This window comes from Lutra lutra, chromosome 10, assembly GCF_902655055.1.
Source record: "Lutra lutra chromosome 10, mLutLut1.2, whole genome shotgun sequence".
Classification (NCBI taxonomy): domain Eukaryota; kingdom Metazoa; phylum Chordata; class Mammalia; order Carnivora; family Mustelidae; genus Lutra; species Lutra lutra.
The window spans coordinates 108,596,246-108,704,057 of NC_062287.1; the positions used below are offsets into that span (position 1 = coordinate 108,596,246).

Sequence of the window (107,812 nt, forward strand, 5' to 3'; positions counted from 1 at the left end):
CAGAGGGTCATACGTCAGCCTGAACCTAGGGAGGGAGGCTGCAGGGACAGAGCACCTGACGGGGTTTCAGTCTTTTTTTTTTTTTTTTTTTGAGAGAGAGAAAGGGAGAGTGGGTGCACAAGCATGAGTGGGGGGAGGGGCAGAGGGAGAGGGAGAAGCAGGCTCCCCACTGAGCAGGGATCCTGACTCAGGACTCGATCCCAGGACCCTGAGATTATGACTTGAGCTGAAGGCAGACCCTTAACCCAGTGAGCCACCCAGACACCCCAGGGCTTCAGTCTTTGATGAAGAAATGCCACCAGTCCATGGTCAGCCAGCAGAGATGAAGCTAGGAAGTTTAAATACCTCTACCTCACTCTTGTCCATCCTTCTATTTTCTTGCCAATGATTCTTGTTGGTCACATCATCTGGCAACAAATGGGCAAAGGAACCCACTGGTTCCATCACAGATATCCCCCTCCCTCCACTCGAAGCAAGCTCAAGAAGACGGCAAGTGGGTCTGCAGGTGCAAATAGAAAATATCCAGTACCAGAGATTTTTTTTTTTTTTTTTGGTGAAAAAGTTCCCAGGTGTGCTTGGTTTATGAGAATTTGCTAGATATGGCTCCGATTGAAAGTGTTCATGGTTCTTGGCTCTGCCTGATAAAGTCAGAACTGAACAGTTATGGAAAACCAACTGAGAGGACACATCCCTGCGCCCATCCCCACTGCCACCACTATGACGCTAAAACCCTGGGCTTGGAGCACACCCCTGGGAGCCACTTGGGGGCAGATAGGGGATGGGTAAGAAATTACACATGGATGGTTATAATCTAGTGCTGGAACTGTGAGTGCATAGGGAATTTGCCAGCTGGTCCCAAACTGTCCCAATCCTGTAGATTTCCTGGAGTTACTGGCTGTTCCAGGAGAAATTCATGTCAAGAGGCAGAGTGGATCTATGTAGGCAACTATAAATGTACCTTAGGAGAAAAACTTTGGGGTCAAAAAGAGGGAACACCCCAATACCCTCCAGCATTTCCTACTGGAGGAAACAGTAGGAAAGCATTTAGGAGAAGCTATTTGGGGACACATCTGGGTAAATCTAAGTAAAGATCACTTCTGGATGGATTTTTCCAGCCCTTTCAGGATTGCCACAATGACAGAAAATCCTGTTAAGCTCATGGGAAAACAAAAGAACCATCGGAGTGAAGGAAAGATGTTGACTGAGTTGGTGCTCTTTGAATGGGGACAAGAAAGCCATTAATGGGCCTTGGAAGTCCAGGATCTTGTTAAGTGGAGTTACTGTCACACATATGGGGACAACAAGCCCATTGCTGACAGTTCACCGCAAATTCCTGAAAGATCTAAACCACACTGGTCACAGTGACTTTAAACTAGAGCTTTAGAAATTGTGACTTGAGTTCCCTTTAGTGGTTTACACTCAAACCCTTGACATCCCCAAGTGGGCTAGCTAAGAATAACAGCTAAGGCAGCCACAGTGGAGGCACAGATTTTGAATCTCCATTTAAAACAGAGCAACTATATAATAAAATCAAATCACATGGTCAAAGTTTTGCAACAAATCTAGATAACAAGGTATACCCATGAGCTCCAAAATGCAAGCCAGTAAGGAGAAACTAACAACAGCCCCCAGAGCCCGGCATGAGAGCCAGCATCTCAAGAAGGCAATAGACCTGAGAACAGTAATTCACTGGAAAACGGGTCAGGTCAATTTAAGAGCAGCAAGTTGAAACCAGGAAGCGTTCTCTCAGGCCAATGTTAGATAAGTGCAAATGGCCCGGAATAAGTGGGAAGACTATCTTAGAAAACAACACTAAAATTTGATGCACAGGATAGATTTTTTAAAACAATTTTTAAAAAAAGATTTTATTTATTTATTTATTTGTCAGAGAGAGAGAGAGAAAGAGAGAGCGAGCACAAGCAGGCAGAGGCAGAGAGAGAAGCCTGCTCCTTGCTGAGCAAGGAGCCCGATGTGGGACTTGATCCCAGCACTCTGGGATCTGACCTGAGCCGAAGGCAGTGGCCACCCAGGCGTCCCCACAGGATAGATTTTTATGTATGTGGAAATAAACAAGCATCTAATGCCTATGAAGCTTCAAAATTCTGAGAGGTGGAAGAGTGTCCCTGCTCCTCTCCTGTCCTTGGACATTTGTTAAAGGAGGAGTAGCCCAGGATAAGCTATCTCTTTAGCCTCCCTTGCTAAGGAGTAAGGTCTCACAGAGGTGTGCTGCATTCCCCATTATCCAACTCCTAAAAACCCCTAGATCAGGGGTCTAGAGACCTGGACTCTATCCATAGTTGCTGAAACTTGGGGCAAAACATTTTACTTCTCCGAGCCTCAGTCTCTTTACCTGTGAAATGGGAATAATTTTAGTAAGTGTTGTCTTGCTTATCTCAAGAGACTATGGGGTGGATCGACAAAGACCATACATTTGGAAGTGAGGGAGTCAACTGCTTTTCACAGTCACGAGTTCAGGTGGCTGTTCTGCCCCTTACAGTTGTGGGATCTTAGGTAAGTCTTGACCTCTCAGCCTGTTATTCTCAGCTCTAAAATCATAATAGTAATCCTCATCATCGTCTGAATTGCAGAGCTGCTGTGGGAATGAAATGAAGCGCTTAGCAGCTTAGACACACCCAGAGCACTCACTCACTGAACCTTACCTACTAATGTCTCCACGATGCCCTGTTAATTAGGGTCCTTATGGGAAGACTGTTGAGATCTCTTATGCTCTTCCCACTAGTAAACGCCAGAGGGCGACATAGACAGCGGGACCCCAGCCGCAAGCCGGCCTGACGCCGCGCCACCACTGGCCACGCGGTGGCACTAAGCCACAGGATGTCTGTTCCGCAGAGTTTGAGGCGCAGAGAGAGCTGTCGGAATGGGAGGGGAGGTGGGGGCAAAGGGGACCCCTGAGACTTGAGAAGCCCTAAACCAAAGGATCAGGGGTCCCTGGACCATGGAGCTTCCAGATTTTAGGGACATAAAGGATCATTTGGGAAAGAATGGGTTTTGGAGTCTTTTTGCATATGAGGGCGCCCCCTTCCTCCTAGCGCCAGATCTGCATCCCCTTCCCCGGGGCAGCCTGGGCGCTGACAGCGCGAGCGTTCGTCTCTGCGTGCTCCTCCTCTCCTCGCTCTAGCTCATTCATCTGCGGCCGCGGTACGCCGTTGCCACGGAGACGTGATGCAGGCGGGGGTGGTGGGGGGGGGGGAGGGAGGCCCCGGGTGACGTCTGAGCTCCTAGCGGCTTGTCTCCCGCGGCCTCCCAATTCTTGCCTATTTTGGAAGAGAGCCGCAGCCCTTCTGCTGATGCGCGCGCGCTGGCGCCTTTTAAAGGCAACCGGCGGAGTGGCGGCTCCGCTAGAGCCCGGGAGCTGCCCCCGCCCCCGAGCCGCGAGCCCCGTGCGGAGCCTGGGCCCGGGAAGCCCCCCGCGCCATACACCCCACCCCCATTCTAGCGCCCTTCACTCACTTTAGGGGAATTCCAACCATGGAGAAAAGGGGTCCTGCCCTTGCCCTTCGTCCCCCTCTTCCTCCCTCCAACAGGGCAGACTCTTCTTCGATAGGAGACTTGGAAGAAAACGAGATGCCAGGCCTAGCGCGTTTGGGGATCCTCTCTGGACAAGGCCACAGAGTGAAAACACCAGGTGAGAACGTCACTAACCGCGGGGCTACCGCGGGTCTCTGGAGATCCACGCCCCCTCCAGCTTCCTGCCTTAGCCTTTTTCTCCTCGGGCTCAGCCTGGGGTCGTTTAGGATCTAACTGGAAGACCTTTGACCAGTTTCTCCAGCCCACTCATTAAACTGAAAGGGAAACTGAGGCCCAGAGAAGGGTAGTGACTTGACCAGGGTCACATGGTGTGTTCCTGGAGAGCGGTGAGCCAGAGCCCAGCGATGCGGACTTCCTAGCCAGAGGTCAGTCCCGTGTTTGTTCACCTTGAGAATAGCTGACACAGTGTGCCAGCCTCTGGCCCTTGCCCCGCACCGGCTGCAGAGCCAGACCGTTCCCCTTCCAGCATGGCCTCGGCTGCTGCTTCTTCCCCAGGACAGTCCAGATCTAGGTGGGCTTTCTGGATTGTTGATCACTCTAGATAAGCTTCAGGATCCCAAGGACGCTATGGCCAACCAACTAGATTGCTACTTGCAAACGTCTGCTTCCATCGAAGGCTTCCTACAGCTCACCAGCTCTCTGGAACTTTCTGGGGCCAAACCTCTTCCAGACTGCTTACAGGCACTTGTTAGTTTCTGGGTGGATGCATGGCCTGCAGGCTCTGGCCAGGCTCCCCAGAGCCATGTGGACCCAGCTCTTCGGACTCCCGTGCCCAGTCCTGATGCCTGCACTCTCCCTGTAGCACCCACAAGGGTGTTTGACCAGAACTCCCTGAAGACAGCTGTGAAGTGCTCTACATGCCCAGGGTACTGTATACATTCCAGACATCTCTGGGCCCTGACTCTGGACCAGGGCTGGGGACCCAGAGGTGCATCCGACCCAGCCTGGTTGTGAGCACCACATCTGGCAAAGGAGAGAGGTTCCTGCTCTGGAGCAGTTAGCCCCGGAATCCTGAATGGCTCTTCCAAGGAGTATCCATTGCCAGAGCCAAGACTTTGATGCACAGAAGGGGAAACTGAGGCATCCCTCCGAGAGACACTATTTGCCAAGGTCACACAGCAAGTCAACGCATTGTTGAGACTAGTTCCCAGAACACCGCCTCTTGGCCTGGGCAGGGAAATCTGTATCCTGATCCCAGAAGCTAGACTTTGAGAGGTGCACAAAGCCAGGCACCTGGTTGAGGGTCCACCTTTACTAAATGACGGCTGCGCCACCTGGACCATTCTCGGTACTAGAGCCTCAGTCACCCAAGGGGGATGACTAAGAGGCTCCCACTGCAACTGTGAGCCTGGGATTCTATGAAATGTGGTGTTTTTCCAGGCTGTGGCATCCCTCTCTGGCGATCTGTGGGATACTGCTGGGGTGTTTTCCTCCCATCAGCTTGACACTAAGGAGTACCATGAGGAGATCGTAGTTGCTTCAGCCATGGTCTATGAAGACCACACTGGGATGACCTGGGAATCTGTTTTATACACTTTAGAGCCCTTTGGATCCCTCCAATGGTAAGTCCCCTTGGTGCACTTGGCACAGACCTGTAAATAACCTGCTGACGGGTTGGGTTTGAAGGAGGAAAACCAGAGGGTCAGTGCCAGTACTTGCTACCACCCATGTCCACACAGGCCAGGCCTCTAAGGCCCAAGGTGGCCCTACTTGTCCAGGACTGAGGGCTTAGTCCTCTGGGAGACTTCAGGCCCACCTAGACCCTAGCACTAGGCACATGGGCTCTTCCCACCTGAAACCGGGTCTCGGGGAGCAGCATTCAACCTCCAAACCTGAGACGCACGAACCAGCTGAGCCCTGGGCCCAGGGATGCTCACAATGCCAGATATGGGAGGTTCCTTCCAGGCCCAGTGGTCCAACCCACTGCCACTGCCAGTTTGTAAACAGGGAAACTGAGCCCAGAGAGGGGAAGGAGCTTGCATAACACCCAAGCTGGCTGGTAGCAGGGCTACAACCAGAATCTTGGTCTCCTCTCCAGGACTCTCCCCTGCATCAAACACAATTCACTGAGATCTAGGCTGAGCCCACCTCCGATTCTGCAGAACCTTGACAATCCTTGACAGAAGGCTCTTCCAGCTCACCCCCTGGGTATGCCAGGTGATTCATGAACTTTCCCTTCAGCCGGATGGTCCTTTCTCCTAAAGCTTCCTGGTGTTCCCTCCCCATATGCCCAGGCTTCATCTTTTCCTGCTTCCAGGATCTGCTCTGTCAACCTGCCATAACTGCAGCTACCCCTTTCCTGCCATGGTTCAACCAGCTCCCTGAAGCTCCAGCATTTCCAGGGAGGGGGACCATCACTCCCCCTGCCCTCGGGAGTCTCTTCTTGGTTGCTCCTCCGGCTTCCCCTCTGTCACTGGCTAGTCCCAGGCCTGCTGCTTTCCCATGGTCACCCCAGCCTTGAGCCCCTTCAGTTACTCCTGAGCTGCTGTGGGCCAGGCCTTGGAGACTTCCTCTCTGTCTAGGGCCAGTGAGAATAAAAAGTACCTGTATGTGGCAGGTTGCCATGACGTTTGAGTGACATAATGCACGTGTTAGGTATATAAGGTGCAGGTAAGTGCTGCATCAGTGAACTCTCGTGTTGCAAGGTGTGTTCAGGTGATAACCAGATCCTTGGAGCTGGGGCCTGTGGTGGCCTAAACACCGAGAGGCAGGAGAGGGAGGGGCCAGGAGGAATTTGGGGTAACTGGGAGTGATAGAAACCAGAAGTGTTTTAAGTTGGAAAAGAACTTGTTTAGGTTGGCTTCTAGAAAAATCCAAGGGGACCTCAGTCACTGAGCACTGAAAGAGCTCATTGGGCCTCCGTCCTGGACGTGCTGAGGACTGTGGGATCCAGTGGCGCTTGGGGAAGGGTCATGTTGGGACCCAGGCCAGAGCCCACACAGATTTTGTGTGCATATCTTAACTTTTCCAGGACCCCAGCTGTCATCTTTGTCTTTTTCTTTTGAACTGCTGCAGCTCTTAGCCCGGCCCAGCCCATCTGCTGCTCTTAGACCAGGCTGGGCCAAGGCTACAAAAAGCCAGTGGGTGTCCAGGCGCTGGTTCCACACTTACAGTGACAGAGCCTGTGCTATGTCCTCAAGCAGCACATGCCATGTCTTCGAGCCTTGCTCACAATTCCATTTTTCATGAAGGTGAAATAACGACGACTGGCATTCCTTCATTCAGCATCTATTATGCTCCTTTCATGTGGAAGGCATCATTCCAATTGCTTTAATGATTTAATTCATTAAAATTTTGTGTGAATCCTTGGATGCAGGAGCTATTATTCTCCTCACATCCCTGTTTAACAGATGGGTAAACTGAGTCATGAAATGTTGTCACTTGCCCAATGTGAAGGAACCAGGACTCCACATGGGCATCTCACTCCAGAGCCCCCAACTGGGCCCTCACCCTCTCTTGCCTCTCTGAACCTCAGGATCCCTCCCACTCACCTGCCCACAGCCCCCTTGCAGTCCTGCCCTTAGCACAGGAGCCAAGCCTCCTGGTCAAGGTGGGGGCCCTGCTGCCCTTAGCAGAGGCTGCCCCCTCTTCACCTTCACTCCCCACACCTGTTAACACAGCCTCTAGCTCTGATGGCTCCTTCTGTGGCTATCTGTCCCCATCTGGGGTCTCATTTATGATTGCATTCCTCTGTGTACCCTACTCCACACAAGAAGGCACAGTTTGACCTCATCCAGCAACTCAGCTCAATCACACCTCCACAGGGGGGCCACCCCAAACTCCATGGGCTCAGTCAGTCCTCATCTGGCTTCTCCCCACACACGCTGCCTGTCTTCTTCACGGTGGTCATTTCAATGGCTTCATGGAGTTCCCACTTTCCGACCAGTCTGGATGCTCCATGAACTTAAGACCAGGCCCGTGTCTCCACACTCTGTGCCAGTGCCTAGCACAGAGCCTGGCACAAACCCAGCGCTCAGATGTGTGTGCATGAATGAAATACATACGTGGGCCCTGCTCTGGGCCGGGTCCTATGCCAGATGCTGTGACTATGGGGAGGAGACAGAGATGCTGGTGGGGAGACAGACAAATAAACAAGCAATGATGGTACAGGATGAGAAATGCACTGATGCAGAAATAGGGGAGGCTGTGGTAGCACTGGGGAAGGGCCCCGGACCCAACGAGAGGATGAGCCGAGCAAGGAAGAATTCACCATTGTGTGTGGGGGGGGGGGGGCGGGGGCGGGAGACCGTGGTGCAGAAGACTCTGAAACTGGGCTGGACTAATAAATGAATGGTGGAGCATCTGTCTCCTCCTCCAGACCCCCAGCTCCTCAAAGGCGAGGCCAGTGTCCTGAACTCCTGTCTACCCCGTGGGCCTTACAGGAGTATTGAGCCCCTGTTGTGCACTTAAAGAACCCTTTTGGTGATACATTTTCCTCACCTTCTTGGAACACGGCTGTTCTGACATGCTCTTCATTGTATGACTTGTGGCCCCTTTTCTCTGCCCTGCCTCCAGGTCCTCGCCCAGAGCAGTTTCATCTTTTCCCACCTGGCTACACTCTCCCACCCACCGCATGGTTCCCTGCCCCTCACCTTCTCGGCTCAGCCCACTCACCCGGCTCTGACCGTCTCAATGTGTGGGTGCCATCATGTACCCTCTTCACATGAGCTTTGTTGATTTCATAACCATAAATAGATAAAATGTTCTGAATATCTCCCTGTGCAAGTAGATTGGGGGAGTGATCACATAATGAAAAGGCCTTGGGAGAAAGAAAACAGGCTTCGAAGATGCAGCTGAACAAAAGACAGCCGCTGCTCAGACCAGGTCTACATAAGGATTATGCTTCCACTCCACAGACGGGCAAACTCTAGACCTGGGCCTGGGGAGATGCTTCAGAATCTGTTAGAAAACTTTGGTGTGGTTTCAAACCCAAGAACAGTCTGGTAAAAATGCAAGGAAGTAGGGATGCTTGGGTGGTTCAGGCAGTTAAGCATCTGCCTTTGGCTTGGGTCATGATCCCAGGGTCCTGGGATTGAGTCCTACATTGAGCAAGGAGCTTCTTCACCCTCCCCCTGCTTGTGCTCTCTCTCTCTCTCTCAGATAAATAAATAAAATTTTTTTAAAAATGGAAAGAAGTGGAAATCAAGAAACCTGGTTTCTAATTTTAGAATCATTTCATTCTAGCTGTGTGACACTGGGCAAGTTAACTAAACCTCTCTGAGAAGTTGCATTAGGTTTCTTCCCCTTGATCAGACTGAAGACTGGAGGAGGCCCAAGACCCCATAATACCATAATTTTCTTCCCACCAGGGCTTTCTGTCCTCCTGAAAATACCTTCATCACCAACTATGGGACATCCTTCTTCCCAAAATATAGTCCTGAGACTGAGGTTGGAGTAAGGATGGAGTGGAGTATCCTGACTCTTTATTGCTAAATCCAACCCTTGTTGCCATGGCAACAGGAAGTGGACCATCACTCCTGTGTGGAGATGCTCCATGGGGGCTAGAAGCCAGTAAGAAGCCTAGCCCATGGAGCCTCCCAATCTCTCTTCTCTTGAGGGGTGTAGGAACATTACTGCTTTCTGGCATTTGGAAGAGTGAAGGCAGATAAAATGATAGCTTGGTATGCCCTGGGCCCAGAGAGCTTCTGGCTGAGAAGGAGAGAGGTGGAGATAGTCCTAGTGTAAACTCATCCTCCTCTAAAAGATGGAAAACTTTCTCTGCAAAGGGTCAGTTTGTAAATACTTTAGGCTTTCCAAGGCACATTTTCTCTGTTGTGACTGCTCAACCCTGCCCCTGTAGGGTGAAAACAGCCATAGACAATACATAAACAAATGCACGTGGCTGTGGGCCAGTAACTTTATTTACACAAACACTCAGTGGGCAAGATTCAGCATGCTGGCCAGAGTCTACAGACCCCTACTGTTCGCTATGGTGCAAGAGAAAGAGCTGGGAGCAGGAACTAGGCTTAAGGCTCAGAATCACCAATGACTTGTTGTGTGACTTTGGGTAAGTCACTGTCTGTCCCTGATCCTTAGTTTCACCATCTATCAAATGACTATAACAATATCAGTCAGATTTGTCATGAAAATTGGTCTAACAAGTCAGAGCAAATTTCAAGTCTTTCCATCTCTCTGTTCCATCACTTCAAGTAGAGCTAACTCCCTTCCCAAGGCCATGTCCTTGCCTGCTAAGGGTGGCAGCAGTCCACTGGAAGGAAGAGGTGTTTCTCTCTAGAGTCAGATTCTTAGTCTGGCTTTCCAACTTCCAGCCTCAAGTGACCCCATTTCTGCAGCAAGCCAGGCACAGGAGGAAACAAGGAATCCCTTCTTTTCCACCATCCAGTCATTTGGCAGGAAGCTACAGTTCACTTGAGAAAGTGATGTGGCTGCAGTGGCTGGTGGCCAGGTCTTAGAGGAGGCCTTTGAGACTCAAAGTTAGGAAAGGTGAGCTTCAGTGCTCCCTAGAGCATTTACCTATGGCCCCAGCTTCCCTGAGGTACATGTCAAGTAGCCACAGCTCTAATCTGGTGATGACTGGCAGGTCCATCTAATGCATTAATGGATCATTCTTGAGCCATCCTCTCCACCTGTCTGGTTTGACCACCAGGAGATCCTGCATCCTTGAGCATCTTGTCTTCTGCTCTGAAGACCCATTAAGTGATTCTCTACTCCCCAGTCCCTCCTTCTCTCCCTCCCTCCTTCCCTTCCTTTCTCTTTCTCATCATAAACACATTTGTTCAGGGTAAGAGAGGATACACTTCAACAACCCTGTGCCAAGAAAGATACTTGCCCCAAGTATCCAGAAAAGCAGCCCTAACCATGAGTCTCCATGCTGTTCTAAAGAAGCAGACCCCCCACTACTAGTCATCCTCCATCTCCTTCTCAGGGGACCACCATCCCCAAAATCTCTAGAAAAGATACACTTCTCTTTGAGAATGGTTGAGGGTTGATGTCTTTCTAGGTCCCCAATAAAGCTATGCAAGACAGGGCCAGGGGATCTCACAGCCTGTTCTTGCTATAAAAAGACCTTTTTCAGAAAAAAATAATAAAGAAAGAAATCAGCCAATCGGTCCTCAATGCCATCACCTCTTCTTGGTGATTTTTCGGGGAAGGAGTGGGCGGGTTGCCATGGCAACAGATGCAAAGAGCTTGTCTCAGTAAAGAAGGGACCTTGATATTTTTTTCTCTCTCTCATTCTCTCTCAGTTGTGTGTGTATGTGTGTGTGTGCGCGCTGCGCATGCCTGTGCCCACACCAGGAATTTTTTTTTAGAACTAAAGAAAGCCCTTCTCTTCCCTCAGCTCCCCAAATATGGAGCGATGGAAAACCACTTACTCCTGCAGGCCGGGGAAGATTCAGGATAATTCAAGAAAAAAGGGAGAGGTCATATGGGGCTCCCTTCCTCCATCTTTTTTTACTAGAGATCGCATGCAATACAGACTTTCACCAATGGTTGGGGGTCAAGGGTTGGAAAGAAAGGAAGATGCCAGGTGGAGGAATGTAAGGGATAAGTTGTGCAAAAGCCCAATGAGTGATATCAGAGAGGGCAACAGAAGGTGCATTGAGGTTGGGGATGCATGCAAATTCATATTCTCCATTGAATGCTGAGAAAGAAAGGCACAGAGCAGGCTCACATATAGATGCAAGCACACAGACAGGGAGGCACACAGAAAACTGCAAACATGTGAACACATACACAAACATAGAACTACATACAACACAGGAAGTGGAGGACATTTTTTACAAAGACAGATACAGGTGCAGGCATAGGCAAGTGCATAGGTATACAGGGATACAGACACACAGCTACAAAGACACATGCAGACAGACACAGACATACAAATAACAGTCATAGTCAAATGGACAGATGGACACATGCACACCCTCAGTCTGGCTCCCTCTCTTCAACTGCCCAAGAATTGCTAAACAGCAGTGCATAGCTGAGAATACTGCAGGCTCAAACCATGGGTTTAGCTGGGTGGCTCCTATTACCCCCATTCCTTCTACACATTCACCCCTAAGCCCCTATTTTTTTAAGTAGGCTCCACACCCAGCATAGAGTACAACACAGGCCTCAAACTCAGGACCCTGAGATCAAGGCCTGAGCTGAGATGAAGAGTTAGATGCTCAACTGACTAAGCCACCCAGACACCCCAGCCAAAGCCCCTCTTTCAATTCACTTCTTGCCCATTTTCCCATAGCCAATGGGCTCTGATTCCTCCCCCATCTCAAGCTTCCAATTCTTAGCCTGTTCTGTTCTGCTGCTGCTGCTGCCTGCCGATTCAAGGAGGGGGAGAGTGGGGTGACTCAGCCTGGCCGGGATGACTCACACTGCCAGTATTTTTAGCAGCGGCCAGGAGCTCTCTAGCGTGCCAGCCGCCCCCCTCCTCCTGCTTGCTATTTTGGAACCGTCACTGATGATATAAATAGTTCCTCTCCCACGGCCTGAAGCTGCTGCCAAGCTATTTTTGGTTCTGCTCAGTTAAAAATAGCTTCACGGAGGTGGGAGGCAAGGGGAGTGGGAGCTGGCCTAGGGAGAGGAGACATTGGGGCACACAGAGCTTCTCAACTTGAATTAGAGTGGGTGAAATAGGATGAGCCCTTCTCGTCCCCCTCCCTTATCCTTTTCTAGACCCTTCTTTCCTTCCAGAGGGCCTTCCCCCCAGCCCATTCTGGAAAAATGTAAGGATTCTTCCCTTGAGCTAGTTCTTCTCTCATGCTAATTTTACACTTCCAGCTCAGAAACCTTGGGACCCTAAACCCTAAAAGCCCCCACATTCATCCTCCAAGGAGAAGTGGATGGCTAACTGGGACCTCACTCTGAGGCTTGTGTGAACTCAAGCTCTACTTTGATGTCCAGGCAAATCATGGCCAAATTACTTTTTGGGTGATTTTTTTTTTCAGAACCATGGACGGCGGTCAGTGCCCCATTCTTTCACTGTGGCTCTGTTCAGCTCGGTGGAGACTGGATGGACAAGACCAACACATAGTTCTTATCCTAGAAAGGGATGCTAAGATTGTCTCCCAGCCAAGGCTAAAGCATCAGTAGGTGAAGAAATCAGGAACACTGCCCCAGATTTTCATACAAGAATGCTCCAAAGATCATTGGACCAAAGGGCTTGTCCAAACAGAAGCTTGAGGGAGGGGTGGGTGGGTGCACCAGAGGTCAGATACAGATGGAAGTGGAACAGAGGTGTACTTCCTGAGGGAATGGTTTCTCTGTAATCCAGATAAATAGGGTTAGAGATAGTGGCAGACAGACAGGCACACACACCTCTTCCCTTCCTCTCAGTCACGCCACTGAACACAGGATGGATGATGGAGATGGCCCCAACCTCTGCCAAAATGGCACAAAAGGTCACGACTGGGTGCCCAGATGCCTTCTTCTGAGACATCCTTCTCCTCAGCTGTCTTCTGCCCCCACTCTGCCTCTCCTGTCACCACCTTTCCCCAAAGGGATGAGGAGTTTCTTGACCCCAAATTTTGCTTTGACCCCAAAGTTTACCCCCACCCTTCCTATGTGACTTTCTACCATCAGGCCAGACCCTCTCCCCCAATTTTTAAGTGGTCTTATTTTCAGCCTCTTCATACTTTCACACGGATCTTTAGTCTACCATAAGATTTCACATAAAATGTCCCCTAGACCACATCCTTCTCCTTTTATGGAAGTCTAGGGGAAAGAAAGGCTCCCCTCAGCCCCTGTGGACAGCAACTATATGTGCTGAAAAGAGAAAAAAAGAAAGAAGGACATAGAGGGCAAAGGTGACAGGACGTGGAGACAAAACTGATGAAGAGAGGTAGGGAATCTGGAGAGAGCAGAAGGGGAAATTTTTTTTGGGGGGGGGTTACAAAGCTGAGACAGAACACCAGGTAGGCAATGAGATTCAGAAACTAGTCGGGGCCGAGGGAGGACGATGTGGAGAGTTGAAGGTTAAGAGACAGAACAAGGAGTCCTAGTGCGGAAGACGGGGAGGGGGTTGGAAAGGGGTACGGAGGACAGCCCGACGGAACTACCGGGTCCCTGGCAGGTGCAGGGATCTCGGAGGGTGCAGCACAGCCCCCTCGTTTCTTTGCTGCTTCCCCATCTTCCCCGCCAGAGACGGGGGGAGCCCTCCGGAGCGGTGCGGAGGCAGCGAGGCCCCGCCCGCTGCCGCCGCCGCGGCAGCCGCCGGAGGATTCCTGTCCTAATATGGAGCTGGGATTCCCCCGGCCCCGCCCCCGCCCCCGGCCCGCCGGGAGACCGAGGCTTGCAGTCGGACGGGGGGAACCGCTCGCTCTGGGGGCTGGCAACGGGGTGGGGGAAGGGATACCTAGATGCAGACCGAGATCCTCACGGTGCCCTGGGACCCTGCCTCAGTTTCCCTTGTTAGTGACTGCAGTTAATGAGTTGACAGGGAAACCGAGAATCACTGCAGACTACAGCGTTGGTGTTGGCGTTGCTATTCTTGGTTGTGGGAAACTAGAACCGAGGCCAAATTCAGCCAGTCCCTCTCCCTCAGGACCCCCTTTTCACCCCACCCTACAGACTTAGACTTCCATGTAATGCCCCCCTGCTAAATGCCAAGACCTGGGTTTCGAAAGGGTGGGGGAGGAGATTTGTTCTTTGAAAGTGACTAAGGGAATCCCAGATTGAGTAATCCCTAGAGAGAAACCTCAGCTGCGACCCATCCCGCAGAGGCCAAGGAGGGTCCTACTTCTCCACGTGTGAACGTGACCTTTGTCTGGGGAATAGCAGGGAGGAATTTGTAGACGACCCCGCGCCTCCCCCATTTCCTTATCTCCTTAGAAAAATTGATGTTGGAAACAGTCCCTCCCTCCCCTCTACAGACACTCCTGCCAGGGGCTTCAGACCTCCCTAACCCTTGCCCTTGTCCCTTCCCTCAGCTGAATACATTTGGACCCCTGGCGCCCTGCACCCCCTTTCAGGGTTTCCTAGCGCAGCGCCTGCTTCTCGGCTCAGCTGCTGCCAGCCACGGCCCCCTCCGCAGCCTCCGTTCTCCCCCTCCTCCCGTCCCCCCTCCCGCTCTCATTCTACGTCATGGGATGACGTCGGGAGCCAGGGAGGGAGGAGGAGCGCTCCCCCCTCCCCAGGCAGCGGCTCCCGCTGCAGCTTGCTTAGCCCAGCCTCCTGCTTTCCCGCCCCCCCTTTCTCTAAAGCGAGCCCCCCACGCCTAGCAGGAGCTATATAAGGCGGAACGAAGCAGGCGACGGGGGCAGCGCAGCCGAGCGGAGCCCAGGAGAGGAGAGAGAAGGAGAGAGAGAGCCTGAGCGAGAGACGGGGAAGCAAGAAGGAAGAAGCCACCGGTGCGTCTGGACGCGAGCGCAGGTGTTCGGAGCACCGGAGCTGGAGCTCTGCAGCCGCTAGTCATGTACCGCTCCACCAAGGGCGCCTCCAAGGCGCGCCGCGACCAGATCAACGCTGAGATCCGGAACCTCAAGGAGCTGCTGCCTCTGGCCGAAGCGGACAAGGTCCGGCTGTCCTACCTGCACATTATGAGCCTTGCTTGCATCTACACCCGCAAGGGCGTCTTCTTCGCTGGAGGTGAGCAAATCGGGGCTGCTGGAAACTGGGGGCAATGGAGCTAAGGGAACCCACGGGGACTGCTGCCTGTCCAGGGCAGTGTGGCGGAGAGCTGGGGAGAGAAGGGAGACTTGGGGAACTCAGGACTTCCTACTTTTCCTCATGAGCTCTGTTTAGACCTCGCCTTAGTTCTGGATGTGGGTAAGAGCCTGGATAAGGTCCCCGGTGCCAGACTTACCGAAGGAGAGCCAGGAAAGAATGGCCCTAGTTCCCACAAGGGCAGAGGCGCTCCAGGAGCCCGGGGAGGGAAGCCCGGGAAGTTGCAGGGATGGTGTTACCAAAACCCGGGGAAGTGCTTCCAAGGTTCTCTACGCTGAAAGTGGGCTCTTCTGCCGCCTTTGAAGCGCTGTCCGCGGTGCTGATAGCGCGACCGTGCAGCAAGGCGCTGCCCGCGGTGCTGAACACCCAGTCTGTTTTTGACCGCTGTCCATGGGTCTGAAATTCGGGGCCAAGAAAGACCCAGCCCTGACTTAGGAGTCAAAGGGCTCTCTGGCTAGGGAGATCCAGCAACAGGTTCCCTGGCAAGAGCTGTAGGCAGCGGGTCAACAGGTTCGTGCAGAGGCAGGTTCATGAAAAATTCCTCCGGATTTTCTGAAACTCAGTCCATGCTTTCCTCACTTATGCTTTGCCTCCCAGTTTTACTCCTGACCCACCATGTCTTCTTACCCTGCAGGCACTCCTCTGGCGGGCCCCACAGGACTTCTCTCATCTCAAGAGCTTGAAGACATAGTGGCGGCACTACCTGGATTTCTACTCGTGTTCACAGCAGAGGGGAAGCTACTTTATCTGTCTGAGAGTGTGAGCGAACATCTGGGCCACTCCATGGTGAGTGGTTAGAGTCCTCTCAGTTTGGGCTGGGGTGCATATGGGACACAATGAGTTTTCCACTTTTGAGAATCTGAGAATTACTGAGGAGAGAGGGGTTATACTTTGACAGACACTATGTGTCAGGGATTGGCCCTCGCTTCCTTCACTAAATATCATCTCATCTCTTCTTCACCTCTCTTCAGGTGGACCTGGTTGCCCAGGGTGACAGTATCTATGACATCATCGACCCAGCTGACCACCTAACTGTGCGCCAGCAGCTCACTCTGCCCTCTGCCCTGGACACTGGTAAGAACTCCCTTCTCCCTCCCTCAGTGAAACCTCCTTCCTGCTTCCCTGCTCCTCCCCACCTGCTATGTCTTGCAACGATCCACCTTCTTATCAGTTTTTCTCTTCATGTACCTAGATCGCCTCTTCCGCTGTCGCTTCAACACCTCCAAGTCTCTCAGGCGCCAGAGTGCAGGCAACAAACTGGTGCTTATTCGAGGCCGATTCCATGCTCATCCACCTGGAGCCTACTGGGCAGGAAACCCTGTTTTTACAGCTTTCTGTGCCCCACTGGAACCAAGACCTCGTCCTGGTCCTGGCCCTGGCCCTGCTTCACTCTTCCTGGCCATGTTCCAGAGCCGTCATGCTAAGGACCTGGCCCTACTGGACATCTCTGAGAGGTAAGCCCAGAACATTCAGACTCCAGAAGGAAGGCAAGCCAGAGATGAGGGGACCCTAGATTCTGGAGTCAGGGGCAGGGAGGATGGGGTCTAAGGGGGCAGAGGACCTGGGAGGGAGTGAGATGCCTGGGTATAAAGCAGGGAAAACAGAAAGCTGACCTCACCCTTTCCACCTTCCCAGTGTCCTAATCTACCTGGGCTTTGAGCGCAGTGAACTGCTCTGTAAATCATGGTATGGACTTCTGCACCCTGAGGACCTGGCCCACGCTTCTGCTCAACACTACCGCCTGTGTGAGTGTCCAGAGAGGCTGGGGACAAGACAGGGAGCTGGGAAAGGTGATGGGAGACCCAACCAAGAAGGGCTGTGCTCAAGACTTAGCTGGGGAGATGCCAGAGGCCAACAATTTTGGATACTATAGGATGAACTTTAGGGTAAGGAGTCAAAGTGAGAATAGAATCAGAACTGGGGGACTCCAAGTGGTGAGGTCAAGGTGGGGAGCTGAGTGGTGCAGGTCAGGGTAGTCAGAAATAGAGATGTCATTGATATCCCAATTCAGTGGAGAGGCCAGAAAAGGGGGAGTTTAGGTGTTGTTGCCTGATGGACGTCCTAATTCTTCATATCTTCTTTCCCTTCAGTGGCTGAGAGTGGAGATATTCAGGCAGAGATGGTCGTGAGACTTCAGGCCAAGCCTGGAGGCTGGGCATGGATTTATTGCCTGTTATACTCAGAAGGTCCAGAGGGCCCCATTACTGCTAATAACTACCCAATCAGGTGAGCTGCACTGCAGGGGCTTGGAGGACAGCTGAGATGGACATAGAGGAGATACAAATCAGGGAACTTCTCTGGGAAAGACCACCAAACCCTTACCATTTGCCTCTTCTCTCCTCTCCAGTGACACGGAAGCCTGGAGCCTCCGCCAGCAGCTGAATTCTGAAAATACCCAGGCAGCCTATGTCCTGGGCACCCCAACAATGCTGCCCTCATTCCCTGAGAATATCCTCTCCCAAGAGCAGTGTTCCAGCCCCAACCCACTCTTCACCCCAGCTCTGGGGGTTCCCAGAAGCACCAATTTCCCTAGTGCTCCAGAACTGGGTGCTGCCTCAACATCAGAAGAGCTTCCCCAATCCCAAAAAGAGCTGGGTTTTAGTTACCTGGCATTCCCGTCTGGCTCTCAGCCTTCTCTTCAAGCAGACCTGAGCAAGGATCTTGTATGCACCCCACCCTACACACCTCACCAGCCAGGAGGCTGTGCCTTCCTCTTCAGCCTCCACGAGCCCTTCCAGACCCACCTGTCCACTCCTTCCAGCTCTCTCCAAGAACAGCTGACTCCAAGCACCGCAACATTTTCTGATCAACTGACGCCCAGCAGTGCAACCTTCCCAGATCCACTGACCAGCCCACTTCAGGGCCAGCTGACCGAAACCTCAGCCAGAAGCTATGAAGATCAATTGACTCCCTGCACCTCTGCCTTCCCAGACCAGCTCCTTCCCAGCACTGCCACCTTCCCAGAGTCTCTGGGCAGCCCTGCCCATGAGCAGCTGACTCCTCCCAGCACAGCATTCCAAGCACACCTCAACAGCCCCAGCCAAACTTTCCCAGAGCAACTGAGCCCCAATCCCACCAAGACTTACTTCACCCAGGAGGGATGCAGTTTTCTCTATGAGAAGTTGCCCCCAAGTCCTAGCAGCCCTGGTAATGGGGACTGCACGCTCCTGGCCTTAGCCCAGCTGCGGGGACCCCTCTCTGTGGATGTCCCTCTGGTGCCCGAAGGCCTGCTTACACCTGAGGCCTCTCCAGTCAAGCAGAGTTTCTTCCACTACTCTGAGAAGGAGCAGAATGAGATAGACCGCCTCATCCAGCAGATCAGCCAGTTGGCTCAGGGCATGGACAGGCCCTTCTCAGCTGAGGCTGGCACGGGTGGCCTGGAGCCACTTGGAGGTCTGGAGCCCCTGGACTCCAACCTGTCCCTTCCGGGGGCTGGTCCCCCTGTGCTCAGCCTGGACCTGAAACCCTGGAAATGCCAGGAGCTGGATTTCCTGGCTGACCCTGATAACATATTCCTGGAAGAGACGCCCGTGGAAGACATCTTCATGGATCTCTCTACCCCAGACCCCAATGGGGAATGGAGTTCAGGGGATCCTGAGGCAGCGGTCCCAGGAGGGGCCTCACCGCCTTGCAACAACCTGTCCCCAGAAGACCACAGCTTCCTGGAGGACCTGGCCACATACGAAACCGCCTTTGAGACAGGTGTCTCAGCGTTCCCCTACGATGGGTTTACTGATGAGTTGCATCAACTCCAGAGCCAAGTTCAAGACAGCTTCCACGAAGGTGAGTCCCACCAAAGTGTTTGGGAACCTAAGTCCCTGCCCCGCCAATGAGATGCTGGTAGAATTAGATGAGTAAAAATTCCCCTTTCTGTACCTTAGTTTTATTAATGGCATAACAACCCTTACTACCCAGGGTAGCAATGAAGAGAAGAACTAGAAAAAACTTAGCATAGACGTTCTGGACAAGTAGGCCTAGTGGGCAGGGGTCAGGGATGCTGCATAAAGTGCAAGAGAATCCTTGGTTAATGTCTTGTGCTTCTTCATTCTATGAGGGACCTAGATCAGCCATCACCACCCATTTCACAGGTGAAGAAAACGAAAGTCCCAGAGTTAAAGAAACTTGCTTAAGGTCATACAACCAACTGAGGGAAGAGGGATTAGAGTTCTATCTCAGTATTCCTGCCCCCTAAAGAGAATACAGAGCAAGAGTTTGCAAGAGTTTCGGAAAGGAGGAAAGTGAAACTCAGCCCCTGGCCCATTGGAGGTTCCTTGCCCATGGCTCCCTCCTTTCCAAAACAACAGTCGTAGTTTCACTCCCTCACCTAGATTGGTCCCTTCTCTTGCTGAGCCTCTGGCGGTCACTCAGTCATTGGACCAACATAACTGAGGCCTGTGCTATGTGCCAACAGTGTGCCGCATCCTCAACCTGTCTTTCCAATGATCTTACTGACAGTCATCTCTCTCTCTTTCTCTCTCTCTGCAGATGGAAGTGGAGGGGAACCAACGTTTTGAATAAGTCTGTGACTTAACGTCGTCAAGTATGGCATATTGTCATCAAGACGTGGAGCCGCTCTCCACCCCCCCCGGGAATGTTGGGGGGATTCTGGGGGCCAGAGGGGGATATATCTGATTTCCCAGGCCCTGCAGGATGTTGGGGGGGGAGGTGGGAGGGCAAGGGAGGGGAGCTTCTTTTTAAAACTTAGAGACTTCAAGCAATCCCAGTTTCCATTTCAATCTGTATTCACTCGTAGTGAGTTTCCTTGAATGGGATTTCAAGCGGAGAATGGGGGAGTCTCACTTCCCCACCCCCCGCACTACCCCATGGGCCTGGGCCAGTTCTCCACTCCTGGGGGGCCAAGCCACCCCTGGGCCTTGGTGGAGGAAAGGCAGCGCCCACCTGGGCCAGCCTGTGCCCTCAGGGGCTCTTGACACCCACGTAGAATTCTCTACACACCAGTAACGGGATTTCAATTCCGATGGACTCTGCCGCCCTGGCGGCCCTTCTTGTGACTTTTGCGCCCCGCGCCTGGGGTGGGGGGCGCGAAGAGACGCTACGTTCCTTTCCGATGGAGGAAGGCAGACCTGCCGCTGTCACACGTGTGCTTGCACGAGTGCGTGTACCCGGTGCGGGACTCACCCGGCTGCCAGACTGCCTGGGCCTGCCCAGGTGGCCACTGCGTGGTGCTGCGGTGACTTTGTAGCCAACTTTATAATAAAGTCCAGTTTGCCTTTTTGGTACCACTGGTGTCATGCACTGCTCTGAAAAAGGAAGGGTGGGGATCTGAGAAGGTTGGGAGGCCCAGGTGGGAGTCTGCGGGTCAGGAGGCAAGGTCTGGACCTACTGAGAGCCCTGGGGTTTCCTCCTCCACTCATGCACTCATTCATTCCTTCACTCAACACGAGCGTGCAGGGTGTGGCCCACTCTGTGCTAGAAGCTAGAGAGTTTGGAGCCCAAACAGATGCTGGCTCTTGCCTTCAAGATGCTTTGGCATAAAATATTAGAGGGTATTGGAGTCTCCTTCCTGCTCCAGGCTCACAGTGCTCTCACAGTGTGGGAGGGAGCAGAAGGGCCTGGGGATGGGCAGGGGATTCAACTTGACATTTTCCGGGACATGGGTTTGAAGTTCCAGAACATGAGTCTGTCTTCAGCCTGGTCCTGCAGGGAAGCAACTTCCCTTTGGGGCTCTGCATCTTCTCGCTGGAAATTATAACCACCTGCGTTATCTCTGCCTGGGACTTTCCGTGGATAAACACTTTCACATCCCTTGTTCACTACAATAAAGCCTCTAGACAGGCATATTAGCACCATTTCACCAACGGAGAAACAGGATCTCAGGTAACAAGTGATTTGCCCCACACAGGTGGGCAACATACCCACATCAATGCATCTGAGTTCTGGGCTGTCCCCTCTGTTCCCAAAGCTGCTGAATCACCACCTCATATTGTCCCATTCCAGAGCACCTGAGAAGGTCAGACTTGGGCTGGGGCAGGATCCTCTTCTCCTCCAGGTCTACAAGCTAGAGAAGACCCCCAGCTTGGGTATGGAATATAAAATATAACTAACTGGGTCAAGAGAAAAAGTTTTCAAAAATGCTGTTTTCCTCCAAACTTGAGTGCCCAATGGCCACAGGGTGTGGTGGTGGGTGGGAGAATGAAAAAAGAGACAGAAAGACCTGGATTTGAAACCCACCTCCAACTATTTTTTGCTGAGTGAGACCTGAGCCTCAGTCTCTTCACAGGTAAAACGGGACTGAAGAAAAAGGTGTTAATTTCTCAAAGATGCTGCTAGAACTTGACTGGGTCTTTATAAGCTGAGGAGTACAGAACAGACTTAGCTTATTAAAGTAAGTTAGAAGGCACTGGTGACCACCGAGTCTCAGAGAAGTTTTTCTTTCTCAAGGAGAGGAAGGACACTCCAGTCGTCCTCCAGTGAAATACTGGGCTGGACTCCAGGAGCTGAGGTCATGACACTGAGAATCCCCTAAAATTCCTCTCATTCCAAATCCTCCAGCCCCAGGATTGTGCCCGTGAGAGGGTCCCACAGGAAGGAAGACATTCTAGGGACCTGTCATCCCTTTTGCACCTTGGATTTATCCTTGGGAGAAACAGGAAAGGCGAAGTCTTGCCCTCTGCCTTCCTGTGCATCTGTCCTCCCACTTGGACAGAAGAACTGAACTGTAAGCCCCAGGACCTGGTCTTAGCTTCCCTCCCTTGAGGCACCATGCACAGGGCTGAGTTCGTAGCAGGCACACGAGAAATATTTGATTGAGAGGACCATTTCTGAAGAGCAGCCCAAGGCTTTGAGTAGAAAGTCACCAATTTCTACCCCAAAAACTTATTCCTGAGTTCCCCAGAAGGCAAAAGGTTGTAACTCTCAGCTTCAAATTTTAAGTGAACATAAGGTCAAGACACACACTAGAGTCCCATCTAAAAACCTCCCTGGTGGTCATCAAAAAGGAAAGAAAAATCTGAGAAGCTGTAAACAGTTGAGAGGAGCCTAAAAAAATTACAGTGAAATATGCAGTGTTATTCTGGATGGGATCCCGGAACAGAAAAAGACAGAGGTTAAAAAGAGAGAGAGAGGGAGGAATCCTAATAAATTATGGACTCTAGTTAATAATAATATATCAGTATTGGTTCATTAATTGTGACAAGTGTACCAATAAGTGTAAGATGTTAATAATGGCAGAAATAATAGGCATGGAGTATATTTAACTTTCCTATGAATCTGTATCTATGCTGAAATTAAAAGTTTTTTTTAAAGTAAAAATCAGGGCGCCTGGGTGGCTCAGTGGGTTAAGCCGCAGCCTTCGGCTCAGGTCATGATCTCAGGGTCCTGGGATCGAGGCCCGCATCGGGCTCTCTGCTCAGCGGGGAGCCTGCTTCCCTCTCTCTCTCTCTCTCTCTCTCTCTCTGCCTGCCTCTCGGCCTACTTGTGATCTCTCTCTCTGTCAAATATATAAATAAATAAAATCTTTAAAAAAAAAAGTAAAAATCAAATAAATGAAAATTTAAAAAATTAAAACATATGAGAAAAAAGAATCACCTTACTGGTGGTTTTCATGGTGGCATGTGATAGACAGCGTTTTAATGAGGATCATCCCGAACCAGAGGTCCCCGGGGAGGCACGAGTACTGTCCAGCACAGAGAAAAAAATAGGAAAGCCAACTGCTCCCCCTGCTGGACAGAGAGGGATCTGTTTCTGTTCTCACCAGCAAGGTCCCTGTGGCTCAGAGAATCACAACTAGAAACAAATGGATATACTGAGGCTGGGAGAGAGGAAAGGACTTGCACGATGGCTCTCCGGATGTCACTGCAGAAGCCAGCTCTACTCTCAGCCAAGTCCCTTCCCACCAGTCCCAACTCTGGCCTGGGAGCAGAAGGTAGGAGAAAGGGCTCAAGTTTTGGGGTCAAAGACTGAGTTCAAGTGCTGACTCCGCAGCTTCGTTTTTCCATGTGATAAAAACTTGCAATACCTGTATGTGCCAGAAAATGAGCTGCGTCTGGGGACACAGTGGTGCACAGGACAGACAAGGTTCCTGGGCCCACAGAGCTCATATTCTAGTTGTGGGGAGACATAACAAAAAGTAAACAAGCCATCTAAAAAGAGTGTACAGAATGTACAATAAGGGAAAGCACCAGGGTCCCATGATAATCACAGCTCTAGTTTGGACACTCACCTAACTTAGAGTGTGTGTCAGAAAAAAATTTTGTAAGGGAGTTAACATTGGGGCGCCTGCCTGGCTCAGTCAGTTAAGTGTCTGCCTTCGGCTCAGTAACCAAGCCTGCAAGGAATTGGGAAGGAATGCTAAGCTCAAATTCTCTGAGGGGCAGAATGGAATTCCCCCTAGTCTTTCAGAGCTGGAGAAAAATGGGCCTTTCACACTGCAAAAGCACTTCAATGGAGGAAGAATAGTTTTTTTCAACAAATGGTACAAGTTAGATATCCTTGGGGCGGGGATGGATGAGGGAGGGAAGAACATTAATCTAAGCCTGACATCTTTTACAAAAATTAACTCAACAAAACAAAACAAAAACAAAAATTAACTCAAAATGGGTCACAGATTTAAATGTAAAACATAATTATACTGTGGATATGGTTTAAGAGGACATGGCCATTAAAAAAAAGTTTTTATGGTGCAGAGAGTTAAACAAAACAAAACAACACAACAACTATAAAATATAAAACTTGCAGAAGAAGGGGCACCTGGGTGGCTCAGTGGGTTAAGCCTCTGCCTTTGGCTCATGTCCTTATACCAGGGTTCTGGGATCAAGCCCCGCATCAGGCTCTCTGCTCAATGGGGAACCTGCTTCCCCCTCTCTCTCTGCCTGCCTCCCTGCCTACTTGTGATCTCAGTCTGTCAAATATATAAATAAAATCTTTAAAAAATGTTTTATAAGAAAAAGTTGTAGAAGAAAACACAAAAGAAAATCCTAGGTACTTAGGTACTAGGCGCTGGGTGAAGAGTTCTTAGTTGTGACACAAAAAGCATGATCCATCAAATAAAACATTTTTTGAAAAATTGGCTTCATTGAAATTCAAAAGTTTTCTCTGTGAAAGATCTTGTTCAGAGGATAAAATGACAAGCTACTCAGTGGGAGAGAATACTTTCAAACCACATATCTGACAAAGGACTCCTACCTAAAACTCTCAAGACACACAGTAAAAAAAAAAAAAAACCAATCTATGAGAAAACAGACAAAAGACATGAAGACACATCTCACCAAAGAACATGTATGTATAATATATATATGCATAAGCCTATGAAAAGATACTAAACAATACTAACCATTAGGAAAACATAAATTAAGAGCACAATGAGATACGCTAACCACCATCAGAACGACTCAAGACGAACGATGACGATGGCAACGTGAGGTCCTGATGAGAATGTGCAGAAACTGGATCTCTCCCATGTTGCTGCTTGCCATGTGACATGATACAGTTATTCTGAAAAGAAATTTTGCCGTTTCTTAAAAAACTAAACATACACTTACTATACAACTCAGCAATTGTGCTCTTTGACATTTGTCCGGAGGAATGAAAATTCTGGTCTTTCAGGCATGATCATAACAGCTTTATTTGTGATAATAAAAAAGTGGAAACAACAAAATGCCTTCAACAGATGGATGATGGACAGGCTGGTACATCTACGCATGGGGATTCTACTTAGCGATAAAAAGGAATGAGCTACTGATACACGACGACTTGGGTGGATCTTCAAGGCATTATGCCAAGGGGTGCCTGGCTGGCTCAGTCGGTGGAGCATGTGACTTTCGATCTTGGGGTTGTGAGTTCAAGCCCTACATTAGGTGTAGAGATTACTTAAAATCTTTTTTGGAAAAAAAAAAAAAAGGCATTCCATTTACTATAGCACCAAGAAACATAAGATACCTGGGAATAAACCTAACCAAAGAGGTAAGGAATTTGTACTCGAGGAACTACAGAACACTCATGAAAGAAATCAAAGAAGACACAAAAAGGTGGAAGACCATTCCATGCTCTTGGATCAGAATAATAAACATTGTTAAAATGTCTATACTGCCTAGAGCAATCTATATTTTTAATGCCATTCCGATCAAAATTCCACTGGTATTTTTCAAAGAGCTGGAGCAAATAATCCTAAAATTTGTATGGAATCAGAAGAGACCCCGAATTGCTAAGGAAATGTTGAAAAAGAAAAACAAAACTGGCAGCATCACACTACCTGATTTCAAGCTTTACTACAAAGCTGTGATCACCAAGACAGCATGGTACTGGCATAAAAACAGACACATAGACCAGTGGAACAGAGTAGAGAGCCCAGATATGGATTCTCAACTCTATGGTCAAATAATCTTCGACAAAGCAGGAAAAAATATACAGTGGAAAAAAGACAGTCTCTTCAATAAATGGTGCTGGGAAAATTGGACAGCTATATGCAGAACAATGAACCTCGACCATTCTCTTACACCGTACACAAAGATAAACTCAAAATGGATAAAAGACCTCAACGTGAGACAGGAATCCATCAGAATCATCAGAATCAATCAGGAGAACATAGGCAGTAACCTCTTTGATATCAGCCACAGCAACTTCTTTCAAGATATGTCTCCAAAGGCAAAGGAAACAAAAGCAAAAATGAACTTTTGGGACTTCATCAAGATCAAAAGCTTCTGCACAGCAAAGGAAACAGTCAACAAAACAAAGAGGCAACCCACGGAATGGGAGAAGATATTTGCAAATAACAGTACAGACAAAAGGCTGATATCCAGGATCTATAAAGAACTTCTCAAACTCAACACACACAAAACAGATAACCATGTCAAAAAATGGGCAGAAGACATGAACAGACACTTCTCCAATGAAGACATACAAATGGCTAACAGACACATGAAAAAATGTTCATCATCACTAGCCATTAGGGAGATTCAAATTAAAACCACATTGAGATACCACCTTACACCAGTTAGAACGGCCAAAATTAGCAAGACAGGAAACAACATGTGTTGGAGAGGATGTGGAGAAAGGGGAACCCTCTTACACTTTATCTTAAAAAAAAAATAGACATAAAAAATAAAACATAGGCATAGAAAAAGTTTGAGATGCCTGGGTGGCTCTGTCGGTTAAGCATCTGCCTTCGGCTCAGGTCATGAGCCCAATGCAGGTCTCGATCCCAGGACCCTGGGATCACATCCTGAGCCAGAGGCAGATGCTCAACTAACTGAGCCAGCCAGGTCCCCCTAAAGAGTTGCCAACTTAAAAGCAAAAAGAGACTGGGGGGACCTGGCTGGCTCAGCCAGTAGAGCAACTGTGGATCTTAGGGTTCTGAGTTTGAGCCCCAGGAGTTTACTTAATAAAAAAACAAATAATTAAAAAAAAAAAAAACAAGTAAAAGTAGAACAAAACAGTATCCAGAGTATGAGCCCATTTTTTTTCTTAAAAAATCATATATACCAAAAAAAAAAAAAAAAAAAAAAAAAAGAATCTTATATATAGGGGTACCTGGGGGGCTCAGTCGGCTAAGCATCCAACTCTAGATTTCAGCTTATATCACGATCTCAGGGTTTGAGGCTGAGTCCTGCGACAGGCTGCACATTGAACATGGAGCCTGCTTAAGATTCTCTCTTCGGGCGCCTGGGTGGCTCAGTTAGTTAAGCATCTGCCTTCGGCTCAGGCCATGATTCCAGCATCCTGGGATCAAGCCCCGTGTCTGGCTCTCTGCTCAGTGGGGAGCCTGCTTCTCCCTCTCCCCCTGCTTGGGCTCTCTGTCACGTAAATAAAATCTTTTTTTTTTTTTTTTAAGATTTTATTTACTTATCTGACAGACAGAGATCACAGGTAGGCAGAGAAGCAAGAGAGAGAGAGGAGGAAGCAGGCTCCCTGCTGAGCAAAGAGCCCGATGTGGGGCTCTATCCCAGGACCCTGGGATCATGACCTGAGCCGAAGGCAGAGGCTTTAACCCACTGAGCCACCCAGGCACCCCACATAGATAAAATCTTAAAAAAAAAAAAAACACACCAGATTCTCTCTCTCCCCCTCTGCCCTCTCCCCCACCCTCCACTCCTGCACTCTCTCTTAAAAGGAAAAAAGTTTTATATATTTATATATAAGTCTTACATACTTATGTATTTATATACACACATGAAGAAACAGAGTAGAAAAGATATACACCAAAATACTGGCAGGAATCTCACTGGGTGGTGGGATTACAGGAGGTGTTTAGTTGTTGTAGGTGTTTTTCTATGCCTTCCAAATCTTGGTGTGAAACAAAGTTCCTAGCACCAAGCAGATGCCCAGTAAACGTGAACCCCATTTCTACTCCATCTCCTCCTCTCTTTGAGAAGACAGGAATCCTTGATGTTCTGGATAATGAGGAAAATGAAAGGCCAGGGGCTTCCCAAAGGCCTCCCCACACTTGGGCAGGTGCACTGAAGCTTTGCTTCTGTGGGCCCACAGTCATGAACTCCACAATAGTTCACGTTCAGCTAGCACCTCTCCCAGGACAAGAGTCACCTTAGTAGATGGGCTGGAAGTAGCCCCTGGGACCTGAGGTTCTCTGCACAGGATCTCTGCTCGGGGCTGTGACTTAGTCCCCAGGGCAGTCTGTTTCTGGGAAGGTGCTGAGTTCCAAAGAGATGAGCTATTTTTGATGGAGGCATAAGCAACCTGTGCTGCTTCTGTACATCTAAGCCTCTGCATCCCCGGCCTCCACCCGTTCTCTCTGATTTTGAATCGGGAGGCTGGAGCTCTGCTACCTCTGCCCCCCATTCAGAACCTGGGCACAGCGCTCTGCTTGGCTGAAGATTGGATTATACAGCACGAGAACAGCATGAAGACCCTGCTTCCTTACGGCAGCTGATGTCTGTCCATGTTGGCTACCATGGCCATTGGTCCTTTTCCCCTCGGGTTCCAAGACAAAAGTCAAGGGTGGGTGACAAAAGGGTGTTTATTTAAGCTTGATCTCTTGATACTGTCATACATGTAAAAATATATAATTTAAAGTCACGGAAACAATAATCAGCTTGGCGTTGCCTCCCTTCCACCCGTTGGGCATAGCTGCTCCAACTGGCCTCCATGCCAGCTGCTCCCTTCAAAATCCTGGAGCTGGGGGACGGGGTCACTTCTTCGCAGCTTCCGCCTGTGCTGCCAAATCTGCCTCTTTCTGGGCAGCCAGGAATTCGGCTCGCTCCTTCTGGAAAGCTGCTAGCTCTTCTGAACTGAGGCTGAAAAACAGGTGCAGAAAAACAGAGTGAGTGACCAGTCACTGCTGGGGAGCTCACAAGGGCCCACACCACTGTCTCAGAGCCCCTTCTCCCTCCCTGAACTCCCCACCCTCCACAGCTTTGCCACCCCACCCTCACCCCTACCTTATAGTCCCTTCGTAAAGTCCCACCAGTCCTTTGAGGCCTCTGCCATACTCCAGTCCAGATTAACTGCCCCCTTCCTCTGGCCCCCAAACACTTTGTACAAAGAAATCATCAGGCTGTGCACCTGTGTCCCCCAAAAGCGGGGGTCAAACTGACTCACCTCTGCACTCCTAGTAAAAGCAAAGATTTGCAAAAAGTCAAGTCTATCCCTACACCGTGCTTAACCCCCCCCACTCCCCTCGGGGAAACAACCGTTGGCCTCAGCATGGGATGTGACGTCAGCAGCAAGAGGCCCATAAAGGACCAAGTGCTGCCCCTGCTGTTGTCTGAGTCAGATGCCCTCCCAGCCATCTCACTTCAAAGAAATAATCTCTGAGGTCATCCCAAGACAGGGCCCCCTGTTGGCCTTGGGATCAGTTTTGAACTTGAGACAATTAAAAACAGACTTGGGCCTTCCCAACTGGTCCTTCTGTCTCACCTCTCTTCCCATTCCCCACTCTGCTTCCAGCACCACACGCCAGAGCAGACGGAACTTCTTTGCTTACTTTGTCACCTTCTGTCCTTCACAGGGAACCTTCCACTTCTTGGAATGCTTGCCCCAGTCCTTGACCTCCTTTTCCAAGTCTCTGCTTAGATGTCACCTCCTCTATGAAGTCCTCATTGACACACCAGGCCAAATCAGGAACTCTACTCTCTGTTCTCCGGACACCTGCATTTCCTTTTATCAACACGGACCATCCAGCAGCCTAATGCTCCACTCAGCATCTGCCTCGAGGCTTGAACTCAGAGCTCCGTAGGAGTGGGGCCAAGCATGGCTACCTCATTCCTAGCTGTATCCAATGTCCAGAACAATGTCTAACCCATAACAAGTATTTAATATTCTTATTCCACATGGATGAATAAGGCTCCCCATTCCCAAGAATCCAAGGTCCTTGACTCAGAAGCTGACCCTCCCACTGTAATGGCCCTCTCAGCTTTGCCTCAGAGTCAAGAACTTTCCAAGCCCTCCCCTCACACCGCACCTTCCCGAGACACTCACTCCTTCACCACACGAATGCCCAGGGAACGGGCAGAGCCAATGATGGAGCGAACCACAGAAGACAGGGGCACATCCTGCAGGGCGAAGGCCTCGTCCTGAGCTTTAACTCGGGCGATCTCATACACATGCTTCAAGGTCACCAGGCCTGCCACTTCCTTCCCTGGGAGGAAGAAACAAGTCGGCCTTCAGGTGTCCCTGCTTCCTTCTAGAGCCCCCCAGAATCCCAGGTGCCCACCCTGACCCTTACCTGTCTGCCGGGCCCCCTTCTCGATCCCAGCAGCTGCTTTCAGGAAGTAGGAAACAGTGGGTTGTCCAATTTTGATTTCAAATGTCCTGTCAGGCTTAATAGGAAAGAAAATACATGAGAATATCTCCTGTCTCCCTTAACCCCTGCTGCCTCAGCCCAGAGAACCTCTAACTTCTGTCCCCCTCTTCCCTTGACTCATCTTCCAAAGGTGTCCATCTAAGAGACCATGAAACCACGGGGAAAATAAATCTGTAGCTAACAGCTGAGTCACCTCTAGTCCAGGCCCAACTCTGCTCTAGAAGCCCCTGTGAAATGGAGAGGCAAAGGCAGGAGCTGCAATATGGCAAGATGGGCTCAGAGAAGATACCACCTCGGGGCGCCTGGGTGGCTCAGTGGGTTAAGCCTGTCTTCAGCTCAGGTCATGGTCTCAGGGTCCTGGGATCAAGCTCCGCATCCCGCTCTCTGCTCAGCAGGGAGCCTGCTTCCCTTCCTCTCTCTCTCTACCTGCCTCTCTGCCTACTTGTAATCTCTGTCAAATAAATAAATTAAATCTTAAAAAAAAAAGAAAGAAAGAAAAAGAAAAGAAAAGATACCGCCTCGTCTTCACCCTGTAAATGGGGAAAGTGGGAGTCCCTAATGGGAAGAGCCTCGCCCAAAGTTAGAAGCAGAGCAGCAACCCCAGGGGACCAGTCCCTCAGGAACTAAGAAGAGTAAAGGCAAAGAAAAAGAAACAGGCCCACTAGGCGATGGGGATTAAGGAGTGCACTCGTGGCAACGAGCACGGGGCAGGTGATGTACGGAACTGATGAATCCCTATACTGTACACCCAAAATGAAGATAACACTGCAAACTGACTGGGACTAAACTAAAAACTTAAAGCCAAACAGGATCAGAGTCCCGACGCGCACCTTCACAAAAATCTTGGTAGGCAAAGGAATGCCTTCTTTGATGTCCTTTGTCTTCTCGTTGAACTCCTTGCAGAACTGGTTGATGGAAACACCTCTCTGGGTGGGAAGCACGGGCGTTAGTGCGGCGAGGACATCCAGGAGAGTCTTCTGTCCGCTTCCCCCTTCGTCTTCACCTCCTGACGTCCCCGCACTCCTTCCGCTACCCAGACTTAACTGACACTCCCCGCGCGATGATCTACTCGCATCAGCCCCTCTCCTCCCAGCAGCCCGCTGAGGAAGGACCGAGGAAGCTCGAAGAGGTTACGGAACGAACGCCAAGCCAAAAAGCGTGTGGGCAGCCGAGCCGCGCTTTAATCCGAAGCCTCCCTGCCTCCAGAGCCCGCACCTTCCACCGCGTACTAGCTCCCACCCCACGGCGCCTCCCGCTCCCAGTTCCAGCCACGGGTGCACCTGACCCAGGATGGGACCTAGTGGGGGCCCGGGCATGGCCTGGCCTGCCCGCACGATGGTCCGGATTACGCCGCCAGCCTGGGGCTTCCTGAGGGCCCGAGTGGCCCGACTCAGCTTCGACATGACGCGAGGATCCTGGCCCTTAGATCACCTCAGGGAGACAGCAAGAGCGACGGCTTCGGGCGCCGCCATCCTGGGTCAGAGGTCAAGGGTCCTCGAAGTAGGTTTGGGCAGGTGAAGCCAATAAAAAGGAGCGTTATTTCAGCCCTTCTATACTCCAACCAGTAAGGCAAGGAGAGCAATATGAAGGGGAAAAACTTTTTAACTCGCGAAATGGAGATAGGGGAAGGCGCAATGGTTCAGATATACACATTCCTCCTGCAGCACACATAGGCAATACCTCGGACAGCTAAACTGGAGGAGGAGGAGGCACTTAATGCTCGCACAGCATTGTGGGCATGGTAGTTTTGACCGCCTATGCGACTCTCGCACGTTGCTACGCTCTGGGGCGCCATCTGCTGGATGTGATTATAGTCCTTGGATTTGAAAGGAACGCAGACCACCTTCTCCCGCGTGAGAATCTCTTTTTTCTTTCCTCGCCTGTTTCCTCGCGGGTTGTTGAAAGGCGCTATGGTTAAGAGTACACACCCAGGAAGCAACTACCTTGCTGGCTGTGAACTTGTTCAAGTTACTTACGTTCAGTTTCCTCCCCGTGTTCAGTGAGGATTATAATATGTAGACATAGCTTTAGGGATTGTAGTGAGGTTTGAGTTACCAAAGTGTTACAGCAACGCCTGGCACCTAGTAAGTATGTGCTATGAACTGTACAGTGAGGACAAAACCTTCACAGGGCTGTTGTGAGTGAGGCTTAACAGGCCCAGAACATGTTTGATACATCATCATGCCTGGTAAAATAAGATAATAAAATAAAAATAAGGGAGCGTTTTACTATGTCATTTGATTTTTTATTTTTTTTAGCAGTTGCTACATTCCAGGCACAGTGCTGAGCGCTTTAAGGGCATTGTTATCTCATTTAATCAACACAATGGCATGAGGTAAATTATTTTATTATACCCCTTTTAAAATGAGAATGTTGAAGCACAAAAAAGTAAAAAAACACTATGTGTGTGACAATGCTGGGAAATAAATATTGGTATTATCTGATTCTAGACCTTGTGCCATATACCATGACTCTATATTGCCTCATCTAGTAAAAGGAGATAATCTGTGTTAAACCACACTGTAAACTGTGAGATTTTTTTATTGTGGATTTTTTTTGGACTCCCGCTAATTAAATGTGATTGTTCCTGCTTCTGAAGTTTATCAAGGTCTTTCTATAATGCTCTACCTCCTTAGCTTCAGCAAGAGTCTGCAATCAAGCTGGCTCTTTGATTTAGTAGTTGTAAAACTCTAGGCAAAATAATTAACTTCCCTGTGCTTTGGTTTACTGACTAGTAACATGGGGCTAATAATAGTACCAACCTCCCAGGAAATTAGTGAATTCAGTTGAAGTGCTTAGAAGAGAGTCCGGTCCAGAACAAGCCCAGCTAGATATGATTTATCTCTGGGCACCCCACACCGCCCAGCCTTTATTTACAAATTCATTTACAAATAAAGACATAAATCCTTCCTAAATGAAGGAATCAGGAAACAGATGGGCATGGCAGGTGCTCAGGGAGCCAAGAAAGCTGCTTGGGACAAAGTGGGTTCTGTTGCCAATTTCCACTTTCTGTCAATGGAAGGATAGTTTTGATTATTCCAGCTCTTACAGATTTTAAGGAAGCAACTCCCTATTCTAGCTTTGGGAACGTGTGAGGTCAGAGTGTTCAGTGGTGAAAATGGCAGTGCGACAGACGAGTGGGGGTCGGATCATACAAGTCTTGTCAGCCCTGCTAAGGCTGTGGCTTGCAGCAGAAATCACTGGAGAGGGTTAAGTAGTTGCATTTTGAAAGGTGACCTTAGCTTGGGTAGGTAGAGGGATTGAAGGAGGGCAAGCCTGGATGTAGGAAGACCCATCAGGCCAGGGCAGGAAGACAGTGAAAAGATGTTAGTGGCTTGGGACCAATTCAAGATATACTTAGAAGGTAGAAATATACTTTAGTCAAGAAATGCTTGTGCAATATGTACTGTGTCAGTCTTTATGAATAGTAACTCATATAAACTTCATTATAATCCTATGACGTATAAGTGCTATTATTATTCTCCACTTTAAATACTAGAAAACTGAAGGCCAGAGAGGTCAAGTCACTTGTCCAAATTTATGCTACTAGAAAGTGGCAGAGTCAGAATTTGAACCCAGACCTCTGGTTCTAGGGCACCGGACCACTCTCTAGACTGCCTTGTCAATCAACAGAACTTAGTGCTTGGTGGATGATTTGTTGGGGAGAGGGAGAGAGGCATCTCCAGATTCTGGCATGGAGAGTTTGGGCAAATGAATGATAAGGTCTTTCACTTTCAGTGTTGGAACACGGGAGCTGTAGGTGTGGGTGGAAGATGGTGAGTTGCGTTAGGAAGTATAATATAAGCCTAGACAGCTGGTTTCTCTTTTTTGTAATGTCAGTGCCTGGCTTAAGCTTTCGCTATCCATCCACTTGAAGGAGACATTCGTTTCAGAGATGGCTATCTAAACACATTGCCGGCCACAAGTCTAGATATAAAGACTCAGGTCAAGTCCCCTCTCTCCCTGAGGCTCCTTTGTTTTAGAGTCTTGGTAACTGAGCATTCGAACTGCTTGATTTTAGTGTTTGCGTGCTTTGAATTCCAGCTCTTCTGTTTTAAATTCGCCAGTAAATAGTGTGTCTGTGAAATTTTAGGCTCCCACCCTGGACCCCAATAAAAGCAGCACTCAAGATGTTCCCCTTTCTCTCTCTCCTTCTGAGAACTGGCTGTGTGGCCCCAGGTGTGCCATGCAATTTCCAGGACCTGTGAGTAATAACCTTTTTAAAATTTTTTTTTATTTTTTGTAATAACCTCCCCCCCCAAGTTCCCTGATGGTATTCATGAAGGCATCTTCCATTCAAAATACAAACCATATGGTGGGAGGCACCTGGGGGGGGCTTAGTCGGTTAAATGCCCAACTCTTGATTTCAGTTCAGGTCATGATTTCAGTGTCCTGAGATCGAGCCCCACTTTGGGCTCTACACTGGACATGGAGCCTGCTTAGAATTCTCTCTCTCGGGGCGCCTGGGTGGCTCAGTCATTAAGCATCTGCCTTCAGCTCAGGTCATGATCCCAGGGTCCTGGGATGAACCCCATGTCATGCTCCCTGCTCTGTGCGAAGCCTGCTTCTTCTCTCCCACTCCCCCTGCTTGTGTTCTTACTCTCTCTCTCTCTCTGCAACTAAATAACTAGATAAAATCTTTTTTTAAAAGTTTTTGTGAGGAAAAAAAAAAGAATTCTCTCTCCCTCTCCCTCTGCTCCTCCCCCCCCACCACTCTCTCTCTAAATAACAACACCAACCAAACAAACAAAAACACCAGGCCTGTCCAGCCGCAACACTGGTTGTCAGTAGCTGGGACTAGCACACAACAGGGTTGCATGTGGGCCACTCAGCCACAGGGCCTGGTCTGGGAGAGACGCCTGAGCTGCACACAGAAATGCTGGCATCTGTAGCATAGGGACTGATAGTCCTTGGGGCCAGGGCCAGGACTGAGATCACCCAAGGAGAAAAGAAGAGAGGTCAGCATTTTAAAAGGTGAAAGAAGAGAAGAGAGAGCAAGCAAAGGAAACCAAGAAGGAGCAGCCACAGAGTTAGAAGGCCAGGAGATGGGGTATCGGAAGCTGCAGGAGAGCAGTCTGAGAAAAAGAAGTGAAGAAGTAGAAATCAAGCTAAAATTGAGCCTGCGCCCAGCAGAAAATGAAAACGCCTGGACAATACATTATAAGTAGGGGTTTTATACTGTGACCTCCAACGTACATGGCATAGAAGGATTCGCTGGGCTGCAAGGAAGAGGAGAAAAGAGGGATGTGGAGTGACAGGGAGAGAGACTTAGGAGGTCCCAGCTGCAAAGCTTGAAGCCAGCTCTCCAGGTGGGTAGTGGACCCCAGAAAAGCGGTTTAGGCCGGGAGTCAGTGGGTGGCTAATCCCCTTCTGCAAGGAGGCACAAGACCTTAGAGAGGGAACAGCTGTGTAGTCACAAAGGCATGCTTGGCGGGAACACCTGTGCCCTGGCGCAGCAGAAGGGCTCCTGTGCTTTGAGGTGTAATGGGGAGAGAGCAGAGAAGCCACCAGCCATGGAGATTAAGGTTGCCTAGACAGAGGCCTTCTTAGGGTGGAGGTCCTGTCGAGCCATCTCATCGGGGACCCGTGTGAACGGACAGCATTGGGTGCCAGTTGTGTCCTCCTGGGGTGAAGGGAAGGAACTCCAAATTTCCACCAATAGAAACAGAGATGAGGTTGAGTCAGAGAAAAGCAAATTCTATATCTTCTGTGCAGGAAGTATGAACTAAGATCTGCACCTGTCATACAAACAATGCTCATCCCTATTCCTGGTACCCTGGGAGCCCCCTGGAGCAGCACAGAAGTGCAGGCAGAGAAGGGGGAGGCAGAGGGAGAAGGAGTAAGCTGAGCCCCCTTCCACTTTCGATTGCAGATAGGGAGAGTTAAGGACCCAGAACTGCCCACGTACAGTTCCCCCCTCTCCCTCAGCCCCCATGTTCAATCTGTCCTGAATCCCACCCACTTATGCCACCACTGATCCCACCAATTCTGCCATCTCCTCTGTGACTGCCAGAGAGCAGGGCTGGCATCCCAAACGCACACTTCTCCCGAGCTCCGTGACTTGAGGCGAATCCTTGCAGCTGTCTGGGCCTCAGTTTTCTTAACTGCGAAATAAGAATTAAAAAGCACCTACCATATAGGACTGTTGAGAGAATTTAACATGATTCCATAAACAGGGTACTTAGCTCAGGCCTGGCTCAAGGCCTGGCTCAAGTTAAGTACTCTCGGAAACTAACTACCAGTACTGCCAGTTGGGTACTCAGGGCAGCCCCTGCTCTGGCCTCTCTGCCTCCATTCTTGCCCACCCCCAAGTCTATCCTCGCCAAGTCAGCCAGTGTCAGGCCCCATCTAAAGCTTGTCGGTGACACCTACAGCTTCTTTTCCCAGGTATGGGTCTTGGTCCATTTGAAACACTCTTTAAGTTCAGCTTTCTGGGATCTCCCTCCAGGGTCCCAGGGGATCCTGCTGGGACTCAACACTCTTCAAACTAAAGTCTACACTTCATAGCCCCTGCCACCTTCTCCAACCTCATACTCCGTACTTCACCGTCCAATCAACCAGAGTGTACATTCCCTTGTTGCCCTATGCCCCCCATTTGTAGATGTATAGACCTGGAAATTCTTTCTTCCTTTTTCTCCTGACTCCCTCTGCCTCCCTACCCCTCAGGAAAGTGTTTCTTATGGGCCGAATTCTCTCCTTTCCAAAATAATATCTTGAAGCTTTAACACCCAGTACCTAAGAATGTGACTGTGTTTGGAGATGGGTCTTTAAAGAGGTAGGAGCCACCCAGGTGGCTCAGTTGGTTACGTGTGTCTGCCTTTGGCTCAGGTCCTGATGCCGGGTATCCTGGGATAGAGCCCCCCCTCCTCCCTGCTCAGCAGGGAGTCTCCTTCTACCCCTTCCTCGGTCCCTCTCCAAGCTTGTGCTCTCTCTCTTGCCCACTCTCTCTCTCTCAGATTAATAAATAAAATCTTTAAAACAAAACAAAACAAAAAGATAGGCAAGTTAAAATGAGGCAGTTAGGTTGGGTCCTAATAATCTGACTGATGTCCTTATAAGAGGAGATCAAGACACAGACATGCACAGAGGAAAGACCACGTGAGGACACAGCAGGAGGGTGGTCATCTGTAAACCAAGAAGAGAAGGCTCAAAAGAAACCAGACCTGCTGACACCTTGATCTCAGACAAGACTTTTTATTTATTTATTTATTTAAAATATTTTGTTTATTTATTTGACACAGAGAGAGAGATCACAAGTAGACAGAGAGGCAGGCAGAGAGAGAAGGGGAAGAAGGCTCCCTGCTGAGCAGAGAGCCCGATGTGGGGCTCGATCCCAGGACCCTGAGATCATGACCTGAGCCAAAGACAGAGGCTTAACCCACTGAGCCACCCAGGCACCCCTAGACAAGACTTTTATAAAACTAGCATTGTGGACTATCAGTGAACTATCAAATTGATTTCAAGTAACATTTTTAACAACATAGAATGGAACAGAATAGAACATAGTCAGGTACATCACATGGAGCGAAGATACGTATTGTCTCGTCACACCGGCGTTTCCCTGGTGTGCCTGTGTGTCTATGGGACCATAATAAAAATGTCTTTCTTACTAATGCTCATGGGCAAAAAGAAAAAGGAAAAGAAAAAGAAAGCCCCTGTAGTTTCAGCTGGAACAAGTCCCTGCCTGTTCAAATTGCAGAGTGTGAGAGTTTGGTTGAACCAAATCTTCTTATTTTAAACACTTCTATTTTAAAATATCATAAACAAACAAATAGCCTACACAACATAAATGTACAGCTTGACAATTACAAAACAAGTACCCAGGTGAGTACCACTCAGTCAAGAACCGAACAGCACCAGGGACAGCTCCCTGAAGCCGTGGGGCCCCCACCCCCAACCCCTCGCGGAAGCTCCTTCCCAATTATGACCACCTTCCTCATTTTTACACTATTGACTTCCTTGACTCTCTTTCTTTCTTTTTTTTTATTTTTTTATTTTTTAAAATGATTTTATTTATTCATTTGCCAGGCAGAGATCACAAGTAGGCAGAGAGGCAGGCAGAGAGAGAAGGGGAAGCAGGCTCCCTGCTGAGCAGAGAGCCCGATGCTGGCTGGATCCCAGTACCCTCGGATCATGACCTGAGCCTGAGCCAAAGGCAGAAGCTTTAACCCACTGAGCCACCCAGGCACCCCAAATTTCTTTATTTCTAACGTTACATTTCTCTTGGTATACACCTAGGAGTGGAATTGCTGGCTCATGTGGTAACTCTATGTTTAACTGCTTGAGGCACTGCTGTTCTGTTTTCCTAACCAGCTGCACCATTTTACACTCCTGTGAGCAGTGTATGAGGGTACCAAATTCCCCACATCCGGACAACGCAGGCCTGCTTTTGTCCCAGTCTATGGGTCATCCTTTCCTGTTCTTTTGCATGAATTTTATTTTTTTTGTTGTTGGAAACTGAAGATTTTAATTCCTATATTGTAGCAACTCAGTGCTGGTCTATCCCCTCCGAGGCTTGTTATGGTCGTTTGTCTGTTTAGTGACTGGCTGGGTTATTTTATTTTATATTATTTTTAAGATTTTATTTATTTATTTGACACAGAGAGAGAGAGATCACAAGTAAGCAGAGAGGCAGGCAAAGTGGGGGGGGGAGCAGGCCCCCTGCTGAGCAGAGAGCCTAATGCTGGGCTCGATCCCAGGACCCTGAGACCATGACCTGAGCCAAAGGCAGAGGCTTAACCCACTGAGCCACCCAGGCACCCCTGGCTGGGTTATTTTAAAGATTTTTTTTTTTTAATTTGACAGAGAGACCAGAAGTAGGCAGAGTGGCAAGCAGAGGCGGGGGTTGGGGGGATGCAGTCTCCCTGCAGAGCAGGGATCCTGATATGGGGCTCCATCCCAGGACCCCAGGATCATGATCTGAGCCGAAGGCAGAGCTTTTAACCCACTGAGCCATCCAGGCACCCCTGGCTGGGTTATTTTAGTGAAGTCTATCTCCCCCTGACTCCCCCACTTCCCAGTCTAAATATAAAGCCTGTCTTGATCCTGAGGAAGTGCATCCTTGGGTGTGCCCACCGTCACCCTGGGATGACAGTGGTTTGGGCAGCGCTGTCCTTGACTGACTCTTTCCCTGGCCACACCCAGCGGTAAACTCCACTCAATGCTAGCCAAGTCTTCTATTGTTTTCAACAATGTCCTGGGACATAAATTTCTCCATAAACTGATCCAATCAAATTTGGTCTCTTTAAAGGGATAGGGTTTGGATCCCCGAATTGACCTCAGGGTTCATTCTTTTCCCCAGCCCCCATTCTCACTTACAAGGGTCTCAGAGGTACAGCCCACCATCTTAGCCCTTCCTTCTCTCCAGAACTCTTAGCCCAGAGAGTTCCTTGTTGTTGGTTTTTCTTCAACATCTTTTCTGAAGTACATACACAAATTTTCTTCCAAACTTAATGCCAGCCACTTGTCTTCAGACACTTGGACCCAAGAATTAAAGAAATAGAGAACAATAGTGCAAATTTGTACCCCATGATAGGCAGGTACTATTATTATTCCCATTTTATAAATAAGGAACATGAAGTCTGGAGAGATTAAGAAGTTGGAATTCTTTTTTTTTTAATATTTTTTTAAATTTATTTGACAGACTGAGATCACAAGCAGGCAGAGAGGCAGGCAGAGAGAGAGGAGGAAGCAGGCTCCCCATGGAGCAGAGAGCCCGATTCGGGGCTCAATCCCAGGACCCTGGGACCATGACCTGAGCTGAAGGCAGAGGCTTTAACCCACTGAGCTGCCCAGGTGTCCCAGAAGCTGGAGTTCTTAAGACAGAGCCAGAAGTCAAGGCTGGAACTTGGACACTTGTGTCTGTTGGTGGTGTCCCAACACTCCCTTCCTCTCTCCCACCTGGACAATGCAGGCTCACCCCAGGCTTCAGGAGGCCTTTTGTGGTCTGGCTGTGCTCACCACGCAGCTCTGGTCCCAGGTACACTGTACCACAGGAGAAATCTCTGCCTCCTGCAGTGCCCTGGAATCTCTCTCAGTCCTTCCTCCCCGCAGTCTGCTGTCAGATGGTAGCCCTGGGGCTCAGCTATGTGCTTGCATGAGTGTGTGACCTGGGGCAAGTATCTCTTCCCCTGTTCCCCGAGCCTCAGTTTCCTCTTCTGTAAACTGGAGATTCTAGTAGTTATTGAGCACACGTTTACTGAGGGCCTGTTCTGGCAGGCAATGTGCTGGAAGCTGGGAATGCGAAGAGGAGTGAGACTGTCCCACTGTCCCCGTGTCCCATGGTGGCTGTATGTACGTGGCATGGAGGTGGGCACATAGCAGGCATTCAGAGATGGCAGCTCTCCTGTGATGCAGGATTTGTAAGATCTGCTGCTGACAGCCCAGCAGTCCGGCCTCCTCAGGGAGCCTAGCCTCTCTTTGATTAATGAGAGTCTTTGTCCCTAAAGGACGTGCTGCTAGCTGCCTTCTTGTTTCATCTGGCTGCTCGGCCCCCCAAACAGTTGGCAAAGCAGTTGGCATCATGGGCTATTTTTAGGTGGGGGAGTTAGTGGGGTGTGTGGATGTGTGGGGTGGGGTGTGTGGATGTGGTGGGGCCCGGGGGGGGGGGTCCAGGAGACAGTTGCTTCACAAGCAACACGGTGGGGGGAGACGAGGAAGAATGCTCTCTTTCAGGAATGTATGGACAAACTTTCACTTCTCCTTCATGACTGGAGCCAAAGGACACCTCCTCTGTACAGCCTTCCTTGATTTCTTCAATAAATACTCCAGAGAGTATTTAAGGGTCTACCCTGTGGGCTTCCCCCAGCTCTTGGTTATGGTTCTAAACATACTGAGAGGGGCGCCTGGGTGGCTCAGTGGGTTAAGCCGCTGCCTTCGGCTCAGGTCATGATCTCAGAGTCCTGGGATCGAGCCCCATTTCAGGCTCTCTGCTCAGCAGGGAGCCTGCTTCCTCCTCTCTCTCTGCCTGCCTCTCTGCCTGCTTGTGACCTCTCTGTCAAATAAATAAATAAAATCTTTAAAAAAAAATAAACATACTGAGAAATAATGTGCTGTAGGGATCTTATCTGATGCATTTCTGGGTCTCTCCTGCTCTGTACCTCTGAACCCCATCCTGCCATTCCTCATCATAACAACAAGGTATAGAAGTTAAGAGTCCAGATTTTGGAGTCACACAGCTGAGATCTACTCCTGGTCCCTTTCTAGGAAGATAACCACGTTCCAAGTTAAGTTTGTACAACTCTGTTTTCTCATCTGTAAAATGGGGGATTATCGTGCCTGCCTCCCAGAAATTAAGTCTTATTGCGCTCAAAGGACAGAACATGGCACCTGGCATAGACCCATAGATCTCTTGCAGGCCCGGAAGGAGCTGCGTGCTCCGCAAGGTCTCCATCCCCTTTTTGGCTTCTCCGGTAGTGTGTGCGTGCTAGAGGGAAGGAGGGAGGTGTTCCCGGACACCCCGGGTCCAGAGCCGGCCAGAGGTCACCCCGCGAGAAAGTGACTGAGCTAGGCTGAAGACAGGTCTTCAAGTCGTCAATAGCAGCATTCTTCCTCGTCCTTCCTGCTAACGGACAACCCCCTCCTCCGATTCCTCTAGTATTTTCCTTCTTTCCTTCCAGCCATCGCTTCTCTCTAATTCCACGCGTTCCCATTTGGGAGGCGGGGTCTTGGGCAGGAGGTGGAGTCCCGCAGCCAAAGGTGGGAAAAGGGGTCTCGCGCCCAGGGCGAAGTGTCCGGCTTGCGGTGGGGGAGAGGGTGCCCGTGTCTCTGGGAGAACCCGTAAGTCCCCAGAAATGAGGGCGGGGTCTGGGGAGCCAGAACCCGGGGATGGATCTCAAAGATACCGGGGAGTCCCCGAACCAGTGAAGACTGGTTAGGGAGTTCCTGACACAGAGTGGTGGGCCGGGCTTCCCAGAGCCTGGGGCGGGGTGAAGGAGGGGGTGGCCTCCCTAGAGGGGCGGGGCTCTGTAGACCAGCGTTCTGCCTCGCCGCAAGGGGCGGGGTCTCGGGTGGGGCGGGGCTCCTGGGGGCGGGCCCAACGGGGCGGGGCATCGGGATAGGGGGCGGAGTGTGGCGGTTCGCGTTCGCCCCCTCCCCCGGCCCCGGGTGTCCCCGTGACGAGGCAGCGCGGAGCCGCCGCGGGCCGGGCCCATCCCGCCGCAGCGGCCCCGGGGCCGAGCAGGGGCGAGGCGCGAAGGGAGAGGCGCCGAGCGGGACCGGGAGCGCGGCCAGGTGAGACCGCCGGGGCGGAGGGGGCGGGGGCTGCGCCGGGCGGGCTTCGGCGGGCGCGGGGGGCGTGTTGCGTGTCTGGGGGCGGCAGGGGGAGTGGGTCCGAGGGCGGCCGCCGGGGTGCTGTTTGCGCGCTCTCGGATCCCGGGTGGGCTCTGCCCCCGTCCGGGCACTGCCTGCGGGGCTCGGGGTGTGCGGGACTGTGTGCGTGCGCGCGCGTGTTTGTGGCGAGGGGCCGCCGGGTGTGTATCTGCGTATGCGGTGGGCCGTCATTGTGCCTGCCCCCAGCGCGGGGCGCGGGCCTGCCCCGGCGCAGTCCCTCCTGCGCGGGGATGTTTTCCAAACAGGCTTCCTGCGGAGACGGGCTCTGCTGCAGCCCTAGCTAGAGGGGGGAGCGCCGCCCCCACAGGCCTCCAGAGACCCGGGCGGCCTTGGGACTGCAGACAGACACCTGAGGGAGGGAGGGGGCGCGCACCCGGGAGGGGTCCAGAGGCCTGCCCGCCTGGTGAGGCCAAGGTGGGGAGACTGAGGCAGACGGATGGGGAGAGGAAGGTGGCCAGACAGACGGAGATGGGGAGGAGGGTGGGAAGAGAGACGGCGGAAAAAGGACAGCCCAGGAGGGCAGAGAGTCATTGAGGAAAAAGACAGACAGACGAGAGACCTAGACCTGCAAAGGGGCTGAATGATTAAGATGGATAGATAGATTCCAAAGACCCCACAGAAGGGTTACTCAGAGGCCACTGGGCCAAGAGCCAACCCAGCAACTAAGTCTAAGATGAGGAATAAGGGTCTTCCAACTCCTGAGGTGTCCCTCTTCCAAGCAGATCCCAGACTGGTGTGCTGGCCAAAAAGAAGCCTCTGGCCACCCTATGTTGGTCCACCCCTATGGCCCCACCAAAGATCCTGACTCTCTGAATGGGGCGCCCTCTCCCCTTGGTTCCATCCCACCCGGTTCCCTTCCCCGTATCCTGGCAACCCCGGGACAGTTTAAAGGAGGCAGAGGTGGAGCAGTTGCCATAGCAACAGAGGTGGTGAAAGGTCACTTAGCCTAGGTGGCCCTGCAGCAGGCCTGAGCTGGCATTGAGGGGGGGTTGGGATGGGAGGTTGCAAAATTCTTTTTCTCCTCTCCCACTCTGCCCAGAATGGTGCTAGAAGGAAACCCTGAAGTGGGGTCTCCCCGAGCCTCAGACCTCCGGCATCCAGGGACCCAGGGCTCTTGTGTCCTCTCTTCTCCTGGTGAAGATGCACAGCCAGGCGAGGAGCCCATCAAATATGGCGAACTCATCGTCCTGGGGTGAGCGACCCTGGTCCGGGTGGGGCAGGGCACCAGGCACCCCCAGGGCAACAGACCAAGGGCCCCAGCTCTCCCCATGTATGACCTTCTGCTATTCGTCCCTCCTCACCTTCCCAACTGAGAGACAGAGTTGATCAAACCCACCTCTATTCTTGTTATTTTATCTTCCCATTTTTTACAAATTACTGAGAAATCTCTTACTACCCACCTAAGTTTCTGATCAGAAAAAAAGCAGCACCATCTGCCTTTCAAAAGCACCTAGCAGATGTAGGCTGGCGTGAAGAACTCTGGTTCTCCAGCAAAAATGCTTGGTTCAAACCCTGCTTCTGCAAGTTGCTTAACTTCCCTGTGCCTCCATTTCCCCATCTTACAAGTAGGGACGATAATGATACCTCAGAGGGTTGTCAGAGGAATGAATGAGGTGATTTCTGTAAAGCACGTAGGACAGTGCCTGGCACATATCAGGTGTTCTGGGAGGCAGGCTTGTGCCAAGCCCTTTCATGGACATTATTTCATTTCAATCTTCACAAAGATGCTGTGAGGAAGGAGGTGAGGAAACCGAGGCTCAGAGAGGGGAAGTGACTGGTCCAAGGGCACACAGCTGGTAAGTGGCAGGGCTGGGATTCGGACCTAGGTCTTTCTCACTCCAGGTCGAGTGCACTTTGACTAAGCCACAGCTGACCCTCATGCTACAGATGAGAAAACCGAGGCCAGGAGGAGGGAAGCGATGTGAGCTGGTGGCTGGGTAGACCTCATTCCCTTCCTGGTCTCCCCCTGACCAGAATCCTTGCACCACCCACTTAGCGCTGCCCCCAGGCGCAGATCCCTCTTCTTCCTCCCCCATCCACACTTCCTTTTGGCCTCTCTCTCTGCCATCTGCACGGAAGAAGATATTTGATGAGCTCTGCTATCGTTATGATTATTTAGAAATAATAGTGGCTACTGTTTGCTGACATGTACACGTCATGTGCTTTTTCCTAATAAGTTAACATTTATCAAGGGCTTGCAATCTGTATATGTCAGACTCTGCGCCAAGCATTTTCAAAGGCTTTATCTCATTTAGTTTTCACAATGAACCTGCGAGGTAGGTCCCGATTAATTAGCACCATTTTACAGAGGTTATGTGATAAGTGGAAGAGCCAGGATTGAAGCCAGGCCCATCTGAGTCCCGAGCCTGTGTCCAGAACTGGCCCACACCCCGTAAGTGGGAAGAGTTTACGAGGGCAAAAGTGATTTTGCCTCTGTCAGGGCTGCTTGCATGAGAAAAACAGCTGCTGGGTGTCCCAAAGGAAGGGCAGACTTTCATCTGAGGGCAAGGCCACTGATGAGGGAGGGTGTAGACCTAAGAGTAGAGGCCCTCTTCGCTGCGGTTTATTCTTGCTAGAACAATGAAGCTGGATAGAGGCACCTGGAGAGCACACTGAAAAGACCCCCTGACAGTCCCATCCCAAACCTACAGAATCAGAGTCTCCATGGGTAGAGCCAGGGAATCTACATTTTAACAAGCTCACAAGAAAACTCTGAATCAAATGGTCTTTGTCTGTATTTGGCACCTCTTCATCCTGGCACTCCTAGCTCCAAAACCTTCTGTAGCTCCCTAGTCTCACAGAATAAAGTCCAGACTCCTAAGCTTGGTGTTCAAGGCCCTTCCCCCAGCTTCATCTGCCTCTACTTCAGCTCACCACCCAAGTCACCACTCCCTCATCTCACCAAACCCTGCCAGTCTCAGGCCCTTCGCTTGGGGCAAGCCTTCCCTCTGGAAGGGCTTCTGTAAGAGAGGCCAGAGTCAGACAGACCTGAGTTCAAATCTCTGACTTTTTCACTTACTAGCCTGGGACCTCAGGCAGGTCAATTTACCTCCCTGAGCCTCAATTTTCCTTATCTGTAAAACGGGAAGAAAGATACTTGCCTGTCAGGACATTGCACAGATTCCATTAGGTAATTAATAATGTGAAACTCCAGGAACACAGGAGGCTCCAGTCCATGGCAGTGATCAAGGCTGTGACTCACCCCATCTTTGCCTTCCACAGTCACTCCCTCTGGATAAAAGCTGGAAGGAAGGTAGTAATTGGACATGTATGGATAGATATATGGAGCTGGTGGCATTGTGGGTCTGTCTGTTTCTTTCATTCTGATTTCCATTCGTACTTGTGGTATCGTAAACGAAAGTTTGCGGTAAAGGTGAATCCTTTCCAGTTCTTCAAGGCCTACTCTCTGAAACCTGATCTGAGAATTCCCTTCTCCTGCCTCTGGGCTTGTGGTACAGTTCGTGCCCAGCTTCCTTGAAAAGCTCAGGATACCCCTTCCCTGCCACCAAGGGGACAGAACTGACCAGCACCCAGCAGCTGACCAGTCAGGTGTCCAGGAAACACTGGATAATTGAATGAAAGGCTTTTTGAAGATATTCTGCCCTTCATCCTACTCCCCAAACGCAGACTGGTAGGGTATGGTCTCCTAGTTTCCGCTGGTTATAGAGTTTGTTTATGAAGGTAAACTGCCCAGAAGTTGGCAGTTCCTCCAAATCTCTCAGGGGCTCACTTTCTCTCTCTCTCTCTCTCTTTCTTTCTCCCGGCAACCCCTTCTTTTTAACCCCCTACACCCACAGCTACAACGGGTGTCTGGCAAGTGGGGACAAGGGCCGCCGGAGAAGCCGCCTGGCGCTGAGCCGCCGGCCCCATGCCAATGGCGTGAAGCCCGACGTCATGCACCACATCTCCACACCGCTCGTCTCCAAGGCAAGCAGCTTGTCCCAGCGGACCTGGACAGAGGTCCTGTGCTTCTTGCCCAAGTCCCAGGTCTTTGGCCTTCCGGGTCCTACCCACTGGAGCAGGGGAGCCCCCTTGTGTCTTCACTCACTTGCGGCCTTGGGCTGCCAGAGAAATGGTGTGGGGGAGGGATCCCTTGTAGTGCACTGTAGTTACAGTTCACAAAATGTTTCTTGGATGACCAGACCCCAGCCATTGAATGGAAATGGTCAGCATCATTTTGAGGCAGCCACGGCTCAGAGGAGGGACATGACAGTCACACAGCAATGGCAAAGGAAATGCCTTTGGCTTCAGAGCACTTGGGTTAAGATACTAGCTCTCCTGTGTCTAGCTGTGTGTCTTTAGGCCAGTTTCTTCTCCTCTCTGAGCTGCAGTTCCCTCTGCTGTAAAATGGGAATGATAATGATGCCTCCTTCTTGGGGTGGCCGTAGGGGTCAAGTAAGGTAACTTGCATATAATGCCTGCCACACAGCACTCCCTTGGTGAGGGTAGAGCAGGCCCCTCGCTGGGATTGGCCAGCGGGCCTCGGGTTCTAGCCTCTGGCTCCAAGGCTCACACTTCTTCTGGCCACATGCCCTGGGAAATGACTTCTCCTTTCTCCCCACCAGGCACTAAGTAACCGCGGCCAGCACAGCATCTCGTACACACTGTCCCGGAGCCACTCGGTCATCGTCGAGTACACACATGACAGTGACACGGACATGTTCCAGGTATGCTCAGGCCCCTCTGTGTGCCTCTTGGTCACTGGGCCACCAGGCCTCGAGGTCCAGCTCTGCGGTCGTTCCAGGGTGAACCTGGAAGACCAAGGCCGTGGTGAAGTTGCTCTGGGGGCCCCCAGTACAGTCTACTATGCTCCAGATGAAGAAGCAGGATGTCCAGGGAGGGCTGTTGACTTCCTGGAGTCACACAGCAAATCAGTGGCCACATCAAAATTTTAAAAACCCAAGACCAGACACCCAGGCCACGGGAGGCCACGCAGCTTAGGGGTTCAGAGTGTGGCATGAGAATCATACTGCCTGGGTCAGATCCCAGCTCCATCACTTACCAGCTGGGTGACTTTGGGCAAGAGTCACTCACTTGCTCTGGGCCTCAGTTTCCTCCTCTCTGCAGTGGGCCCATAACATACCACTCCATGGACTATCAGGCAGATCAGCGGAGATACTGCACGTGAAGCGCGGGGCTTGGTATCTAGTACCTACAAAAAATTCACTCCCAGACTGGGTGTCACCTTTCCACTGATCATTCAAAAAAAGAAAAAAATCAACTCATGTTTATTGAGTAGGGGAGACAGAGAAGCCCCAGACCCGAGTGACTGGATATGGAGATGCCAGCAGATAGCCCAGAGGGCCCGGGGAGCTGGGATGGTACTGCTCCCTCCGCGTTGTTTGGTGACCCTGCCTACAGAGCAGCTGCTGGGAACCCCGGGCTGGCGGAGGCTGGGGGAAGCCCTTGGGATTGACCTGCACACATAGCCTCTCTGGGCTTGCTCTCCCCTTCGTCACAGATCGGCCGCTCCACAGAGAACATGATCGACTTTGTGGTAACAGACACATCCCCCGGGGGAGGGGCTGCCGAGGGCCCCTCAGCCCAGAGCACCATCTCCCGCTATGCCTGCCGCATCCTGTGTGACCGCCGGCCACCCTATACTGCCCGCATTTATGCCGCTGGCTTCGATGCCTCCAGCAACATCTTCCTTGGAGTGAGTGAGCCCCCCAGGCAGGGACTGGGACGTCATCTGAGAGTGAGCAGAAGGGTTGGGTAGGGAGGGGCAGCGCCCTGGGGTGATGGGCCAGCCGGCACCCATCCTAACCAGGACCTGTGCTGGGACCAGCGATGCCACTTAACAAATGAGCACTGAGATGCTCCGAGAGTTCTGGCTGTGCGGTGTCCGTTCCAGTCCTCTCTGGGTCGCCTCTGACCATGAGGGTAGAAGGGCAGCATCCCTGGCTCACAGCTGGCTGTGGGGGGGCACTCGGAAATAGGATCTGATCCCACGTGTGGTCTCAGGAGCGGGCGGCCAAGTGGCGGACCCCTGACGGCCTGATGGACGGCTTAACCACCAATGGGGTCCTGGTGATGCACCCAGCAGGCGGCTTCTCGGAGGACTCAGCCCCCGGTGTCTGGAGGGAGATATCCGTCTGTGGGAACGTGTACACTCTGAGGGACAGCCGCTCTGCACAGCAGCGAGGGAAGCTGGTAGGTGGCCTGCTCCCTGCCCACCTTCTCCCCTCATCCCTGCCGGGTCCTTCCCCCTGATCTCCTCCCCTCCTCCCCAAAGGAGCGCCAACAGGCTCCATCTAGGGGTCTTGCACTACTTGCCCCACAGAAAGGGCCAGACCAGAGTCTCCAGAACGTAGCCCACGTGCTGCCGGAGGCCCGTGGGGTGGCGTGTGTTAGAGCAGACGTGAATGCTGCAGTTCCCGGTGGCTTTAGGGAAGCTGCAGTTGGAGGAATCACAGCCTCTTAAGAGGATGACACTTGGCCCAGGTGTGAGCGGATTATAGCCTAAAGTGTTGGCAGTCTGTAAGGTGTCTCTCACGTTCAGACGGATTTAGCCTTATTATCCTCGCCTTGCCGGAAGGGCCCTTAGAGGAGTTCTGACTGAGGGGACAGTGAAGGCTCCACGTGGCACAGATTAGAGAACCCAGGTTCAGAGCTTCGAGAGTCCTAGAGAGAGGTAGGGGCCAGCCCAAGGTCATGGGGCCAAGCTCGTCAAATGGGCCATGATGCAGAGCTCTTCAGCGTGTGAGCACATCGGCCCCGCGGAGGAGAAATCTCAGGGAAGAGCAGGGCTTCTCTTTCCAGAGCATCAGTTCTACCGGGAGATCTGGGGAAACATTACTTTTAAAAACGCTGTGCATGTGAACTTCACTAGCACCCGCTTGCGGAGTACCCACGACGTTCCAGGTTCCGTTCCAAGCGTTTACAGTGATTGATTCGTGAGAACCACTTGAGATAACGGGAAGTATGGGAAGTAGCATCCAGCCTGAGAATAAGGAAATTAAGATGCAGAGAGGTTGAGTTACTCGACCAGGGATTCCGAGTTATAGACAGTGAAGCCAGAATTCACACCCAGACCGGCTAGCTCTAGAGTCCTTGTTTTTAGCCACAGCCATGAGGACAGCTGCCTTGGGCTGAGTCCCCACGTTTCAGATAGAAGAGTTTCCCACTTGTGCCCTTAGGAGAGAGCCTGGGGGGAAACCTCATTTTGGTCCAGATCTCCTGATTTGACTGATGACATGACTAAGTCCCTGTCCCACTGTGAGGGACAATGCATGCCTGGAGACTTTGACTTGCCCTCCTGTGTGGCTTCTCAGCCCTCCTGGCTCGTCTGCCTCCATCCTCGCCGCTCATCTGCCCCAGCCCTGCCGTCTCCTCTGGCCTAACTGGCCCCCCTGTGCAGGGTGTGTTCTCCAGGGAGGCTTGGTGGGATGGACAGGTGGCTTGGCTGAGGGGATGGCCGCTCAACGGCCAGGGGTTGAGCGGCCTCTTGAGCAGTAAGGCCCTTCTGCTGTTTCTGGCAGGTGGAAAATGAGTCCAACGTGCTGCAGGACGGCTCCCTCATTGACCTGTGTGGGGCCACTCTGCTGTGGCGCACGCCGGCGGGGCTGCTGAGGGCCCCCACGCTGAAGCAGCTGGAGGCCCAGCGGCAGGAGGCGAATGCAGCACGGCCCCAGTGCCCCGTGGGCCTCAGCACCCTGGCCTTCCCGAGTCCAGCCCGGGGCCGCACAGCACCCGAGAAGCAGCAGCCCTGGGTCTACGTCCGGTGTGGCCATGTCCACGGCTACCACGGCTGGGGCTGCAGGAGAGAGCGGGGTCCCCAGGAGCGCGAGTGTCCTCTCTGTCGCCTCGTGGGGCCCTATGTCCCCCTGTGGCTTGGCCAGGAGGCAGGCCTCTGTCTGGACCCCGGGCCACCGAGCCATGCCTTTGCACCCTGCGGCCATGTGTGTTCGGAGAAGACTGCCCGCTACTGGGCCCAGACGCCGCTGCCCCACGGCACCCACGCTTTCCATGCTGCCTGCCCCTTTTGTGGGGCCTGGCTCACCGGCGAGCATGGCTGCGTCCGCCTCATTTTCCAGGGGCCGCTGGACTAGGCTCCCCCAGGGCCTCGGCTGCCACGCCCACCTGCCCACCTAGATCCCCCACCTCCTGCAGCCCAGAGGGAGCTCTGCATGTGGGACTCTACCCGCTGGCACATAGCCACACCAGATGGACATGTTGGATGGATGGGCTATGCTCCTCCCCTCTTAACTCTGGTCCCTGAAACCCCTACCCCAGTCAGAATGACGGGGCCCTCAGCACCAGCTCTGTCCCGGGCTGATGGAGGGAAGCCCATCCCTATGCCTGGCCCTTGCTGGGGTGTCCCGCATCATGCCGCCTACACTGTGTCCCTGGGGGCGTGAAGGGGCCATGGGTTCCTGACCCCCAGCTTAGGCTGGCCGTGCCCTGAGCCTGCCGACCCAGCTCCAGATACTCACCCCGCTGCTGCCCTGGGTTCCTCTATAAATCTCGCTGCTCAGCCTGCCCTCACAGATCCCGCGTGTCCGGCGTGCGCGTGGTGCCACCAGCCCCTGCATGAGTGAGGGGTGGGCAGCAGGCCGGGGCCTGCATCTGCTGGTACCCACTCCAGGCTGGACTCCACGCCACGTGGGATCTGGGGACACAGAGACGATCGGACTTGGTTCCCTGCCCGGTGGAAGGCACAGTCTAGTGGACGACAGACCTGATTACCGAATGACAGCACGGTTTCCTGGGCACCAGGATCAGAGAATCATCAAGGGCTGCAGAGCTGGTCTCCCAAGCAGGCGGGAGAGTGAGGGAGGCTCTAGTGGGAACTCCCTACAGGAAGGGGAGGGTGCTCTGGGCAGGGGGTAGCTGAGCACAGGCGAGGGTGTCAGGAATCAGGGACCTGAGTGAGGGGCTGGAGAAGTGGCTGCAGAGGGGGCAGAAAGAGGGCTGGAGCAAGAGGTTGGGGCTGCCCTGACGGGGAAGATGCTGGATGGAGGCTTTGGAACCTCGTTTGTGGACAGTCAGGAGCCGGGGGCGGGGAGGGGACTCGGAGTCCCGGAGTGCTGGCTGTGACAGAAGGGCCACTATTACCAAGTGCCCACCGTGCCCTTCACTGTGCTGCTGCTGCTAATAACTATCTATTAACTAACCAGAAGGTTTTGCTATTTAATGCTCACAGTAGCGGGGTGGGGGCGGGGAGGGGTTACCGTTGCTGTTTACAGGGAGATTAAGGCACAGGTGCCAAGTCCCACAGCTAGAAAGTGGCCAAGCCAGGACCCAGATCCGTGACTGCCTGGCCTCAGCCTGGCCTCCTCCATCACCCTGGGCTGCTTTCCTTGGATGGGGGTGGGAGGGGAGGGGCAGGCAGCCCTGGTCACCGGCGCAGAGTGTGCAAATGTGTGGCAGGGAATATGCTTGACCCACAAAGGAGCTGAGTCTGGAGGGGCAGAAAAGAGAAATGAGGGGTGAGGACATTGGGCTGGGGCCTGGTGGCCCTTGGTTGCCATGGAGACCAAGACGGAACTGGACCCTGACTCATCTTGGCTAAGCAGCACCTCTCCCTGAGAACCAAGGCAGGGTCGCTGTGCTGCTGGTGTTGCTTTTAGACCATTCCTGGGGGGAGCAAGCTAGGGAGACTGGTAGATGGAGATTCTGGAAATATAAAAAAATCTGGAAAAGAAGCTGCTAAGTATAGCCCCCTGGGCATCATCCCCAGGTGAAGACAGCCGCCAGAGCCTTACAGACTATAGATTCCAAGGGGGGGGCCTGCTGCAGGTCGCACAGCTGGTGGGGGCCACAGAGACCAGACCCGGGCTCTCCAGAGGACAGAGGGCTCCTGAGGGTGGTGAAAAGGGGATCTGATGAGATTCCTGCTCCCGGGGCCCCACATACCACAGTGAGGGAGCCCAGATGGGGAGACTCAAGCAACTGTGGGAATATTGCGAGCCCTACATGCACACACAAAACACTGATAATCCAGTTCTCTATTCTGGCCCTATTGGGAACCAGGTAAGGGATGTTCTGATCCTGTTTCCAGTAAGGAGAGGAGAGAGAAGAGACAAGCACAGAGCATGGTGCCGCCCCAGGGAGAACTTGATCTTGGCCCACCTCTGCCCCTTTCCAGCTCTTGGAGCGTCAGTCTCCTCACCTTTTAAATGGAATAACAATTCCTATATGACCAGATGGCTATGAATTACTGAGAGCACCTGTAACACAGCAGGTATTTAATGTTCATTCCTCACCTGCCCTTCCTGCATGTCCATGGGGAAGAACCAAGGCTAGGGATGGCCGAGGCTCCAGTGAGTGGGTTTCTCCGTGTGATTATGCATGTGTGCGTACTGGGGCCAGTGGAGGAGACAGCGTGGTGGAAGTTCTCAGGAAGGCTAGATTCCAGTTCAGGGACAGCCTGGGTGGCCTCAAGGAAGTCAATGAAACTAATAGCCCCAGTTTCTCCATCTCCTACAATGGGTAAAATGGTACTATCCTATCAGGGTTTTTACAAGAATGAAATAGCCTCCATGTTAAGCTGGTAGCATAGGACCTTGTGTGTTAACTGTGAACATAAAAACGTGGCTTCTTTGAGGGTCCCAGGAGTCCTGAGATCTTGAGTCTCTGAGAGCCTGAGCTGCCCGTTGATGGCTAGAGAGCGCCACCTCCTTTACTGGTGCGGCACTCAAATTCACCCAAGACGGGAGTATACCCATTTTAAAGACAATAAAAATTGAGGCACAGGGAAGAAGAGGGGTGACCTTCCTAAGGACATAGAGAATTTATTGAGCTTTTCTCCGTGATGATAGTCCTCATCGGAGCCAGCCCCTACGGGCACAACACTAGGGAGCAGACTGCCTAGTCATCAGTTTACTCCCAGCTATAGCATCGTTGGGAGTGGAGGCAATTGTTAGCTGGGTTTTCTGGCTGAGGAAGCCAAGACTAAGGTAAAGTGTCCCGCCCAAGGCTACACAGCCAGTAGATGATGGTGGAGGGATTTGACCTTAGATGAGCTGGCTCCACCCACGCTGACCCAGGCCCCTCACAATGTTCCCCACTGAGTCCAGGCCTGGCGCCAACGCTTGGACAGGCCATGCCCGACCCAGGTTGTCCTCTTGTGAGTCAATGCAGACGTGCAAAGCTGGACCTCAGGCCCAGCTCGGTCCTGGGCCGCCTTTTGGGGTCACAGGCAGCTCTCCCTTCCATCAGGCATCGCGCGAGCACCAACAAGCTCCAGGCCCCTAGCGTCCTTGTGCTGAGGAAACAGGCTCAGAGACGTTTAGTGGCTGCCTTCCAAGCCCTAGCGAATCGATGGCGGTGCAGTGAAGCACTTGTCCCCGCACGGGTGTGATCGCCTCGGCTCAACGGCAGCTGACCTTGTAGGTTCCCAGTGTCCTAAGAGTCTCCACCCCCTGACTCTCGAATCCAGTGAGGGAGGGGAGAGTCACATCACTTCCTGAGCGCAGGTTCCCACCTGCAAAACTGAGGTCCCGGGACCCAAAGGAGGGCGGCGCTGGGGCTCTGTGGGGAAGTCCCCGCTGCTCCGTACATGACACCCATGTCGCCCCCGCCCAGACTCGAAGCGACCTTGTCAGCCGGGTCTGCCGGGACTAGGCCGCGGCCAGGCCGACCACTCCGGTTCCTGGCCGCAGCGCCAGCACCCTCGCGGACAAAGGCCAAGGCCGCAGGGGCCATGCCGCGCGCGACCCAGTAGGGCCCGGGAGCGGAGAGCGGCAGGCGGGCGGAGCGCGCCGAGGGGCGCCTATTGGTCGGAGCTGACGCCCATCCAGGCCCCGAAGCCCGACGATTGGCCGCGGGGGGCAGAGTTCGCGGAGCCCCAATGAATGGGGGAGCCGGAAGCAGGAAGTGAGTTTTCGCTGAGAGCGGCTGCTGCAGGTGAGGACCGGCGCCCGGGTTTCGGGGTCACAATGCGTCATCCTCGGGGGACAGGGCGATCCTGGACCGAAGGCAGGATTATTCCTTTTCTGCCTTCCATCCAGTACTCCTTCCACATTCACCGCGACCCCGAGGCCAAGAAACCCTCCGGGCAGCAAAGAGTTAACCCTGAGGGTTGTGCTGTTGGGGCGGGGCATCCGGAGCTGTGGGGGAGGCTGGACTCTCAGTCCCGGGAGGGGAGGGCGGTGTGGAGAATGTCCTGGGTTGGGAGATCCCGTGTCCCAACGGGATTGTGAGACTTCGGTAAGTCGCGTGGTCTCTCTAAGCCTCAGTCTCACTGCCTGTAAATTGAGTTTTCTTCCAGCTCCGAACTAACGTGGCCCTGTAGTTCCCCTGGCCAAGCACAGGGAGAGGGTTGGAGGATGGAGGGCCAAAGAAAAGGTGTTTAGAAGGATGAGAGTGAGACAGATTGCACACCCTCCTGGTGAGGTTGGCCTTATCATCGCCCCCATTTTATAGAGGTGGAAACTGAGGCACAGAAAAGTGAAACAACCGACTTGGTTTTAGGAGCTAAGGGCTGAATCAGGTTTGGAACCTGGATTTTCCAGCTGGTGGCCTGGAACTCTACCCTTGCCACCACAGTGCTGGGTGAAATTGAACTTATGGGAGAATTCTGAAGAGGAGGCTAAGAAGTCAGGGAAGGAGTAGGGGCGCCTGAGGGCCCTGGGCTGGGAGTCTAGAGATTCAGGTCTCTGCTTCTGACCTCTCCCTTTGTGTTAGTAGGCAAAGCTCCTAGCCTCTCTGGGCCTCGGTTTCCCCATTGGTAATACTAGGTAGTTTCATTCAGTCTTTAAGGTTAAGGGCCCGAGGCCAAATATGACCTACCGGTGTATTTTGTAATATCTTTGCGTGTGTTGCCCAGCCTCTGAGCCTCAGTTAACATATCTGCGAATGGGTTTGAGGGAGGATTAAATGAGACCATGAGAGTGCTTAGCTAGGTGTGTAGTCAGTATGTGGTAAATGATGGCTGTGATGATGGTGATGGTTCTCAGCAGGGCCCATGGCGGACGCCCAGTACATCCTGCCCAATGACATCGGTGTGTTTAGCCTGGACTGCCGGGAGGCCTTCCGCCTGCTGTCGCCCACAGAGCGCCTCTATGCCCACCATCTGTCACGGGCTGCCTGGTATGGAGGCCTGGCAGTACTGTTGCAGACCTCCCCTGAGGCCCCCTACATCTATGCCCTGCTCAGTCGCCTATTCCGCGCCCAGGACCCCGACCAGCTGCGCCAGCTCGCCCTGGCTGAGGGCCTTACCGAGGAGGAGTATCAGGTCAGTTCTTTTAGGTCATTTGGCATTTCCTGAATGGCTTCTGGGTATGAGGGACCACAAGCAGGAGTACAAAGGTCCTTCTCTGTAGAGTAGACCAAGGGCTACAAATATAGGAACATCTCCTGGAGCCTCAGTCTTCCCATCTAGAAAATGTGCATGAGGGTAGTCTGTACCTCCTGGGGTTGCAGTGACCTGATTCCAAGATAAATAGTGGCCACTGTGAGTAAAGGAAACAGCTATGGACACTCAGAGATAGTAGAGGAGGGAATCGAGGGTAGGAATCAGGAGGTCTGAGTTCTGGACCAGATCTTCCTCTGCCATGTTGTGGGTCCCTGCCTGTGCCCTGGCTTTTGTTTGTTTGTGGGTTCATTGGCCAAGAATTACTTAGATGCATTCGTAGTGCATTGCTGCGGTGCAGAAAGACACGAAACGAAACGTGAACATCGCCTATTGGATGGTGGCATGTACAGCCTTTCAAGTCCTCTGTCTGTGTATTGCATTCCTCTACGTGTATATGCGCATGTGCACCGGTTCCTCCCTTTGTCTTTTACATAAATGAAATCATACTCTCCGTGTTCTTAGGAGTCCTACTTTTTTTTTTTTTTTTTTTTTAATTGAACACCATGTCTTGGAGAACTTCTGTGGGGTACATAGAAAGGCACTTCATCCTTTTTGTTGACCGTGAAGCACCCCACTGCAGTGTACACCAGAATCAGTTTAATCTTTTCCTTATCGTTGGACATTTGGATTGTTCCTGATTCTTCTTAGAACTAGTGCCACAGTGAGCATACTTGTGCACATGTGTGAGGAGGCTCTATTTCTAGAAGTAGCATTGCTGGGTCAAAGGCTCTGTACATTTACAAGTGATCGATGTTGTTAGGTCATCTTTTATAAAAGTTTCACCAACAATGTATGAGAAAGTGGCCTGTGTTTCTACATGTAAAATAAAGGGATTGGATTGCTTATCTCTGAGCTGAGGCCCAGGCTGTTTCTTCTCCTTTTCTTTAACTTTTAGTGATCACATCCCATCTCTAGACCTTGACTTATTAAAAGAGCTAATGGCTGGGAAAGTGCAACCTGAGTGTTGCTATTCTCTGTGGGATACTTTTGCTTGCAAATAGCAGAAACCGGCCTCAAACTGGCTTGAATGGAAATGCAAATCATGACTTCCAGTTTCCAGTCCGGCATATAAGGAGCTCATAAGTCACCAGTCTGTCCCAGCAAGTAAAAGGTGGAATACGCTGGAAAAATCAATAACATTTCATCTGTCCTTAAGTAAGTGAGGCCACAGGGCTAACTGCTGCCCCCACATGGGAGAGACAGACAGGTGGGTACAGAGAATCACAACTCACCAGTGCAAAAATTCATGAGCAGAAGCTTCCCCCAGAGCCAGTGCTGGAGTCAGAAAACCTGAACTGTGATTGACAAATTGCTGGAGTCTCAGTGTGGACAGCTCTGAGAATTTAAAAACTCCAGGAGAACCCAGTCAGAGGAGGGGTCTCCACACTTTCAGGAATTTGGGGAATTTTACCTCCAGGATCTTCGTCCTCACAATGGATTGGATTTCAGAGGAAAAGCCCCTTGTGCTTCTGGCCAGGGGAGGGGCAAGGGAACCATTTTTGAAAAATGCCAGAACATTCTGTTCTTCCCAGTTAGCTCTCCGGAGAAACTGTATCAGCAGAGCCTAGAGCCTAACTGACCTGGGTGGAGGAAAATATCCCATTTCAGACAGTTCAAGAACTGTCCTGTCCCACCTAAGGAGGAGGGTGGGGACATGGGACAGAGAGGCGCATGTGAAGTTCACTGAGGTAAAGGTTCACTGAGAAATTGCCGATACCTAATCATGGACCTGGAGAATGCTTCACCTGCTCCCACATCTTACCATCGTACGACTAAAGGGCCCATGTACTGCAGTTCCTTTTACCAGTGCATCATGTCTGACTATCAAGAAAAAATGACAAAACATACTAAAGGCAAAAAACACAGTTTGAAGAGATAGAGAAAGCATCAGAAGCAGATTCCGATGTGGCAAGGATGTTGGACTTACCAGACCAGGAGTTAAAACAACTATGGCTGATACGCTAAAGGGCTCTCATGGATAGAGCAGACAACATGCAGGAACAGGTAGGCAGAGACTTGGAAACCCTAAGAAAGAGCCCAAACTGCTAGAAGTCAGGAAACAGAAAAGTCCTAGAAGAAGCCAGAGAAAAAATGGATCTTACCTTTAGAGGAGCAAAGATAAGAATTTCATCCAGCTCCTCAGAAACCACACAAGCAAGAAGAGAGTGGATTGAAGTATTTGAAGTATTGTGAGAAAAAGCTACCAGCCAGGGGCGCCTCAGTGGCTCAGTGGGTTGAGCCTCTGCCTTTGGCTTGGGTCGTGGTCTTGGGATCCTGGAGTTGGGCCCTGCATTGGGTTCTCTACTCAGCAGGGAGTCTGCTTCCCCCTTTCTCTCTGTTTGCCTCTCTGCCTGCTTGTGATCTCTTTCTCTGTCAAATAAATAAATAAAATCTTAAAAAAAAGAGAGAGAGGAACAGAGGAAATCCTTCCTAATTAATTCTGTGAGGCCAACATTATCCTAATACCAAAACCAGACAAAGGCAATACAAGAAAACTACAGCCCATTCTCTTATTTACATAGATAAAAAAAAATCCTCAAAAATATTAGCAAATCAAATCCAAGAATATATAAAAAACCATACACCATTATTACCTAGTAGGATTTATCCTGGGCATGCAAATCTGTCTCAACATTTGAAAATAAATAATTCATCACCTCAACAAGCTAAAGAAGAAAACCACATGATCATATCAGTAGATGCAGAAAAAGCATTTGACAAAATCCGGCACCTATTCATGATCGAACCAAGCAAATTAGAAATAGAGGGGAGCTTCTTCAACTTGATAAAGATAAAACCTATCTACAAAATCACTACACCTAATATCATATTTAATGGTGAAAAACTCAACGCTTTCCCACTTAGATCAGGAACAAGGCAGAGAAGTCCCCTCACTGGTTTTCAGCATTTTACCAGAAGTCCTAGCTAATGCAATAAGGCAAGAACAGGAAATAAAACGTATGCAGATTAAGAAGGAAGACACAAAACTGTCTTGGTTGACAGAAAATATGATTGACCATCTATGTACAAAATCCAAAAGAATTGACCAAAAAACTCCTGAAACTCATAAGTGATTATAGCAAGGTTGCAGGGTGCAAAGTTAATATGGAAAAATCAGGGGCCCCTGGGTGGCTCTGCCGTCAAGTGTCTGCCTTCAGCTCAGGTCATGATCCCAGGGTCCTGGGATTGAGTCCCACCTTGGGCTCCTTGCTCAACAGGGAGCCTACTTCTCCTTCTGCCTGCCTTTCTCCCTGCTTGTGCTCTCTCCCCTCCTCTCTCTCTGACAAATAAATAAATGAAATCTTTAAATATGTGTATAGATAGATAGATAGACAGATATAACCAGTTGCTTTTTTTTTTATTTTTTTTTTTTTATTTGACAGAGAGACAGTGAGAAAGGGAACACAAGCAGAGGGAGTGGGAGAGGGAGCCAAACAGGGAGCCTGATGTGGGGCTTGATCCCAGGATCCTGAGATTATGACCTGAGCCAAAGGCAGCCGCTCAACAACTAAGCCACCCAGGTACCCCAGTCAGTTGCTTTTATTTTATTTTATTTTAAGATCTATTTGTTTGTTTGTTTGTTTGTTTATTTGACAGAGATAACAAGTAGGCAGAGAGAGGGGGAAGCAGGCTCCCTGCTGAGCAGAGAGCCCAATGTGGGGCTCGATCCCGGGACTCTGAGATCATGACCCGAGCCGGAAGCAGAAGCTTTAACCCACTGAACCACCCAGGTGCCCCAGTCAGTTGCTTTTAATATACCAGAAAGGAACAATAAAAATTCAAAATGAAAACCATAATACTATTTCTAAATAGCACACAAGGAAGTGAAACGCATAGTTTGAAAATACAACAAGACGTGTTTTAAAACTTGGGAAAATTACAAACTGATGAAAGATATCAAAGAACTTAATAAATGGAGAGATAGTCCATGTTCCCGAATAGGAATATTCAGATTTTTAAGGATGTCAGTTCTTGGGGCATCTGGGTGGCTCAGTCAGGTAAGTGTCTGCCTTTGGCTCAGGTCATGATCCTGGGGTCCTGGAATCAACCCCACATTGGGCTCCCTGCTGACCAGGGAGTCTGCTTCTCCCTCTTCCCCTCACCCTGCTTGTGCTCTCACTCTCTCAAATAAATAAATAAAATCTTAAAAAAAAAAAAAGATGTCAGTTCTTCCCAACTTTATAGATTCAATGCAATGTGATTAAAAATCCTAGTTATTTTATTTTCAACACAATATTGGGGAAAGAGGGAAGAAGAAGAACAGAGCTGGAGGATCACACTCACCCTCAAGACTTACTCTAAAGCTGCAGTAATCAACACAGTGTGGTGTTGGCAAAAGGGCAGACAAATAGATCGATGCAACAGAATAAAGAGCCCGGAAATAGACCCCCATAAATGCAGTCAACTGATCTTTGACAAAGGAACAAAACAGCACAATGGAGTAAAAATAGTCTCTTTTTTTTAAGATTTTATTTATTTATTTGACAGAGAGAGAGATCACAAAGTAGGCAGAGAGGCAGGCAGAGAGAGAGAGAGAGGAGGAAGCAGGCTCCCTGCTGAACAGAGAGCCCAACGCGGGGCTCGATCCCAGGACCCTGAGATCATGACCTGAGCCAAAGACAGAGGCTTAACCCACTGAACCACCCAGGTGCCCCTAAAAATAGTCTTTTCACCAAGTGGTTCTGGAACAACTGGACATCTACTTGATAAAAAGAAAGAAAAAAAGAAGAGGAAAAAAGAATCTAGACCGGACATGGACATTACATCTTTCACAAAAGTTAATTCAAAGTGGATCAGAGATTTAAATGTTAAATGCAAAAGTGTAAAACTCCCAGAAGATAACATAGAAAATCTAGATGACCTTGGGTATGGAGATGACTTTTTAGGTACGACACCAAGTATGATCCATAAAGAAATAGTTGATAAAGCGGGCTTCAGTATAATTAAAAAGTTCTGCTTTGTGAAAGAAATTGTCAAGAGAATGAAAAATCAAGCCACAGACTGGGGTAAAAATATTTGCAAAAGGTAATATTTGATAAAGGACTCTTAGGCAGAATACATAAAGAACTCTTAAAACTCAACAATAAGAAGACAAGCAACCCAATTAAATGGGCCAAAGACTGTAACAGATACTTCACCAATGAAGAACGCAGATGGCAAATAAGCCCGTGAGAAGATGTTCTACATCGTATGTCATTGGAAATTGCAAATAAATAAAGTAATGAGAGAAGCACGACACATCCATTAGCTTTGCCGAAATCCACAACACGGATGACACCAAATGCTGTTGCAGGGGTAGCAACACCAGGAACTCTTGTTCATTGCTGGTGAGAATGCAGAATCATATAGCTGCTGTGGGAGGTCATTCGGCATCTTCTTGCAAAAGAAATCTACTCTTCCTGTGGGATCCAACAGTCATGCTTCTTGGTTATTGACTGAAGTGAAATCTTGAAAGGAGGTAAAAACGTAGGTCCACACAAAAACCTGCAGATGGATGTTTGTAGCAGCTTTATTCACAATTGCCAACGATGGGAGCAACCAAGATGTCCTTCAGTAGCTGAGCTGACAAATTGTGATCCATCCAGACAATGGAATATTACTCAGTGCTGGAAAGAAATGAGGTATCAAGTCATGAAATACATGGGAAGGTCAAGTGCGTATTACTAAATGCAAGAAGCCAATCTGAAAGCCTCCGTACATGTGATTCCATCTATACGATACTTTGGAAAAGATAAAACCGTGGAGATAGGAGAGATCAGTGGTTGCCAGGCATCGAGGGGAGGGACCGTAGGACGCTAAAACTACTCTGTAGGACAGAGTAACGTGCCGTACGTAATAGTGGACATATGCCATCCATTTGTCCAAACCCACAGAGTGTGCACCAAGAGTGAACCCTTATGTAGACTGGTCTTGGGTGGTGATGTGTCCAGGTACGTTCACCTGTTGTAACAAATGTGCCACTCCAGTGGGAGACGTTGATGATGGGGAGGGCTGTTCGTGTGGGGGGTTCAGTGGGTACGTGGAGAATCTGTATACTTTCTCCCCAGTTTTGCTGTGGCTGTAGAATGCTCTAAAAAATAAAGTCTATTTTGAAAAAGAGAACGTTACTGGCTCATATAATTGAAAAGTCCATGGCTAGAGCAGGCTTCAGTCATGGCTGGATTCAGGGGCTCAGGGATACCATATTGATGCAGTCTTCATCTCTCAGCTTGGCTTTCTTTCTTCACTGCAACAGGGGAGGTCCAGGGGCTCCAGGCTCTATGATCCCTTATATAAAAACAGAGGCTCTTTGGCACTAGGAAATTGCCTAGGTAGGGCTCTTACCATCTAGCTTGAGCCTGAGCCTACCCCCGGAGTCAGGGAAGGGAGAGCCCCCTACCTTCACAAGAGGAAGGTCTTGTTGCCAGAGGAAGGGAGACTGAGTTTTGGGCCTGCGATGATGTCCGGATGACCAAGGGCCCTCCAGCCCTAACATCTGATGCTTCCGATGCCAGCTACCTGGCTGGCTGGGAGCAGAAGATAGGCTTTCTGCACAAGGAGGCAGAGGCACAGTGTTTCACAGGTCATATGGAATGGCCGTGGGTGGCTGAGAGGGTGCTGGGCATAGCAGGAACAAAGGTGGGTGTGTTTGGGGGCTGCTGAGAAGACCAATCTGGCTGGACAATGGGCATGTGAAGTTGGTCTGAGAAAGTATGTTGGGGCCAGACTGGGGCCTCCTGGGATCTGGGTCCTGCCCCCAGCTTTCCCAGCCTCGCCAGTACTGGTTCCTCTGGGTGTTAACATCTCAGGCGGGAACCTCCCTGGGGTGGGGTTTGGTGGGGGGGGCGGACACTGTGCTTCCGGGTCTCTGATGCCCACCTCCCTCCAGGCGTTCCTGGTCTATGCGGCTGGTATCTACTCCAACATGGGCAACTACAAGTCCTTTGGTGACACCAAGTTTGTTCCCAACCTGCCCAAGGTGAGTTGAGGGTGGGCCGGGGGAGGTGAGGAATTTGGGGCCGGTGGGATGGTAGTGGGGGCCTGGTCACTGCCATGCTCCTCACCTAGCGAGGGAAAGCAGTGTGTCTTCCTGACGGTGCTGACTTGAGGGCAGACAAGGGAAGGGTGTGTGAACTTCAGTGCTTGCAAAAAGGGAGCCTGGTCATCTCATCCCTGAGGATGGTGGAAGGGCCCAGGCACTGTGAGTCCCTTGCGGGCGGGGACTGTGGAGCTTGGGCCCATCTGGGGCATCAGTAGTTCTTACTCCCGGACTCTCAGCACTCACTGTCCACACAAGTCGCCTGGCCATCTTGTTGAAATGCAGCTTCTGACTAACAGGTCTGCGGGGGGCCTGAGCTCCAGCATTCCTTCAACAGCACCGATGCTGCCTGTCGCTCAGCTGCACTTTGAGCCAGGCCTTAGGCTGCGGGAGAAGAGCTGGGGGGTGGATGTGGAGGGTGCAGAAGACAGGCTTGGGCGCTACGGCCCAGCCAGTGGCCTCCTCCCCTGCAGGAGAAGCTGGAACGTGTGATCCTGGGGAGTAAGGCGGCCGGGCAGCACCCGGAAGAAGTCAAGAGCCTCTGGCAGACCTGCAGGGAGCTCATGTTCTCTCTGGAGCCGCGGCTTCGACACCTCGGGCTGGGGAAGGAGGTGAGGACCCCCCATCATGCAGGAAAGTGGAGGGCATCCTTTGGAAGTCACCTGGAGCGGAGGGAAGGGTACCGGGTAGGGAGGCAGTGGGCTTCCGTTCTGTCATTTGTAAGCTAGGAAGCAGGTTGGATGCAATGCTTTCTGAATGCCCTTGTCGTTCCGACAGCCTGGGGTGTGTGCAGGAGGGAAGAAGAGAAGAGCTGAGAGAGGGAGCTGTGGAGGGGCAGATGGGAAAGGGAGGAGCCCGGGCTTCCTGCCTCTGGAGGCCACTTGGCCACCACGTGGTGCAAGGGACATGGCAAGGCTCCAGGGTGGGCCAGCCCTGGAAAGGCTGGAGCAGAGCTTCAGGAAGGCTGGAGATGGGCCTCTGTGTGCGATTTGTGTTACGGTTTTCTCCCCTGGAAAGAGATGAGGGGGGCAGGGTAGACGCGGCTGGGAGGAGGTGCAGGGGCTTGGAGAAGTGTGTCCCGACCACGGCAGTTCCTCCTTCCCACCTGTCCCTTTCCCCGACAGGGAATCACCACCTACTTCTCTGGGGACTGTACCATGGAAGACGCCAAGCTGGCCCAGGACTTTCTGGACTCACAGGTTTGAGGGTTAGGGAACTTGGGACGGGGGGTTCACAGGGTCCCCTTGCCACTGGCACCCACTCCGGGGTCTCAGCTTGGGTCCAGAGACACAGCATCCTGGGCGTTTGAAGTAGGAAAGACTTGGGAATCCTTGTCTAAGAGTTGGCCTGGCTCCAGCGAGGCAGATGTTCCCACATGTGCCAGGGACGGAGCCCCCCTACCCCCACCCCTGCCCGCCACAGGCTGGAGGCCTTGGTGACAGCCTGTGGGCAGGACAGTGGAGACCTCAGAGCCACTTCCGGTTGGGCTCCGGAGTCCACTTGTGGTGTTTACCCCCCCAGCAGCTGCGTAAGCAGTTTCCAGGTCTTCTGCGTCGCCTCGCCCTGGGTCAGCGCTTAGTAAATGTTGGCGCTCAGCGCATAGAGCAGAGCGTTTCCGAGAGCCCGGCCTGGGCTGCCCACCCGCTCGCTCCCCTCGCTGCCGACTCAGGCAGCCTCCGGACCTCCTCTTCCCTTTCCCTCCTCCCGCCTTGTAGCCCCCTCTGGACTTACTCTTCTTCCCCCAACCCCTGCCCTGGTCTTTTCTAGAACCTCAGTGCCTACAACACACGACTCTTCAAGGGCGTCCTTGAGGACGGGAAGCCGTGCTACGAGGTGCGGCTGGCTTCGGTGCTTGGCGCGGGTGAGCTGCTCCACACGGCCCTTCCGCTCCCTCCTCAGCACCTCCGCCCCGGAGCGGGGACGGGCCCGGACTCAGGGCAGGGCTTAGTGGGTCCTGCCTGGAGTGACAGGCACGCACGATAGTCACCAAAGACGTTGACAGTGCACTTCCTGCCGCTGTGGTCACTGCTGTGCTCTGCGTCTAGTGCTGCCTGTGAAGGGGACACTAGCCCCGGGGCCAGCTGCGACAATAAAGATAAGGGGGGAGACATGAGGACAGGGAGAGGGGTTCCATGGCACTTGGCGGATGTTACCGCCACAAGCTTCTGACGGTCCCCATCCTTCAGGCAGGGGCACAAAAGATAATAACGATCCACGAGAACAGTGGGAACAGAGGCTGGGCCACCTGCCCCATGACAGGCTAGACAAGAAATCCAAACTGCACATCTGTGCAGGCTTAGTGAAAGAGGCCACCTTAGGGGTCTTGGAGGTTCAGGAGAACGTGGAAAGGGGAGATGGTGAACGTACTAGAGTCTGCTTCCTAAATGTCTCTGAGTACCCTCAGGGTAAAGCCCAAATCCACCTCCAAGGGCTCTGTCTTTTCAGAATTCTTCACAAGTGAGGTATCTAGCACACGTTTGCCTAAACCAGGAGACTTAATAGGTTTGGGACATTAAGAAGCCCAGAGCGGAATGGCTTCAAGCACAGCTGGACCCAGCTGCTCGGACCATATTCCGAGAGATTTCTCTCTCTGCCTCCGGCCTCCTCTCTCTCACTTCATCTACCGCGTGTTCCTCCTACACGGGGCCTGGTCACCAGCCTGGCCACTCCAGCAGAAAGAGGGCCCTTTTCTCCCAGAAGTTTCTTCAGTAAGGTCTGGGAGTGGCTCTAGTTTCTCTATTGTGGGTCCCATATTTATCTGTGGTGCCTGTGGTCAAGGGACAGATAGATCTCTCATTGTCTGGACCCTGATCCCAAGCTGACCTGGGAGCCAGGTGACAGTGAGGTCAGCCCCTCCCATACACCTGAATTGGAGGTGTGGGGTGGGGGATTCTTAGAGGAAAATTGGGGTCTGTTACCAGGTGAGAGGGAAATGCATGTAGTGTGGACAGAAATAGCCAGGCCCCTATGAGGCCCTTTGCGAGTGGGCCCTCCCTTTTCCCCTTCCCAGCCCCCAGCCCCATATCCCTGCCCGCCTCCCACTTAGACTTTGAGCCCCAGCCATGCTTAGCGGTTTACAATCCCCTGAAAACCCCCCTGTTTGTTGTCACATCTGCTGTCCAGAACTTCGCACAGTCTGTCCCCTTGCCCACCTCGAAGCCCTGCCTTCCATCTACACGTGACAAACACCTTCTCACTAGCTACTCCAGGACCCTGACCAGTCTTTCCATGACTTTCTTCCCCTTTCCATCATCATACCCAGCAACTGTGTGGGCATTTTGTTGTCACTGTTGACGCGGGCTTCTCAGGAGGAGGAATTGTGTGTTTCACTGACCACGGTCCCCCCAGTGGCTAACACTTGGCAGAAACTCAGATCTTTGGTGTAGGACTAGATGAAGATGGCACCCAAACCTTTGGTGGGGGGAACAGTGTGCGCCCCAGAGCATGGCGGAGAGAAAGTTTAGCGATTGGCATGTTGTTGGGTTTGACTCAGGAAAAGGACGCCAGGTCCATGGGACTAGGTATCGATCACGCTGGAATGTAAGCCGAGCCCATACTTCCGTATGCTCTGCTGTGTACAAGACAGGGTGCGAAAGGGAGGCTCTGGTGCCTGAGTACCGGTTGTGTTACCTCCTGCGGTGTGCAGCTGCCCCCCAAATTTAGGGACATAAACCCACCTCTTCACCCTCACAGACTCTGTGGGTCAGGAATCAGGATGGGGCACGATCAAACAGCTTGTGGCTGGTGACAACGACCGGGGCCTCAGCCTGGGAGACTCGGAGGCCAGGGTGCCATCAGCAGCCAGAGGCTGGAATCCCCCGCAGGCGCACTCATCACACGCCTGGCGGAAGATGCCGGCCGTCAGCTGGGACCTCCGCAGGGGCTATGGGCCAGGACGGCCCATGTGGCTTCCTGACGTTGCTCTTGTTGGCTGGCCTCCCCAAGGGAGCATGCAGAGAGAGCCAGGCGGAAGCTGGACCCCCTTCGGCAGTCCCTGGTGTCACTTCTCTTAGAGTCACAAGCCTGCCCAGCCTCCAGAGGAGGGCAAAGAGCCCCCGCATCCTGGTGGGGGATGTCACCTTAGGAGGTGGGAGACGCCGTGCTTATCTTTTCTTTTTTACAACATAACCTAGAAGTGTATGCTACTGGTCAGGGACAACAAGCAAAATGCAAGAAATCACCACAAATGTAGTGGCACGAAACAACGTAAATTTATTCTATTACTGTTCTGGGGGGTCCACAGTTAGAAGCAAGACTCCAGTTCTTCCTGGAGCCTCCAGGGGGCAGTCTGTCTCCTTGGCTCTTAGCTTCAAGAGGCGGCCTGCTTTCCTTGGCTCAGGTCCCGTCCCCCTCCTGCCCTCTCTCCAGCATCTTCTCTCATCCCGTCTCCTACCTCCTGTTCACCTTCTCATCTCCTTATAAGGCTCCTTACATTTCGGGTTGACTGTCTTTCTAAATACATCTGCCACCCTAGGTTTGAAACCTGCTCTTGGCAACCTTTGGAAACTTACTTTACCTCTCCGTGCCTTAGTTTCCCCATCTGTAAAATGGCGATAACCCCCCAGAGTAGATGTGAGGCTTAAATGAGTTAAGTATATACATAGTTAATACACACACACACACACACACACACACACACATATATTTTTTTATTTTTTTATTTTTTTTTTAAGATTTTATTTATTTATTTGACAGACAGAGATCACAAGTAGGCAGAGAGGCAGGCAGAGAGAGAGAGAGAGGAGGAAGCAGGCTCCCCGCAGAGCAGAGAGCCTGATGTGGGGCTCGATCCCAGGACCCTGGGATCATGACCTGAGCCGAAAGCAGAGGCTTTAACCCACTGAGCCACCCAGGCGCCCCTATATATATTTTTTTAAATGAATGTTTATACTATTTCTGTAGGCAGTGGGGAGTCATTGAAGATCTTAGAGTAAGGGTGTCATGGTGAGAAGCTTGCTGGGGTGTCTTAGCCTTTTCCCTAAGCGATCCTTCTTCCCTCAGAGCCTGCTCTGCATTCTGAAATGACTTCCAAGCTGAAGAGCTACGAATTCCGGGGGAGCCATTTCCAGGTGACTCGGGGGGACTATGCCCCTATCCTCCAGAAGGTGGTGGAGCACCTGGAGAAGGCCAAGGTAGGGCTGGCTGGGGGCTGAGGGTCGCAAGCTCCAGGTCCCTCTGGACAGCAAAGACAGGTGTCGGCACAGGTGGGTGGCCTGAGGCTGACTGACCCCTGCTCACCTCCAGGCGTATGCAGCCAACAGCCAGCAGGAACAGATGCTGGCCCAGTACATAGAGAGTTTCACCCAGGGCTCCATCGAGGCCCATAAGAGGGGTTCCCGCTTCTGGATACAGGACAAAGGCCCCATTGTGGAGAGGTGAGGCACCAGCCTTAATCCCATCTGCCCCGCTCCTGCCTGCTCCTCTTCCATCTCTGCCCTTTACTCCCGCAGTTACATCGGGTTCATCGAGAGCTACCGAGACCCCTTTGGTTCCCGTGGAGAGTTTGAAGGTAACTTCTGGGAGGAGGGGGGTCAGCTTGCAAACGCTTATCCTCAGTGTCCCCTGAGGGTTCTCCCCTCCACCCTTGGCAATAATAATACAAATAACCAGAACCAGTGTTGATGATTTATTAGACCCTGGGCACTTAGCTCCAGGAGGTCATCTGAACACTGTCCTCTCGTGACAGTTGTTATCCTCGCTTTATAGAAGTGGCTACCGAGGTATAGTTGGTGAGAGGCCGAGCCTGGCACCTTGGCTCTAAGTCAGTTTGCTGTGCTGCCTCTGCTGTCTGATCTGGGCATAGGCTACGGCCATTCCAAGCCCAACTTTGCCGCTCACCCGCTGTGTGACCTCCCCAACTAGGTAAACCCCATATCTGAGCATCGGTCACTCCCTTCTGGGTGTCGTGGGAAGAGACATTGCTCAGCAGAATTCCAGGCACGTAAAAGGTCGTGGGTGAATGGGAGCGTAATTGCCATTACGACAGTGAACTTGACTTGGCTGCTGTCATCTCAGGGCAGGTAGGAGGCTGCCTTGGCCCTGCCCCATGCCTATATCCATACCCCAACTGGACCCACTTGTGGGAGGCAGGGCATCCAGCCTGAGGATTTAGATTTCTGTACAAAGCCTTATCCTCCCCAGCCTCTGGGGATAGAGTCTAGAGCATCCAGTTTCTAGAAGCCAGAGAGATTGATTTGGGAGGAGAGAGGACAGCCCCAGCAGCCAGTGAGGAGCTTAGATCTAAGCCCAGAGATGCAGGCCCAGGGCGCAGGTGGTTCAGGGACCAGAAGGGAGGACAGGTGTGCACACCTGCATCTTCTCTGCCTGGGTCCTGATTGTCCAGGCCTCTCCGATGGCCAAGACCCCAGAACCTCCTGAGCAGCCTTGATCTCAGAGGCTCCCCTCTTTATCTAACTCACTGTGGTTATTAGAAAAGTAGTCCAGAGGCGCTTGGCTGGCTCAGTAGAGTGTGTGACTCTTGATCTCAGGGTTGTGAGTTTGAGCCCTACATTGGGTGTAGATATTACTTAAAAATAAAATCTTAAAAAAAAAAAAGGAAAAGTTGTCCATATTCACGGTCACAAATTTTGGAAAATATACTAAAAAAAATCATCCGTGATTGTTCCCACCTTAAGGTTAGAATTGGGAGTGTACCTTGTCAGGTGTTTTCCCCCCTATTTATTTATTTATTTTAGATAGAGTTTGAGGGGGGAGGGGCAGAGGGAGAGAGAGAATCCATAAGCAGACTCCCTGGCCGAGCCTAGAGCCCCATGCGGGGCTTGATCTCAGGACCCTGAGATCATGACCTGAGCTGAAACCAGGAGTTGGCCACTCAGCCAACTGAGCCACCCAGGCACCCCTGTTTTTTGTTTTTAGATAGAGCTAATAATGCTTTAAAATGTGTGTTTGTGTGTTCACGTGTGTGATTTAAAAATCCATGCTTGTTGTAGGTGATTGGAATGATACAGAAGTATGTAGGATGAAATGTGAAATCAGCCCCCTGTGCCCCTCCTCTCCAGAGGTCAGCACAGTTCACACAGTTGAGTACGGATCTTTCCAGAGCTTTGTTTAAGCTCACACGTGACACTCAACTTACCCAAGAGATGCAAATATGTTCTATGGATTGTACTGCCACCCGTATTTTTCACCAAATAGTTTAGATATCTTTTCATATCCATACATATAGACCTACCATGTTCCTTTTACTTACTTATTTTTTTTTTTTTTTTAAGTAGGCTCCACGCCCAGTATGGAGCTTGAATTCATGACCCTGAGATCAAGGGTCACGTGCTTTATCGACTGAGCCAGCTGGACTCCCTCCACCCTGTTCTTTTCATTTTTTATTTTTTTATTTTTAAATTTTTTTTTTTGTAATTTTTTTTTTTTAATTTGACAGAGACAGAGAGATCACAAGTAGGCAAAGAGGCAGGCAGAGAGGGAAGAAGCAGGCTCCCTGCTGAGCAGAAAGCCCAATGTGGGGCTCGATCCCAGGACCCTGAGATCATGACCTGAGCCGAAAGCAGAGGCTTAACCCACTGAGCCACCCAGGCGCCCCTATTTTTCTTTTTTTAAAGATTTTATTTATTAGAGAGAGCATAGGCAGGTGGGCGGGGGAGGGGGCAGTGAGAGAGGGAGAAGCAGACTCCTTGCTAAGCCAGGAACCCGATGTGGGGCTTGATCCCAAGACCCTAGAATCATGACCTGAGCTGAAGGTAGACGTTTAACCCACTGAGCCACCCAGGCGCCCCCTCTTCTTTGCTATTTTAATCATCCTGTCTTCCTGACCTGGTATGTCAATTCCACCTGACACAGTGGCTCCACACAGGGAGGCTTTGCCAGGTCTAACCCCTTGGCCAAGTTAATCGATTCTGTGCAGGAGCCTGACCATGCAGTAGTCTAGGCTGGGCCTTTCTGCAGTATAGTTCCTGTAGGGGTCCCAGGAATTACACCAAGAAGGGTTCAGAGGCAAAGGGTCTTGCCTGGAGGACTCTTCAGTATCTCTAATATGCAAACGTACATTAGGAATCTCTAAGAATTTAGAGATAGAGCATATAGAATTATCCAAACTTATTTGACCAGGAAGCTCTTTCTTTAGGAAGGCTCTCATGGAAACTGCATTTTATGGAGTGCAGCTTTGGAAACAGAAATGGAAGCTAGGCTCTCTAACCACATGAAACCTAAAAAGATCAATCCCAGGCCTCCTGTGCACAGCCTCAGTCACCCCCCTCGTAAGCCAAATACCGAAGCCTTGCAGGAGAGTTCATTTGCCCCCAAAAGAAGGACATGTTTTTTGTTCAAGGAGTCCCTTCCACTGGGAATCTGCTCTTTACCCACCACCCTCTATGGGCTCCCTGCCCTCTCCTTTAAGATCCATGGCAGAGGTTATCCAGTGAAGCCTTCTTTCTACATCCCACCCCCTCCAGTGACCTCCATGAAGGTAGGGCCAGGCCTGGGTCCCTGTTCTCCCCACCGGCCCACAAAGGGTACCGCAGACAGCGGACATTTGAAACATGCATGATGGCTGGAGGGGTCGCGGGGTAGAGTGGGGTACGGGACCCCTCCCAAACCCTGCCAGCCCACAGCCCACCTCCCTCCCTACAGGCTTTGTGGCCATGGTGAATAAGGCCATGAGTGCCAAGTTCGAGTGCCTGGTGGCAAGTGCAGAACAGCTGCTAAAGGAGCTGCCCTGGCCTCCGGCCTTCGAGAAGGACAAGTTCCTCACCCCCGACTTCACCTCCCTGGACGTTCTCACCTTCTCTGGCTCTGGCATCCCTGCTGGCATCAACATCCCCAACTGTGAGCTTCCTCAAGCCGCAGCCGTGTCCCCTGAGAGTCGCCCCTCCCCTTCCACACACAGTTGGCCTGGCCACATGCCCCCCTCAGTTCTCCATCCCAGCCTGGTCCTCTTGTCTCGACTCTGTATCCGTGGCCTTGATTTTCGCCCCTTCTCCCTGGTCCCCTCCCCACCTTCTGCAGATGATGACCTGAGGCAGACAGACGGCTTCAAGAATGTGTCGCTGGGGAACGTGCTGGCTGTGGCCTACGCCACACAGCGGGAGAAGCTGACCTTCTTGGAGGAGGAGGATAAGGTGGGCACCGGCAGCCCAAGGGTTGGGGGTGGGCCTGGACTAACGGCCGACACAGGAAGACGGGGCCCTGTGACTTGGCTTGTTTGCTCACCTGTCAAAAGGTGGAGGTGGTCCCTTCCTCCAGGTTGTTGCAAAGAGGCGATGGGCGAAGCGGCGGAGGGGGGCGCTGGTGGAGCCTGGTGGGAAGGAAGCCACTGGCCGTCAGCTCGGCAGCAGGGGCGGCAGCAGGCCGTGTGGCTTGGTGGGGCGGCAGACAGCATGGGCCTCCGCTTATCTCGGCAGGACCTGTACATCCGCTGGAAGGGGCCCTCCTTTGACGTGCAGGTGGGACTGCACGAGCTGCTGGGCCATGGCAGCGGCAAGCTCTTTGTGCAGGTGAGAACGTGCCCGCAGCTCCCCTCCTCCATGATCAGCCCCACCCAGGGTGAAGCCGCACCATCTTTGCCCTCACTGGCTTCGGATTAGGTGGGGGAAATGGCCCCTAAAGGAGGGAAGTTCCTATCTCATCCTCCCCCAAGATGTCCCAGGAGCCCCAAGGGCATGGGGCCTGCAGGACAGTCCAGCTGAGGTCCCCTGCACAGGAGGGGTGGCTTGGCTCAGGCCGAGGAAGCCTGCCCTGGAGGTGTGACTCAGAAAGCCGCAGGGACAGGGAGGCTGTGCGGGCAGTCTTCTCTGCACGCTCCCAGTCCTGAGGCTGCAGCATGGTCTGTCTTGGGACTACTATTCCCTGGAACCCGTACCTTTCCAGATATTAACAAGGAGTGAGTCACTTCTCGCGAGAGCAGCCCCTTCCTGCCAGCCAATTAGAGTGGCTGGAGCCCCTGTGATGCCCCCACTCAGGGGATACAAAGACAACAGGCAGCCTTTGTGCCAGACGGGATGACCAGAGGCGGGTGCGGCCCGGGCATCGGAGAGAGCGGGGTTCTGTTTGGGTCTGCTCCCTGTGAGGTGGGGCTCGTCACTGAGTCCGGAGGGGCTGGAGGTCAGGACCATTCAGAGAGCAGCTAATGGGGGCGGCAGCTTGGCCCTGAGCCTTGTCCAGGCTTTGAAGTCACAGGGAAGTGGGGACAAATGTGGCCACTCTGTGTTCTTCCGCAAGTCAGTCCTCCTTACTGAGCCTCAGTTGGCCCATCTGCAAAACAGGGACCCTGGCTCCTACCATATGGGCCATCATGAGGAATAAAAGCAAAGCCCTAGGGTTGCCGACACAGTAGGCCCTTTGGAAGTGGGTTTACTGTCAAGAGAGTGTGCGTGGAGGTTATGTGCTTGATTCCACGCTGGGGCTCATAGTCTCTGAGCCTCGTTTTCCTCCTCTGTGAAGTGGGGTAATAGAACCTTCCGGGGGGCAGGGGTGTGAGGAATAAGTGGGTGGTACGTAAGACACTTGGCACATGGAGTGGATAGTGAGGCCAATGCTTATTGGAGGTAGAGAGTCGCAGACTGTGGCCTCTGCCCGCATGGGGAGAGGGCATGGGAAGCGCGTAGGGGAGCAGCAGCCAAGCTTTCTAGCCCATCCACTGGCACATATCTGGGATCCGGAGATCCCGGGTCTGGGTTTTCATGTGGCTTGAGGGTGGGAGGAGGGCAGCCAGGGTTACAGGACTCTGGTTTGGAGGCGGCAGCACATGGATGGCGCTGGAATCCCCAGGCTGAGGTGCTGGGCTGGGGCAGAGACATGTTTCCCTCACTTGCCCCGTGTTCTGACGCTTCTGCAGGACGAGAAAGGAGCATTTAACTTTGACCAGGAGACCGTGATCAATCCAGAGACGGGAGAGCAGGTGAGGGCGGGCGGCCTCGGCAGAGCCCCCGTGGTGCTGGGGGGCTGGGCTTGGCTGGGATGGCAGCTGTTCCTAAGCCTACTTCCTGGGCCTCCCCTCCCAGATTCAGAGCTGGTACCGGAGCGGGGAGACCTGGGACAGCAAGTTCAGCACCATCGCCTCTAGCTACGAAGAATGCCGGGCTGAAAGTGTGGGCCTCTACCTTTGCCTCAACCCCCAAGTGCTGGAGTATGGGCAACAGGCTTGGGGGGTGGGCCTCCCTTGTGGACAGAGGGTGTACTGGTGGGGGTCAGCACCCAGGCAGCCTCTGACTGCTCCTGCCTCCTCCCTGTCCCTCCGCCAGGATCTTCGGCTTCGAGGGGGCTGATGCAGAAGACGTGATCTACGTGAACTGGCTCAACATGGTTCGGGCTGGGCTGCTTGCTCTGGAGTTCTATACCCCAGAGACCTCCAGCTGGAGACAGGTGGGGGCCAGCAGGGAGCTGGGGGTTGGGGGGAGGCCTGCAGTGGGGTCTGAGGTCAGGATTCTAGGTATGGGGATGGGACAACCATATCTACCAAAGAGACACATGAACTGGGTTTAATCCCAGACTCCACTCCTTATGGGGGTAAGTCACACCATTGTGAGCCTCAGTGTCCCTGTCTGTGCAATGGGAGTAATAATCTCCCTGCCCACCTCTGAGGGCAAAACCAGACCAGCTGATTTTACCACGACCGCTCATAGCTGGCTTGCGACAAACTTCCTCTGTGCCACTCACAGTTCTAAGCATGTTACCTGAATTAACTCTTTGTTCCCCATGTCAGCCCTAGGACATAGGTACTATTATTCCTCTCATTTTAGAGATAAGGAAATTGAGGGACAGAGACATTAAGTAACTTGCTGGTAAGTAGCAGAGCCAGGATTCAAATCCAAGTAGTCTGCCTCAGAGCGGTTAGGCGAGACTGCTCACTTACGAGATGCGAAATAGGGTTAACAATAGGAATGTTCTTCAAAGTCACACAAGTATGCTTTGATAAACTTATGTCATCAGTCTTATGTCAGTCTTGTGTCGTCAAAAGAACACATGTTTTAGAGTCAGGAAACAGGTCTGAATCCTTGATCTCCGTTAACAGCTGTGTGACCCTGAGCAAGTCACTTTACCTCTCTGGGGCTATGGTTTGTCATCTGTAAACTGGGGTTCATGATGCCCGTTTGGTCCCACTGTTGAGTGCAAACAAGATTGTAGAAGAGAGAGTGCTTGGTGACCTGGACTGTGGGGGACCCCTGTGGGTATCTGGTATCATCTGGGGGCGTTCTGGAGCAGCGAAGGGCGCGGTGGTTGGCAAGGGGGAGCACACGGCTCTGGGACCTGCCTGGAAATGGCTTTCCTGTTTTCCAGGGCAGCCTGCCTTCCCTCATGAGCAGAGAGGGGAGGAAATATTTAAGGGGAGAGGAATAGAGCAGTAAAAGACCCACAGGGTGAGGGAGAAGAAGTGGTAAGGATAACTGACAGTTAATGAGCACAAACTGTATATGAGGCTTTGGAGCAGACTTTTGATATGCCTTATCAGCATGTAAATGATTCCTTTCTTCTTGGTTCTGGCAGGCCCACATGCAGGCCCGGTTTGTGATCCTGAGAGTCCTGCTGGAGGCTGGCGAGGGACTTGTTACTGTTGCTCCCACCACAGGGGCTGATGGGCGCCCGGATGCCCGGGTCCGCCTGGACCGCGACAAGATCCGGCCTGTGGGCAAGCCCGCCCTGGAGCGGTTCCTGAGGAAACTTCAGGTAAGCGGAGCCCTTTTGCCCTTCAGCCTCACCCTCTCTCCCCACCCTCTAGCACTGCCTCGTAGCCTTCTGATCATCAGCTCATTCATTCATTCATTCATTCATCGGACAAGTGTGTATAAAGAGTGTTATTGTGTGGGGCACTGAGCATAAGCCGTGAGCGGTTTCTTATTTTGTAGTGAACGTATAAACAATAAATGAATGAGATGATTTCAAATCATGACAAGAGCTGTAAAGACAATAAAACTTGGTGATACGATAACAAGTGAAATTGGAGGGAAAAGAATGCAGAGCCTCCTCAGCCTGAGTGGTCAGGGAAGGCTTCTTGGAGGAGATGGCATTTAAGCTGCAATTTGAGTGCCAGGCAGGAACCAGCCTATGAGAAGGTCTGAGAGCAGAAGAAACAGAAAGCTCAAAGCCTGGAATGGGAACCAGAATGAGCAGAAGAAACAGAAAGCTCAAAGTCTGGAATGGGGACCAGAATGAGCTTCGTGGGTTGAGGGACAGGAGGAGGCCTGGAGCTTAGTAGATGAAGGACAGTGGTCGCATGGCCCTGGCTTCCCTCCCACGTAGAAACCTTTTGGGGTTCTGATGTCAGTATTAACCAGCCATGTAATTAGGGCAACATACTCTGCCTTGCGGGGCCCCACTTATGTCATCTGTTAAATGGGATACATCCCCTGCCTCACCTGGCAGGAAGCAAATGATACAACATACTGAGCAAATAGAATGTTCTGGATCCAAGCCAGTATGACATTAGGTATGGTCCGTGGGCTAGCAGCATCCACATCACCCAGAAGCAGCCTACAAATGCAGATTCCTGGGACCACACCAGACCTGATTCAGAAATTGTGAGTAGGACCCAGGAATCTGCATGTTTAGCTGCCTGCCAAGTGAGTCTGACATTCAGCAAAGTTTGAGAACCACTCAAGGCCCATTCTACTGTGCAGGACCTTCTGTTGGAACTGGGTCCTGCCGGTCTTTTCTTTTTTTTTTTTTAAAGATTTTATTTATTTATTTGACAGAAAGAGACACAGCAAAAACGAGAACGCAAGCAGGGGGAATGGGAGAGGGAGAAGCAGGCTTCTCACTGAGCAGGGAGCACAATGTGGGGCTTGAGCCCATGATCCTGGAATCATGACCTGAGCCAAAGGCAGACGCTTAATGACTGAGCCAATCAGGCACCCCCTGCTGGCTTTTTCAACCGTTAGAAGGCCTAGTCTTCAATTCAGCAAAGAGTTCCATGATTATACTCCCACCTGTTTCCAGAAAGGATTTAAGGCATTTTTTAAAAAGATTTTATTTATTTATTTGACAGACAGAGATCACAAGTAGGCAGAGAGCAGGCAGGGGGTGAGGGAAGCTTCCGGCTAAGCAGAGAGCCCGACTTGGGGTTCGATCCCAGGACCTTCGGATCATGACCTAAGCCGAGGGTAGAGGCCTTAACCCACTGAGCCACCCAGGCGCCCCAGATTTAAGGCATTTTTAAATGAAAGATATGTGTTTAGCCATTAAAGTAAAAGAAAATTAGAAATTAAAAATTAGGGGTGCCTGGGTGGCTCAGTTGGTTAAGCATCTATCTTTGGCTCAGGTCATGATGCAGGGTCCTGGGATCGATCCCTGCATTGGGGTCCCTGCTTGTCGGGGAGCCTGCTTCTCCCTCTCCCACTCCCCCTGCTTGTGCTTGCTCGTGCTCTCTCTCTCTCTCTCTCTGTCAAATAAATACATAAAATCTTTAATAAAAGAAAATCAGGCACCTGGTACCTCAGTCGGTTAAGCGTCTGTCTTTGGCTTGGGTGATGATCCCAGGGTCCTGGGATTGAGTCCTGTATCGGGCTCCCTGCTCAGCAGGTAGTCTGCTTCTCCATCTCTCTCTGCCTCTCTCCCCAACTCATGTGCTCTCTCTTTGGCTCTTCTCTCTCTCAGATAAATAAAATCTTAAAAAAAAAAAAAAAAAATCAGTAGCTACAGGGGCACCTGGGTGGCTCAGTCAGTTAAGTATCCAACTCTTGATTTCAGCTCAAGTTGTGAACTCATGGTCCTGGGCTCGAGCCCCACACTGGGCTCTGCACTGAGCATGGAGTTGGCTGGGGATTCTCTCCCTCTCCCTTTCCCTTTGCTCCTCCCCCTGCTTGCTCGCTCTCTCTCTCTCAAATAAATAAATAAAATCTTAAACAAAATCAACAGACACAAAATGCAATATGGGTCTTAGATCTGGAATAGAAAAAGGTCATTATGGGCGCCTGGGTGGCTCAGTGGGTTAAGCCTCTGCCTTCGGCTCAGGTCATGATCTCAGGGTCCTGGGATCGAGGCCCATATCGGGCTCTCTGCTCAGCGGGGAGCCTGCTTTCTCCTCTCTCTCTCTATGCCTGCCTCTCTGCATACTTGTGATCTCTCTCTCTCTGTTTCAAATAAATAAATAAAATCTTAAAAAAAAAAAAAAAGAAATGTTTAAAAAAAAAAAAGAAAAAGGTCATTAATGGGACAACTAATGGAACCTAAAAAAGCCTAGAGTTTAGTTGACAGTGATGCACCAGTTTTGTACAGTGTTAACAACAGGAGAAGCTAGCCGAGGGGCATATACAAACTCTCTGTCCTGCTTCCTGTTGGCATCGAGGTTACCAGCTCTCCGGTTTAAGCTGGTGGGATCCGATCTATCGGCTTCATGAGTGTGTCTCCACTACTTTCTGTGTGCTCCGTCCTCTTGGGAAGACAGGAAGACAAGATGTTCTCTTTAACTGTCCCCCTGGAGGATCCCCCGCAACCATCTGGAGAATCCTTGTAACCCTGGGTCTGAGCCGGGAGACTTAGCTGGAGGGAGCCGGGAAGCTTAGCTGGAGGGAGCCCTACTTCGCCACCTGCCAAGCAGCCCAAGTAAGGATCAGACCCACAAAATGTCAGATATTTGGAAGAGAACCAAATGGAACTCCCAGAAATAAACTGTAACACCACTGAAACTAAAAATAGGTTAGACAGGTTTGAAATCCAGCTAAAGATAAAAGAAAGTATATGGTATATAGCACAGAGACCAAGTTAAAAAATTTAAGAGAGGTGAAGGGTCATGGAGCCAGTGTAGAAAAGTCTAGGGTGTGTAAATGGATCCCCCCAAGAGGAAAGGAGAGAGAGCGAGAAGGTGGGAGGAGGCCTTAAATAAATACAAATTAAAAATAAAATGAAATAAACAAATCTTAAAAAAAAAGAAAAAAGTAAAGCAGGAGGGGGAAAACAGAATCCCCACTGAGTGCAGAGCCTTGGAGCTCAATTCTGTGACCCCGAGATCATGACCTGAGTGAAAACCAAAAATCAGAGGCTCAACTGACTTGAGCCACCCAGGTGCCCCAATAAGAATTTTCTTAATGGATAAAGGATGTCTCAGAAAATGAAAATACAGTAACTGTCATCTGTCCAAACACTAGAATATTCCCTTTAAAATCAGAAAAAGACAGGGGCACCTGGGTGGCTCAGTGGGTTAAAGCCTCTGCTTTCGGCTTGGGTCATGGTCTCAGGGTCCTGGGATCAAGCCCCGCATCTGGCTTTCTGCTCAATGGGGAGCCTGCTTCCCCCTTTCTCTGCCTGCCTCTCTGCCTACTTGTGATCTCTGTCTGTCAAATCGATAAATAAAATCTTTTAAAAAATTAATTAATTAATTAAATAAAATCAGAAAAAGATACCAAAATGTTCCCTAGTTCCACTTCTGATCAACAGCTTGCCGAAGGGCTTAGCTTTTGGAAGGAAACAAGACCGAATCGTGAAGTTTAGGCATTAGAAAGGAAGAAGTAAAACTCTATGTTGCAGATTATCTGGCTAAGCGAGTCAAAAGAATATACAAACAAATTAATGAAATCAGTGAGTTTCACAAGGTTGAATAAAGTCCTAAAGCGGGACCGTCTGGGCGGCTCAGTGGGTTAAGCATCTGCCTTCAGCTCAGGTCATGATCCCAGGGTCCTGGGATCGAGCCCTACTGAACACCGCTGCTTCTCCCTCTCCCTTTGCCCCTACCCCTGCTCAAATGCTCTCTCTCACTCACTCTGCTCTCTCTCTCAAATAAATAAATAAAATCTTTAAAAAAAAAGAAAAGAAAAGAAACTGAAAAAAAAAAAAAAGAAAAAGAAAACAAGTCCCAAGAGGGCTTTTCTGGAACTTGACAAGCTAATGTAAAATTTAGACAGAAGCATAAAGGATCACCAATAAGAGCCAAGACACTCCTGAAACAAAATAGGTTGGGAAACTCATTCTACCAGATACCAAAATTTATCCTAAGATAATTAAATTCGGTGTGGCCCTGGGGCAGGAATAGACAAATTGACCAGTGGAACAGAGCCAAGAAGCAGCAGTGACTTGGGTATATGATGGAAGGGACATTGCAGACCAGTAGAGAAGGGAGGGACCGTTCAGCGAGTTGTGCTCAGACAACCCATTAGCCTAATGGAGAGACAGACTGGATTTCTACGTTCTACCATACACAAAGACAATCCTAGGAGCTTAACAGTTTACATAGAAAAGTCAAAGTTTTTAACAGAGAAGAGTATCTTTAGGACCTCAGAGTGAAGGAAAATTTCTCAAAGCACAAGAAACACTAGCCATCAAAGAAAAGATCAGACTCTTTTAACTACATAAAAAATAGCTTTTGGGGGGGCACCTGGCTGGCTCAGTCCGTGGAGCATGTGGCTCTTGATCTCAGGGTTGTAAGTTCGAGCCCCACGTTGGGTGTAGAGATGACTTAAAAATAAAGCCTTTTAAAAGTAAATAAATGCAGAAATAAAATTTAAAATACAAACGACAGTAGCTTTTATTCATCAAAAGTTACTATAAAGAATGTGAGAAGACAAGTCTTAAACGAGGATAGGATATTTACCACATAATGTGTGAACAAAAGGTTAGTATTTAAATATATAAAGAACTTTAAAAAAAAAAAAAAGGTGAGGAAGAAAAGACAACCGTACAGAAAAGTAAAACAAAACTCATGACCCAAAAAGGAAAATGAAAAAAGCGTCAACTTCTGGGAAGATGTTCAACCTCTTGAACGATCAGGAAAGCACAGCTGAAACCGCATGAGCCTTATTCCCACCAGCTTGGCAAACACGGAAAGTGCCAGCACCAGCCTGGCATCCAGAGCAGCGAGGACCGCCAGCCGCTGCTTCCGGGAGCATCAGCTTGTGCAACACCTCGGGAGAGCGACGTGGGCGCGTGGGCTTGCCTAAGGTGGAGCATCCACCTGACCCGCAGACCACGGCTTCTCTCGGAGAAACCCGCATCTGTCCCTTCCATCCGTCAGGAGGCGCCTGGGGTGTCCGTGGCACAACTGAGTGGCCCACAGCAGAAGCGGCCCCTGTCCTGGGAAGGGGTTCGCCTGTGGGATGTTTGCAAGTGCAACTCGATCTTGGGCATCAGGGATCATGACCTGAGCCGAAGACAGAGACTCAACCGACTGAGCCACCCAGGCGTCCCAAGCTTGCAACTCTTGATGTCGAGGTTGTGAGTCAAGCCCCACATTGGGCATGGAGCCTACTTAATTAAGAAAAATAAAAATTAAATAAATTAAATAAATAAAAATTTAAAAAGATTTTTTTAATTTACAAAAAGGAGGGAACTGATTCTTAAGCTGGGTGCTAGTTATATGAGTGTCTTTTTTTTTTTTAAATAACCTAAGTATTCTTTGCAACCTACATATTATAACCTACTATATATATACTACATATTTTGTACGTGTGAAATTTTTTTTTTTTTTTAAAGAGCATGATGGTAATGCTTTCTCTGTCTCCAGTTCAAATGAGAAATTCAAATGAGAAACACTAGCTTCACTTTCCTAGGCCCTTACCAGGAGCTAAGCCCTTGATCTGTATTTCTCCCATAATAAGCACAATCATATGGTGAAAGAGCAGATACTGTCCAAGGTGGACCCAAGCGGCTGGGGCCCCTGGCAAAGCCCCCTGGATGCGGGGAGGGTTGCCCATCTTAGGCACTAATTCCTTCTGCCTTCCCGCAGGTGTTGAAGTCCACGGGAGATGTCGCCGGAGGCCGGGCCCTGTACGAGGGGTATGCGGCGGTCACTGACGCGCCCCCTGAGTGCTTCCTCACCCTCAGGGACACTGTCCTGCTCCGTAAGGAATCTCGAAAGCTCATCGTTCAGCCCAACACTCGCCTTGAAGGTAATAGGACCCCCGAGCTCCCTTTGATGGGCAAAGGAGGCTTGGAACCCATCCCTGGGCTCAGGAAAGGCTACCTGGGGTGACTCCTGCCTCTCTCCCTCCCTGCCCAAGGCTCCCCATGCCCAAACCTAGGGCCCAAACCTTAGCATCTGTTACCACCAGCCCCCCAACACAGGGCCGTGCTGTTTGTAAGACAGCAACCAGAGGCCGAGTGGAAGAGACAGACCCCAGGCGTATGGGGAGGCCAGGCATAGTCCTGGAGGATGAGGCCTGTAGGTGTGTGGAGTCGAGGTGAGGGACAGGCAGGAGGTGGAACCCAGCAGGCTGGTGGAACTCAGGGGACAGTGTGACTCTGCAGAGCCCAAGAGAGAGATGAGCAGCCCCATGTGCCCCCTTCTCAAGTGATGACTCTGTTTCCAAAGCCTTGACCCTGGCCAGGCTGCACTTAGACCTGTTGTCTTAGAGGCCCCCTGCTGCATTCACTTTCCTCTCTCCTCCTGACCTGTCTTTCCTGATGCCTGTCACTGAGGCACCTCAGCCAAGGTGGTACAGGTAGCGTTAGAGCTGTGCTGTGACCTTGTCTTTGTCCGTAAAGCCTGTGTGCTGATGTGCTGGGTGCTGAGGCTGCAGCCAACCCGAATGAGGTCCTTCAAGCTTTTACTGCTCTCCGTGGCTTTACTCTCTAAATCCTTGCCATGGGAGCACCTGGCTGGCTCAGTCGGTAGAGCATGCAACTCTTGATCTTGGGGTCGTGAGTTCGAGCCCTACTTTTTTTTTTTTTTTGACAGAGATCACAAGTAGGCAGAGAGGCATGCAGAGAGAGGGGGAAGCAGGCTCCCTGCTGAGCAGAGATCCTGATGTGGGACTCGATCCTAGAACCCTGAGACCATGAGCTGAGCTGAAGGCAGAGGCTTAACCCACTGAGCTACCCAGGTGCCCCTCGAGCCCTACATTGACATAAAGCTCACTTACAAAAATAAAATTAAAATAAAACAAATCCTCACCATAACCCAATGAGATAGTTACAGTTTACATTTTACAGTTAAGAAAACTGAGGCCCAGAGACAAAAATCGCTCGAGGCTTATGGCTCTTTACTGGAGGAACCTAGAGTTAGATTAAGAATGCTTCTCTCGGGGCGCCTGGGTGGCTCAGTGGGTTGAAGCCTCTGCCTTCAGCTCAGGTCGTGGTCCCAAGGTCCTGGGATTGAGCCGCTCAGGGGGGAACCTGCTTCCCCCTCTCTCTCTGCCTGCCTTTTTGCCTACTTATGATCTCTGTTTGTCAAAAAAAAAAAAAACAAAAAAAAAAAACTTAAAAAAAAAAAGACTGCGTCTCGCTTCCACAGTCACGGGCAGTTGTGAAGGTTAAATGAAATAGTTACCTCCTACTGGCAAGGAAAACACATTTGCGAGGCTGATTTCCGACTCTTCGTGCTACACTCCAGAGGTCCCGGGGGATTTGGTCCTAACCCCTGGCAGGCCTCAGGGACCCCTCTTCCTGGCTCACTGGCCTCCAGGTTCATGTCTTTCCATTTTCCAACCCTCTGAGCTTGTCCCGCTCCCATAGCCTTTGCACTCACTGTCTCCTCCGCTGGGCACAGTCCTCCCCCAGTCTTGGTTTGTCCTTCCTGTCATTTTGGTCTCTGTTAAATGACACCTCCCGGGAGAGGCTGTCCCTGACCCCTCCTCCTAAAGCAATCCCTTGATGCACCATCACTCCGCTGTTTTCCCGTCTGCTTTGCTTCCACATTAGCAGGAACAGCACATCCCCAGCAAGTAGCTAGCATAGGGCCTGGCACACACGGGCTGCTCAGTGCTTGTCAAATGAGGAAATGGACAAATCATGCTGGGCACATAGTAAGTGCTCATTAAAACATCATCGCTTTGATTGTCCTGGCCCTGTGTGGACCCTTGGGTATGGACACGTGAATCAGACCCAGGCCCTTGCCTCAAGTAGTCCATAGTCCATTAGGAATAAGACCCGGAGAGAAATGATTACACCCAGGGAGTGTTGGTAAGCACCCAAGAGGCCCAAACAGTGGTCTGAACACTTAGAGAAGGGAAGATCCCATTCACCTTTGAGGGAATCAGGGAAGGTTCTGGTGAGGAAGTGGTTAAACTAAGCCTGTAGAGCAGGTGGCATTTTCAAAGGTATGGGGATGATGACGGTGATGATGACAAGGAATTTCGAGGACGTCTGTGTGCTTGTCACTGGGTAAAACTTTGGATGGATGAACTCATCGACCCCAGGAGGAAGTTATTGCCCCCATTTTTCAGTTGGAAACTGAGACACTGAGCAGCCATGCATTCGCCAGGATTTGAACGTGTGCTGTCTGAACCCAAAAGCTGTGCTCTTAGCTACATATACCCCACAGGGCCACGGAGCACAGCAGGGCCTGTGAGTGGGTGGAGTAGTGGAACCATGTTGGAGGGAAATGCTTCCCATGAGCATTCAGGTGACCTTTGGAACAGCCCATGAGTTCAGTGGGTACCCTTTTGGCTCCGCTGGGTGCTCGAGAGAATGTTGCTAGTGGTAGCTAGTGCTCGAGCGTTCACTCAAGGCATTACTGTACCCAGTCATGGTAGCTTCTTGAGAGAGGAGGTATTGTGTTCACCCCTACTTTACAGGTGAGGAAAATGAGGCTTAGTGAGGTTGTGAAACTTGCCCAAGGTCCCACAGTAGACAGAGATAAAACAATTGTCGGACTGTAAGCTCCCGGAGGCCAAGGACCGTCTGTCTAACCTTACATGACACCAGAGTATATACTTACTAAGTGAATGAATGAGCGAATGAATGTAACAATTCATTGAATACTCGCCCTTTAATGCTTCCTTCTTCCTAGGGTTATTGCAAGGATTAAATAAGATAATAAAACACTGAGCACTTTTTGGCACAGGGTAAGAGGTCAGGAAAAACCACCTGCTCCTAGGGTTATGATTGTGATTATCTGCTTCCTATTAAGACCTTTTCCTGCTGCTTTTTCTCCGTCTCCGCAGGTTCAGAAGTGCAGCTTCTCGAGTACGAGGCCTCGGCTGCTGGCCTCATCCGATCCTTCTCTGAGCGCTTCCTGGAGGATGGGCCTGAGTTGGAGGAGGTCCTCACCCAGCTGGCCACAGCCGATGCCCGCTTCTGGAGGTTCCCCAGTGAGGCCCCATCTGGCCAGGCTTGAGACAGATTTATGCAGCAACTCCCCCAACTCCATCAAATCAGGGCCACAAGTAGCCCCCCCTTTCCTGGGTATGCTGGGAGAGGAGCTGGAGCTCGGACCTTGGTGCTACCTCAGCCGAGGGTGGTGACACTAACCCCTTCCATTTGTCGGCACTTTCCAGTTTCCCGAGTGCTTCTCCTATGTTGTTTCATTTGATCTGCACTGCCCTTGGTAGAGTGGGCAAGGCCCACCCAGCTCCTTACCCTGCTTCCCAGATGAGGGAATGGAAATTCTGAGAAGCGACCTGTCTAGATACTATAGGACTCAAAATGCCTCCCAATCCAGTGCTCTTCATGTGTTGCTTTTATAACCAGAAAATAAACATAAGAAACAACCACCATCTTTGCGATTTGTGTGAATCCTTGCCTCACTTCTCTTTTGCTCCCAGCAGGGTAAAGGGATCAAAGCCTGGAGAAGGTCAGTTTTAGGGCCCCTCTAAAACAGGATTTTGATATCACCTCTAAAGGATGAGACACAGGCACAAGGAGGAACGTGGCACAATTTTTACAGTCCTCCTTTGTGGTGTATCCTGTATTTAAAAATATTCCAGGAACCCTAACACTGGAAACTCTCAATTTCAGTCCTTCCTAGGATTTAATCTCTCAACCCTGTGCTTTGTTTCTCTGAACCCAGACCTGTAGAATAAGATGGGAAGAAAGGTCATACTCCCTTTACAGCCGGGTTAACCGTGAGGACAAAGGGGTGTGGGATTAGTTTCACTTTTCAGGGACACTAGAAGGGCTGCTCTCCAGGCGAGAGGGTCCTGCCAATAATCCAGAGATTGCAGGGCCCAGCGGTTCCAGCTGGGAAGGAGCAAAGAGAAACCATACGATCTGGGATGAGGGATTGCGCCTCAGCAGGGTAAACCAGCTAAGAGGCCATCATTCCCTGCCTGCCTGGTGGCCTCTCAGCTCTGGGCAGGAAAAACGAGCGCCCGGAACCTTCGTACGTGCTCTTCCCAGCGCGCTTCCCAGAGCCCGGGCGCTTTTGGGCGTTGCGCGGGGGCTGGCGGGAGCCTGTTACCAAGGCGACGCCTGCAAAGATGGCTGCTGCGTCTTTGTCGGATTCCGACAGCGGCCGAACTGAGAGGTGAAGGCCGGGGTCCTCGAGGCCGTCTTTCCTACAGATGTAAAGAGGGGGGCTTGGACCCTGGGATCTGGTCTCCTTCGCTTCTCGAAAAGCGCTGGCAGTCCTTGAAGGGATCTTAGGGAACAAATAGGGAAACTGAGCCCCGAGGAGTGAATGAATGGGCTTGTGCGAGTGACTCGAGGTCACTCAGTGAGTCTCTGGAGGAGCCTGTACTTGGCCCCAGGCGTCTGCACCCCCATTTCAGAGCCCCCTGCACACGTCACGCTCAGAGACTAGATCCCGCAAAGTGTTTTTTCCCCTCCCTTGGGACTCAGCCGCCACCTCTTTCCCCTCCTCTCGCAGCAATGAGGCAAGTTCGAAATGGCTGGACGCACACTACGACCCCATGGCCAACATCCATACCTTTTCCGCCTGCTTGGGTGAGTCTCTGGGACCAGGAGATGGAGCGGAGTAACGGCTCGGTAGCGAAGTCTCAAGGATTGGGAAACTCAGGCTTACGGTCTTTTGTGTTTTCCAGCGCTGGCAGATTTGCACGGGGATGGGGAGTACAAGGTAAGCACCTGACCCCGGCAGAAAAAGAACTGGGGCGTGGGGGAGCGTGAGAACTGACATTTCCTGATGGCTCCAGAAGAGTTCAGCATAATCTGGAACCCATGTGTACGCTGAAAAAGTACATTTAGTGTCCAGTGTTATTTTTATGTGGATAGTCAAGAGAACCTGTTGATTTCATAGTGGACTGCACAAAGGAAAGCAGAACAAAATGCTGTTGGGGATTCTACTAAGACAAAGCCTCTTAATTTTGTTGACTTGTAATTCTTTGCTGGGAGGGCACATCCCTTGGTTGGGGGTGTGGCATTGGAATCTGGAGAGAAAGGAGAAGAAAGTGGGAGTTTTATGTTTATTGAAAGGGCATAGATTTTAAGATTAGCCATGAGCTGATAATTGGTGAAGCTGGATGCTGAATATTTGGAGGTTCATTACATGAGTCTCTCTGCTTTTGTATATGTCTGAATCCTTCCATAATAAAAAGGTTGAATTTTAAGTTTAATTTAAAACATAAAGATAGGGGTGCCTGGGTGGCTCAGTGGGTTAAGCCTCTGCCTTCGGCTCGGGTCATGATCCCAGGGTCCTGTCTGCTCGGTGGGGAGCCTGCTTCCCCCTCTCTCTCCGCCTGCCTCTCTGCCTACTTGTTAATAAATGAAATGTTAATTAATTTAAAAATTAAAGGTACAGGGTTTTTTTTTTTTAATATTGTGAAATATTTTGGGCTTACAGAAAGGTAGTTAACCTATTTTAGTATCCCTTTCTGGGCTAGACCCTCTTTGAGCATTTTCCCACACATAGATATTACTTGTTCTCAACTTGTTAATGGGAAAATGGATTCAGAGAGGATGAGTAAACTTAGCAAATTTGTAAAAAGTGGCAGACCTGGGCCTGTCACATTCCCAGTCATGTGTTTATTCCATTGTTGCTCAGCGGTGGGCAGTGAACCCACAGTGGGCATGCTATTTGGGCCGTTAGAAGATAGCTCTGGAATCACATCCTTGACGGCGAGTACAGTAGAATTCAGTGGAATTTTGCCTCCAAATTCCGGTCCGTAAAGCATTCTGCAATTTGGCAAGCGTCCAGTGAACCCCAATAGTGTGTCACACATTGTACCGACCCTAAACTAGGAAATGAATCAGTATATTGTCGGGAGGAGATATGACACTGGCCTCAGTTTACCCATGATATTGACTGATTGGTCAATATCATGACAATGATAATGACCGATTGCTTGGCACTGGGTTTATAGCACTGAAAGGTAGAGAAATCGCAGCCTCAATAACTAGCATGAAACATAAGCTGCTTTTGTGTAATCACTTTTTTAATGGTTAGTTTGTTGATTCCAAGCATCTGCCCTAGTGCCTGGCACACATTAGGTACTCAGTAAATATTTGTGGAGTAAACGAGTGGATGCTGAAATCAAAAATATGGAAAGGATGGGAGCAGCAGGGAGAGAATGGTGAGATCTATCTGGAGGTAACAGGGGGCAGTGATAAGTGAACTGGGTATTGAAGAATGAGTGAAATGTATGAAGAAGGTATGGAGGGAAGGAGGGGGAAAGCATTCCAGTCAGAGGAACAGTACAGGTGAAGGCACAGAGGCTTAGAAATCTGTAGCATATTTGGAAAGAGTAAATTTGGAGTTAGAAAGTGAAAACCAATATAAAATAGGAGTTAAGACCACTGGTTGGGATTCAGACAAACCTAGAGTCTGGTCCCAGCTCTGGGATCTGGTTTCCAGCTTCTTTTCCATCACCTTCCCAGATCAAAGAGGCCTTGAAAGCTTCACTCGAGAGAATGGGCTTGTGTGGCAGCCACAGTAGCTTGGACGATAGATTAGAGGGTGGAAAAGAGAGACCGAGGAGCTTGAGTCTCCTGTCTGTCCACAGAGCACATCGTACTCTGCGTGCGTGCTTGTGTTTCCTTAGCTCAGTTCCCATCTGGAAACCAGGCCTCAGAGGCCCAGATAGGAGTTTCCAGCACCCCACTGACTTCAGCCACCCTCCACTGTCCAGAATAGTGCCTGGCGTGGAGCAGACTCTGAAGAAATGTTTGCTGAATGAATAATGAAAGCATCATCTGCCACCCACTCCTCACTAGCACTCACCAGGTTCCGTAATTCATTACCTCATTTGATTTTCACTGCAAGCGTCATGAGGTAGATAGTCCCCTCTTGCGGGTGGGAAGACTGAGGCTCAGAGAGTTTAATCAGCTTTTCCAAGGTCACACGTCTTGCAAGCCTTATTACAAAATCTCCTTGCCCCCGACTTGGCGCACTGGTGTGTGAGTGAATGAATGTGCGCCAGTAAAAAGGCTAAGCCCGAAAAAATTTTTTAAATCTAAGAAATAAATAAAATAAAATAAGTCTAAGCCTGAGAAGGGAGTCAGTGGAGGGGTCTTTAGATCTTGAGTCTGGAATAAGCCAGCCTCTTTCTACAGCTAGTGGTGGGGGACCTTGGCCCCGGTGGGCAGCATCCCCGCCTGAAGGTGCTCAAGGGACCCACAGTGCTGACTGAAAGTCCTTTACCTGCACTGCCAGCTGCGGCCGCCACCTTCCTCATGGAGCAACACGAGCCCCGGACGCCAGCTCTAGCACTCGCCTCAGGCCCTTGTGTGTATGTATATAAGAATCTTAGGCCCTACTTCAAGTTCAGCCTGCCCCAGTTGCCTCCAAACCCCCTGGAGCAAGATCTTTGGAACCAGGCCAAGGAGGTAAGTGATGTCAGGGGTGGGAATAAGAAGGCAAAAATGCGGCCACTGAGTCCTCATTCCCTGCCTGACTCTGGAGCTCACAGGCTTACCTTTCTTCCTTGTTGTTGTAGGACCGGATTGACCCCTTGACCCTGAAGGAGATGCTGGAAGGCATCCGGTGAGAGCCCACTTACCCCTTCATATGCCTCCCACCCCTCCCGCAGTCCCCCAGACCCTCTCCTTCATCCCAGTGCTCTCCTTCTGACCCCCAGGGTCCTGTTCCTCCACTAAATCTGCCATGGTTGCCCCTTTCCTTTCAGGGAGAAGGCAGAGGTGCCTTTGTCTGTACAGTCCCTCAGGTAAGGGCCCTGTGGAGGGTCAGGCCTCCCGAAGCTATGGGGGGAGAAGGTGGCTAAGGAGTGGCCTGTGGAGGGAAGTAGCCCAGGCCATGCACCTGCCAGTTCTCTGTGCGTACAGGTTTTTACAGCTGGAGCTGAGTGAAATGGAGGCATTTGTGAGCCAGCACAAGTCCAAGTCCATTAAGCGGCAGGTAACATCCCTTCTTTCTTGATTTCCCTCTAAAAAAATATGGACAGTTTTTAAAAGACAATGTAACATCAGTGGTAGCTTCTGCAACCAAACCCGACTCAGTTCGCTCTGCAGTTTCCTTTCCAGCCTGTGGCACACGTATACGGTCACAAAGCTGCGGAGCCTTCTCCATGTCCGGTTGACAGTGACAGCTTTGAATTGATATATAGTTACATAACTTTACATAACTTCTCTTGTCTTAAGAGTAAAGGTAATATGTTCTCATTAGCGAATAAAGAGAAGTATAAAGGAGAAGTATAAATGACTATAATCTCACCACCCAGAGGTCCTCGTTCTTACTATTTGGGTACATTTTCTTCATAAATATGCTTTATAATTTGCTTCCCTTGAGTACATAACAGTGTATCTTGAGCATTTAAATAGTCTTTAAGAACTCTATTCTTAATGGCCCCTTAATTATTTCATTGATTATTAATTATTCCATTCATAGTTTATGGAACTATTCATGTATACTGGATAAGAAATGTATCCCTTTTATTCACTTCATGTTTTTCTTAGTTATGATTTTAATGGTTTTATTGGTGAACGTGTTCATGAAAGTCTGGTGGTTACTGACCTAAGGGCTGACCCTCAGTCCAGTCCCAGAGCTGCTCTCTGTGGTTCAGAAGGCCTCATGGGAACCCTCCCCTTCTGTAGAAGCCACTCGAACCAAACGCATGGAGCAATGCATGCGTTAGTTTTTGGCTAGCCTTAGACCAACGCTGTTCTCTCCTGCCAACCAGCAGCTCGGATCCACAGTTACCAATATCTTTGAGCACTTACAAAATCATGAAGTAAATTAATTATTGCTTAAAAGATGCAGTTTGGGGGAGGGAAGAAATCTTTTCAAGATATATATGTCATGATTATATATTTGGGCGCCATTACTATCCACATTTCTATAACCTTTCTCTTTCCACCAGGCATTAGAATGATTCCTCTCTTTTAATCTTAAAGATAATCACACAATGAGCAGTTTTGTCTTACAAAAGAGGTATTTTGGTCCTGCTAGATTATTTTCGTAGGAGAAATTCCTAAAAAATGGACCATCCTCTTCTCTTTTGTTTTCTCCAATCACAATCACTAAAGGAACATGTGCATGCTGTAGAAATTCTAGAAAGGCACAATGAAGAATTAAACATCACCTGTGATTTCATTGTCCAGAGATAACCAGTTTTTGTATTTATGAGTTTAGCCTTCCGGCATGGTTTTTTATTCAGATTTTTTTTTTTTTTAAGATTTTATTTATTCACTTGACAGAGAGAGATCACAAGTAGGCAGAAAGACAGGTGGAGAGAGAGGAAGGGAAGCAGGCTCCCTGCTGAGCAGAGAGCCCGATGCGGGCTCGATCCCAGGACCCTGAGATCATGACCTGAGCCGAAGGCAGCGGCTTAACCCACTGAGCCACCCAGGCGCCCCTATTCAGATATTTTCTAATCTAGGATTATACTGACATAACGCTTTACCTATTTTTCTCTCTTAGTACATTAGAAATGTTCTGGTTGTCATTGAATCTTCCTTTAAAATGTGATTTTTACTTTTATTTTTTATTTATTTTTTTAAAAGATTTTATTTATTTATTTGACAGACAGAGATCACAAGTAGGCAGAGAGGCAGGCAGAGAGAGAGAGGGAAGCAGGCTATCCGCGGAGCAGAGAGCCCGATGCGGGGCTCGATCCCAGGACCCTGGGATCATGACCTGAGCCGAAGGCAGAGGCTTTAACTCACTGAGCCACCCAGGCACCCCTAAAATGTGATTTTTAAAGTCACTACATGGTTTTTGATCAAATGGAAATTTGTAATTGACTTAAACAAGCCTCTTTTTTAGAAAATTAGATTTGTTGCAATTAACGCTTTTGCACATGAAACGTCCATCCCATCTCTGGTGCTCTTCCTCCTCCTTTGCCCTCTTTCTTCCCTCCTTTGGTATTCTGGAGGTGTCTGTGGGGATGGCGTTTGGGGATCCCCTGGGTGACTCCTGAAGTCCTCCTGCAGACAGTCATCACCACCATGACCACCTTAAAGAAGAACCTGGCTGACGAGGATGCTGTGTCCTGCCTGGTGTTGGGCACCGAGAACAAGGAGCTCCTGGTACTGGACCCGGAGGCCTTCACCATTTTGACCAAGGTCAGTGTGGGGCCTGGCCCTGGGCACAGCTGAGGCCCAGGCTGCGTTCCCTCCCTCTGTTCCCCCACATCTCCTGCCCATAGTTCTTGGTAATACATGTTGTAGAAAACATAGAATATAGATAAGCATAAAGAAAAAAATATACGTCCAAGAAAATACCACCACCCACAGTATCTACTATTAAAGTATTGGTATGTCTTTCCAGAAATTTCATATTGCGACACAGATATATAACCTATAAATACATTTTTTTACAAATATGACTTAGTGGGGGCGCCTGGGTGGCTCAGTGGGTTAAAGCCTCTACCTTCGGCTCAGGGCATGATCCCAGGGTCCTGGGATCGAGCCCCGCATCGGGCTCTCTGCTCCGCGGATAGCCTGCTTCCCTCTCTCTCTCTGCCTGCCTCTCTGCCTACTTGTGATCTCTGTCTGTCAAATAAATAAATAAAATCTTTAAAAAAAAAATGACTTAGTGGTAGAGGATCGTATAACCTGCCCTTTTCACATAATGGTAGCCCATCAATGTCTGTCCATATGTATATATAAAACCAAACCAGCCATTTTTTAAAGATTTTTAAAAGAATGTATTTATTTATTTGATAGATAGAGGGTGAGCAAGTGGGAGAGAGAGAACAAGCTGGAGGAGGGGCAGAGGGAGAGGGAGAAGCAGGCTCCCTGCTGAGCAGGGAGTCTGACATGGGGCTCAATCCCAGAGTCCTGGGATCATGACTTGAGCTGAAGGCAGACGCTTAATGACTGAGCCACCTGGGCACTCCCACCCCTTTTTTCCTAAAGATTTCTGTGCATCCTCGTCTAACTACTTCTTTAGGATACATTCCTAGAAGTGGCAATGTTTCATCAAAGGGGATAGACTTGAAGACTTCTGCTGCATGTTGCCAAGTTTCCCTCCAGAAAAACTGCATAAGCTTAAACTGACCCACAGTGACTGAGGAGTTTGGGAATTTGGACAAGGAACCAACTCAGAGGAGTTATTTCAAGGTGAGGAAGGACAGGGGCGCCAGGCAAACTGGAATGTTTGAGCCTCTCCTTTGCAGATGAGCCTACCCAGTGTGCCCGTCTTCCTGGAGGTTTCTGGCCAATTCGATGTGGAGTTCCGGCTTGCCGCCGCCTGCCGCAACGGAAACATCTATATCCTGAGAAGGTAGCTGCATCGTGGTCTCTGGGGCCAAGAGGAGCATCTCAGAACCCCGATGGTTTTAGGGGCTTTGGAGCTGGTATTCGGGAGTGGAAAAGCTCTTTCCACTGCAGCTCCCCAGCTGGGAACTTGACAGAGAAGGCTGAGCTCATGTGCGTAGGGGGCCATCTGGAGGCTTGTGTGATGGGGACGGGCAAAGTGAGAGACTGGGCAGGGCCGCTATAACGCATGAGAGGTACCGCCAGAGATGGGAAGAAGTAAAAATAGCCTCCTGTGGCTGTCCGGCTTTATAGGTACGGAACGTGTCTTTGCGCATTAGGTTGATACTCCTTACAACATTTGTCTTCCAATTCCAGAAATATCTTTGAGCACCCACTATGTATTAAGCATTATGTAAGGTATCAGGGATGTACTGATATATTGTTAAATGATATAAATGTAGTCCCTGCGTGCTTTGGAGGAAAAATACAAGCTCAGTGGGAAGAAATAGCAGGGCCAGGGTGATCGGTGAGCACCAGTCTGCGGAGATAATGTGGAAGTTTAAGAAGGAGCCACGTGTTCGAAAAGTGGGGAAGAAGTGTTGTAGGCAGAGAAAACTTAAGCAAATTCAAGATGGGAAAGATACTGGTGTGTGCTCCTGAAGCTTGATGGGCAAGGAAGAGGGTGGAAAGAGGTGTGCAGAGACCAGGTCTGACTCGTGCATGGCCCTGCTAGGACATGGTAAGGATTTAGAATTTGGAAAACTATTATGGGGTTTTAATCAGAAGAATGACGCGAGCCATTTATATTTTTAAGAGATTGCTCTGCTGGTTGGAGAGTAGATTGGAAGGAGGCCCAGAGACCAGAGGGAGGCTCTCAGATGGGATATGATCATCAGACTTGGTGATGAAGAAAGGGGAGCCATAGCCTGTGATTGGTTGGCTGGAATTACCCCTTCCTTCTGGATAAGAGAAACTAAGATTCAGAAGCCAGGAAACCAAAAACAGGGCATTTACACAGAGCAGACTTCTCACGCATTTCTGATGAGTTGGTGAACTGCCTCCTCTAGCACCTTGTCTAGCTGAAGGTACACTCAACAGCAAACTGTTCAAGGCCAGGTTCTCACACAGATCACTGCAATGAAGGCAGCAGGGAGACGGGGAAAGAAAACACACTTTATGTTATCCAAGGTCACACAGGGACTAAGTGGTAAAGGTGGAAATAATACTACGGTCATCTCCTTTGGGGCCAAGGTTCCTTCTGGGATAGTTGGTGAGGCTTAGAAAGAGGAGGGTCTGCCAGGGAAGGAGAGAAGGTTTCTCTGGGGCTTGGAGAGTGTGTCTTTATCCCACAGAGACTCCACGCGCCCCAAGTACTGCATCGAGCTGAGCGCCCAGCCTGTGGGGCTCGTCCGGGTACACAAGGTCCTGGTGGTCGGCAGCACCCAAGAGAGCCTGCATGGCTTCACCCACAAGGTGTGGCTTTCCCCACCCCGTCCACGTGTGTCTCCCTGGTTCCCCTTCAGCAAGAGATTCCTTCTGGCGTCCCTTTCCCTGCAACTCCAGCCACCCCTTCTTTCCACGCCGTGCCCTGAACCCCCCCAAGTTAAGAAGCTCTTCCCTCCCAGGGTAAGAAGCTGTGGACAGTGCAGATGCCAGCAGCCATCCTAACCATGAACCTCCTAGAGCAGCGCTCGCGGGGCCTGCAGGCCGTCATGGCTGGGCTGGCCAATGGAGAAGTCCGCATTTACCATGATAAGGCCCTGCTGAATGTCATCCGCACCCCGGTGAGCTCCTCACTCCTCTTTGCCCCCCATTCCCACCTCTGGGACATCTTAGCTGCCTCTCCTAATCCCTCTCCACCGGATGGCCTTGACTTTTGATGCTTTTTTTTTTAAGATTTTATTTATTTATTGGAGAGGAAAAAAAGCATGAGCATGAGCAGAGGCAGGGGTCAGAGGGAGGCAGGCAGAGGGAGAGAGAGAAGCAGACTCCCCGCTGAGCAGGGAGCCTAATACGGGGCTCGATCTCAGGACCCCAAGATGATGGCCTGAGCCAAAGGCAGATGCTTAACCAACAGAGCCACCCAGGTATCCCTTGACGTCTTTCAGAAACATTTGTTGAACATCTCATAAGCATAACTCACTGTATTCTGGGGATAAAATGATGTCTAAATTCTGCCTTCGGGGAATTTATAATCTAAGGTGACAGCGAACCAGAGACACAGCTAATTCAAATACAAGCGAGACTAAAGCCGAGGAGAGGACTGACAGAGCTCAGGGGGCCTGGTGACTGGGGTGGTGGGGAAGCATGGGGTGGAACTCGCAAGTCATTTCCCAGAGCAAGTGACAGTTCTGCTGGGCCTCAAAACGGTTTGGCAAGTGGGTACGTGGAGGAAGAAACTTTTAGACCAGAAACAGCATGAACAAAGGCTGAGAGGCATAAATATTCTTGATGAAGGAATCCAGGTGGCTTGATGAGTTTGGACCAGAGTTTTTCAGACACTGAGTTGTGACTTATTCAACTCATTTAATGGGTCACAACCAGCAACAGAAAAAAGAAAGCTCAGAGTATATCAGATGTGAAACTTGCATATAGGTATATATAAAGTGTCCTACGTCACAGTGTCAAGTTTGAAAGTAGCTGGTTTGGACCGCAGGCTGTTGGGAGACAGGTGAGGTGGGGTTTGGGGGAATGGTAGAGGAGAACAGAAAAGGCAGGTTGGAGTCAGATGTGGAAAGCCTTGAATTGTTCTAACGGGAAGGATAAAAGCCACTGGAAGTTTTTTGGCAGAAAATAGACATGATCACATTTTTGAAAGGCAGCAGTGTGAAGGACAGCCTGGGGAGAAACACTAGGCTGGGGGCCTATTAGAAAGCTGACCCCAGAAGCCCGGTGACGTTTATTCTGGAACCGTGGCTGTGGCAGTGAGAAATACAAGGCTTATTTGGGAGGCCGCATTGCCCCAGGCCTTACCTGAAATCTCTTTATTATATCATATCTGGGGTCTCCCAGCCTTATCACCCCACCCCAGTCTTGCTCTCCTCTCCAAGCTTTCCCCCCTAAACGCTGGTGTCTCCATCCTAGGATGCAGTGACCAGCCTTTGCTTCGGCCGCTACGGGCGGGAAGACAACACCCTCATCATGACTACACGGGGTGAGCAGACTCAGGCCGGGCAGGGGTTTTAGAGTTAGGCGCCAAGGTGATGAGCCAGATCCTGGGAAGGAAGAGGTGGCTGTGACGCCCAGCCAGGCCTGGGTTTGGAAGCAAGGCCTGCAGACACAGTGTCTCCAGTTCCCCCCAGTCTCCCCAGAGCCTGCACAATGCCAGGAACATCACAGTCCATAAGTAACTGCTGAATGAATGAATGAATGAATGGTAAGACACTGTTAAGACACACTGTATTCCTTCTAGAAACCCAGAATCTCAGCAGGAAAACAGACATGGACAGAAATGGCTCTATCTGAGGCAGATTGCTTGGGGAGGACAGACCAGGAAGGACAGATCTGTTCCTGTGTGCCCACTTCCCTAGGCGGTGGCCTGATCATCAAGATCCTGAAGCGTACAGCGGTGTTTGTGGAAGCAGGAGGTGAGGTGGGCCCCCCACCAGCCCAGGCGATGAAACTCAGTGTGCCCCGAAAGACTCGGCTTTATGTGGATCAGACACTGCGAGAGCGGGAGGCTGGCACCGGTGAGACTCAGACTAGGTCTTTTCTCTTCCTTCTTCGTGGCTCTGAAGCAGCAAGAAATAGGTGAACCCACCTGGGTACCCTAAGCCCTGGGAGACGTGGGCAGCCCGCCAGGTCTCTGGAAGCACAGAGAGCGCCTAGGAGGTACACCCTGTCTGCAGTACCTCCCTCCAGGTGGAAGATGTCGGGGGTGAGGGCTTGCGCCTTATCAATGCGGAGGAGAAAACAGTTGCTTCTAGATGCAGGAATTCTTACGAGAGAAGTGGAAGTGGACCAGGGTTCTTCCTTTTCCTATTCGTTTTTCCCTGCTCTAGCATCGTTCTTCCATTCATCTAATACCTGGGATTATGCCCAGTGTTTTGCCAGGTGCCTTGAAATAGGCTAGGCCCGACCTGAGGAGCTCCGTCCCTCTTGCTAATTACATGCTGCATGACAGGTATAGAAGAGGTCTCTGCAAAGAGGTCTCTGGTGGGGCTCATAAGAGTGAGGAAGTTGGCCTGGGAGCCTGGGAGAGGCTTCAGAGTGAGCGAACGTTGGACTTCACCCTGAAATGATTACAAGTCCACCCACCAGAAAGGGGTAGGTAAGAGCGATTCAGGCACAGGACGCTACCTGGATCCAAGGAGTGTCTGCATGTAGTCCCAGGCGCGTGCAGGAAGGCGACCAGAAGCAGAAGGTGACCAGAGCAGAGGCTGGCAAGGCAGGTCAGAGCAGGCTTCGAAGGGCCTGGAGTGCAGAGCTAAGATATTTGGTCAATTCTAGGTAGTGGGGGCTGGGAAGGATATCAAACAGAAAAATACAGTAACTCAGCCAGCTCTGTCTCATAAAGGGACCTTGCTTACACTTGTAAGGGAGAAATTAGAGGATAAAAGAGTTAGCAGGCTATTACAGCCTGGAGAATCCAAGAGAAGCATTTGAAACATTTGAGAAATAATTAGGAAGTTCTCTAAGGTAACCAAATGTAAAATATACCAAAAAAATCAGTAATTTGGTCTATAGCAACAGTAACCAGTCACAAAATATAATGCAGAGTTTCCATTCACAATAGCAACAAAACCCATAGAAATGAACTTAACAAGAAAATGGCAGTCTAAGAAAGAAAGTTACAAAACTCTCCAGGACATAAAAGACTACCGGAATATTTCAATGATGAGACTTCGCAAGGCTCAGGGTAGCAGGACCTAATGCCTAAAGCTGTTCATTAATGAATTAGTAGCTTCTAAAATTAATCTAGGAACATAGCCATGTTACAGGGCAAATCCCAATAAGGTTTACTCTGAGGACTTGACCAGTTGTTTTTTTTTTTTTTTTTTTTAATTTTATTTTTATTATTTATTTGACCAAAGAGATCACAAGTAGGCAGAGAGGCAGGCAGAGAGAGAGACGGGGAAGTAGGCTCCCCGCTGAGCAGAGAGCCCGATGCAGGGCTCGATCCTGTGATCATGACCTGAGCTGAAGGCTGAGGCTTAACCTCTGAGCCAGCCAGACGCCCCTGACCAGTTGATGTTAAGAGTAAATCTAAGAATTGGCAGGGGGAGGGGGGAATTAAAGAATGAGGGGACCTGGCTGTCAGGAGAATGATCTGTGAGGCTGTAGGAATTGGCAGCGGTGGTAGGACTACGGGAACTGTCGCCGATCCAGGCCACATCTAGAAAGTCCAAAAATGGACCCTCCTCCGAGTGGAAGGTCCATATATGTTAAAGGTGTTGTTTTAGAGTAGTGGGGAGAGGCGAGACTGTCCAAAAAGCATGATCAGGACAACTTGCTTCTAGAAAAACCAAACAGAGCTCTACTTCAAACCAAACACATTCATTCTGAGTAAACTAAAGTAAGTTGTAAAAGAACCAGAGGAGAAAGGAAAGATTAAAGGTGGGCTGCCGTAAAGACAGAAAACTTCTGAGCGGCAGAAGGCCCCGCACACAAGGAAAGGAGCAGAATCAGCCTGGGAAACCAGCGTGCGAAGTCTGGAAGATTCCCAGCGGGAACAGAGGGAGCGCGGGCTCCGGGGACGGCTTTGAGGGAGAGGCCTCAGGCCTTGGCAAATGACGAGCCTCGAGGGCAGGACCTGGGTGACTCGGTGGGTGGGGGGTGTGGAGACTGAGGAAAGGAGATGAGGTGGGTTTCCGCGGTGCTGAGTGTGAGGTGTTGGTGGGACGTTAGGGTTGCCCAGAGGAGGGGGATGGAGGGCAAGACTCGAGGGGACACCAGCCCTTCCGGCAGAATCGCAGGGGCGGTCCGGGAGACTGGGACTGTGCGTGAGGGCAGTGCGGTGGTCAGAAATGAGGAAGGAGGGAGCCACGTGTGGCCCACGGCGCCCTGTGTCACTGGGAGGCCAGGCCATGTCACCTCCGTCTTCCCTTTCCCCACATTCCCTGCCGCGCAGAGCCGGGTCTCGCATGTCTGAGCGGCTGCCCACGCGGGAGACCCCTCTCCCCCACCTCTGCTCCCTCCTACCCTCCTGACCTCTAGCACCAGCCCTTTGTGTCCCTGTCCTCAGCCATGCACAGGGCCTTCCAGACCGACCTCTACCTGCTGCGTCTCCGGGCCGCCCGTGCCTACGTGCAGGCCCTCGAGTCCAGCCTGAACCCTGTGTCCGTGACGGCCCGGGAGCCCCTCAAGCTACACGCTGTGGTGAGTGAACACCCCGGGGGGGGGGTGGTCAGGCCACCTCAGGGCTGGAGGGACAGAGGTCGAGGGTGAGTAGGAACCCCTCAGCCCCAGAGCCAATTCAGAGCCCACAAGGCCTTGTGCCTACGTCTCAGCCCCGAAGGCCCAGAGACCAAGTCTCTATCTTCCTTGAAGCAGGCGCCCTCTCTCCTCTCTGCCGTGCTGCCTCTTCCTCAGCAGCTACAGAGTGGGCCAGACTCCCCAGCTCCTTTGGCCCATGCTGTGCCTCACACAGGCCCCTAGATTTGGGCCAGGCTTCGCAAGTAGCCACCAAGGGACATTTCTTCCCGGCCCTGGAGGGACTCTCACAGCCAGGCGACGAGGAACAAAGCGGTTCATTCGAGTACCCGCGGGCAGCCTGAGGTGTCGGGACTACCTGGTGCCGGGAGGGGAAGTCCTGAGACTGGCCCAGGCACAGGAGGAGGAGCCCTGCCCTCGGACACAAGTGACCACAAGGTCATCTGGGCTCTGGCCAGGGCTCAGTGGGTCCCGGAGGTGTGCTGCCTGATCCAACCGGGTTTCCGATTTCTCTCTCCCTAAAGGAAATAGGGGGGGGAGGGGGAAACAGGCTGCAGAGCAACTGAGGCTAGGAGGGAGGAAAGAGAAGTCATTGTGGCCACCACAGGAGGAGAACAGGCAGTGGGGACAGCCTGGGAAGACGGGCAGGGATGGTGGTGAGGCCGCAGGTGGGAGCTGGGGCTTCCGTCCCCAGGCCAGCTCTGCCTCTGACAACTGAGTGGCCTGCACCCAGCCCTTTCCCCTCTCTGGGCCTTTGCTGGTCCCCGTACAAAGAGGAGCCAGCCTCCTGGGCTTCCGAGGGGCCCTGGATGAAGGGCAGGACAGTACGTTAGAGCAGTTGGAAAAAGGTGACTCGAGGACACTGGTGAGAAAGCTGGAGGGCAGGGCACATGGGATTCAGCGCCCAGGGCTGCCGGTTCTAAGGGCTTTCTCCACTCACTCCACCTTCTCCACAGGTTCAGGGCCTGGGCCCCACCTTTAAGCTCACACTTCACCTGCAGAACACGTCAGCAGCCCGACCCATCCTGGGGCTGCTGGTCTGCTTCCTGTACAACGAGGTGCTCTATGCTCTGCCCCGGGCCTTCTTCAAGGTACTGGGCCTCACTGAGACACGGAGTGAGAAAGACCGGGCTGGGGCCTGGGGAGGTGCCCGCAGACCCAAACAGATGGGTGGTGAGGGAGCTGGCCGGGGGCTGCAGCCGCAGACCAGGCTGGGGCAAGGCAGAGATCTCTGGGGGGAATGCCCAAGACATGCCCTGCTGCTTTTCTTCCCGCCTGAGAGAGGTTTCAGGGAGCCACACAGAAGGTTCTGGGAGAACAGCTAGACTCGGGCTCCCACCTATGCCTCTCTCAGAAACCCGTTGGTGCTGGGATCCCAGAGCCCATCCTGCCTTGCAGCCACACCTTCAGTGGGAATGGGAGCTTCTTTCTGCCCCAAGGAGACTTTTTTCCACAGTGAGGGGCCTGCTTTCCTGCCAGGTCCAGATCGGACCCTAAGTTGGGAGGACCAGAACCCGAGAAAGACTCTGGGACTTGGTTGAGAGTCAAGAGGTCTAGGTTTAATCCTGGACATCCGTGTGGTCCTGGAGCGTCTACTCCCCTCCCTGAACCCCATGCCCCGTGAATGGGCCTGCCCTGCCCATGCTGCCCCCCAGATTCAGGCTACAGCGAACGCAGCTTCTGTAGCAGGCTTGAGAGCACCCTGGAATCCGGCAAACACTGTTCAGGCACAAGGGCTGATCTCCTTACCTCTTTGTCGCCAAACTCAGGTCCCCTTGCTGGTGCCAGGACTCAGCTACCCGCTGGAGACCTTTGTGGAGAGTCTCAGTGACAAGGGCATCTCAGATATCATCAAGGTAAGTGGCCAGTGAGAGTACATGGGGGGCCAGTGAGACCCAGGTGGACAAGGCCCCCGGGTGGCTGCTGGGTCAGGGTGGCTATCTGCAGCCTCCCAGTCCCCTTCAACAGAGCCCTGGTCGCCTGTGACAGGGGCCAGTGCAGACCAGGCCAGGCTTGGGTTTGCAGGGAGCAGGGAGGACAAGGGACCTGCCCCTCCTGCCACGGGCACTTGCTCTGTAGGTGCTGGTGCTTCGAGAAGGCCAGAGCGCACCCCTGCTGAGTGCCCATATCAACATGCCTGTGAGTGAGGGGCTGGCAGCCGCCTGACCCCCGAACTGGTGTTGAGAGCCCTGCGGAATCAGGACCAGGAAGATACAGCCCCTTGCACCGAGCTGGACAGAGCGAGTGGCCCCAGGCCCATTCCCCAATGTTGGGGCTACAGTTTCCTTCTCCCATGTATCTCGTTTCTCCCCACCTGGCTGTTGGGTGACCTGTAGAAGCAGGTCAGTGAGTACCCAGGAGGCTCAGCAACTTCCCCTCAGGAAATCCCAGGCATTTGCCCCCTGGACGCCTGCTGCTCCTCCATCTCCCCACTTTTCTCCAGAAATCACACCCAAGTCTGAAGGAGGATCTCTGAAGTGGTAAAGGTGAGAGGAGGGGCATAGGCCCAGCCTTTTCCTTCACTGCTTTCCTTAGACACATTTACTCGTGTGGCTGCAGAATTGGCTACGGCCTGACCTGGGATAATCAGAGGCTTTTTCTTGAGCAAGACTGAGCCCCCTGTTGCTGCCTGGGGTTCTAGAGGCTTGGCTGATGCCTAGCTTGGCTTACAGGCAAATCACATGCTCCGATCTCTCCTTGTGAGCTAAACAAGGGACCTTCCTCTTTCTATTCAGGGGGCCCAGGGAGTGGCTGGCTCCCCACAGGGGGCTTTCCTGAAATTTGGGCTCAACCAAGGTCTTGGGCCTGTGATGCTCCATGACGAAACCCAAGGGAGGAACTGGTGCAGGAGGGCATAGAGGGCCCGTGCAGGGAGCTAGTGACCCCTGCCCCCACCAGGCTTCTGGAGCCCACACAGCTGCTGTCCTGATTTGGATGTTTGTGCCCAGAAAGGGCATCCCAGGAGAGGAAGGCTCAGTTAGAGCAGAGGTGGGGCTGGGGTGCACGGGCGTTTCTGGGGTCCTGGGGAGGTGCACGGGAGGCAGAAGCCCAGATGATTCTTCTGTGCCCTGGAGCCCAGATCAGTCATGTCGGTGGGAAGTTCACTGGGCAGTGTGGTCGGGTGAGAGAACGGAGCTGGGAAGGCATGGGCTGGAGGCACTGAGTGCGGCTTAACCTTGAGGGAAGGCGCATGCTTAGACCACAAGAACCAGAGACCCACAGTCCTGGCCCTCGGGGCCTCCTGGAGCCCTGGCCGGTCTGCCTGGCCCACCTCTCAGCCCTCTGCAAGGCTGGTGCTACCAGGGCCACCCCGAGCCACTTGTGAGCCAGGACCCTGCCCTTTGAGGGCCTGGATCTTCCTCTGTCTGACCAGGAGCAGCCTCCCATGTGGTAGGTATCTCAGGCGTGTGGGAAGGAACCAACCCCTTCCGGGCTGCTTTCCCCACATGTAGAAGGAGGCAGTTTGAGCAGATTCAGCTCTGGCATCCTGGGAGTTGGGCAGCCCCTCTAGAGGAAATGAGTCAACTGCAGAAAGGAGATATTTGACAGGATAACTGTAGAGCTCTGGCCCTTGATACCAAGGGCCCCAACCTAACTGCTGTGCCCAGGCAGTGGCCTCTGTGTCCAGGACACCAGTGAGGGATTGGCATCCACAGCTCACAGCCCACCCCCTAACCCTTCCAAGGAATGCTTTCTGGGACCAGGTTAAGAGAAGCAAGTGGGGGAGGAGGCGGTGCGTGGGTGGCTCAGTCAGTTGAGCATCTTACTCTTGATCTCAGGGTGGGGAGTTCAATCCCTGCGTTGGGATCCATGCTGGGTGTGGAGCCTACTTAAAAAAGAGAAAGCATGAGGTCTGGACCAAAGAGAGAGCCCATCCCCCTCCTCTGTGCACAGTCTGGCCGCTCGCAGACATAGATCAGTTGGATCAGAACGGTGAAGGGTCTCTAGATGGAGCCAAGTGGGGCACGGTTGGAGCAAGCAGGCGGTTTACCCGGAAATGGAGAGAGAAACACAGGGAGTGTCACTGTCAGCCGGAGGGATTTCAGCTTAACCTGAAGAACTTCCTGAGAGAGCTTAGCAGAGTTGGAAAGACCTGCCCTAGAAGGAAATGAGCCCCGCGTCTCTGGGACGGGGCTAGCTCTTCGCAGGGTGTGTGTGCTGGGCGACGTGACTGTAGACTCTCTTCTACCCCAATCAAGGGATGACTTGTGAACTTGGAACAGAAAGTCTGATCTGGATTCTGTTCGTAGCTCTTTCATGATGAGGAAAGTGGAGAAACTTCCAAAGCCCAGCGCCTCTTGAGAGTCTGTGTGATTTGATACGACGTACCTGTGTGAACTGTGTCCCTGTGGACAAGTGGAACAACAGGAAACCAGGGCGGTGCCTGCCACCCAGGGCCCTCACTAGTCAGAGCTTCAGGAGGCTGTCGACATTGGGGATGACGGGGGTTGGTATCTTTGTAAAAAGTATTTTTCTAAAAACGTACCTACTTAGAACTATGGAGTTAGTTTACAAGAAAATAGCCTCTGCCCATTACCCACGACTGCTCCCTTGCTATAGTCATTTTCAGTTCTCTTAGCTATTATTTTTTTCAGTGATTTCTCTGAGCTCAACATGAGGCTTGAATTCACAACCCCAAGATCAAGAGTCACGGGCTCCACTGACTGAGCCAGCCAGGTGCCCCATTAGCTATTTATTTTAAAAATATGCTTCAGTGGGGCGCCTGGGTGGCTCAGTGGGTTAAAGCCTCTGCCTTCTGCTCAGGTCATGATCCCTGGGTCCTGGGATCAAGCCCCACATCGGGCTCTCTGCTCAGCAGAGAGCCTGCTTCCCCCTCTCTCTGTCTCTGCCTACCTCTCTGCCTACTTGTGATCTCTGTCAAATAAATAAATAAAATCTTTTAAAAATATGCTTCAGGGCACCTGGGTGGCACAGTTGGTTAAGCATCCAGCTCTGATTTTTGACTCAGGCCACGATCTCAGGGTAAGGACATCAGGCCCTGTGTTGGGCTCCACACTGAGCAAGAAGTCTGCTTAGGATTCTTTCTCTCCCAGGCGCCTGGGTGGGTCAGTTGGTTAAGCATCTGCCTTCAGCTTGGGTCATGATTCTAGAGTCCTGGGATCAAGCCCTACATCGGGCTGCCTGCTCATCAGGGAGTCTGCTTCTCCCTCTCCCTTTGTTCCTCCCCCTGCTTGAGCTCTTTCACTCACTCACTCTCTCTCTAATAAAATCCTTAAAAAAAAAAAAAAAAAAAAGATTCTCTCTCTCCCTCTATTCCTACTCTGCCCCCTGCTCTTGTTCTAAGAAAAAAATGAGAAATTAAATATATATATATATATTTGCTTATACTACTCTTGCTTGGTTTCTCATTCTAGACACTGTCTGTTGGCTCTCTTGTAACAGATGAGTCTTTAGCTCCATTGTGACAGAACCTTGCTCCCTTCTTGCCCCAATTTTTAGGTAAATTAATACTGTTTAAATTGCTATTTTTATTACTATGTGAAAGTTATTCGATGTAGAGTCAAAAATTGGGATATAATTAAATTACTTTTGAATTTTTCATGGAGTTAACAATTGCTTTTTTTTTTTCTTTCCTTTGCTTCCTTTTCTGTATATACCAATTGTTCATTCTTCCCCCATCCAGTCTAACAGTTCTTTTTTTCTGGACACTTTCTTTCATCCCCTGCCTCAGTGAGAACTGTTTGCTCCCTAAAACTGCTGCAGAGCATTTCTCCTGACTAGATCCTCTGGTTCCCAGGCCCCGTGTCTTCATCTTTCATAGTTCTTTTACCCCTCGTTTGGTGAAGCATATCCACAAGTACCTTCTCTAAAAAGTCACTAGACTTAAAATTTTTAAAACATGGTCTAAAAAAATCTTTATTTCATTTATCCATGTGCGATAGCAGGTCATAAAATTAGAAGTTGAAAATAATTTCACACAAGAAAATCACTTTTGAGGTGCCTGGGTGGCTCAGTGGGTTAAAGCCTCTGCCTTCGGCTCAGGTCATGATCTCAGGATCCTGGAATCAAGCCCCACATCAGGCTCTGTGCTCAGCAGGGAGCCTGCCTCCCCTTCTCTCTCTCTGCCTGCATCTCTGCCTACTTGTGATCTCTATCTGTCAAATAAATAAACAAATAAAAATCTTTTTAAAAAATCATTTTTAAGGCAGTTATTTCCTTGTGTTCAGATTTCTGGTAATGCTGTTGAGAAGTTTCATACCATTTTTACTCCTGACCTTCTCTTTCTCTGAGGTTCTGAAATGTCAGGATGTGCCTTACTGTGTGTCATTATTTGTTGTGCTGTAGGGTGGAGATGTATATCCTTCACTTCTACAAACTTTTGTTTTCTTGATGATTTCTTCCCATTGTCTCTGTTCACTCTGGAATTCTCATTAAACCCAGCACCTGATAAATGGTTAATTCCAGAGAGAACAGGATTGATCATCTATTTTAATTCTCTCTGTTCTCACATTGTCTTTCTGTCTGAGGGATTTTTATCTTTCTGCTCTTCTCTGGAACTGTTTTTAAGATTCCATTATTTTAATTTTCAATTCTTTCTGTTCTCTGTTCAATCTTTATCTATATTATCTCTTCAAAGACATTAGTTGAGCCCAGCAAACCATCAGTCAACAACTGACTTCTAGGGAGTTACTTCAATAACAACAGAATACACATTTTTTTTCTCAAGCTCACATGGAACAATAACCAGAACAGACCACATTCTGGTCCATAAAATATGCCTTAACCAATTTAAAATAATCAAAAGAATACATTGCTCTCAGGTCAAGATGTAATTAAACCAGAAATCACTAACAGAAGGATAGCTGGAAAATCCCCAAATACTTGGAAATGAAACAACAAACTTCTACATAACACATGAATCAAAGAAGAAATCTCAAGAAAAATTTAAAGATCTTTTGAACTGAATGAAAATGAAAACACAACTTACCAAATTTGTGGGACTCAGCAAAAGCAGTGCTTAAAGGGAAATGTACAGCACTGAATGCATGTTTTAAAAAAGAAGAAAGATCTAAGATCAATAACTTAACTTTCCACCTTAGGAAATAAGAAAAGAGCAAAATAAGTCCAAAGTAAGCAGGAGGAAAGAAAAGAAAAAATAATTAGAGCAGAAATCAATAAAATTGAAAATGGGAAATTAGTAGAGAGAATCAACAAAACTAAAAGCTGGTTCTTGGAAATCTCATCAGATTTCTATCATCCTCATCAAATCTCATCTGATGCCTATCTCCAAGTTTAATGAGAGGTAGAAGCAGAAGAAAAACCTCTTCTGAGAATTTTTGCCCATAAGCTAGCCTGACTAGGTTTACAACCTAAACTGACAATACCTGGGTGGTCCGAAAGACCCACAGCTGAAAAGTTAGTATAAAGTGGTTCAGGAGGGCCTGGGTGGCTCAGTTGTTAAGCGTCTGCCTTCAGCTCAGGTCGTGATCCTGAGGTCCTGGATTGAGCCTCACATTAGGCTCCCTGCTCAGCTCGAAGCCTGCTTCCTCTCCCACTCCCCCTGCTTGTGTTTTCTCTCTCACTGTCTCTCTCTCTCTGTCAAATAAATAAAATCTTTTAAAAAATAAAGTGGTACAGGATTTGTCATCAGGTGACTGAGAAACACATTTCCCCCTCTGGAGGAATTTACTGTTGACCCAATCTCAAAAATAACCCCCCTTGATAAAATGCCAAGAAATATGAACTCACAGTCAAAACCCACAAATTGCAAGAAAATAAGACATTGTGAAGAGGAGCCACCGTGAACAATAGCCTGTGTACTCAGGCCTCAGAGGCTTAAAATACTGGAATTACCAACAATGTAAGATGTGTGTCTTCAATATACTTAAAGAAAAAAAAAAAAAAAACCTAAAATACAAGTAGAGAGCAAGAGAAGATATAAAATGACCAAGCAAATCTGAAAAAGAAGCAAACAAAACTAGAAACAAGAATAAAATATTTGATGTGTAAAACTCATGGAGGAATGGGCACAACCACTAAAAACAAAACAAAACAAAACAAACAAACAAAAAAAACCCTCAATAGATGGGTCTCGCAGGGGAAGAAAGACCTAACTGGAAGGTAGATCTGTAGAAATTATCCAGAATTCCAAACATAGATAATATGAGGATGGAGTAGAAAGGTCTCATCAGAGCTTCAGTAGGGACAGAGAAAATATGTGAAGGTGTGACTAAGAATCTTCTAGAACTGATGAAAGACATCAATTCACAGAATTAGGAAACCCAAGGAATTTCATGAGGGTAAATACAGAGGAAACCACACTCATGTACAGTAAACTGCAAAATACTAAAGACAAAAAGTCCTAAAAGCATTGGAGACAAAAGTATCTTCAAAGGAAAAACAACAGATGACAGCTGACGTTAACAGTGGCAATGGAAACCAAAAGACAAAAAGACAAAATAGTATTTTTAACATATTAAGAGGAAATAACTATTAACCTAGAATTCTGCACCCAGCAAAAAGGAACTTTTTTTTTTTTAAGATTTTATTTGTCAGCACAGCAGAGGGAGCAGCAGGTAGAGGGAGAAGCAGGCTCCCTGCTGAGAAAGGAGCACAATTCCGGACTCCATCACATGGAACTTTTTTTTTTTAAGATTTTATTTATTTGAGAGTGTGTGAGGAAGCAAAGGTGGGGATTGGTTAGAGCCAGAAGCAGACTCCCTGTGAGCAGGGAGGCTGATTCAGGATTTGATCCTGGGACTCCAGGATCATGACCTGAGCC

General features: G+C 50.7%; 5 protein-coding genes across 12 annotated transcripts; 4 read left to right on the plus strand and 1 right to left on the minus strand.

The window, feature by feature from the left end:
• The first annotated feature begins 14,734 nt into the window (after positions 1–14,734).
• On the plus strand, positions 14,735–20,387 carry NPAS4 (neuronal PAS domain protein 4). Of its 2 annotated transcripts, XM_047693987.1 has the most exons (8): positions 14,735–15,090; positions 15,803–15,954; positions 16,140–16,242; positions 16,361–16,622; positions 16,804–16,913; positions 17,259–17,394; positions 17,516–18,951; positions 19,654–20,387. In XM_047693987.1, the coding sequence occupies exons 1-8, from the start codon at positions 14,916–14,918 to the stop codon at positions 19,680–19,682; spliced, it is 2,403 nt and encodes an 800-aa protein (XP_047549943.1). In that variant the 5' UTR covers positions 14,735–14,915; the 3' UTR covers positions 19,683–20,387. The 2 variants fall into 2 exon arrangements, with proteins under 2 accessions (XP_047549943.1, XP_047549944.1); XM_047693988.1 differs by lacking the exons at positions 14,735–15,090; positions 15,803–15,954; positions 16,804–16,913 and having other exon boundaries at positions 16,142–16,242.
• Positions 20,388–28,081: 7,694 nt separating this feature from the next.
• MRPL11 (mitochondrial ribosomal protein L11) lies at positions 28,082–31,379 on the minus strand. The gene is made up of 5 exons (XM_047693765.1): positions 31,165–31,379; positions 30,715–30,810; positions 29,807–29,900; positions 29,560–29,719; positions 28,082–28,376 (listed from the first exon to the last, which is right to left on the minus strand). Exons 1-5 carry the CDS (start codon positions 31,285–31,287, stop codon positions 28,271–28,273), a joined length of 579 nt encoding a protein of 192 aa, XP_047549721.1. The 5' UTR covers positions 31,288–31,379; the 3' UTR covers positions 28,082–28,270.
• Positions 31,380–41,929: 10,550 nt separating this feature from the next.
• PELI3 (pellino E3 ubiquitin protein ligase family member 3) lies at positions 41,930–50,703 on the plus strand. 2 transcript variants are annotated; one of them, XM_047691051.1, is made up of 8 exons: positions 41,930–42,115; positions 43,254–43,406; positions 43,939–44,010; positions 46,012–46,141; positions 46,780–46,881; positions 47,676–47,870; positions 48,179–48,367; positions 49,696–50,703. In XM_047691051.1, exons 2-8 carry the CDS (start codon positions 43,255–43,257, stop codon positions 50,263–50,265), a joined length of 1,410 nt encoding a protein of 469 aa, XP_047547007.1. In that variant the 5' UTR covers positions 41,930–42,115; position 43,254; the 3' UTR covers positions 50,266–50,703. The 2 variants fall into 2 exon arrangements, with proteins under 2 accessions (XP_047547007.1, XP_047547008.1); XM_047691052.1 differs by lacking the exon at positions 43,939–44,010.
• A 3,216-nt stretch (positions 50,704–53,919) lies between these two features.
• On the plus strand, positions 53,920–84,648 carry DPP3 (dipeptidyl peptidase 3). 5 transcript variants are annotated; one of them, XM_047691043.1, is made up of 18 exons: positions 53,920–54,064; positions 55,117–55,394; positions 62,383–62,472; positions 63,006–63,143; positions 63,657–63,731; positions 64,300–64,393; positions 67,534–67,664; positions 67,777–67,907; positions 67,983–68,041; positions 71,134–71,328; positions 71,509–71,621; positions 71,904–71,996; positions 73,337–73,399; positions 73,503–73,627; positions 73,743–73,863; positions 74,986–75,165; positions 81,152–81,314; positions 84,309–84,648. In XM_047691043.1, exons 1-18 carry the CDS (start codon positions 54,013–54,015, stop codon positions 84,479–84,481), a joined length of 2,274 nt encoding a protein of 757 aa, XP_047546999.1. In that variant the 5' UTR covers positions 53,920–54,012; the 3' UTR covers positions 84,482–84,648. The 5 variants fall into 5 exon arrangements, with proteins under 5 accessions (XP_047546999.1, XP_047547000.1, XP_047547005.1 ...); XM_047691044.1 differs by having other exon boundaries at positions 53,924–54,064; positions 55,120–55,394; XM_047691049.1 differs by lacking the exon at positions 53,920–54,064 and adding an exon at positions 54,227–54,367 and having other exon boundaries at positions 55,120–55,394.
• An 864-nt stretch (positions 84,649–85,512) lies between these two features.
• Positions 85,513–103,760, plus strand: BBS1 (Bardet-Biedl syndrome 1). Of its 2 annotated transcripts, XR_007120883.1 has the most exons (18): positions 85,513–85,609; positions 85,952–86,028; positions 86,127–86,161; positions 88,594–88,866; positions 88,977–89,023; positions 89,166–89,204; positions 89,323–89,395; positions 91,429–91,560; positions 92,616–92,722; positions 94,050–94,170; positions 94,323–94,481; positions 95,782–95,851; positions 96,228–96,386; positions 98,882–99,015; positions 100,026–100,160; positions 100,839–100,925; positions 101,149–102,459; positions 103,208–103,760. XR_007120883.1 is itself a non-coding variant. In XM_047691050.1 (17 exons), the coding sequence occupies exons 1-17, from the start codon at positions 85,563–85,565 to the stop codon at positions 101,233–101,235; spliced, it is 1,782 nt and encodes a 593-aa protein (XP_047547006.1). In that variant the 5' UTR covers positions 85,513–85,562; the 3' UTR covers positions 101,236–103,760. The 2 variants fall into 2 exon arrangements, 1 of the variants encoding a protein (XP_047547006.1); XM_047691050.1 differs by having other exon boundaries at positions 101,149–103,760.
• Positions 103,761–107,812: the final 4,052 nt, after the last annotated feature.

Coding starts and splice junctions, on each gene's coding strand:
- DPP3 (XM_047691043.1), top strand. CDS start 54,013: ATGGGGGAGCCGGAAGCAGGAAGTGAGTTTTCGCTGAGAGCGGCTGCT. Junction 73,628..73,742: donor CTCAACCCCCAAGTGCTGGA/GTATGGGCAACA, acceptor TCCCTCCGCCAG/GATCTTCGGCTTCGAGGGGG. Junction 81,315..84,308: donor GCCCAACACTCGCCTTGAAG/GTAATAGGACCC, acceptor CCGTCTCCGCAG/GTTCAGAAGTGCAGCTTCTC.
- PELI3 (XM_047691051.1), top strand. CDS start 43,255: ATGGTGCTAGAAGGAAACCCTGAAGTGGGGTCTCCCCGAGCCTCAGAC. Junction 43,407..43,938: donor GGCGAACTCATCGTCCTGGG/GTGAGCGACCCT, acceptor ATCTTCACAAAG/ATGCTGTGAGGAAGGAGGTG. Junction 46,882..47,675: donor GTGACACGGACATGTTCCAG/GTATGCTCAGGC, acceptor CCTTCGTCACAG/ATCGGCCGCTCCACAGAGAA.
- NPAS4 (XM_047693987.1), top strand. CDS start 14,916: ATGTACCGCTCCACCAAGGGCGCCTCCAAGGCGCGCCGCGACCAGATC. Junction 15,955..16,139: donor AACATCTGGGCCACTCCATG/GTGAGTGGTTAG, acceptor ACCTCTCTTCAG/GTGGACCTGGTTGCCCAGGG. Junction 16,623..16,803: donor CTACTGGACATCTCTGAGAG/GTAAGCCCAGAA, acceptor CCACCTTCCCAG/TGTCCTAATCTACCTGGGCT.
- MRPL11 (XM_047693765.1), bottom strand. CDS start 31,287: ATGTCGAAGCTGAGTCGGGCCACTCGGGCCCTCAGGAAGCCCCAGGCT. Junction 30,811..31,164: donor TAGGTCCCATCCTGGGTCAG/GTGCACCCGTGG, acceptor CTTCCCACCCAG/AGAGGTGTTTCCATCAACCA. Junction 29,720..29,806: donor GAAGGGGGCCCGGCAGACAG/GTAAGGGTCAGG, acceptor TCTTCCTCCCAG/GGAAGGAAGTGGCAGGCCTG.
- BBS1 (XM_047691050.1), top strand. CDS start 85,563: ATGGCTGCTGCGTCTTTGTCGGATTCCGACAGCGGCCGAACTGAGAG. Junction 85,610..85,951: donor GACAGCGGCCGAACTGAGAG/GTGAAGGCCGGG, acceptor CTCCTCTCGCAG/CAATGAGGCAAGTTCGAAAT. Junction 96,387..98,881: donor AGAGCGGGAGGCTGGCACCG/GTGAGACTCAGA, acceptor CCCTGTCCTCAG/CCATGCACAGGGCCTTCCAG.